Genomic DNA, 144,179 nt, shown 5'->3' on the forward strand with positions numbered 1-144,179 from the left:
GACGGAAGCCATTAGAACACTTGAGGAGAGCAAAGTGGGGAATAATGGACTCTATGAGAGGGAGACAAGGGAGGAGGAAGAAAGAGGGAGAGAGGGAGAGGAGGAGGTGGAGAGAGGGAGGAGAGATGGGGAAAGAGGGAGCGGAGAAGGGGAGAGGGAGGACAGGGAGAGGGAGGGAGGGAGGACAGGGAGAGGGAGAGAGGGAGGACAGGGAGAGGGAGAGAGGGAGAGGGAAAGAGGGAGAGAAGGAGAGGAGGAGGTGGAGAGGGGGAGAGGAGGAGAGAGGGAGAAGGAGGACAGGGAGAGGAAGAGAGGGAGGACAGGGAGAGGGAGGGAGGGAGGAAGGGAGGACAGGGAGAGGGAGGGAGGGAGGACAGGGAGAGGGAGGGAGGGAAGACAGGGAGAGGGAGGGAGGGAGGACAGGGAGAAGGAGAGGGAAAAAGGGAGGGAGAGGGAGGGAGAGATTCCAAATTGACTGGATGGAATTCCTCTCTGGGATATGGAGCAGAATCATGCTTCTGCCTGCTCCCTGTAGCAGTGCCCCTCACATTTCCCCCTGGGTAAATACTTCTTGTGGAACTCCCAAGTTAACAGCACTCCTCGCTTGTGCCTACTAGACACCAAGAGCAAGTTTTCCCATTGCCACTGAGCTGTGGCAGCCAGAAATGTCTCCTTACCTTGTTACGTGTGCCATGGGGTAAAATCAAACCAGGTGAAGAGCCATTGCTTTGGAGCAAAGTCCTGTATAAAATACGTTATAAATTGTTAAGAGAAAATGAAAAACTAAATCATCGTCTTTCTTCAAGTTAATTTAGTCACATAACAAAATAAAGGCAATTAAGGATATTTTTTTAAAAAGATTAAATAATTTTTGAAGAAAGAACCTAAGCTTTCTATTTCTTATAAAATACATGTTCTTTGCTAGGCATGGTGGTGAGTGCCTGGGATTACAGTGCTTGGAAGACAGAAGCGATACGATCTCAACTTTGTGGCTAGCCTGGGCTACACAAGGAGTTCCTGTCCTAACAAACAAAACACAAACATTAATTATCATTTACAAACGCTAAAATCAAAAAATATCATTTTAAAATGTCAAAACCTTTGACCTACAATTTAGCTTGCCTGAAAGATGTGCTGTGGCAAAGGTAGCGCAGAAATTGTGGGAGTGGCCAACCAATGACTGGTCCAGCTTGAGACCTATGCCACAAGGAGGACCCCACTCCTGATACTGCCTGGAGGGCCAGGACCCAGATGCTGGATGCTCCACAAACCTAGGATAGAACCCAATACGATTGGCAAAAAAAAAAAAAAAAGTCAATGAAATTAACTTTTGATTCCTAATGATATCTTGCTAAACCCATAGATTGGTGCCTAGCCCAAATGTCATCAGAAAGGGTACATCCAGCAACTGATGCAAACATATGCAGAAACCCACGTTAGACAGAGCTCAGGGAATCCTATGGAAGAGAGGGAAGAAGGATGATAGAAGCCCTAGGGAACAAGGACAACACACACACACACACACACACACACACACACACACACACACACACTCCACAGAATCAAATAAACTGGTTTCACAGGGGTTCGTATAAACTGAACTGACAGCCAGGGAGTCTGTATAGGTCTCCCAGAGAGCCTCGGCCCTCTGCATATGCTACAGTTGGGTAGCTTGGACTTTTGGGGGATTCCTAATAGTGGGGGCAGAGGCTGTCTCTGAAATCTTTTGCCTACATACTGGGTTGCCTTGTCCAGACTTACTATGAGAGGAGGTGCCCAGTGTTACTGTAACTTGATATGACGTGTTTGGTTGATATCCACGGGAAATCCACTCTTTTCTGAAGAGAGCTGGAGGAGGAGTGGATTATGGGAGCAGAGGGGAGGTCAGGAGAAGGACTGAGAGGAGGGGAAACAACTGTGGTCAGGATGTAAAAATAATAAGAAGAAAGAGTAGAAGGAAAAAATTCTCAGAGAACTAACAAAAAATGAGAAAAATAATGAAAAGAAGTCTTCAACTACCCAGAAAAAAAAAAAAAAAAAAAAGAGGAGCAGGCGCAAGACAAAAAGACAAATGTGCGAGCTCAATCTAGATTCTCTTTAAATTCCCATCAAAGTTAAATTACGATTCTGCCACGAGAAGGTTTAAAACTCAAAATGTAAATGAAAAACCAAAAGCGAAAATTAAAATATGTCACATGAATTAACACTCAACATATAAAGTTTATCCAAATCAATTATATAAAAATGCCAAACACTAAGATTGTAATACGTAAGTAGCCAGAAATACACAGAAAACTCACGAAAAAGAACACTCAGCAAAAGAGTAAGAATTAGCAACTAAAGCACCCAGCCTCACCAGAAAATACATTTTTAATTAAATGCAGCTTTGCCTAGAAGACTGCTATGTATGAAATAAAAAGAGATTTCTGCACTGATGTGGACGAGAAGAAAAAGGCACTCAAACATTGCAGACACTTTCACAATTAACACATTTATAAGCCTTAAATATATTCACTTTGCATAATCTATCCGAAAAATTAATGCTAATTGGTGCAAGAGCTCAAAGATGTTCATTATAGCATTAGGCAAAATAGTGAAAAATTGAATATCATCTAAATGCCCAATAAGTAAGCTGTGCTACAGAAGTTACATGGTAGTGACGCAATGTAGTGTCATGAAGCCGTCTAAACATTGCCTGCAATAACAAGATCACAGTACAAACATTACTGTAACTATACACAGGGACATGAGTAGTAGAGATAAATAATAGATCATAGGAAGATTGATGACAGATGGGTAATAGATGGATAGATGATGATGGTAGATAGGTGGGCTAATTGATGGCAGATATAGAAATATAGATGTTAGCTGGGTAAAATCAAGGATTGATAGATCTGTAAATAGATGATAAGTAGATATGATAGAAAAATATATAAATTATGAATAGATTATATATGAATATATTAAATAGATGATAGGTAGATAGAACATACATACATACATACATACATACATACATACATAGATAGGCAGGTCTTGAAGGCACTTAGTAAGCCCCAACTCCTGGGAGCCTGGCCTTCATTACCTCCAGGTGGCTTAATATGGGCAAAATTTTCCACTCCTTTTATTTCATATTTCTAAATTATTTGTAGTGCACATGTATTACTTTCACCATGGAACACATAAAGTCCTCAGAAAATGATTGTGTTTTCCAAAAGCACAGCTCTGTGTACTGAGGCATTAAAATCATCAGCCTCTCAGCCATGTTTCCCTCAAATTGAGCTATTTTAAAAAATACATTCAGATCACATAAAAGTTGATTGAAGCCTAGAAAACCTAATCTGCTCTAATCTCAAGGTCATCACCCTCTCAGCCACACACACACACACACACACACACACACACACACACACACACACACACACACACACACCTGGGGAAGATGGTTCTGAAACAACCAAAAGAAGCTTTGAGTTGAAATGAGGAATTTTTTTTCCCTTCAATCCTTAGCCACATTTTTTCACTACACATATCAAACAGGCTCTTCTCCAGATGTTAGCAGAAAATCCCATGCAGAGAAAATAACATTAAGTCAGTCCACACCCCAAGGTATCCCATTTTTAAAAGAGAATTAAGCAATGAGTGGATACCTACTGTAGCGTCAGTACAGATGAATCTGATCAATGATGTTTAGCATGACTCTGTTCCCTTTACCACATCGACTCACTAAGCACGGGAGGAAAGCACAAACACGTGGCAAGGCCTCAGTTCAGAGCTGGATAATTTGGAAGAAGAAAGGAGTAGATCAGTGAAAGAATCACTAACAATTGCTAACAATGCAAGCTAGAAGTTTCCAGGTAGCTAGCATAGCTTTACGTTGTAAGGCTTTTGTGTTAAAATACAGAAATCCACAGAGGGTCATTACAAACAGATGTCGAAGCAGGCACAAAGGTGAGAAGACCCTTAGAATCCCAGTCCCAGATTAAAGTAAATTACACAATTGAAACGGCAGGAGAGGGCTTCAGCTATGAAAGACAGGACTGCCCTCCACCCAGAAGCAATCACGCCGGTTCTTAAAGAGGACACTTCCTGAACTATCCTTTATGCCTTTATTCGTCCCTGCGTTATATTCCAAGTCACGGATTTCACCTTGAAAGCTCCTGCTTCCACCTCACCTTTCTATTCCCAGCAACCTGACTCTACATGTAAAGGGGGGAAACAGCAGCATTATCCCGGGCAGAAAAATAATCCGAAGTAGAAGACGAGACACAGCACTAAGTGTAAGGCACACACGGAGGTTACGAAAAGAGGTAAGACTTGAAGATTGATTCAACAGAACGCGGCGTCCCTGTTTTCTGAATCAAAACGAGAAATTGGATGCATGGCCTAACAAATCATAAAGGTACTTTTGAGTTAAATGGGGCAGAATATTTTTCCGTCAAGGCTAACTCAGGGAAAAAAAAAAGCATAGAGGTTTCTGGGTTTTAGTTTTTTTTTTTTCATTGAGTGTGGCTTGGAGTTATGTAGTGTAGGTCAGGATAAAAGAGTAGGGAGAGCCAGGTAAAGAGGGAAGAAGAGAGGCCCCCTCTAGGCTTTGAGTACCAGGTTATTTTCTTTCTCTATCCAAGCATGTTCGCTTCTGCTGGAAAACGCTTTGTTAAACTGATCTGAGGTCGTTTCCCTCCTCATGAGAAATCTGATGCAGTATTTCATCCTAAACATTATAAAGCTTGGCATTAAAAGCTTCCCAAAGTCTATTTTCCCCTGGAGTCAGGTACCGTTTGTCATTTGCTCACACATCCCTTCTGGCAGACGGCTTTACGATGATTCCCATGGGCAGCTGTGGGCTGGAGAGCATCCTTCACACATGACTTCCCACAGAGTCCAGAGGCCAATGGGCACAAGGAAAAAGCCAGGTCCCTGGTCCTGACCATGGCTCCCATTTAGAGCCATTTGATAGGGTCTCTTCATCTTGTTTACCTGAGTTTATCACACACTCGCAAGACTCAGTCTCTGATGGGGTTGAAGACCAGATAGTTTAGTTTTACAATTAAGCTTAGTTGTATAGGGGTTAAGATGTTTTTAGGTCTAGATAGAAGTTTTTAGGTTGATACAGATGAGATATGATAGTTATTGATTTACATTCAGAGTTGTAGATTCACCAAGATAAGAAAGATGTGTTCTCCAAGGTTGCCAAACACAAATAGGCAAAACACTATGAATATAACATTAAATAATTCCAAATTTTTCATGATTCTTCCTGGTGTATGTATAAATGTATATGTAAAAGTAAAAATTAAAAACCAAAAAATAAATAAATAAAAAATAAAAATTAAAAACCTCAGGGAAAAAAGACTCAGAAACACATGACCTCAAACCCAAGAATAAGTTCATATTTAAAATACTTGCTACTCCCTATAAATTCAAGTACTTTTTGGTTTTGGGATTTGGTTGGTTGGTTTTGGTTTTGGTTTTGGTTTGTTTGTTTGTTGTTTTGTTTGTTTTGGTTTTTTTGCATGCTTACTGAAGCTGATCTTTTTCAGAAGCACTTTACCTCCATCTGTCTGTGAGAGCAGAAAGGTTGTAGCCAAAGATTTTTGAGTAGAATACAAGCCAAAATATGGTGGCAGTGTGTTTTAAATATGAAATGCCCCCCGACCCCGAGACTCTTGTGTTTGAATACTTGGCCTCAGCCGATGGTACTGTTTGGGAAATCTGGGGATCCTTTTAAGAGACAGAGCTTTGCTGAAAGAACTGAGGCTGCGTGAGCCTTGAGATCCTGTACCCGGGCCCCACTTCCTGCTAACTCTCCGACGTCACCTCAATGTAGATGCTTCCTGCTGCAGCCGCTGTGCTTCCCTGCCATGATGGAGAACACATCCAATCTCTCTGTAAGTGTGAGCCAGGACTGACCCTTCTTTCTCCCTCACGTCACTTCCGTTGCAGTATTTTATCACAATCGTAAGAAAGGAAACTGAGGCAGGTGGTTATGTTTTCTGAAACTGGGGTTTGTGGAGATGAAAAGAAAGCTGTCCTTAAAATCAGATTGGACAATACAAGGACAATACACGCGGTAAACAGTGAACCCTACTCAGATCTAGGCAAGAGACAGAACATTATCCACAGTTGTGTGGAGAGTGGGGACTGACTCTGACATAGTGCCCCATATTTGACCACTTCCCCTTGGTGGGGAGGTCTAGTGGCACTCAGAGAAAGGATAAGCAGGCTACCAAGATGAGACTTGACGGGCTGTGATCATATGGTAGGGGAGGAGGTCCCCTTCTGTCACAGACCTAGGGGAGGGGAATAGGGTGAAAGAGGGAGGGAGGGAGGGAGGAACTGGAGGAGATAAGCAAGGGGATAACAATTTAAATGTAATCTAAATAAATTAATAAAAAAAATAGACCATAAAACCCATGGCATTGCTCACCAAAGCACTGCAATTATAGGGGGAGCAGTCATGTTTTAACTTTGATTTCTAAGTGATGTTTAAACCATAAGTTATTGAATGTGTAAGAAATAAAGGCGAAGGGGTGAACATTAGAATTCTTTATCTTTACTAATTAAGTTGGCAAGCCGCCTGTGTGTTTTGTACCTATGGTGTGTGGTGTAGAAGGGGGATGTGCTTGCTCTACCACATAAGTCTCCAGCACACTTTCAACCTGAAACATAAAACAAATATTGAATGCAAACCCTTCTGGGAGATGTGGGGAGTGAGAAGAGCATCCATTTTTTTCTCACTTTGTGACAGGGAAGAATAGCGGTGGGTGAATAGAGAGAGACCTGAAGACTGAAATAGCAGCTTTATGGTCTTGCGGTTGAGGCCGTGGTCAGAACACGTGCCTCAGAGGCAGCAGTAACTGGGGGCTGTGGAATGTGGAGAAAATGATCTCTAAACACAACTTTGCAGCTGGTGTCTGAGTCGGAGACGAAGTTTCTGTTATTATCTATTAATGCTATTGATCAAACCAAGTGCTTTTATGTATCCAGAATATAGCTCGTGTTTAACGTATTTCTTTTAAATTTAAAGATTTTCCTAGACCTTGGAGCTTCCCGCTATGGAATGCCAATTTTTTTTTTCTGCTCAAACGGCAACCATGATGTGGAAAGCCAATCTGGGTAGCCAATCAGGGAATTCTGGGCCACTAGAAAAGGCCACTGTGACCATTACGACCACAGGTGTGGGGCCTCTAGTGCTACGTCTCCTCCTATGAATGGCCCAGGAGCAGATTCCCACAACCCACAGCCCCAACAGCTTTTAGAACTGCATAGTCCATTTTTGGGGTTCTCTCTGGCCTTTGCAAGTGCTATAGCAAAATACCTGAGACTGGGCCATTGACAGGTACAGAAATGTACTTCGCCTGGCTCCTGAGGTTGAAAGTCCAGGTCAAGACATCAGCATTTCTCAATGTGAGTTGTTCTCTATGTCCAAGGCAGGGCCTCATGCTGTGCCATCACAGAGCAGAGGGTACAGGCGGGTATAGGGGGGACCAACATTTTGGCAGTGCAGTATAGTAATGTCATCTACAATGTCCAGGCATCAGAAAACCACAACAGATAACAAAAATGACACAGTGAAATCCCATGCTTTACATAAATTCACAGGTTTGTGTCAGGCTTCATTCATAGCTAATCCTGAGCCACGGGTTTGATACACCAAGCTAGTGCCTTCATGTTGCATTTAAGGGCACAAATTCCTCTGGTGAGGTGGAAACTTCATGGCTCAGTCACTTCCCAAAGGCTTTCTTCATACTGAGTCTCAGACTCCAACATCTGAATCTGGGGACACATACATGCAAGCCGTGAGCAAGCGTGGAGTCCGGGACAATTTCCCAGGCACAGGAATCTTACTTGAGAAGATGTGTCTTTTGGGAGCACAGGGTGAGGTAGAGAACACTTCCAGACAACTCAGTCCCTTTCCAGGATGACATTCCTCCTGACAGGCAAAAGGCAAATGCTAGGCCAGACTGTGAGGGAAGAACCCAGCAGCGCTCCAGACCACACACACACAGGCTTGGTTTCTTCTTGCTTAGTTCAAACAGCAGCCCATGTAGCAAACTCCAGAAACTGTGCCCCAGGACTACCTGTCTTTAAAGTCACAAATACAGCCAGCCAGGTGGCTCAGCAATAAAAGTGCCTGCCATAAAGGCTGACAATCTAAGATTAACTCCTGGCACCCACATGGCGGAAAGAGAGAACTGACTTTCACAAGTTGTTCTCTGACCTCTGAACATATACACAAACAGCATGTAGACACATACACACACATACTATAAACCACACATACACATCATACACACCACAGACACATACACACACCCCCCACACACATACACACCATACACATACACATGTGCACACACACCTACCATACACAGAAAACACACACACACACACAAATAAATACAGACATCAATCGCTATACTCTTCTTCAAAGACAAGGTGGTAATATTTTTCAAAAGCCTTTGAAAATATATATACTATAAGACCAAGCAAGCTCCCAACTAGAAATGCATGCTATCGGACAATCAGATGTATAGTAAAGATGCTCTAGAAGGATGTCCAGCCTGTATTTCTTTACAATAAAAAAAAATTAGAGACAATTAAATAACCACCATTGGGGACTAAATAAATAAATCCTGGTGTTTTGGTGTGAAAGGTTGTGTATCATTTGAAACTAGTATAATAAAAGAGTATTTAATGCCATGATATGCTAACTAAAAGATTATAAAACCATATGAAAGACTTGGATTCCATCTAAGGACTCTATAAAACTATACAAGTAAGGAAAATAAAATATAAAGTTCATTACTTCCTTGTAAATATTCTGGTATCCTTTCTAAAAATCTGTGCAATGAAGATGTGTGGTCTAAGATGAAATAAAATGAAGTTTTATGACAGTGACTTTTAAATTTCTGAAAGTGAAATACTCCTCAATATTAATTTTCAGCTTTTGGAAATAAAAAGGGAAATGAACATATGTTATTCTTACATGTTTTTTAAATTTTTGTTTTGTTGAAGTTTAGGCTTACCTCAACCTAAAAACTGTCTCTTTTGGTTGATAACAAAGATAATTAGAATTGTATTTTCTACTGAGAAAGCTGGAGGGAACTGCTTGGCTTTTTCCTCTGAATCTTTCTGCATTAAAACTCCAACTATGATTATATCTTCTGTTTTCTAAACTGGGTGGATTCTGCAGCCATATCTTTTTTCCTGAGGTGAAGATATTAATTTGCATTACCTCTGATCACTCATTCAAAAGAATGTGCAGGTTGCATCTGCTATGTAGTATGCAGTGAAATATTGATTATCTGTGGAGACAAAGACAGCACAAATAATACAAATCCATAGAGAATTACCTAAACCTTGTGTTAGCCAGAAGGGTCAGCTCTTTGCCAGCATTGTTAGCAAGGAACAGAGCTGATTTGAGTTTAATCTCACAACTCCTTTCCAGGTGCCTGAAGATTATGCTAAGAAGAGAAATGACTGGCCACAGCGGCAGCCCTAGGTAACTCCTAGTCAGGAGAACTTGTTTGGGATTAATCAAGATTTGGTGGCACTGGAGCACAGACATGCAACTGTCTCCCAGCAGAGATCCCATATACTCGCTGCAAAACCCAAACCCAAACAAACAAAAAACAAAACACCATTCATTGTCTACTTACTCCGTGGGTAAGCTGCCCTCCATGGGAGCATGAGAAAACAAGTTCAACCCCCTGCGCCCACACAGGGCACACCAGGAATCTCAGTGCTGGGAGGCAGAGATGGGAGGATCTCTAGGTTTGCTACCCAGCCAGTCTAGCTAAGTAGGTTAGCTTCGTGCTGAGTGAGAGACCTGCCTCAAAGAAACAAAGGCAAGAGCAACTGAGGAATTACCCAGAGTTGACCTCTAACCTTCATACAATCATACAATCATGCAAGCATACACACACACACACACACACACACACACACACACACACACACACACACACACACATTCATAGACGCAAAAATGTTTCCATCTGCTGTGTAACATGCTCAGGCGAGCTGATTTCACTCGTGAGCCACAGTAACTTGAGCTCCATGCCCCACCACACACTGACTAGATGGTGAACTCACTTTCCTGTCATATTATCCCCCAAAATAATCAAATACAAATGGCTAGCTATGTGTGATTTATAGTCATTGCACTTCTATATAGTGATAGTTTGAAATTATGAGCCTAAAACTCAGTGTCCTGTGGTTATAAAGTTTTTGAAAACTTGGGAGACACACACATCCTTCCTCGGCCTTTCTTGAGTCTTTGCAAGCTGCAGGGGCTCTGTCCTATCATCCCACGGACTCACACACAAATAGACCCTAGCAGTGCATATGACTTGATTTCACAGACATCTTGGACACCCCCTGTATCCACATATATCGCTTTAGAACTGAAATTAAAAAAGCTAAGTCAAGCCTTTTCAGACCTTATAAGAAATACCATTTCTCTAAAAATGCCTTTCCATTAAGGAGTGACATAAATTGACTGACAGGCATGTCACTACATTAACTTTTTAAGATTTTTTTTTCAAGTCACTCCTCCGTGAGATAACTGTAAATTTAAATTGGTCGCTTTATGTGGCTTTTTCCTCCCTCAACGAGTAGGGAAAAGATAAATTGTACTAAAAGTATTTGGTGTGGTTTTTTTTTTTTTACTAACAGTCAGTAAGAAGGTAAGAAGGCCCCTGCCCACAGCAGACTCAAACATCAGCTTCGTGGCATACACTGCTTCCAGTGCACTAGAGCGCAGATAAGTGAATTCAACAAAAACTTTTTGGTCTTTTTGCAAAGTGATAATAAGACTTTCCTTAGCTAGTTTATATACAACAAATGTTTCTTTCCCAGGAAAACATCCTACTTCACTCCAAAATGAAGAAATTAGGAAGCATATTGAACAGCCCGTGACGCACTCTTGGCTGGTCCTCAGCAGTATCATATTCTCTTTATTTTGATTATTACAAGTTATCATCATGAACTTAGAAGCCAGTTCTGAGTGGCCAACATCAGTCATTTTATTGTTTCAACTTCAAGACGTTTCCAGGCTGGAGAAATATTTGGTAAATTAAAAAGTGCTAGACACATAAGCATGATCACATCACCCACTAAGGCCAGTGGTACACACTCCACAAAGACATAAAGAGGATGATCTGCCACTCACTGGTCAGCCAGCCAGTCAGTGAGCTCCAGGGTCTGTAAGAGATCCTGTCTCAAAAGGAGATTAAAGAGGACATCCAATGTCTACCTTTAGCTTACACGCACAGGAGGAGGAGGAGGAGGAGGAGGAGGAGGAGGAGGAGGAGGAGGAGGAGGAGGAGGAAGAATTGCTTAGATGGGAAGAAGTTGCCAATATAGGTTTCTTGGGCTATGGGCTTGCTTTCCTTGCCAGCTTTCTTGCTTTAATAATAGGCCAGTCTCTCCTTAAGTGTGCATGCAGGAGAGTCGTGGCTGTCCTCTCTGTGTGTAGCTATTTTCACTAAGCATGATAGTTATGTCCTTGGTATCACACCAGGTACAAGAAAGAAGAGTCAATAAGCCATAATATTGCCCAAAGATTTCTGGTGTTTATTTACACATTTTCCCAGCAATTTCTCTCCAAGTTTTATTGTTTTAAAGACAAATGTATGCTTCTAACCTAGAAACAACCCAGACGGACTTATTACAGCATTTCCACATCCCATTAAAATTAAGTAAGCTTTAACACTGACTGGTCTTTCAGGGCTCCAAAAATGCCCCTACTATTTTCCAAAAATAAAGCTTTCAAGAAGTAGGAGATAGAGATAGACAGACAGACAGACAGACAGACAGGCAGGCAGGCAGGCAGGCAGACAGACAGACAACAAATGAGAAAATCACCACTTGAATATAATATGAAGGAAAGAGCCATATATAGACCCCATACACTCCAGACTCTCAATAGTGCTAATTTTAAAGGAAACGCATCCCAGTGGTGATGACAGAGAATATTGTGCCTTCTGTGATTAAAAAAAACATGCTGCTAATTCATGACTCCAAGCTTTCCTGAACTGGCAGAGTTCTTCTTCTCAGTTTTTATTTTTAACCCTTTCCATACTCTGTCACCTCATTTCAACTTGTAGGAATTCTCTCAGACATGGCAGCTTCATCTCTATGTGTACAGATCTCAAAGCCAGCCTGAACTTGGGGTCCCATCAAAGCCCGGTTGTCACATACACCCAAGTCCCTACACAGAGGATGTCTCTTTACCCTGTTCCAAAAATTGACTTTGGATTATTCCACCATGCATCTCATGAGAGGGGCACAGGATGGATATTTATGTGTGCTCCTAGGCAACAGTATCGGTCCTTCCAGCGAGGGATCTGAAATGTTACATACTTTCATACAAAAAGGAAACAAATCAACTGAAATGTGACACTCCCTGAGTCTCACACTAACTTTCACAAGAAATTGAAACATCAACTTTTTTTAGTAAGTGATTAAAACATGTTTTGTGAGAAAAAAAAATGCAGATACAGCTGTTAACCTAGGTTAAATGTCCACAGGCCACATCCCTGTTACAGGTCTCTATGTGTCACACCTATTTTAAACCAACATACTAAACTAAACTGGGCCTTTTATCTTGCCTTTTTTTTAATTCAGAAAATGTCCAGAATAAAAAGAAAATCCTTTTATATATTCTCTACAGTGCGATCCCAGAAATAACTCTTTAATTTCATTTATGTAATTGCATCAGCTACCACAAACCTGCAAACTGAATGGAGTTTGGCTTGCTTGCTGTTGTATGGGTTTGGTTTGGTTTTTGAGACAAGGCCTCATTGGGGACCAGGCTAGCCTCTAACTCCTAGACCCATAACTCACAGTGAGTATCCTGAATTAGTCTCCCAAGAGCTTGGCTTATGGAAAAGGGTCTCCACCCCTGACTTGATTTTTCGTTAATGATACCTTAGGACCTCAGATGTCTAAATAGCAACTTCTCACTTTACCTCAAGCCTAGACAGACACACTCTAATTAGGGTTCCTCACGACTCCACCAGGAAATTTGTCTCGAGAACAGCTCTGAGTACTTCCTCTGCTGCCCTCTCCTTCTAAGAGCTGGAAAACCTGGCTCCAATCCCTCCTCCAGCCAATCTCACTAAAGTTGCCTGTGAGCACCTCACTCACTAACAGCACTGGAGACAGCCCCAAGTCCTTGCCCCAGTTACGCATTCTGGCCCTTCCTCCATCACCTACCCTCAAGAGTGCCCCCAAAGTAACCTGCTGCATGACATCTTCTTAAGTCCCTGCTCCAGCTGGTGACCTTGGGCTCCCATCCCCATTGCTATACAAGGGCACCTGTGTGTGTTCTGAAAGCAGTTAACAAGCTGCCAGGCGCTATTTATTTTTCTCCCCGCCCCCTCACCTATTAGAGAAAGCAGAGTGTCTTAGCCGTATTTGTCTTTATACCCACACCACCTGCCCAGCCTCTGGACTTGGCTAGCAAATGAGGCATTTCAATCTGAGGAACTGAAACAGACAGCCCAGGCAGCCCTGTGTGGTCGCTATTCCTCCCGGCATCAAGACACATAGATTTAGCCTAATTTTTCTCAAGCCACAATTCTGTACTCATTTGTGTGTACACTCTTCATCCCAAGCTACAAGGATTCTATCTCAGAGCGCTGTGTAACCCAACATACCCAAACTCCTTTTGTACCTGAAGAGGAGCCTGGACAGAAATGGGTGTGTGCTGGCAGAACCCAAGAAAGTTTCAGGGATATACCTATTAAGCCTGCCTCCTTCCTCTTCTCCGTGTGTTTTTCATCTTTCCCAAGCACTGGCACCTCTTAGCCGTCTAATCAAGACAAATATTTCATGCGGTAATTAAAATACAGCTCATCTTCAAGGAGAGGAGAAAAACAAAGGCTGGGACAATCAGCTGACTGTGCCAAACAGCATGGTTCACCCATTCCAGCCTCCACCCACCCCGCCCCTCCCCAGCGTCCTCCAATTGCTTGCTTTTAAGTATTCTCACAGGAAGGAGAAACTTCCCTCCCACTGAAAGGTAAGAGAACAGACAGCCTGGAAAATGGTTTAATTCAATTTCATATGAAAAATGCTTAGGACTATTTAAAACAAAGTGTTGGGTTCCCTGCACACTGGAATCACATTAGGCCAGAAAGGGGACAAGCGACACTGACTAATCTGTAACTGTCAGCTTAGGGCAGAATATTGCATTAGCAGGACCCAGGCCTGCAAGACAAGGAGCGACAAGGCTTCCCAGAGTGGGCACCACAGAGCGAAGAGGCCAACTGTAGTGACGATGATTCAAAAGGTGGAAAAGGAACTCACACCACACAGGGCCACACGTGCCTTGATTACATTAGCACAACTTGTAGCATTATGCAGTGCACACATTTTGATTGCATTAGTTCTGGTTTGTCTGTAAAGGCCACTGTTTTGTTTGGCTTCCCACACCACCTGCCTTCCCTACAACATCCCCTACCAGCATATTCAAGCATTAGCAGTTGGGTTTTCTAAATTCTTTTAGCCATTGATGGCTGCCAGCAGTCAAATTAAATTCAAAGGGTTTAGTATAGCTCCGGGTTTTAGCTATATAATTTACTAAGAATGCCCAAAGCACTTGCAATCTAATTTTCAGTTCTGCAATGAATACCATTTCCTAACAAAATCTGCTTGGAAATCTCCTTTTGAGACTCTGGGAAGGAAAAAAAAAAAAGTCCTGTGACACTTGTGTCTTCTTTCTGGCACTGATTTAAAAAAATGGAGGGAGGGGAGCAAATTCCCACCTAAAGAAAAAGAGAAATGGACTGGTTTTGATGGTCAGGGTAACTTGACTACTTGTAGACATCTGTATTTCCCTTTTTTATACTTCATCTTTTTTCACTCTCTAAGTCCAACTCTGTATACATCTCCACTATCAGCTAGCATAGGCCGAACCAAACCTACGGTCTTCTAAAAATAATTAGAAACTTGTTAGAAACCCCAGATTTGGTCATTCTTGAATTCTTCATAATAAGTCTAGTCAACATTAAACACGTGAGAAGACTGCCCACCCCTAATAATAATGCTAATTTTATTTCTAACATTTAGCCCAAAGTACCATGGTTTATGGTTTCTTCGTGCTTCCATCTCGCTATCACCACCACCGCAAGGAAATGAAAGAGTGACAAAAGCGTGCGGCTACTTCGCAGGGTGGCTCTGCTAGCACTCACGGTGGCAGGACAGCACAAGCACGAGTTTGAGGCCAAGGTAGGCTCCACAATGAGACTTTGTGCAAAGCAACTTTAGATCTATAGTTAATGCACAGCATTGTTTGCTTTCTTCCATGAAAAGGGTGGCATCTACATTATGGCCTCCAAGGCTCTTGGAAAAAGAGACAGGAAGAAGAATGTGAGAGACAAATGATAGAGGGGAGTTCCAGGAAACACTGCCTTCCGGACATGACACGCTGCCACACTGTTATTCTCCCATGACTGGAGTCCTCTGCACAAGATGTGGCCCCATCGGCATTCCATCATGAATGGGAGAAGGGAAAGTGAGGCTCCACCCTCCCCGGGGAGCTATTGGTTACTTGGCAGAAGAGTTATTTTCTTTCTGTAGCTTAGCCGCCATTGCAGTTGCCCTGTTCTGGCAAAGAACCCCCAGTCCGTGCTCATGCAAGCAACCCTAGCTAAGCTCAGTGTGTCAGAATGAAAACAGGAGAGGCTTATGGGATCTTCAAACCATAACAAAGAAGACGTCTAAAGAAAGGCTCTTAATAAGAGATTTGAAAAGGCACGAGGAAATACTTAGAAATGGTTTAGAGTCACCTGTGGTGTCTGAAAATATGCAGTGCCGTTAAATCTTACTTTTAGATTCCATCCTCTCTCACACTGGCGTGCGGGAGTTCTGAATGCTGGCCATATGGACAGAGTGGCTGGGGGCAGTGCAGCTGACAGTTGCCAGGTGAAAGAGATGCATGTGCACTCTCCCTGTCACAGAGACAGGACGTGCCGCTAAAGGAGGCTGTAGCAATCAAAGCATCAGGCTGAATTAATTTAATTAATAAACGGCATAATTTGGAAACCCATTAGAGAAGTCAGAGATGTTGGCTATCTACCCAGAGCAGTGGTAATCACTCACCGTCAGCCAGCTAAATGTAACTCTAGAAATCAGACCGTTACAGGATAAATTGAAAAGAGCCAAGTTGCTAATGGCTCTAATGATCTAATTCTGTTTGTTGCTCTCACGCCTCTGATTTTTCACTCAATAAGCCCCTTTATACCTTACAATAAACTGTATAGTTTATCAAATTTAAAAACACTAGCTGGAAAGCTCTTTTTATGTTTTTAAAGCCCACTAAGATATCAGCCCTGGCATGGAAAACCAGAACCAGGCACAGAATCTCAGACTCTCTCTTCTCCCTCCCTCCCTCCCTCCCTCCCTCCTCTCTCTCTCTCTCTCTCTCTCTCTCTCTCTCTCTCTCTCTCTCTCTCTCTCTGCCTCAGTCTCCTAAGTCCCCATCCAGCTCACTCCCTCACTACTTGACCCACTCCCTTAGTAATCAGTAACCAGTGTGCTCCAGAAGTGTGGCAGAAAACAAAACAAAAGCAAATGTTCGAATGCTTTATTTCTATCACAGTGGAATAAAAGTCAAAACTAACCAGTTTTGTAGAGTGCAGATGACTCTTGTCTCCAGGCCTCCTGTTCGCCCCACTCCCTGAACCCATCTCCACCCACTTCAGCTCCTAACAAGAAACCACATTTGTTTGAGAGCAGCAGACAGAAAAATTAATGTAGTCAGCCTTTCGCTTTCCAATTAATTTAGTGAGGCAGTAACTAAGTACTCCAATTCCATCAAGTCCAAATATAAAAATATCAGCTGCAGAGAGACCTGGAGGGTGGAGGGAGGCTAGGCAGCATTTTTATTTTGTTTTTTAATTACATTAATTTAGTGGAGGCTGCATGTCCCAGGGCTTGTGTGGAGGTTAAAAAACCACTTGAAGTGGTTGGTTGACTCCTTCTACCATACCCCTTTCAGGGGTCAAACTCAGGTCATCAGGATTAGCAGAAAGCACCTTCGCCCAGTAAGCCACCTCCCCAGTCCTAACCAGTATTTTTTTAATTGATTCTGTGCCAGGAACTTTAGTAGGCCCTTACATACAGTATTTCAATTTCATCCCTGTATGAGCCCCACAAGGAAGAAATTATTATGTCTATTTTACATAAGCTCTCCTTACATAGAATCTTTAAATAACTTCTCAAGAATCACAGAAGAACGTGGCAATGCTGGGACAGGATCCAATGTCTGATTCCTTAAATTGAAATGAAGATGAATGAATAATAAGAATTATGATATTTGATGCACTCATGGGATGCGGATATTTGCCTGATGGTTTTAATTATCTTTTCTCTCTGTGTGTGTGTGTGTGTGTGTGTGTGTGTGTGTGTGTGTGTGTGTGTGTGTGTGTTGTATGAGTTAGTGGGTGGGTGGGTACATTCCATGCCTCGGTGCACATGGAAGTGACAGCTCACAGGGGTAGGTTCTCCCTTTTCACCTTGTTTCTGAGGCAGAGTCTCTCTTGTTTCCAGGCTGCATACTCTTGCCTAGCTGGTCCTTGAGCTTTTGAGCAATTCTCCTGAGTCCACTTCCCAGCTCACTGAAGGAATGGCAGCATTGCACGTGCGGGCCATTTCATCCTGCATGTTTTCCATGTGTCAGTAGAGCAAGCTCAGGTCATCGGGTTTGCATGGAAAGCACCTGACAGCCATCTCCCCAGATGCCTGACGGTTTTAACAGTTCAATTTCATTCTTTGACTTCGTCATTATTTTATGTCTGCCTTCAAAGTCTTCATTTGTTATGTGAAAATCATTCTTTTTCTTTTGTTATCTTCACCTTTTCTTTTCTTCACTCAAAGATTTGGCCAGGGAAGGGGACAAAGACTACGACTTCTTGGAAAACAATGAATTGAGTTCAGTTTTAAGCTAATTCCAGATATGGTTTGCTACATCTTACAGACACACACGTCACATGCGCTTTTGACTGGAATAACATTACAGAGGATTAGTGTCCAATAAAACCCACTCGATGGATGGATGTGCATCAGACATCTGAAAATTCTCCAAAAAGCAATTACACTGAGTGCCATCTAATAATAAATCCACACGGACAGGCATGATCCGAGCTGCACTGCCTTACAACTCTGCCCCCACCTGACTCCACGCTGCAATCTCTGCTAGACGCTCTGTGAAAGAACAGATGTTCTGCTTTGGGTTGAGAAATCAACGGTTACCATTCATATGTTCCAAAAATCCAAGGGCCTAGTGCTGCTGTTTTAAGGATGCTAATTAATTCCAGCCCTTATGCTCCAGTGTTCTCGCAGTTTCAATCAATTGCAATCTCAAAGGACCTCAGCCTCCACTATCTCCTTTGAAAGCCTGTGGAGAAAAACAACTAGGCAGTGCACACTTCACTGATGTCGCACGAAGGGAATCATCCAATATGCTCTGAGTTTGTGTATTTCCCCATATTGCCATGATGCCATCCTTCCTAGTGTATCCATTTGAGCAGGTAGGTACAGTCCCGATGACAAATACAGTTGAAACTATGTCTAAAGATGCCTTTGGGTCATTTTCTTGTGTTTGTTTACCATTCAAGCCAACTAATTTTGGAATCATGAGTTTTTTCTAAAGCTGTTTCTGAGTCAATAGCTTCTTCTATTTTTTGTTTGGTTTTAAATCTGTGCATAATACCCAATGTATTAAGAGAGCAGGTTTATGGGTTCAAAACCTACAGAAGGACAGAAATGATAAGATGGCTCAGTGGATGTAGTCCTGGTGCACAGGCACGAGCTTCAGGCCTGAGTCCCATTCTCCAGAATCCATATCAAAAAAAGAAAAAAGGAAATCCAGGCATACCGTGTCACAGCGGAAGAGGATGCAGCCAGTCCTGATGTGACATGATAGGTTGGAGTTAGTTGGTAGGTGAAAAGGACTCCCCCTCTTTGAGGACTAGGAGAGGGAAATAGGGGGAGGAGGGAAGGAAGATGGAACCAGGAGAAATGAAGGAGAGGCCTAAGATTGGGATATAAATTGAATAAATTTTTTACAATAAATTTAAATTTTAAAATAAAAGGAAAAATGCCAGGCAGTAGGAAGCTCCCAGTCCTTCTGCCACTGGAGAGATGGAGACGGAGGAATCCCTGGGGCTTGCCGGTCAGGCAGCCAGCAAGCCCCAAGTTCAGCTAAAGACGGCTTGAAAACCTAAGTTGGAGAGGTGAGAGAGACTGCTCAGTGAGTAAGAGCCCTTGCTGTTCTTGCAGAGGAGCAGAGTTTGGTTGCCAGCAGCCATACTGAGTGGCTTTCAGCTACTCGGGTTGTGTAACAGTATTCCTGGAGAAACTTAAACAGAAATGTATTCACCCATAAATAGAAAACCAACAACAGATCAAAGTACAGATACCACCAAATTCCATCTTGGGGAACCAGTGAATTTTATTGGAGTTACTTGCAGGAGTAAAGGTGAAGGGTTACTTCCTGGAGCAGTGATGACTCAAAGAAAGACGCCAAGGCCCACCCCAGCATGGATGACAGCACAAGAAAACTTGGACCCTGGAGCTCTCTGCAGAACTTGCAGACACTCAACAGGTCAGAAAGTGTGTTTTCTAGGCAGCTCAGTGTGTTTGAGAGTGCCTCTCCTCAGTCATTACTGCAAAACATAAGCTTGGAGAGACAAAAGCTTGGGAAGTCCCTCAACCTTGAGCACATTTCTTAATTTGAAGCAATAATAATACCTTTCAAAACGTTCAGAATAAAACCTAACCTAGTTAAAATATATGGCACAAGGTAAAAGAGTAAACACTGAACCAACCTTAGGAGTGCTGTCCCCTTGGCTGAGGAGGTGGCCCGTGACCATGTCATGGGAGTAAATACAGAAGACTGTTTTGTGTTTTGTTGGAGGAATATGAGGAGGGTTCATTTTTATCTTACAGGAATGGGGTTGGGTGGATGGCTTGTGCGACCACAGGGACCTGAGGGTCAGGGTCCCAGACACACACAACAACCTGAGCATAGCGCATCTGCAATCCCAGCCCTGAGAAGGCATAGGTAGGCAGAACCCTGGGGCGCCCTACACAGCCTAGCCTACTTTCAGACTTTCAGGCCAATGCATGGATCCCTTAAACCCATCTCATAAAGAAAATAAAAAGATAGACACTGATCCTGAGAAATGACAATTTAGATTGTCCTCTGGCCTCCACAGGCATGGGCACACCCACACCCACACACATACATAAATTCATACCAATACCAATGCACACACATAAACAAGCACACAGACATACACAGACACACACATTATATACATATATACATACATACATGCATACATACATACATGCACGCATACATAGCTTACTAAGAGAAAGGTGAGCTGAATAACAGACATTACAAACTGAATGCTTGTCCCCCTAAAATCCCTCCACTGACACCGTAACCCCTAATGTGATGGTATAAGAAAGTGGGCCACTGGGAAAAGTCACTTTATGAGGACGCAGCCGTTGTGAATGGGGTCAGTGGCCTGAAGCTCAAACACCAGAAAAAATGAGGGCTCTCTTTTTGCCATGTAAGAATACAAAAAAAGTAGCTGCCTACATTCTAGAGAAAGTCCCCACCAGAACCTTACACTGAACTTGGACCTTCCAGAACTATGAGAAATAAACGCTGTTGTGTAAGCCATCCAGTCTATGGTACAGTGCCATGGCAACCCGCGCTAAGGTATGCGGTATAACAGTACTCGTCCCTTCCCTACTGCAGTCGTCATGCTGTATCCAAGGAAGGGGACCATTAAGACAAGAGCAAGAAGGATCAGTCTGTTAAAGAAACTTGGTTGAAAACTCATGCCCAAGTAAGTGGTGATGTCGTAGGGCCCAAGAAATACAGTAAATCAGAGGCGGGGGCCAGAGAGAGAAAGGTAGAGGGGGAGGAGAGAGAGAGACAGAGACAGAGACGGAGAGACAGATTCTCCCTTTCCCTATGATTGCTTGGGGAGGATCTTGGTATAAGAATCACTGGCCTCACGGCCACCGCTATGGGGCTAGGAGTTAAGACATTACCATACAGAATAAGGGACACATTCTAATAGTGCTTAATTTCCAGAGATAAAATTCAGTAATAAAGTGAGATACACACACACCTGGGAAGTCTGTGCAGGGAAATGTTGGGCCCTGCTGGAGTAGTAAGATGCAGGAGCTATGGGTTCTTAGTACCAACACCTTTCTGTACATCCACAGATGGGCGAGTAGCCACAGTAATGATTTTTATTATAAATGCTTATATTGATCCCGGAGGGAAGGCAGGCAAGCAAGCACAGGGAAGAGTAAGAGCTTTTTCTTCACCAGAACCCTGTGTCAAAACATTAAGTCCAAATGGTGGTAACTGCCATCTCTATGTGGGCTTAGTTGCTGGTAACCTCAAGCACACTGTTTTGACATATGGATCCCACAGTCTCTGTCTGTGAAAGAGGCTATCTCACAGAGACTCCTGAGACTCAAAATGTGAAGGTCAAAACAGCTCAAGGAGATCTGTGGGAAGCATACACCAAAGTTGAGAAGTTTAGGGTTTAGTCTATAAGCGACAGGCAAGTAGAGAAGCCATCGGTGAATTCCATAGTATTCTGATGGGTGGCAGCAAGAGTACAGGAACCGGAACGGCTCTGCCAAGAACAAGTCGAGTGACCTTGAGCGAGTCCCTTAGACTCTCCGAGCCTCACTCTCCTGTTTGGTGAAAGGAAGAAGCCCAAGAGGTCTGTTTCATGCCTCGGGTTCCAGGTAGAAGGTGTCCAGTCTCCAGAAGAACAACTAAAAATGCATTGCCCTCCTCACCCAGTGCTCATAAGAGTTAAAATGTTGACTGAGATCTTCCGTGAGTGAAAGGAAGCCCTGGAAAGCCTTGTCAGGCTCATCGTCATCAATTGGAGATGCAGACTTGAGTGTATCTATCTTAAGCACACTCAGATGTCTGTCCCACTTGCCTGTATGGTTAAAAGAAATGTTTGACTTCAGGAGATGCAAAGGGGACCCTTTCTCAGCGCTAGAGCCAGAGTGGAGAATGGCCAGTAGGGTGGCTTCACAGAGAAGATGACACACTGTGCCTAGCATCTTACCAATGGCACTGCTGTTGAGTTTGACACACCATGTTTGTGCACTCTCTCATCAACAAATATTGGCTGCATAACTTTCCTAAGCCAGGCTGTAGAGAAAGAAGGAAAAAAATCAGAATTATAGGTAACGCGCACACACACACACACACACACACACACACACACACACACACAGAGGCACGAGCACACACGTGCACATCACTCACTACAAAAAAGGAAGTCTACTTGGAAAACACAGGCACAGGAGCAAGCCCAAAATGTCTTTCCACAGTGTCACACAGTTCAAGGCACTAAGTGACGTTTATCCAGTAGATAGACATGTATCCATTGTCTTCTTTCTTCAGCAAAGTGAACCATCAGTTCTACGTGTTTAGTGCTCCAAGGCTTCTCCAGTGAAAGGAGAAAGTGATGGATGAATAGAAAGGAAGTGTGATCTTGAGGATGTTCACACCAGGAAGGGAAATGCACACAAACAAAGAGAAAGGGAGTGTGATCTTGAGGATGTTCACACCAGGGAGGGAAATGCACACAAACAAAGGCATTGCGTGGGAAACCTCAGAACAACCAGGATAAAAGCAACTCAACCACCTACAGGTCCAAAATCACTATGTCTCTACCTCCCCCAGTGAATCCCACCTAATCCCACCACGCCAATCAGTATAAACACCTCCTTGGCCCAAAGTGCTTGTTTCTTTCACCAGACTCACACCTTGTCTGAAGTGACCACCAGCTGCCTGACAACAGCTGAGGAGTCTTAAGGGCCAACCTGTTTGCTAGCGTGGAGAGAGAAATGAACATTCTTTTCACATGCAGAAACAATACATGGTGTGTGCTGAGTCCTCCTCTCTATCCACTCCCTTTAGGGTGCACTATGGGCCTGTGGCTAACCCATTCAGCCCTGTCCACAAGAAAGCATGGAAACATGTCAGTAGCATAAGCTACAAAAAGCTGAAGCACTGGGAATCCCGGTAGGAGAGTGTTCAGAAATACAGGCAGGTTTGTAAATAGCATTATGCTGCTGCTCTGCTGAGCATGTTAAAATCGTTAGCTATAGCCATAGATGCCACTATGTCCCCCCAGGTCAGCAGGATAAGTCATGATCAGAAATAGACTCAGAACCAAGGCCGACCAGACAAATGTTAAAAGTGAATGCAGCCGTGTATTGTATAAAGACAACACAATCCAAGACGCACAACGGCCCCAAAAGACTATGGACTGTAAAGCCCTATTACCCAGGGATGCTGTAGCGCTGTACAGTAGCACACGGTCCACGTCCACGGTGATGCTGGTGCAGCCAGACTTGCAACACTGCAGTCACATAGTAGGACAGCAGGTGCGTACACACAGTACAATACACTTGGTGATGAGTAAAACTGTGGTGCTGGCTTGCACATTTACTGAGCCCAGCTTTTATAATTGTTTCAGCATGTAATCGATAACTTTTATTTCAAAAGTTTGGCATGAACCTCTACACTGAGGTAACCCTTTGTCTCTTCAGTACACCAAGAGGACTGTTGGCCTTGACCGTCTAGGCTTGTGGCCCTTCACCTTCCACGTCCCACCCTTTGACAAGCCCCTCTCAACCAGCAGTTTCTATTTATATTTCAACATATTAGTATGACAAATTTAAATAAAATCCTCCACTTGTATCATTAATTAGCATTTGGCAATGGGCCTGATTAAATGCCCTTGGCAACAAAATGATTTAAATATCGAAAAGGTTATTTTTATCATGTATTGAAAATGCCTGTTTGGCAGCTAGTCCCATCGGCTTCCCCTCCCTTGCTCACGGGCCAGTGTGGTATTTGTTTGTTTGTTTGTTTGTTTGTTTGTTTGTTTTTCAAGACGAGGTTTCTCCGTGCAGTCTTGGCTGTCCTGAACTTACTTTGTAGACCAGGCTGGCCTCGAACTCACAGAGATCAGCCTGCCTCTGCCTCCCAAGTGCTGGGGTTAAACCATTGTGGCTCTTACCACACCTCTCCAGGCCAGACTAGAGTGAGTCACCATCAATCAGCATGGTCCACTCTAGTAAATGAGGAAAGCTGCTCACAGTGAGCACCTTAAACGAGTTGCTTTTTTTTTCTTTAAGTGAATGAAATAATCTTTTCCTAATTCAACCTAAACTTCAAAGAAATTAGATTGTTTCCTTCTGATTATCAACATTTTACAGATCTACAAACCAAAGTCTGTTTCAGCCAGGAGATCTAATGGAGTTCCTCTGTGAAACGGAAGGACCTCGTCAAACACCAGGAGTGACCATGACCTGGGCCTATGCCGGGAGATGGTGGCGCATGCCTTTAATCCCAGCACTTGGGAGGCAGAGGCAGGCGGATCACTGCAAATTCAAGGCCAGCCTGGTCTACAGAGTGAGCTCCAGGACAGCCAGGGCTAATACACAGAGAAACCCCGTCTTGAAAAACCAAAACAAAAAACAAAAAACAAAAAACAAAAAAGAAAGAAAGAAAGAAAGAAAAAGAAAAAGAAAAAAGAAAAGAAAGAAGAAGAAAACCCTTGCTGTTTTCTTTCATTCACAGGACTCTGGTGACTTTGCAGCACGTGGCCGAGTGCCCAGCAAACCGCAGACTCTCCAAGCACAGAAGTGACAGATACGCATACGTTCTACACCACTGAAGAAAGGGACGGCTTAAAATAAGGGAGACTGAGCAGAAGAAATCGCTTTGATTGGACAGCTTGCTGCTCTTCCAGAGGGCCTGAGTTCAGCCCAGCCAGCGATGATGGACTGCTTATACCCACAATTCCAGGGGTTCTGACACCCTCTTCTGGCCTCTGTGGGCACCCGCACATGCGTGGCTTACATTCACACAGACACATACACATAAATAAAAATAAATCTTAAAAAGTAAACAAGGCAGATGGCTGAATGTTTCTCCTTGCTAGCAATTCTAACTAAGTGTGAGATGCAGTTATCTAAAATAAATATAAATAGTACACAGGGAATTATTGGTAGAAAGCAATGCAAGAGATCTTTGAAAATCAAGTTTTCCCTGTTTATGAGGTGATGTGGGTAAATGAAACAGAGAATAGGAGAAAAGGTCGAAGAATAAGAGAATAAAAAGAAGTTTGTTAAAAAAAAAAAGAAGTTTGTCCATAATTAACGTAAGGAAATATTCTAAAGTAATCTTATCACTGAGTCATCTATCAGATATTTACTAACATCACCATATGAAATGACTAAAAATACCCACTTACTCTGACTTTGCCAGACAGAGTGTTTTGTGGTTTTCTGACACATCGAGGGAAGTTAGAGAAATGGTCCCATGATGACATATTGTTTGGTTATTAGAATAAAGATTTAAATGCTTTTTAAAAAAAGGGGGGAAGACTTTTATTTAGCAAAATGTTTTCTTGACATAGAAGTAAATATTTATGGAGCAAAGAAATTCAAAACAAAGAAAAGTAGAAAGCTGAACGCTCATGTGTCTGGGAAATGCTCGAGAAAGGGAGGCTGAGCATGGCGGTGTGCGCGTCTTTTCCTCCCAGCCCTCTGGAGGCAGAGGCGGGCAGATTTCTGAGTTGGAGGCCAGCCTGGGCTGCAGAGTTCCAGGACAGCTGGGGCTACACAGAGAAGCCTTGTCTCTAAAAGCCAAAACAAACAAACAAAACAAAACTGGAAACACCTAAAACAAAATGAGAAGCTACACAACATGGTGAGTGCACCTCAAACTCTGGAGAGAGGGTAGTTAGAAAGCACCCACCGTCTTTTGTCTTAATAAGGGGGTTGCTTAACCTTTTAGCAAAAAGGGAAACCCAAATAGTGAAAGACATCAGAGCAGATCTAAGATATCCTGTTTATAAATTATTCATCAGTCTGACACTCACACTCAGAGCACAGCTACTGTCCAGGGAAGAAGGTTGGTTTTAGGACAAGAAATATAAGGTTGAAATTGCCCTCTGAATGTCAATGCTAGCCTCCATATCCTTCCCAGAACACTCAATTCCCACCATTTCAGGAAAAACACATTGCTTTGGTTGGTTGCAGATTCTTCATTTTCTTCTTGCCTTTCTTTTCCTGTTGATAAAAAAGCAAACAGCCCAAGTAAGGATTCCCACGCTTTTCCCCGGTGGATTAAAGGGAAAGTATCAGTCAGGACTAGGATAATGGCTTAGTCAATAAAGTTATTGCTGTGTAAGCAGACGACGTGAGCCTGGATCCCAGGACCCACATAAAAAAGTCAGACGCCAACTGAGGCAGGCAGAGAGAGGAGGCTCTCACTGGCCAGACAGCCTAGCCCATCAGTTGGCTCCAGGTTCAATGAAATGACTTTTGAGCCAGTCTCAAAAGAGCAAGGTGAAGAGCCACAGAGGAAGATGCTTCTGGCTCCACACATGCACACACAGCTAAACACATTCACACGTGCAGCACACACAAAATAAAATAAAATTTTTAAAAAGAAAAAGCATGAGGCTGGAGAAATGGCTTAGCCATTGAAAGTTTTGGCAGCTCTTCCAGAGGACCTAAGTTTAGTTCAGATAGCTTATGATAACCTGTAACTCCAGCTCTGGGTACCAAATACCCTCATCTAGCCTATGCAGGCGGGCACTGCCACACTTGTATACACGCTCATACATAGATATAAATAAATTCACATAAATAAAAATTAAAATAAATATAAAACAATAATTAAAGCAACAGGCAAATGGATGGACTTGCATCTGGGGGGAAAAGGGAAATTGTGGGTTAACAAAATGATCTTCATAGGGTCCCCCGTGCGCCAGATGTTATACTAAGGATATTACATGTATTATCTCTTTTAATCCATACATCCCTGAAATTAGTATATTAATAAGAATATCACTTCCACTCCAGAGATAAAGGAATTGAAAATCAAGAGGATTTACCAGTTCTCACGAAGCTGACAACTAGGACAACTAGTACAAATAGGAGCTGAGCATGGGTCAGTTGGCACAAAAGCAGCCATGATCCCCCTCCTGGACCATGCAATACCCATGATGAGACAGGAGCTCAGCATAACAGCCATGCACCTATTCTGGGCCACATATACACACCCATCTTTATATAACCTTTATTGGGTTCACTGCCAGCGACTGCCCTTGGCTGCTCTGCAACTTGTACCCTGGAAATAATTGTCGCACGTGAGAGCCATGACCCTTGTGGGTACTTTTTAACTACATCTCTTGTGAAGTGAATATTGCCTCTGTTAGGAGTGCTAGGTCTGTCTACTGGTCTTACGGTCTTTACCAGCACAACCACCACCAGGACCAATTGTATCTTCTTATTCTCTGCAGGTTCGACTGCAATGCCGTGCAAATAACTTTAGTAAGTGGCCGCTCAGCCGAACCGGAATCTATTGTACTGAAGTGCATTGTCGTGAATTGCAGAAGTAGCTAACTGAGTCATCCCTCACCCATCGAGTTACTGTGCCTCAATTTTGTGCTTGGCGATATTATGATTACATTCTAGTGACATTGTGCTATTTCATTTTTTCCAATATCTACTTATTTTAGGGTTTGGGTCAGGTTGTTGTTGTTGTTGTTGTTGTTGTTGTTGTTGTTGTCGTTGTCGTTGTCATTATTGTTGAGACAGAATTTCACTCTGTAGCCCAGGCTGGCCTGTAGCTCACTGTGTAGTTTAGGCTGGCCTTGAGCTCAGTATTCCTCCAGCCTTGCCTTCCCATATATTGAGATTATAGGTGGGAGCCACTGCACCTGGATCAATATCTTTTAAATAGAAAATAATAAAACCCTATTTCTTTTTTTTTAATTTTATTTTATTAATTTATTCATATTACATCTCAATGGTTATCCCCTCCCTTGTATCCTCCCATTCCTCCCTCCCTCCCATCCTATGACTGTGACTGAGGGGGATAAAACCCTTAGTATATTAATAAGAATATCACTTCCATTCCAGAGATAAAGGAATTTCTTATTACACCATTATAGACATCTATAAACATAGCCATAATAGATTTTTCTACCTTTAAACTTTGCTACGCAGAGATACAAGTCAGTACCACAGACAAATACAGGCTGTCTTTCTAGTGGTGATTTCCCCATTAGGGAAGTAGGAAGTGAACATTTTATCCCGTGCTCTTTTCAATTACTAAGATTCAATTCTGGAAGTAGCACTGATTCTTGCAAGTTGGGAGAAGAGATCAGGAATCTGCAACATCAAAGTATCTTGTGATTTGCTCCCTTCCCTGTTCAGGATTCCTCTCAACATTTGGTGAGCTCTGAGCACCTCTGACCCCCGTCATTTAATCTGCCCATTTCTGATCCCTTTTCTTCCTCTCCACTCAGTGAAGAATTCTGGTTAAGATATGCGAATCCTCGGGGATATAATTAAGGAGCCTCTGAGATGCTTCCATCAAAGGACAGTTCGTTCTCAGCAGCCCAGCTGCTGTTGTGCAGGTTAACTGCTTACCAGTCCTTTCATGTCTCGGAGTCAATCTATGTTTAAAGGCTGGAGGTGAGTGGGCAGAACCGGGCAGTTTATTGTCTCTGCCTCCTCATTTATTAACCACACGGCACTACCTCAACTGATGGAAATCAAGGGCCATATGTCACCCTAGTTATTGGGATGAAAGATAAAACACATTCTTTGTTCGCTCTCTATAAGAGTATTTAAAATAATCACGGCAGTAAATCTGATTTTTTTTAAAAATACCCCAAAATAGATTTGGCTTCCTCAAGAGCAAAATGACTGTGGGATTGGCTTCCCAGAGCAGTTGTAGGCATTTTTCCAATGTACAATTTTCCAGCATACAAATATTCCTTTTTGAACATTTTCATCAGCCTATGAATATTCTTAGTTATCAGGTCAGCCTGTAGAACTGTGTCAGGCTGCACTCCGCCCGCAGCCTGCACGCCTGCTCTTGATTTCACACAGAGAATGGTAGGTTATCTGCAGGGTGAGCTCAGCTCTATTCTGCTGCCCGACATACGGTCATAACCCTCTGAAAGACTTCAGCGTACATATGGCCCAGCTAAATAGCATTCATTCACATGGCACTTTCTCTGTGTCCTGCCCGAAATTTAACACAATCAAAATTTATGATCTGCCTACCATGTTCCTATATAGGGTCAGTGTGAGAAGCCATGAAAAGCATTGCTTAAGAAGCAGACTGGGTACGGTGGCTCAGAGCAAGTGTCTGTTTAGCATGCACAGATGCCAGGATTCACCAAAATAAAAGGGAAATAAATAAATAAATAAATAAAAACATGGATGAGACAGAGGCAGGTAAACACTCTGGCAGATGGAGGAGCAAAACTGCTACTTTCAAAGAAGTCCTGAAGACTTTTTTAAATGCCAGAAACCAGGCCACAAGCATCAAACAAAGACAAAAACTGAAAGTAGATTTTTTTTTTAATCTACCAAAAAGACATGACAAGTTTTGACATTGAGAAGAAATGACATAAATGTGACAACCTCAGACCCTTAACACAGAAAACTTGAAGCAAAGCCCTGTGCCAGAGAGACAGATGGAATGCATCATGCTATCCCAGCGTCCGGAAATATGCGAGGCTTTTGCACACCACCCCTCTTGAACCATGAGAGTAACATCATTTAACGCAATCATTAAATGCAAGAGCCATAACATGCATAGCAACCATGTATAGGTGATAGCAGCCTGCTGGAAAAACATCCAGGACATCTCAGACTGTGCTGTCAGACTGAATAAAGAGAGCTGAACACGACTCCCACACAGTTTTGGAAAACTGAGTGATCCACCTAAAGCGATTGGGGAGGATGACAGGCGCCAGCTTAGCATCATCCGGCAAGGGCACAATAAGGATGGAGCACGGGCTCACAGTACAGATGGCAGGTACAAAGGGCAATGCGGGGGGTGGGGGGTGCCTAAGTGGTCATTTTGAGAACAAGATATGCCTCTTCTAGGGGTCTCCAAAATAGAGCACTTTTGCTGAAATGAGATGTTATCCGTGATCAAGCCATCACAGCCCACGACTGCATGGACTAACAAAGCCTGAAGGCCAGGGAGGCCACCTTCTCACCCTGTTTTATTATCTGTGGCCACTGTTGCTATGACAACTTTTCAGCCCTTATTGGTGACCAAGAAAAATCCCTACAGGCACTGATTTTGTCTATAAGACATGAAAGAGCTGGGCATTTTGGTGAAGGTTAAACGGTCAGGACAGCTCACAAGCATTGCTTTGGAACCCTCCATCCCCAATTTCAAAAACTGTCTGAAATATTCACCTTGTATTGTCATAGAAGTATAAAGAATCTTCTTTATAAACCTTAATATAATAATTCCACAGAGCCCCAAAGGCTACCCTTCCTGATCTCTAGACTCAAAATGTAATTTTCTCCAGTTTCAACATGGGCATCCCATGTAGAAAGAAGATTTTGGTTGGTGGGTGGGTTGGTTGGTTGGTTGGTTGGTTGGTGGATTGGTGGGTTGGTTGGTTGGTGGGTAGGTAAGTGGGTCGGTGGGTTGTTGGGTTGTTGGGTTGGTTGGTTGGTTGGTGGGTGGGTGGGTGGGTGGGTTGATAGGTTGGTTGGTGGGTTGGTTGTTCATAATGGTGGTTGTTTGGACTACTTGGCATTCAGCCTCATGAGAAGGGGAACTTTGATGCAGAAAACCAAATAGGAAATGGGGCTCAGAAAGTCCCCATGGCACTATGGCTCCGTGGACAAGAACACACAATGAAAGCAAAACAGGGAATGACGAATTTCTCCTTCCTGCCCCATTCTACCAAGACCCATGCTGACTTCTGCCCTGTGATTATTTATTTCCCACTTTCCCCACATGGTTCTCATGATAATTGCTAACTTGGTGAGATGTCAGAACACTGCCACTTATGTCGAGCAAAGTGCCTTTTGACATTTATGAAGCGCAGATTCTCTATAAATATAGGTGAGTGCTAATCACCCAAGCACCCCTTGGCACAGCAGATCAATACTGAAGATGAATACTCCTCATTCATTTAAATTCAGAAGGCAAAAAAAAATCCATTTGTTATCTCTCTGATAAACTAGCACACTCTGTAACCTGCCAAATAAAATTTAAGATCAGAGCTATTGCACAGACAGGGAAATTTTAGGAAGAAAGGAATCATGGGTCAACCTGGTCTATTTCCTCTCCGTCTATAGATCTATATATAGATATATGTGCATGAGCACCTTTGGAGAGAGATAGTGGCAGCAATCCTGTCACTCACCCAGTAATATCTTATAAAATAAAGTCATCCATTGTGAGTAACCTGTAACATAAAATAGGCAGCGATACACATCACAAAATGGCTGGAAAAGCAGATAAGCCTAAAAGGTGATTTGGGGAATATTAAGTGTAAATTGTGCTTCTTACTTTAGAGAGACACTTCCTCTCCTCACAGATGCTGGAGACATCGCAATGCTGGCTGGGGCATCTTTGGAGAGCTCACCTCGTCTGGATCCTAAGCTTCTGGAGGGCTGAAGATGGACAGTGAGGCTTATTTGTCCTTTCAAATCTTGTCAAGTTTGCCTACAGCCTGAGAGAAAGCCAAATATCTGCAGGCCACGAAGTAAGGGCCACACCAGCCAAGGCTGTGCCTGTCTCTCAAACAAGCTTGAACACCACTTCCATTTTAATGTTTCAAAGCTCCAAAGTGGCTCACTGTCCCTGCCTCTCCTCCGATTTGAAAATCTTAAGGGATCAAGGCTCTAGCTACTGTTCAGAAGACTCTGGTGATTATACACGAGTGATGAAGGTCTCTAAAAATATACCAATCGTTAGTTCTAAATGGCCAACTCAACACAATCTAGACCTCCAAGGAAGAGCCTCCATGGGGAATTGTCTAGATTAGGGGAGGCCTATGTGCACCTTGATTGGATTCACAGAAGTGGGAAGACCTACCCTGAGTGGGAATGGTACTGCTTCGTGGGCTGGGCCTGGGCTGAATGAAAAGGGGAGCGTCTGTTGAACCCTGGCATGCACGTATGAACTCATACTCTCTGTGTTTACTGTAGCTGTAGTGTGCTTAGCTTCTTCAAGTTCCCCCCACCTTGATTACCCCAGTGGAATGAACTGTGGTCTGGAAATAGGAGCCAAAGAAGTGTTCTCCCTTAAATTGTTTTTTATACTTTATTATAACAAGAAGAAACAAGCCTAAGACACCAAGCAGCGGTCCTCATTGATTGAACAGTATTTGTGGAGCATGTACTTGACCTGTGTAAACTAGATCAGGGGCACACTGATTCAAAGTGTCCATCCGGGAGCCTGGACATCCTATAAAAATCCTAGTTCCGCCATTTGCTAACTGGAGTGACGTTGGTCAGATGATACATAAAGGCTGTGCCTTAATTTCCTTCACTGTAAAATGGAGATAAGATTGTACAGGCTTTATGCCCACCCTGTGAGGGTGAAGAAAGCTGGCAGCACTGAGTACCTCGACAGTGCCTAGAATGAACAGACTTTGATAATCAGCTCAGATCTCACCGGACACCTACTGGTGTCCAGTACCATATCAGGAGCCTCCAATTTCACATGTCTGTTCAAAAGACCATTTGTTCTTCCATATTTCCCCCTTATGCAAAGGGGTCCAGACTATCATACAATAAGTTATTAATAGTAAAATAGACTTTCAAATGTATTTAGTATAATTAATCTTATCATCCATCAGAACAAATATATTTTAAATGTCGTTAACTCCAACTTCAAAAAGGAAATGCTTGAGTCTGGAGATGTAAATCGATTGATAAGTACTTGCCTAGCATATATGAAGCCTTGGGCCCAAGCCTCAATAACAGGTAAAACCAGACCTGGTGGCACAGAACTGTGATCCCAGCACACAGGAAGTGGAGGCCAGAAGATTAGAAGTTCAGGGTCATCCCCCGATCCATACTGAGTTTGAAACTAGACTCAGATACATGATATCCTGCCTGAAAGAAAAAACAGTATGAAGGAAAGACAAAGAGGAAGGAAAGAAAGGAAGAAGGAAGAGAAAAAGAAAAAGATGGCATACTAACCTTCCAACGTATGACCCAATTAGAAATAATAATGATAATAAATATTGGCCTTTTATGGAGTAGTCACTTCCTGTTAGGCATGTCGTTAAGCACTTGAAGTCTTCGTTTCGTTGAATCTTCAGAAGCATCGTCATGAAGTGGGCGTTACTTCTTCTGGCTCATAGACAAAGAAGGAAACTGATTAGGGCTGACTCACCTAAGATCACACATGGTGTAGAATGACACTTGAAGCTGTGACAAAGCCACCCTGGATCTTAGCAGTTGGACAAGAGCTTTGCTGCTTGTCTGTCAGCCTGACTCAAGAGCAGAAGGATGGTGGTGCTGCGCCTCCTAATGCATCCGAGGGCCAAAGCTCCTTCAGTCTTCTTAGGCCTCTTCCAAGTCTCCCGCTAACTCCTCGCCCCTTCATCTGGCTCACGAGGAAGAGAGCGAAGTTCTCACATACGTTTCTATTCCTGGCCCCGGGGGTGCTTAAGACTGTTCCTGGGCTTATTCCAAGGGCCCTTTCATGTCATGTACCACTGACATCTCAAGGATGCTGTGAAACAGAGCCTTCCTTGACACTCACGGTGTCACGATTCACGGCCAGGAAACAGCAGAGCCGGGGCCTGAACACCCGGGCTCCTGAGACCTTACACTCTCCTACCACACTATTCCTATGCCGCATTAGCCTTGCAGATTTCCCTGCATTGCCCTGCCAGCTGCCTTCTCAACAGCTTGCTAAGACTCTCTCACTCCAGCTAAAGTTGTACTTGTGAAGTTTTTTTTTTGAAAAGTTTTACATATATACCTAGTTGTATTTAACTATATTGACTTGGTTTGTTGATCTCCTCAAGGAGAAGTTAAGAGCACTGTATGACTCGCACTAACACACATCCATCTTTCATCAGTTTTCCATCCCATAAACATCTCTGCCCAAGATGATGCCTCCTCAAAGTCCACATCAGAAAAAAAAAAAATACCACTCTGCTCAATTTAAATTTGTAACAACCAAGATTGACTTCTGTTTAATTATTTTTGTGTATCTATTAATTGTGTTCTTATTTTTCAACTAAGGAAGTAAGATATATTGATGGCTCATGTCTGTGTGTGATAAACATGAGAAAATGTTTTTTTTAATTATATCCAAATTGATGTGAGGTCACAGTGACAAATAATTGATAAAATGGATATGAAAAATTATTCTAAATCTATGAAAGTCTATAGAGTGTTTAAGCATTGGAGAAGTCTCTATCTTACATAAAGAAGTGCCATAGAAGCCTGGCAAACACTCAAGGATGACATAAGTCTTGAATCTGATTGGTTAATTCTGCTACTTGAGTAACACAGTGCTGAAAATCCATCCAGAAAAGCCATCAATTCCTAACCATTATCGGCTTTATTATTAGTGATAAAGATGAAAATGCTCTAACATCATTATTCCCAGTTTCCAAACATTTTCAGCTTTCTACTTTCTTAACAAAAGTGATTTCATCTTCCACACCTTCCTTGACATTAGAATGGTCACATATGACTTTCTGGGGCTTGAGGAATGTGAGAAAATGTAACCATTGGATGCTCGGATAGAGTAGGTGTGTGGTATGTTCCAGCCTCATTTTCCTTCTATGTGGACTTTAAAAAAATGAATTACTTTTTTAAAATAAATTTTCTGATTCTTTTCCCATCAAAAACTGGGATGTGTTTCTTCCCATTCTCTCTGAGCTAGCCCACAAGAAGCCTTGACACTTGACCTTTCATTGTTACTCGTAACAAAGCTGACTTGTACTCAAGGCCAGGTTAGATCCCACTAAGGATGAAACAGCCGATGCTGAGAGAGAGACAGCTTTCCAAGGAAGCCCCAGACACATGAGTGAGGCCAACCCACACCAGACAATCCACAGTCAACACTTTAAGTGACTGAGCGTACTCAAGTGGCCAGAATAAGAGTCAGCCAAATAAACACAAGCCAAGTTGCAAAATAGTGAATAAATAGTTATTTCCATTACTATTAAGATAAAAATGTGTTTCTTTAACAACAACAGTTAGCTGAGATGTCAGCCTTGGCAACTAACTATAGAAATGTGTGTATGGAATCCATCAGCCTGGGTCTCCTAGCCCAAGGTAACTATGGTAATAGAATTAAGAAATAATCCTCAGCCCCCTGTGGTGGTGCATGCCTCTAATTCCAGCACTTGGGAGGCAGGTGGATTGCTGTGAGTTCGAGGCTAGCCTAGTCTACAAAGCGAGTCCAGGACAGCCAAAGCTGTTACACAGAAAACCCCTTTCTCAAAAAACCAAAAAGAAAAAAAGGAAAAAAAAAAGAGGAATCATCTGTCAATTAAGACATTGAGAGTTTTTTTTTTCATTTGTTCTCTCTCTTCATTTGTTCTCAAAGTACCACTGTACCGTTCTGACTCTGTGTGTGTATGTGTGTGTGTGCATGTTTGTGTCTGTGTGTGTAAGGCCAGAGATCAGCCTTCCTTTTTGGAGAGAGTATCTATCTGGCCTGAAATTTACCGGGCTACCTCTGGCTGGCACTGAGCCACATGGAGCCACCTGTATCTTCTCCCCCGGTACTGACACCACAAGTAAACGCCACTGCACCTGCCTTTTTTACACAGGTCCTGGGAATTGAGCGCAGGTGCTCGTGCTTGTGTGGGATTCTGTTTACTGACTGAGCTATCTCCTGTTTGCTGTATAGCCTAGGCATTCTTGACAAATCCAGAGCTTAGTACCAAGTGGAGTTCTCCATCGACAACAGAAAGCTAAAGTGGAGGCCACACCATGGACAGAGAGGAAATTACTTTCAGAAACTATGACGCTAGCAGCATTTCTTGCTTGGGAAAAAAAAAAACGTTCACCTGTGCTATAGCTTGATGAGAATGCCCCCCCCCACGTGCTCCTGTATTGAAGACCTGGCTCCTCTCGGGGTACACCACTAGGAAAGGTGGAGACTGACCTTGAGCATTCCTTTGCTCTTTTTGGCATAACAGCGGTGAAGTGGTTGGTTTTGTTCTCTCATATTCTCTAATGTGATGTGGTCCAAATAACAAACATGGCTAGTTGTGGTCCAAATAACATGGTTAGTTGTTTTCAGACCCAAACCCCCCAAAACCAAGAGCCATCTCTGCACTGATCATCTCAGAAAGTTTATGATGGAAGGTTGAGTCACACAGTCTGTGAAAAGTCAGACGGCGGGAAACATATGAAGTGGTGTGCCATTCCAAAATCGATTGCAAAAATAATGTGGAAAGCCCTTAGCCACCCTACAATACGGACAGTGGGTATGGATTAAAACACACCTGCCTCCTGTGCCTAAGACACCGAGACGTTTGTGGCCGACTGTAACAAAAGCATACTGGACTGCTGCACACGAGCCATCCCTGACACGAAAACCACAGTCTCTCTGCATCGAAGCGGAGAGGGTGCCCCATCACCGCCATGCCATGGCCTGTGGAAGATGTTCACCACCAACATAGAAAACACTGGACTCAGAGAAAGAGCTGGGCTCTAGGAAGCTAGGAAGTAGGACTAGATGCCAAATATTCAGTGAAGGAAGTGAAGGAAGCACTGGGTTACTCTGGATTACAGGCTACAGAAAAGGAGCCTCCTACTGAAAGTGTAGGAAGGAAGGCCTAGGTTGGGATTTTCCACTGCTGTAAATTTTCTTCCTTTTCAAGATGTTACAATCCTCCCGTCCTTTTGTGAAAGTTTTGCAAAGTCATTGTGAAACACCCTCTGTGGTTCCTCACTCTGGCTCACTTTTTGTTTAATTAGCAAACAAAGTAATGGTCTTTATCCTCACTGGGGTTTAGATGTCTCCCTTGCTATCTTGCCATCTCCCTGCCCCCTTCTGCGCATGCCCCCTTCTGCACATGCCCCCTTCTGCGCATGCCCCCTTCTGCGCATGCCCCCTTCTGCGCATGCCCCCTTCTGCGCATGCGCCACGCCACTCCTCAGTGTTCCCTTTTCCCTACCATAACACACGTGTGTTCCCTTTTCCTCCCACACTCTTCTTTGAGACCACATTTTCAAGTCTCACAGTCTCCTTTCTAATATCATGAGCTATACACGCACTCACTCCTGAAACGTAAATATCCATGTGTGAAAATTAGAAGCTAAGATCCTCATATGGAGGCAAATATGCCATATTTGTCTTTCTGAGCCTGGGTTACCTCCCTTAATATTTTGTTTTTCAGTTTCATACATTTTCCTGAACTTTTCATCGTATCATTTTTCTTTATGGCTGAATAAATCCCCACCATGTCCATGTGCCACATTTTTACCATCCAATCATCTGTTTATGGACATCTAGGATGATTGAATTTCCTTGTTCTTTATAATAAAGCAGTAATAACCACGGCTGTGTAAGTATCCCTGTGGTAGGGTAGAGTCCTTTGGGTCCATGCCCAGGAGTGACATAGCTGGGTCATATGGTCATCCTGGCTTTTGTTTCTTGAGAAATCTCCACTTATTTCCATAGTGGCTACGCCAGTTTGTATGCCCAGGGGCGGTGAAGTGTTCCTCTTTCCCCACAGCAGCGGGAGCAGTCTGTCTCCTAACTCTTGTTTGACAGCACCAACCCCAACCCTCGCGGTCGTTCCAATTCCTCCTTCTCTTCTTGCATTCCTTTCACTGTTCCCTGGAGTGTTTTGGTTTGTTTATATATATATACAGGCCTCTCTAGGTTATAATTCAATCTTCTTTGCATAATCTAAGGGATCCAGTCATCTTCCTATCTCCAAAATGGGCTCCGAATTCAACTTGAAAGACGACCAAGGTGGGACTGTGCACTCTACACAGTTTTTCCTGAAATTCTGTCTTAAGTTCTGTTTTATTCTCAGGCTGAAAGACACAGACGACCGTTTGGTCCCTCCTAAATGGTTGTTGGTCATGACCTTTCTGATTTGCAGTTAGCTTCTGAGCTATTCCTAATGACAGTCAATCCTTCAGCAGCCAGAGAGACCAGGCTCCGCTTTGAATATTGCTACTCTGTTTTAAGTGGCAACTCTTCAGAAAATACAACTCGAAAAGAAAAGTCACCCTACAATTCTTTTTATCAATGTGTGAGATGGGAGCAATCAAACACACACTTAGCGTGTTAGGTGACTTTGACTTAGAACAAGAGGCAACATTACTTTTTATTTGGATTTAAGCTCATTTAGGGGAGAAAAACTATGATTTTAGTGAGACAGCAGAGAAAAACTGTTTTTTAAATGCTTTTATATTAATTCTTCAACCTACCCAAGCTTTCCCCTGATGTTTTTTTACAGACCTGACCTCCGCTCAGCCTTTCCTCCACCCGCAGCTGCAGCCACCATATTCGAATCGTCCAAAAGAGGACTTAGGTGTCAGCAGGCACTGCAGGTGGGGGAGTGAGATTTAAGTGCCATTGATAACAGGCGTCAGATAAATCTCCACCGAGGGAATGAGCATGTCCCTTCTCAAGCAGCAGGCTTAACCGTGCCCACATCTGGGATTGATAGATGTGAGCCTCTGCTTCAGACACAGCAAGGTGACCCCTTTCACTCAGCCTGCCACGGTGGTGATTCCTGAATAAATGTCCCCAGCGGAGAAAGAAGCGCAAGAAGGGAATTCTAGCTAGCCAGACTCATCACCGAGCCAGCATCTCTGAGCTCCAGTGACTGCACCAAACCAGGCGTGCCCTGCAGAGCCCAGGACTTCATCAGTTACACTCCATACAGCCCAGGACTTCATCAGTTGTACTCCAGGCAAGCACACTTTTCGCCCACAGAAGCTCTGCCAATCGCATGGAAACCAGCATCCCAATAGTAAAGCCAGCCAGGCAGCTAAATAAGGCAACTACCCTTAACCCCCAAAAGGCATTCATCTTGGCTCAAAAAAGGGAATGAATGGGTCCAGAGGAAAACAACAGGGTTGTTGGGGGTTGGGGGTATAGTTCGCTAAGTAAAGTACCAGCTACAGGCATGAAGACCTGAGTTCCCCCACCCAGTACCCATGTAAAATGCTGGGTGTAGTGATGTAGCTTTGCAATCCCAGTACCTAGGTGGCATAAACACATGCGTTCCTGGAGCTCACTGTGGCCCTGCCACCCTGCTGACCGGGGGAAAGACCCTATCTCAAAAGAAAAAGTAAAAAATGATGCTGGCTGTTTCCTGCTGACCTCCAATGCACATGGACGTGCATGAGCAGACACACACACACACACACACACACACACACACACACACACACACACACACACACCATAAGGCAGAGAATCTCAAGAGAGGCAAAGAGTAACACTCCAGAAGAAATGCATGCCGACTGGGCAATGCAAAGCTACCTGGTTGTTTAACTGGAACAGAGTTGAATTACTGGGAATTTGCAGTGTTTAGAACTGAAAAGCCTCAGAGGTTTTTTTTTTCCCCCAACAAAAACAGACACTCGCATTGAATCCTAATAATATACTTTCTTACAGCGTGTGTCCTTTGGATTGAATCACTCTCTTTAGTGCTATCTGTCAGCTGAGAGGTGTGGGGATTTCTGATGCTACATAATTATCAACCTGTGAATATACAATTCCGTTATTTATCATAGCCTTTAGAAACAGAAAGCGGAAATAATTTTTTGGCACTTTGATTCTTTTCATAGGTGTGTCTGAGATATAAATATGTGGCCCAATCTATGCCACCACCTCCAAGCTCAATAACAGAGCAATTCTATGTCATCCATCTTTGGAGACTCTGTAAGCAAAGGATATTCCCACCATGACTCGTAAGACAAGACTACAGCTGAATCTCAAAAGACCTGGAAGGCCATGAAAGGGAAGATGGGGCAGCTCAGAGTAAATGCCATGGTTCAGATCTTAAGCATTCCCCCCCCCCAAAAAAAGACTTAGTTTCTAGCTGATAGAGCTGTTGGGGACTGATAGAAATTAAACCACTGGGGACATGTCATTGAAGAGGTACTGGGACCCCAGCCTCCTAAGTGCACATCACTTCCTGTCTCCATTTTCTTGAGGCTTGAGCAGGCAGCTTGACTTTTGTTCCTTTGAGTTCTCAGAGCACTGGTACTTTCAGCAAGTTACAACTCGATCTAAACACTATCACTGATTTGAGATACAGGCGGGGGTGTTACCACATTAGGAGGCCAAGTCAGTCTGACTCTGCATTTCTTCAAGGGTGCCTGATGATGTGGAATACTATTAGCCTAGCCCGGGAGCAAATCTTCTCTCTGTATATTGCCTAGGAATATTTATCAAAGCCAAAATAGATTTCAATCTCTCTTTATGAGAAAGGTAATCACTATTTGCATTCTCTATCCTGAGAAGGGGGTAGAGTCAGCCAGCCAGTCACCTGACCATGGAACTCAGGAGCCTGTGGACGGCAGGAAAGATGGAAACAGAGGAAACAGTAGAATAATTAGAAAATCAATCCAAAATATACTGGTTTGTTAGCTGAGGAGTTTTCATTAGCATCTAGATTAAAGAGACTCCAAATTGAGAGATGTGGGGGAAAGGTGCAACTACCATACTATACCTTTTTTATATGCTTACAGTAGAAACATTTAAAGAGAGGCTACGGAGGCGCTCAGTTGGCAATGTGCTTGCTGCACAAGTACAAGGATGTGAGTTCAAATCCCCAGCAGCCACATATGCAGCTGTGTTAAGCACAGGCACATCTGCAATCTCAAGCTGGGGTTGCTGAGAGAGGAGGCTCCATAGTGTTTGCTGACCTGCCAGCTAATCAAGCAAGCCCAGGTCCCAGGAAAATGTCCTGTCTCAGAATATGGGGTAAACATGTGCTTTTAGCTTCCATATGCACGTGCATTCAGACACGGATACACACACACACACACACACACACACACACACACACACACACACACACGCACGGGGGTGGGGTGGGAGGGAGAAAGAGAGACAGAGAGAGAAAGACAGAGACAGAGAGACAGAGACAGACAGACAGACAGAGACAGAAACACAGAGAGACAGAGGTGTCCAAAGGGAGAAAAAAACCATTCAATGTCTATGGTGTGTGTGAAGTCATACCTGATAATATTGAATAGATTAGAGAAAAATGAAGAACTTATCTTAGCATGATAGTGTATGCCTTTAATCCAAGTGTTCAGCAGGCAGAGGCACATGGTTCTCTATAAGTTTGAGGCAAGCCTGGTCTACATAGTCAAGTCCAGGCTAGCCAGGGCTACAAAGTGAGACTTTGTATAAAAACAAACAAAAGAACTTCAAGTAAGCAGTCTACATTACATTTTATAAGCACATGCTTATTAGCCATGAGGAATTTGAGGTCAGGGCAGTATGAAAGTTTGAACCCTCACCTGCTTCTCCTCTACAGGGACAGTTTGAAGATAGAAGGTTTAGTGGATGGACAGCTGACATGGCTGCAGTGTCGCTGTGTCATGTTACAGCACAGATTCTTCATGACCCTGTAAGTAGGAGGCCTTGGTCTGGGTGATGGGATTCCATATGGTCTTAAAGCGCCAAAGGAAATCACGTGTTTTCTGATATTTCAGCAGCTCTGTACTTACTACAACAATAAATCGGTTTGGATCTAGTTAATCATAATTCTGCCTATCACATCTGTATCAAATTTCATGAAAATGAAATGTGCACAGTGTAAAAGGCTTAAGACCCTAAGTCATTATACACAGGGCTACTGTACTGTGAGCCCCTCCCTGAAGTTTTGCACTTAATTTTTGTATAGGTTTGTAGAATTTTCCATGAAAGAGTTAGTTGCTTGGATTCTTATCCAACTCTCTAAAGATCACTTCATGCACTAAAACTACCACACAGAAAACATGTTTGGTTAACCAGTTCTTTAATGCAGACTGTCCTTTGATGGTTAGCGGTATCTTTCACATAGTGCTCAGAATCTGGGCGGCCCTGCGCAGTGCCTGCTGGGAGCGAAAGGTTCACTTCCTGTCCCCAGGTCAGGCAAACAGGACTACGCACAGCACTGTGTCAGCAGATGCTATGACAGAAGGAGGGAGAGGGGCTTGGTCTGTGGCCTCTCGCAGAATCTCTCAGAATGTTAATCAGACTTCCTTTCTCAGGTTTCCCACAACCCCCCCTCCCCCCAAGGGTTGTGGGAAAAGCCGGAGCTGTAGCTCCCTAGTTTCTCAGTTCAGCCAGAACTTTACAGTTTGAAGCTGAAAATAGAGCTTACATTTTTGTCAAATCCCTCCCTAAGAAATGTGATGTTTGACAAGAGACTACAGAAAAAAAATTTTCACATTATGTTAGATGATTTTGACCTTTTGATGTACATTGTTCAGCTGGCAATTTTATCTGTGAATTTATAACAAAATACTGAATGCTGCAATTTTATTGAATCCAACCCATTAAAATGTCTTTTTTTCAAATATACATCAGCATACATTTGCAAATAGCCCTTTATTGGGCTAAACTACTTTTACTGTAAAGTTGTATATCTAAATCCCAATTTATAGGTGTTCAGGCCCTATAAACTGAATTTTAAAAATCTGACAATCCAAATTTTTCAACATTTTCATTATTCGTAAAAAAAAGAATCCCAACCGTGTGGTGACACATGCCTTTAATCCCAGCACCTGGGAGGCAGAGGCAGGTGGACCACTGTGAGTTTGAGGCCAGCCTGGTTTACAAAGCGAGTCCAGGACAGCCAAGGCTACACAGAGAAACCCTGTCTTGAAAAAACAAAATAATAATAATAATTAATAATAATAATAATAATAATAATAATAATAATAATTTAAAAAGAAAAAAGCCCAACCTAGGACTGACTAATAACATAATATGAATGAACTTACCAGCTTGAAATCCACATAGAAAAGTTTTTAAGGGGGCTACAAAGATGGCTCAGTGGGTAAGAACAACCTCCGCACAACCATAAAAACGTGAGTTCAAATTCCCAGCACGCATGCAAACGTCTGGGTGTGTCTGCACACACACCTGCAACCCTGGCACTACAAGAAGGTAAGGAGAAAAATCACTGGAGCTTGCTGGCTGCCAGCTTGGCTCCAGGCTCAGCGAGTGACCCTGTCCAGAGTGAATAAGGCAAAAAGTGATAAAAACAGGACATTTGATGTCCTCCTTTGATCTCCGCATGCACATACGCCAGAGGGGCTGCCATGTATGCCCTAATTAACTAATTAAGAAAAGACAACGTCGATAAGAGACCATAGGGAGCAGGGATGGCCTGAGGCCCTGTGGGAAGACTTGCTGTCTTAGCCTGTCTTCTGCTGCTGAAACTGGGTGAGCTGTGAAGAACACAAATTTATTTTCCATAGGTTTAGAGGCTGTGAGTCTGAGATAAAGGCACCAGCGTCTGGTATGGGTCTCTCTGCTGCACCTTTGTATGGCAGAAGGTGAAAGGACAAAAGGTATCAACACCACCTCCCGGAGCCCTTTCCGTACCAGCCTTCGTCCACACACGAGGGCAGAGCCTGTCTGCCAACACGCCCTCAAGCCCTCACTCCCATCCCCGAGCCAGTGAGTGATTAGGCTTCCAACTTGGGAATGTGGGGTGACACACTAAGCCTGAGTCTCAGAAGGTGGCTCGCCACCAGCCCGGTGACCAGAGTCCAATCCCTGAGACCCACATGGGTAGGAGAAGAGAACTAACTGCCACAAGTTGCCCTCTGACCTCCACAGACATGCTCCCCATATTCACACACACACGCACAGGTGAATATACCTAGAACATTCTTGCGGAGCAAGGAAAGATACAGAGATGTGGGTACCAAAAGAAAATGGGAGGTCTGCCAAATGCGTTCTGATTCTTCTCTCGTGTGACGAATGGCCTGGCCGGCCTGTGGTAATAACTGTACAAGCTTGGTAAAAAGCTCTTAATGGAAAGACTTGGCTGGTTCTATTTGAAATTTACAATTGTTCATTATCTGGAATGTTTGTTTATGAGGGATTCTGAAAAAAAATTTTTTTCTTAACTTTATAGGAATTCTGCCATTCTGAGAACACTTTATTATATGCAAATAAATAGAGCACCACTTTAAAATATACATCCCACTTTGCCCATTCAACGAGTCTTATAGAAACCATCAGTCTCGCCCTCACAGTCAACTTGGGCTCAGTGCTCTGGCCACACCGTGTGGAATTTCCCACTCTATCCTTTCCTGCTTGTACTCTAAATACTGCATCTACCATCTCTCTACTTCAGCAGGCATCCATTTAGAATGGGCTGGATCTGATGCACACATGGGTCAAACAAGGGCACTGGGTCTTTAAATACCAAGGCCATATTTGTGTTAAATGGGAAATGTGTCTTTAAATTTCTGAAACTGGGGCAGAGACATGACTCAGCAGTTAACAGCTCATGCTGCTCTTGCAAAGGACCTAAGTTCAGCTCCTGGCACCCACCCTGGGGCATTCAGCTGTTTGTAACTCAATGTCCAGGTGAACCAACATCCTCTTCCGGCCTCTGCAGATACCTACACTCACATGCACAGACCCACACCTGGATCCACACACATACACATAATTAAAAGTAAGATAAATCTTTACCTTTCTGGAAGTTCTGAAGCCCTGTGGTGTGTGAGTGTGTGTGTGTGTGTGTGTGTGTGTGTGTGTGTGTGTGTGTATTCATCTTAATAACTGTGGCCATCAGTCTGAGAAGTGACCAGTCACCCTGAAGTTGAGATCTCTCTGGACCACTCCCTGCCTTTGGCTTAAAACAAAGAAAACCCCTTTTTATAACTATGTAAAACAATCTTTGAATAAAAACAAAATACTCTTATCTATCTCAAAGGAGCAGTAGAAGAGTGACTAGTTAACGCCGTCAAAGTTGCTTTTAAACAGTGCTATGGAAATAGAAGACTGTCATGTCTGTCATGACTGTCAGTTTATTATTTTTTTTATATATCACAGGAAAGCTAGCATTACATCAAAAATAAAATCCAAAGAGTAGATTTTCTTAGAGCAGCCATTTTAAGCATGAACTTTGTGCTAGACGAGCCTTATCTTTCTAGGATTCCCCCGTCCTTTCCTCCCCTGTCACACCTGGAGTTTCTGTAGCCAAGGACAATGAGAAGAACCAAGACATGAAATGGCGGTGAACAGCCAGAAAACATCAGCGGCCAAAGTACAGAAGTTATCAAGAGAGAAGATTTTTGACAGCTTGTAATTCCAACCTCTCTGCTCTTCCAGCAGAAGCTCGGACTTAAAGAGTGAAAGCAGTATTGCAAACATTACCTAGTAAGTAAGCACCATGGGCCTTAGAAGCAACCAAATGGCTGGGGGAAACCTGAAAAGCATCACCAACAGCAGTGTCCTGCACATCAGTTCCATAGCACCCCTCATGTTCAAGTGCATGAAGAAAGGCATCTAGGCCCTGGGTCCCCACAGCAGAGGATGACAGTGATTGGGTGCCTTCTGACACCAGTCCAGTTCTGTCCTAATTCATTTCTGTGCTGTGATAAAATGCTCTGACAAAAGGCAACCTTGGGGAGGAAGGGACTTATTTTAGCTCACAGTTCTGGGCCGTAGTTCATCACTGCAGAGAAATCACAGCACCAGGAGACAACTGGCCATACCACATCCACAGCTAATTGCAGAGAGAGAGACTGTTAGCATGCTTAACTCAACAGCTCGGGGCCTCCTACCTAGGGAATAGTGCTGCCCACAGTGGTCTGGGTCTTCCCACATCAATTAACTTAATTAAGGCAAAACCCAAAGACTTGCCTATAGGCCAGCCCAATGTAGACAATCCCACATACTTACTCCCTTCTGTAGTATTTCTAAGTTGTGTCAAGTGCACAATTAAGCCAACCATTTCAACTTCCTTATTTAGACAAATTATCTCTCCGGAAGTATTTTCCCTGAGCTGTGAAAGACCGGAGCAGGACCTATTCACTGTGGAGTTGTTGAGAGGATTAAAGGAGACTACACAGTGCTTAGCAGAGTAGAAGGATAATTGTCCTTTTTAGTGTCCCTAGATAACAAAATTAAACGAGAGAGTGCAAATAAAGTGTTTGTCAAATGGCCTGACACTATAATAAGTGCTCAAAAAATATTGGGAAATAGTATTGCTGCGTACTTCCACATGACCATTCAAGTTACGAGTGTTTGTTAAAGCCTTACCAGTAGCAGGAACTCTATTCTCTGGGCCAGGGTCACACACACTGAGCTCCACTTGCTCATGGTCAAACAGAAACATGAAGATGTGCATACAAATCAATGTCTTACGCAAAAGGTGGGCAGGTGAAGCCCACATGGCAAGCCCATGGCTGACTTTTACAGTTTTCAATGATTAAGAGAAAGAAAAAAAGAAAAAGAAAAGGAATATTTCATGCTACGTATGGTGTATGCTAAACTCAAATTTTAGAGTACATAATCAAATGTGAATTGAACACAGGCAAGCTTGATCGTCTACATATTGCCTATGACTGTTTCACCTCGTGACAGCCAAGTGGAAGAGCTGTAGCAAAGACCGCATGGACAGCAAAATCTGAAGTTTACAATCTGGTTCTTCGCACGTAATCTGCCACCCTGTCGTGTTTCTTGGTAGGCACTATAGTACAGCTGTGCCCTGCAGGCTACTCTAGAAGCTCCAGGTAAGGGGTAAGGGGTAGTTAGCCTGTCTTGGATCATGGGGCGGGGCTCCAAGGAGCTAAAGTGTAAAGAAGGAGAAGGGGCCTTATCAGGTGGAAAAAGAGACCGAAAGTCACTACAGAGCAAAGGAGGGTCTGGGAAAATAGAAGGTGCTCATTGCTTTGGCAAGCTAACCCTGACCTAACTGGCCCAGCAGTATTTGTAAATGTCATCACATATACTCCTGGTCTTGACTGTCTACTGAACTCTGAGGCTTTGTCTTTAATGCCAGAGCAATTATCTTCTCTCAGGGTATGGGAGGGGGGTGGAAGAGGGGGCAGCGGGGAGGAATACCATAGAACTTTTGATCCCTCTGAGGTTTTCAAGTTTCTGATGGAAATGAGACGTAATGGCCTCATTTGAATATGTTCCTTTCTGTGTCTGTGTCCAGTCTCATTAGCATGTGTCACAGGACTAAATCCGTGCCTGTGACTGGTTCTCACTGCAGGTACTAGAGCCACGCTTGACTGTCAAGCTTTATGGAGCACTGAGGCATGCACTCCATCAATAAAAACATGCTGAGGAAAATGTAAATGAGACAGGGACGGGACTTAGCGGAGGTGTTTCCAGTGACACTAGGAAACAGGAGGATGAACAGGGAGTGAAAGGGTCCAACATAGATCATTACAAGACACACTTGAGCATGCAGGGAATGCAAAGAGCAGATACCTAGGTGGCCTCCATCACGGAACCCCTTGGCACAGCCTTGGATTCCCTTGTCGGTAGAAAGCCATGCTCTTATAAACTTTATATCATTTGACAATCTAAAAAGCACCAAACACAATGGTGAGATGCACAGACACGAGCAAGCAATACATACACGCATGCCTGCTGATGCCTTCTTCTCTCAGACTGGGAAGGGCCAGTTCGTGGTCACGTGACTTCCTTCCCCAGGGCAGCTCAGTTCCACAACTACACAGCAACTTACCCCAGCTCTGCCAAAAGTGGCTACAGCTTTCCTTCCTTCTCCAAGGCGTAGGCCTCCTGCCTGAGGGGGTGCTATGATGATTCTGACTGGGCTCTAGAGAGCAAGTCCTCAACTGCTCCTCTCTCCTGGAGCTCTGCCTTGCAGGGAAGGCAGTTGTGACCAGCTTCCTGGAGCCCACTAGGCATGGTCTACATACAGTAAGCAGGGAAGCGAAAAGGGCAACTCCATCTCTTGCTAGCTCGTATGGTTTGTGTAGTTTCTATTTTTGCGGTAGCATAAATAAACAAATCTGACTTTCACTTCCAGCTATGAGTTTTTAAAGACTCCACAGGAGAAGTAAGTGTAAGGCACAAACAACCCATAATACTTAGAACATCCCCACCTGCTCATGAATCAGATTCTTTGTGCTCTCTGCTCTTCCTTCACTAAAGATGAATTCTCTACAGCGACTCTGGTTAGTGGACATCCCTAACCAGGTCCTCAGAGAGGCCCAGGCACGTCCTCCCTGCGGCAGAGGACACCAGAGGACTACCCTGGAGGACTGCTTGCTAGGACATGATTCTCAGCCGCCCGGCTTCTGCTTCGTTAGGCGTGCTAGGCATGTCTGAACTGCTCTTTGAAGGAAGCCAGTGTCCTAGCTACAGCCATATACAAATATCACTTACTGAGCGACCCTAGAAGAAAAGAAATTGTGTGGTTTGGATGGCTGGGATCAAAATTGAACCTGGACTGCATATTTATTGTCCTCCCACCAACATCCACACCATAAATCAAACTCGAGCTCTCCGTAGAAACGCTTTCAGGAATAAAGTGTCTACGTGCTATGCTCATCACCCCCAAAACGGTGTATTTTCTTAAATTCAAAGGCAGGAGCAGCAAAGCATTCAACTAAATACTGGAACACTCTTAAAGACAACAAATACTCTCCACAATGCCTAATTCCGATAAAAAGCTGAATGAAAAATACACACCCTTGCCCTCAATAGAAAGGATGGGCAGGTTTTGTTTTTCTTTTTAAAGACTGAGGCCCACTTATAGCCTCTCTCAAAGTCACAACCGAACAAATGACCTGCTCTTTGTAAGGAACAGGAGGTGGGGTGGGGCTCAGTGGTAGAGCAGGCGCTGGACATGCAGGAGGCCCCGGCTTCCATCCCCCCGGCAGCAAAAAGGGGAGCAAAGTGAACAAAGACTACAAAGGAATCCCCTTCAATCAAAACAGAACATTGTTATTTTCATATGGATGTGTGTGTCAACAGTATTCAGAGGCTTGCACAATAAATAACACTGTCTGCCCTGAGGACCTTTACCATCAAAGGTATAAATAAAACAAGAAGGAAGGCTGCAGGGTAGCTGAGACGCGGGAGCCTGAGGTGGGAAGCCTCGGGCAGTCTGTGGGCTGCCCCAGGTCTGAGGACTATGGAGATAAAAGCAGTTGTGATGCGGAGGATAAAGATCGCAGTGTGGAAGAGAAAACAAGAGCGACCATTGGAAAGTGAGTATTTGTTGTCGTTGTCCCCTTCTAACAACCCTGAGTTTAGGCTGTAGCAAGACCCTTGGGCAGCGACTGGGTGTGGTCTCAGCGATGACATGGGGGAAGTCACTATGTGGTTTGGATCCAAGTCCTTAATCAGTTCCTAAGCAGTCACATGGGGTAACAGTATTTATACCCACTCTCCTAGACCCCTGGGCTCCACGCTGATTAAATGAAACAATCTCTCTCTTTCTCTCTCTCTCTCTCTCTCTCTCTCTCTCTCTCTCTCTCTCTCTCTCTCTCTCTCGTGTGTGTGTGTGTGTGTGTGTGTGTGTGTGTGTGTGTGTAGGGTAAGTTTGTGTAAATGAATGTGTGCATGCAGGTATCTATCTATGTATACATTGTGTGCATCTGCTTATGGAAGCTGAAGGTCAGTCTGTGGTATCATCATTCATCAAGAACCATGCACCTTGTTTTTTAAAACAGAGCCTCCCATTGGCCTAGAAGCTGATGGGAGCAGACAAAGGTGATAAATCTGTCTGTCTCCATATCCCCAGAACTGAGATTGTAATACAGTTTCCTCTAACTCTAGGGTCATTTTTTTTCCATTGAAAGCAAAAATATTGGACCAAACTATCTTGAGCTAAATCTAAAGATCATTCACATCTTTAAATAATTCTCTAACTCTGAGTTTAAAGGCATAGTTCATTAAATAAATCACATGTGTTGCCAAAAAATACCAAGTGCCATATGGGCCTTCTTGCTGTCTGTAATCTGGATTCAGTGTTGCCACAAATCATGTTACGTCTCCTGAGATACAGCTGAGGTTAGACTGGGATATGTGTGTTTGTTCCACTCTCTACAGTTGCTACAAGAAGGGACCAGTGTCTTTCTTATACTGCAACATTAATTCCAGCAACTCTAGACACTCTTATTCTGTAAGTCACATGACTGACACTTTATTGGGTAATGATTGTTGACATCCATAGCCTTCTGTGTTTAGAGAAACACTCAAAGTCTGGGCTTATGAAACAATCCTCCAAAGTTTTCCAAATGTAGTGCCACCAAAATAAAAGATGTAATGTTTGCTCTGAGCAATAAAAGTGCCATTAGAATTGCATGAGTCATCACACTAAAATAGTGGCAAGGAATTTATCAAGGAAAATATCTAGCTGTGGACTGGTTCCTAAAATCCAGGGCTGCAGCTCTGAGTAGCACAGATGTGGTCTCATTGCCATCAGCACCACACTCTTAAGATAAGTGTGAGATCTCATCTCGCCATCTTGGTGTGTTGCCAGCATTTTGGAAGCCAGCAACAAAGGGTGATATGGAACAGATATATGAGCTTTATCTAAAACCTATTTGTGTTACACAATCAAGCTATTCACAGAAGTCCCCCCCTTGTAGATCACACATGATACTTAGGCAGCAATATACCAAAGGCACAATAAATGACTGTGACGGACTGCTTGAGCCACTGGTTTAATGATGCCCTCATCTCTGTCTTCTTTGGCAACCTGAGTCCCATTGATTTTTAGCTCATTTCTATAGAATTCATAGCCCTTTGGTTGAATGTGTGGCCCCCTCTCACCTGTGAATTAAATTAAATGTTCTAACAAGTATAGCCAGTATGCCAGTTAAGAGAAGAAGAGCTCTGCCTCCCCCACTGTGCTTACAATAACACCTGTTGAGTTTTATTCTGTTTTAGTGGCTGAAGAGTGATTCCATTTTTTAGGTGAAACACAGAAAAGAAAAAAACAAGGCTTGTACTAAATTTAATCACTGTACCAAGCCAATGAGGAGGCATGGCACCATGGAAGAGCCTGTGCGTCAGTTAGGAAATTTGGGAATGCATCCTGCTCCATCACTTATGAGTATATAACTAAGACCCAGATGACTCATCAGTGAAATGAAAGATAGGAAACTCATCCTGTGGGACCATGATAAGCATTAAGTGATGTAATTGAGACCCTGCAAATAAAAGATGTGATTCTGTTATCTAATCAACATCACATGAGATATTTCATGGGAAGAGGAGGATAACTGCATAGAGTTGATAGATGGTGATGATAGATAGATAGATAGATAGATAGATAGATAGATAGATAGATAATAGGTAGATAATAGATAGATAGATAACAGATAGATGATTGGTAGATAGATGAATGATAGATAGATAGATAGATAGATAGATAGATAGATAGATAGATAGATATGGGTGGATGATAGATAATAGATAATATCATTGCTAGCATGAAGACCTAGTGCTATACATGCATACATATATATGTAACATATGCATAAATGTTAAAATGTATTATTAGAAACTAAACTCTAGAGCTAAGGAGATGGAAAAAGGGCCTGGGTTCAAAACCCCAGGACCCATGTAAAAGCTAAGCATGGCCAAACATGCCTGTATTCCCAGTGCTGAGGGTAGAGACAAGCAGATGCCAGGAGCTGGCTACCAGTCAGCCTAAGGGAAATGGGTAGCTCCTGGTTCAGAAAGACCCTGCCTCAAAACAAGGTGCAGAGAGACAGCGGAAGACTCCTCATAACCCCCTCTGGCCTCTAAGTGTGCACATGCACACATAACACAACAAAGGGAGAGAAGAAAAGAAAATAGTGATTGTCAGGGGATGGTGCAAATGGAAATCCGGAGTTATTTCTTAACACTAAAGTTTTACTTTTATGAAATGAAAATAGCTGTGAACACGGATAGCGGGACTAGCTGGGAAATTTTAAGAGTACATAGATAGCACTGAACTGTGCAGTTAAAACCGGGTAAGATGAGAACTAGTTATTTCCTGATTGCTGTGGCAACAAAAGGGAGGAAGGGCGGGGTTTGACTTGTGGTTTAAGGGTACAGTCCCTCGTGGTGGTGAAAGCCAAGTGAACAGAGCGAAAGGCAGCAGGTCACACCACATCACAGTCAGGAGGCGGAGAGAGATGAATGCTGTTGCTCAGCTTCTAGTCTCCTTTCCATCGCATCTAGGACCCGAGGCCATGGAGTAGTGCTGTCCACATGTAGGCGGGGCCTTCCCTCCTCAATCAACCCAACCTAGAACTCACAATCATGCATGCTAAGAAGCTCTATCTCCTGGGTGCCTCTAGATCCTGCCAAGTTGACAATCAACATTAAGTGTCATAGTAATTTACGTTTTCTGTATCTTAACACAGTAAACTGAATTGGGACAATAAAAACTATGTGGCTGTGTGCTCTGTGGCCTGTTTGAGCCAGGTAGATGAAAAGTAGAACTAGCCATATTCCACTCAAAAGAAGCGTACCCTGGCACAGACTCAGGGGTTGCTGTTTCTCATATGCACAAAGTCCTTTCGTGGACGAGCTGTGAACATGGCCACAGATATCCCATCAAGATCTCAGAGAATTCCCGAAGGTATTGCCCCCCCCCCCATTCCTCCTCCAAATGAGGAAACAGTCTGAAAAACAATTCTTCATTGTCTGAGAAACTGAAGCCAAAAGCAAGGTCTTAGAACAAGTTGGCCGATGCAATGTCTAGCTCATGGCAGAACCCTAAGAGCAAAGGAATTCTCAAAGAGGTGGTGGGCAGAGTAACCCTGGGTGGCACCACAAAGATCAACCACAGAGGTTTTAACTTCGTACTCTTCATTTCTGTCACGGATCCTGAATCCTTAAGGAGGTGATGCTATCCCTAGGACCTTCTACTGGCTGGGGGACAGCTGAGTGCTTGGCTAGTATACATGAGTCCCTGGGTTCCAACCTAACACCGTGACTACCAGCTGTGATGCCACAAGCTTGCAATCCCAGCACTGGGAAGGTGGAGACAAGATGGTGAGAAGGTCAAAGTCATCTCTGGCTACACAGTGAGTCCGAGCCAGCCTAGGCTGTATGGGATGTTTTCTCAAAAGAAAAAAAAAAAGAACTAGAAAAAAGTAGACCTAACTCTTTGCCATATATAATGCCGTAGCATCTAATCTGTCCATCATAATACTCCAGATATATGAAGTCAAGCAGATATATAGCTAAATAAACCCAGCCGAGTATTAAGATGAATGAAGGTAGAAATAGAACAAACGTGGTTTCCTAACTGGAATCGCTAAGCTGATGGAGGATTCAGATAAATTCTCTCAATAGAATTTCCAGGAAGCATAGAGGGCAGCTAGCCTGACATAGGAGCAGAAAACAATAAAAGACCCTTTCTCAAATAAGGCAGAAGACAAGGATGAGGACAAACATACAAGAATGTCCTCTGACTTCTACACACACACACACACATGCACGTACCCACACACGCATGCACGTGCACGCATTCATACTCAAATATTAAAAAGAAAAAGGAGTTCTGATAAATCTGGGCTGGGACAGAATGGAGCAGACACCTATATCGTCTACATCTTGCAGAAGAGACTCAAGGGATCACAGCAAATAAAACCCTCTAAACCAAAGAAATGCACGCCCTATGACCCACTGGTGAAAGTGAATGGTCAAGGATCTGGGAAAGAAGCCAGACATGGTGGTGCACGCCTGTAATCCCAGCACTCAGGTAGGCAGAGGCACGATGATCTTTGTGAGTTCAAGGCCAGCCTGGCCTGCAAAGTGAGCCCAGGACATCCAAGACCACATGGAGAAACGCTGTGTCAAAAACTGAGGAGGAGGAGGAGGAAGAGGAGGAGGAGAAGGAGGAGGAGGAGACAAGGAAAGACAAGACACAACACATGACAGCATGTAAACAGAGGGGACTGTGAACAAACAGAATGAAAAAGCAAAACAGATGGGCTCTGTTAATATGCTCTAACTGTGGACATGTTCGTTTTATGTAAAGGACCAAGGTCTGAAGGCATGGGAGAATCTGAGCCTGGCGTTCTAGAGGTCAACGCGTGAGCAAAAGAAGCATCTGTGTGAATATTCAGCCTCACACTAGGAAACGGTCCAGGATTTGGTCTCCAGGACTGTCAGCTCAAAGCCTTCTACATCCTAACCTTACCACGCACCTCCCATCTGCCAGTCTTTCAAACAAGGCAACCAAGTCCAAAGGCTGCCAGAACTCAAGGGAAGAGGAAAACAGATGCCACATCCGTGTCAGAGTGCCCAGGCTTTAGAAAATTACGCAGGATAGAAAATATAACCCTTGCTATTTCTTGTTGTTTATTTGTGCCTTCTATCAGCTAGCAAATGTTCTTGCTGTTTCACTTATGTTGTGTCCAAATTCCTTTTTGTTTTAAAGACAAGGTCTCACTCTTGTAGCTCTATGTGGCCTCAGGCTCACAAAGATCCACCTGTCTCTGCCTCCCAAGTACTGGGATTAAAGGCCAGTGCCACCGCACCCAGTCCAAATTTCATTCTTTTTAAAGCTGAAGAATAGTTCATGGTATGTGCATAACACATGCACACATTTGTCTGTCGCTGGGCATTTGAGTTAGTCTCATTCTTTGGTTACTGTAAATAAAGCTACAATGAATATAGACAACAAATATCTTTTCCGAGGCCATATTTTTAATTCTCCCAGAAACACACTCAGAAGTCGAAGTGTTTTTTATCGTGTTCAGCAAATCAGGGAATGGCTGAATAAATTATAAGCCCCTTGGTAGCGTCTTCTTTAGAGGACTCAAGAGCTCCCTGCTGCTGCCCACTTTCCCCACTGCCGGCATCCCACCAGCTCTTGCCTCTGCCATAGCTCATGTCCCCCCTGGTGTCTTCCCCTTGTTTCCTAGACTAGAGCTCTGTCAGGAGACAGATTGTGTCTTCAGCCTCAATTCCTCAATACCTGGCATGCAATATGAGCTCACTAAGTGTTGACTGAGTAAAAAATAGAAGAGCTAGGAATAGAACAGTCGTAAACCACCTGGTACTAAACTTGATTCAGATGTTATTGGCTGTCTATCAAGGATATGGGCCTACACTGTGATTTAAGGAACACTAAAGGAAAATCTTAAAATGGCTAGAAAAAAAAGCTTAGGAGACATGTGGGTACAGCTAGCACTGGAGGCACCACAGTGAACTGTTTTCTTTTTATATTTAATACTCATAGATGTGGTGTGTATGGTCCTTGAAAAACTCAGACCCTTAGTGAGGGTGGTGCAGGTGATGAGTCCTTGCACACAAACATTCACATCTGCATGCTGTTCTTCTGTTTTGTTTTGCTTTATTTTGGTTTTTTTTTTTTTTTTAGATTTTTGTTGTTGTTTTGTTTTGTTTTTATGTATTTATTTTTATTATATATATATGAGTGTTCTGTCTTTATGTACATTTGCATGCCAGAAGAGGCACCAGATCTCATTATAGATAGTCATGAGCCACCATGTGGTTGCTGGGAATTGAACTCAGGACCTCTGGAAGAGCAGACAGTGTGTGTCTCCATCTCCTCAGGCCCTGTTCTTCTGTTTCTATTCAGTGTTTGGGAGTACAGTTCACAGGTGTGATAACAATATCACTTTCAGGTATGATAATAAATAAATATTTAATATTCTAAAATCCTGAAGAGATATCTATATATCATATTTAACCAAAATTTCTTAATCCACTTTTAAGTATCAAAGATGACTTTTATATGTCCAAATCTAGTTCAGTCTAGATCATTCCTTTTCTCACTTAATCCACATCCTCTTCAAAGGCAGGGCAGACCTCACCGTCACATCTTTTAAGACTCCTTCTCTAGGTCTGGAAAAATGGCTTTTATAAAGAACCAGAGTTTGGGTCCCAGCAACCACATCAGGAGGCTCACGCCTACCCATAACTCCAGTTCCAGGAGGTCTGATGCTCTCTCTCATCCACGGGTCCCTGTTCTCACTCACATGTACTCACACACAGAAACATCATCTTAAGATAAGACTATTTTTAGAAGAAGGAGAAGGAGGAGTAGGAGAAGAGGAGGAGGAGAAGGAAGAAGAGGAAGAGGAAGAAGAAACCTCCAGTCCTTACCACCCTCCGGAGCACGCACAGTCTCTTTCTGACTGCTCCTGGTATGCCATGTACTTACTTAGTCTGTCCTTTTTCAGTTTTATGCTTCTCTCTTAAGGATGTATACTTTTTGAGGGCAAATGTTTTATGCAACAAACAACACTATTGAATTGCAATACGACCAATATTTATCAAATGTTTATACAGATAAAGCTAAATTTAAAAACTTGAAACATTGTGTGCATGCTAGCAAATGACTCTAATTCCGGCACATGAAGGGCTGAGGCAGGAGAATTTTATGGTTGAGGCCAGACTTGGCTATGTAGCAATTCTCTATCTCAAAAAAAAAGTCAACTAAGTTATGTATACATTTTGAAATAATGTACATGTAAATGTATAAGCATGTGCACATGTATGTAAATATGTATACACGTATGCTCAGTGCTGTGAGTTGAAGTATGGTCCTTGCAAATTTCTTGTACTGACAGTCACCAATGTGGCAGTGCTGAGAAGGAGGCCCTCATATGACTGAGTTGTGACACCAGAGCCTTCATGGATGTGATTAAAGCCTTTATGGACTGGCCCTTCCTCTTTCTGCCTTATGAACAAGGTTTATCCCTCTTAATCTTCTTTCCACCACGTGACACTGTCACATGACACTGACCCCCAAACCCTCTTATACACACACACACACACACACACACACACACACACACACACACACACACCACACACCACACACCACACACACACACACACACACACACACACACACACACACACACACCCTACCCACCTCCCATCTTGATTGGGAATTTTCCAGCTTCTAGAACAGTGAACAAATAAAGTTCTGTAGTTTTTCCTATGTCATTACATTCATTATTTTATGCATATGGGTTTGTACACATGTGGGCACTCCCATGCCATGATGCACACGTGGAGGCCAGAGGGCAACCTAAGGAGATGGCTCTCCCCTTCCACTGTGTGGGTGCCAGGGATGGAACACACATCCTCAGACTTGGTGGCAATCACCTTTCCCCACTTACCCCTTTTGCCAGCCCCAAATTTCTGCTTTATAAATTACCCAGCCAGATGAATTTTACACTGGACAAACTGTCCCCAGTCAGATGTACGACTTTGCTGACTTCCGTTACTCACCTCTCTACTCTTACCGCTTGACAGCATCTCATATCGCAGGCATTAGGTCAATTGGACTCACTGTGGGCTTTCACGCTCGTACAGTTACGTTTGCATTTCGCAACCTGCCACTGGACCTTCACAGCATTTAGATTTAAGTCATGCCTTGCAGATATCAAAAGTCATCGTTATGTTTTCGTTTCAAAGATAATCCCCTGAGACTTAGGGTACTTTGTTTTCATGGTTGTCTGTACTAGAATTTCAATGAGCACTTTGTAGCATCAGGCAGGTCGACAGCTATATTACAAAAATGCCTCTTTTTAAAATTATGCTTTTAAAATGTGAATGCCTCAGAAGCTGTAACAAAGTCTCATAGTCCTTAGCTCTAAAACAAATTGCATTCACCTTGGAAGAAGTCTGCATGGACGTTGTAAGATGCCCAGGCCAGTGCCAGGCACCTTCTGTGCCCTGAGCTTAAAAGTCATAAGGAAGCAAAGCGTGTGGCATTGCCACTCAGCCACTCCTCCTGCCCACATCTAGGGCAAGCTGTGCCAAGAGGGGCCTCACTGTTTCTTGCTTCATAAATATAAAGGTCGGTGCTGTGGCATGTACCTACATAAGCCCAACACTGGGAAGGTGGAGACTGGAAGGCCCATGGTGATTGCTGGTCAACAGTCTAGCCAAACTAATGAGATCAGGGTTCAGTGAGGATCCTTATATCAAAAAATTTTTTGATTAAAAATAAATAATGATAAAAGAATTTAATAAAAAATAAGTTGGCATACTTTTAAAATATTTTTTATTTTGGTTTCTTAATATCTATTTTTCCCTTTTCCATCCCAATCCCTTCCAACCTAAGGAGTTGGTTCTCCTCTTCCACTGTGTGGGTGCCAGGGATGGCACACACATCCTCAGACTTGGTGGCAATCACCTTTCCCCACTTACCCATTTTGCCAGTCCCGAATTTCTGCTTTATAAATAACTCAGCCAGATGAAATCACCCCAACATCAGGTTGGAGAGAAAGAAGGTTCAGTGGGGAGAAGGGGCATAGTTCTCTTTTTCTACTTTCTGCTGGTTAGGGTCTTTGGGTTCCTTGGGGAAAATCTTCATTTCAGGATTATCTCCAACTTCTCGTCACACTGCATCTACAGCAGCCAGGTGCAGCCCTGGGAGGCCACCATTCTTCTTTCTCAGAGGCCCCTCCCCCCATCTCTCTCTCTCTCTCTGGGATCTGGTATTTATCCCCTCTCCAGAGTCCTCAGAATTAAAATAACTGCATCTGGCAAATACCATGTCCTTCTCAGAACCGCATGAGGCAAATAGTCTGCTGCTGTGGACAGTCTCATATCCCATGCTTGGGATTAAAACAAGCACATGTTTACATAGCATAAATGAGAGATCAAAACTTTCATAACATAATAATGTTTTTTTTTTTAAAGAGAATACGTGAATCAACCTCAGTGTTCCATACGCATACTATACTAGAAAAATTAGGGAGGAAATGGGTACGAGTATTATAAATTCTCATCATCACCTCCAAGAAGAACGAGAGGAGACACAAAGATTGTAAAGGCCAGAGGGCATGGCGGACCCCAGGAGAACGCAGCCCTCCTAATCAACTAAGAAAGGCACATATAAGCTCACAGAGAGTGAAGCAGCAAGCACAGGGCCTACAGATATATTGTAGCTTAGCTTAATGTTTGTATGCGGCTTCCGTCTATGAGAACGGTTGTGTCTCTGACACTTGTGCCACGTCCAACTTCAATATGAAAGGTTTTGCTTTGTCTTATAGTGTTTCATTTGTCCCATTTGGTCGTTCTCGCTTAGAAGCCTTTTCCTCTGTAATGAGAGAGAGAGAGAGAGAGAAAGAGAGAGAGAGAGAGAGAGAGAGAGAGAGAGAGAGAGAGAGAGAAAGGAAGTAGATACAGAGGGGAGGGGAAGAGAGATGGAACTAGGAGGGGTAGAGGGAGGGAAAACTGTAATCAAGATATACTGTATGAGGAAGGAATCTATTGTCAGTAGAAATATTTTTGTCATATATACCTCCAATCTTGTCTTTGACAATATAAAGCAGAAGGGTCAAAGCTCCTGTCTCCTGGGGTCCTTTCTCCAGCCCCTGCCCAAGCTCCGCCCCCATCCCAACATCAATGCATGCAGCTCTCAAATACGCATCACACGTATATGAATACACACTTAACTACAGAGCAAACATGTAAAGACAAGGGATGGATCCATTCCAAGGGAAAAATGAGAATAGAATGTTTTAGTCTTCTTAAAAAGGCTATAAGCTGTAACAAACCATTCTAATTCCTCTTTTAACGCAAGGGAAATTAATCAAGGGCAATCAACGCTTTCAGTATGAAAAAGTGTTACATGGCTGGATCTCATCCTTCCGTTTTGGTTGAGTGGGAGAAAATGCCAGGAGATGGCTTGAGAGCTGCAGGCCACAGATAAGATTTTTGTCCGTCCAGCAAGCCTTCCTTCAGATGCTGGGAGAGGAGACTCTGAGAGACTCACAGTTGATCTCCAGGCAGTGAGAAGCCATAACCAGACAGCCAAGGCTGAAGGACAGTGCACACCTCTGAACATGGCTTTTGATTCCAAGCTAAGAAACGTGAGCAAGGCTACAAGAAAAGTATTCTAATTGGGGCCCATAAGGTGTTTGGTTACAATAAATAGATACTCCCATACTCAGTGAAAAAGCTACTTGATTCCTCCATAATTTTCTCTGGCTTTCTTCTGGTTTTAAGGATGGCTTGGCTAGGGAGATTTGTTTTATGATCATTAAAGGTATTTAAATAAGGCTCTCAATTGAAAAGCAGTGTACAGACAGAGGATTATGCATCTGGGACCAGATTTCTAATTAAACAAGGAGATTAAATCTATTTGTTTATCTCCACTATTTCCTGAAACTTAAACACTATTAATATTAAGGGAATAAAGACATACAGTAACTCCCTATCCCTCAGAGCCTGCGTGAGGCTCAGCAGTTGACCCTAGACCAAAGAGGGAAAAACTCTCAGGCAGCAAATGGAGGGAGAAGAGAACAGAGAAGGGGGACCAACAAGGTCTCTGGGTGAGGCCAGTGGATTGTGACAACTGAGTGAGGCAAATAGAGGAGCTAGAAACCACCTGAGCTGGGGATATGAGAAAAAGACAGAGGAAGTGAGGCCCTTGTGTCACAAAATTCCATAAAATACAGAATTTAGAGGTGCTGCCAACATCACAATATTGGCACTCTCATTTTTCCTTATGAGAGCACACACCAGTTAAGTTATAAATATGAGAGCAAGATGCCAGGAGAGCAAGATGTCACCCTTAATGTGGCTTGGATCTTGGACCAGAAAAAGGCATGTAGACAAACTAATGAAATTCAACTTTAGGTCTGTGGATTGCATAGGTGGTGGTGGTTGTTATTGTTGTTGTTGTTGTTGTTGTTTTGGTTTTGGGAGAGGTGGTTTTTTGGTTTTTTGGTTGGTTGGTTGGTTGGTTGGTTGGTTTTTCAGGACAAGTTTCTTTGTATAACCATGGCAATCCTGGAACTAGCTCTAACTAGCCTCGAACTCACAGAAATCTGCCTGCCTTTGCCTACCAAATGCTAGGATTAAAGGTGTGCGCTAGTCTTAATATATTCTAAATATCCTATTTTCTGCCTCTGTAAGATGCCACCATTAGGGGAAGTGGTATAAAAAGTACACAGGACCTCTGCATACAATTTTTGCAACTTTTCCAGGAATCCAAAATGACTTCAAACTAAAACAGTTATTCAAGTTTGTCTCCTTGAGTACTAAAAAGCTGATATTGGAAAACAGTTTATTCTGAATTTGAAAAATGCACCCACTTGATCTCCTCTCAGTTGGATCAATTGACCTAACCATGGCAGGCAATGAAGAGCAATTCACATCTTACTGGGCTTTCTTAACTGCCCCTGCCTGAAGGCGGAGGACAGCATGTGCTTGCTTTTGATTTGATTTGCTTCACTCAGGCTGGTCCTGAGCTCAGTATGGACCCAACGGTGACCTTGAACTTCTGATCATCCTGCATTTACCTCCAGAGTGCTGGAATTACAGGTGTGCCCTACCACTCCTAGTTAGGCATCGACCTGAGTGTCCTTCACAAAAAAAAAGGAAGCGCTCTGTCAACTGAGCTACGTGCTCAGGCCTGCAATGCTTTCTTACAGACAGCAGATTCTCCACAGCTGGGCTCTTGGGGTCTCCCGAAAGGAAGGTGAGGAAAAGAAAGGTTGAGCTTGTACTGCTCAAAATTATTACAGACTCTGAGAGCTTTTGTTCTTGTCCATGTTGTCATCTTACTATTTCTGTGGAAAACTGCCTGATGGGATCACAGGAAGTCTTTACGGTGCCACATGTCATCGGGACTTTCAGTCTAATGGCAGTTGGTTCCATGATTTGGAGCTGACACAAGACAGAATATCGTGGCTGTGTGTACGTGGTGGAGCAAAATGTCATAGTGGCCAGAAATAAAACAGAAGAATCAAAGGTCCCAAAAACCCCTTCAAGGGCATGCCCCCAGTGACTTAACTTCCTTCTGTCAGGCCCCACCTCCTAAGGTGCCACCGCTTACTAACAGCACTGCGGGAAGGAGACCACGCCTTGCATACAAGTGTCTTGGAGGGACATTTAAGGCCCATAACTATCAACTATTAACCATAAAGCATACTTTTACTATCTATGTTTTAATTTATTTCAACAGTACTAATAGTCGTGGTATATATTAACATATTTTGAGAAAATAATTTATTTTCTCCAAAAAGAAAATACTTGAAAAAAGAAATGGCCTTGATATACAATTTTTTCTTCAAATTCTTCTTTAATAGAAGCCAGCTAGAGTCTCATCTTTGCTTCTGCACTCAATCTGTTGTGATAACACAGGTCATGTTGCCTTGGGAAATTTCTCTAGCATGCTCATAGGAAAATAAAAATGAAATGGATAAATAGTAACTATAAAAAATATTTTGACCTTCCAGACCCCAGAGATGCCAGGACCACATCTTAAGAACTGTTGTTCTAAGAAATGTTCCTCTACATGCAGAAACTGTAAGGTCAATGCTGCCCTAACAGAAACCAACAAAGAAGGGTGAGTCTGAGACAGGAAGATGCTGGTTAAATATCTATAAAGAAGATAAATCCCTGACCTGATACCTCTGTCTTACTGACATGGTTGGGTAACAGTCTCTCTCTCTCTTTCTTCATGCTAGCAACTTATTAAGGGGCTAAACTCCGATCTTCTCCACACACAGGGATGCTAAGCAGACCTGAACGACATTCTTTAAAGCAGAAAGGCTTGTGTGTGGAGTCACACACAAGATGTGATAAGATCCCTCTTCCCTGACACCTTAGTGAGCTTCTAGAATCCAGATAGCCTGGTTTGTTAAATACATGGGTGGGGGGTGGGGGAGTGGGGGAGAACAAAGTATTGAATGACTCTTCTCTGAAGAGACTGTACAATTCAAGAAAAAACACTGTGTTGATGTATCCATCAATGAAATCGCTCCAATCAATGACTAAATTATTGCTCCAGTCTTAAAGCCCTATCCTTACACTTACATTTTAGCTACACTCTTAAATGCAAATAGTTCAGAATAACTCAACTGGACACTCTCAGAAAGAAAATGAAAGGACAAAGAGTATCAAAAAACAAAAAAGAAGGAGCATTCATTAATAGGAAGTTAAAAACACTAAAGCTGTCTCAAAAAATCAAAAACAAAAACAAAACACTAAAGCTGATATCTAAAACTCAATAAATGCTTTTGAGAGATATCATTGAAAAAGATTTTCAGAAAATAGATTAAAGAAAAATTGATAGAAAAATATTACTTAGAAAATCAGGAATCAATACAACACAGAGCAAATATGACCCCAGGAAGAGTTAACTTACAGACTTGAGAAATATTTCATTGTCAATAAATACATAAAAACCTTTGTAGAATACAGGATATTCGGTTTCAAAATTGAGAGATCTCACATTTTATCAGGAAAATACACAAATATGGAGAAGGGGAAGAGCACAAATATAAAACTTTAGAATACAAGAGAGCAAGAAAAGATTCTTAAAGTTCAAAAAATACAGAAATAGACACATGACATAGAGTCAGTCTGGCATCAAACCTGACTAGCAACTCTGGAAACCATGGCAGTGAAACAAAGCCTGCAAAATCCTCGAGAAAAATGAGTCCAGGAAGAGGTCATCACTCAGTGGTTAAGATGAGAGTGCAGACTCGTAGACAAAGGTAGGCTCTAAAAAGATTGCATCCCAGGTAACCTTCCCCAAAATGCAACAGGAAGAAGCAAGCCTGGCCAAGAACACCCAGTTAGTAGGTGGGATGGGGGTCTAGCACACACAAAACCCTAGGCTCCACCCCAGCGGAGCATCAAAACAGATCCTGGTGGAACATGCCGTAATCCCAGCAATAGTGAGCAGAAAGTCCAAACTTCAGGATCAGTCCTCACTAGAAATTGAGTTTGAGCCCAGCCTGGGCTACAGAACAAGGAAAGGAGCACAGAGGGGGAGGAGGGAAGGAAGGAGGGAAGGACAAACAGCAAGCTTAGAAGCAGATTGTCCAGCCAAAGCCAAGCTTAAGATGGCTTCCCTCTCTGAGAACCCCAAAGCAGCTGAGCTATCCCCGCACTCACTCCTCACAGAAACTGTCAGAAAAGACAGCCATCAGTCCTTTTGTGCTGCTAAATGCTAAACCGATTTGTTACCCAGCTCTAGGCAACCAACTCACAGGACATCCAGAATATAAACGAAAGAAATCCCAGGTAAAGACACCCAAGGCCCAGCTATGCAATGCTGTTAGAAAGCACAGTCTAGCTACGAGCGAGAAGCTTCCCTGAAGTGCACAATAGATACATCTTATTTATTAGAAGGTACGTTATAATGAACATGGTTGAGCATATGTCCTTGTTGTGTGGTGGAGCAATTTCTGGGTATATTCCAAGGACTGGAATAGCTGGGTCTTTAAGAAGCCCTATTCCCAGTTTTCTGAGATAACACCAGATAGATTTCCAAAGTGGTTGTACAAGTTTGCATTCCCACCAGTAATGAAGGAGTGTTCCTCTCTCTCCACATCCTCACCAGCATGTGGTATCACTTGAATGTTTGATCTTAGCCATTGTAGTGGGTGTAAGATGGAATCTCAGAGTCGTTTTGATTTGCATTTCTCTAATGACTAAAGGCGTTGAGCATTTCTTTAAGTGTTTCTTGGCCTTATTCATAATAGCCAGAACCTGGAAACAGCCTAAATGTCCCTCATTTGAAGAATGGATAAAGAAACTGTGGTACATTTACACTATGGAATACTACTCAGCTATTAAAAACAAGGAAATCTCGAAATTTGTGGACAAATGGATGGGACTAGAAGTGATCATAATGAGTGAGTTAACCCAGAAGCAGAAAGACTCACATGGTATATACTCACTTATAATTGGGCACTAGCCCAAAAGGCATGTCCCACGAAAGTCTTCACTTACCAGGAGATTGGGATAGATGTGAGGCCATCCTACTGAGACTCTAGGTAAGAAAAATATAGGAGATGGGGAAATAGAAGGAGCCAGAGAGTCCTAGAAACCTACAAGAAGAACATCATGATGGGTGGATTGGGGCCCAGGGAGGGTCTGCTCAAACTATTGCACTAACCAAGGACAATACAGTAGTAAACATCGAACCCCTGCGCTGATCTACCCAATGGACAGGACATTCTCCACAGTTATGTGGAGAGTGGGGACTGACTTTGACATGAAGTCTGGTGCTCCATATTTGACCACCTTCCCTTGGTGGGGAGGACTCGTGATACTCAAAGAAAGAATAAGCAGGACACCAAAACGAGACTTGATAGCCTATGACCATATAGTGGGGGAGGAGGTCTCCCTCGGTCATAGACCCAGGGGAGGGGAATAGGGTAAAAGCAGGAGGGAGGGAGGAATGGGAGGATACAAGTGATGGGATAACAATTGAGTTGTAATCTGAGTAAATTAATATAAAATTTTAAATGGCATTAAAAAATAAAATAAAGTGTGAATTTCAAAAAAAAGAAGTTGAGTTATTTTATTTCAAAATGAATATGCATTTTGTTATATTCACAAACTACACATTCAGACTAAAGTGGGAAAAATGATGCACAAAGTTAAGCAAAAGGAAAAAATAACGTAATTATTAACTCTAAAGCGGACATGTGTTCAAAAAGTAAACAGTATATGCCCAGATCAAGTGCGAAAAATATTTATATCATTATAGTAACAAAGAGAGCAAACACTGATTTACCCTCAAAATTCTGATGTTTTTGTTGTAAATGCTAGGAAATAAAGACGTGTGGTAAAGAAGGTAGGAAAGTGTGCAATATAAGAAAGCTGAAGTATGCTTTTCCTTTGTTTTTTTTTCTTTTCTCTTTTTTCTTCTTCACCTAGTGTGTGTGTGTGTGTGTGTGTGTGTGTGTGTGTGTGTGTGTTGTGTGTAGGTGTACAAGTGCACTCATCCATTTGTGGGGGTGTTGAGGCCAGAAAGATACATCTGATGTCTTCCTTCATCATTCCCCCTCTTACTTTTTGAGACAAGGCCTCCCACTGACCCTGCAGCCACCATGTCAGCTAGACTAGCTAGCCATGAAACACCCCAGTATGCACATGTCTCCACCCACCCAGCCCTAGAAACAGAGGTGAACACGATCACACCCAGTTCTTACATGTGTGCTAGAGAGACGAACTAAGTTCTCAATAAAATAGAGGCAAAACCAAAAACAGTTTATCTGCTGAGTCGTCCATTCAGCCCGAAACATGTCATTTCAGATAATACATTTAGCAGATGAGGTCTAAAAGATAAAGGTGGTTTTTTAAGTGTAAGTTTGCTGTTGAGGAACTAAAAGTTAATGTGAGGATAGCAACGGAAAGACCAGAAAGGGCTTAACTTTGGGGGCAGAAGTTAAGTGCACAGAGAAAACTCAGCAAGGGCTCTTTCCACGCCGCACCTCGCCAGCAGTTTTGTGTCAGAAAACAGTCCGATTAAAATAAAAGCTGAATAATAAAATAAAATAAAATAATAAAATAAAAGCTGAACTTTAACAAGACGTATCTACCACAAAGTGAAATCAATATTCAAAGTCTTGGACAAATAAATCACACCTCGGAAACTGAGTCCCTGTGTCCAGTAGCCAGCAGATAAGATGGAAACTAGAAACAGACCAAGTTCCCCCTGAGTAGGTAGGCCTGCGAAGTCTTCTCCAGCCTTGCTACCTTACACCCTATTGCTGATGGTTAACCTCCATCGTCAAGGTGGTGGGAGTTTGAATCGCCACACGCACCGTGAGATATATCTGTGAGGCGTTTCCACAATGGTGTGACTTAGCAGGGAAGACGCACCCTTAGTGTGGGTGGCTATCCCACTGGCGGGATGCAGGACCACTGAAAAGGAGACAGCAAGCTGAGCGTGTGTTTCCATTCCCAGACTGTGCACTTACTCTGCCGCCACAGCTCCCCACCTGACAAACTGTACCCCTCAAACTGTAAGACAGCAGAAGTGCTTCCTCCCTTACGTTGCTCCTCGTCGTGTGTTTGTTCACATGCACGAGAGAGTAACTAACACACGTGAGAAATGCTGTCCCAACACTTATAGACAGCATTTCAATCAGTCGGTGAGGGGTTTGGGGAGGAGTGTTTGGCTCTGCTCCCGCTAGAGGCGCTCGGGACTTGGCTGTAAGGAGAAGTCTCCTGCCTTTGCTGTACAGTCTGTGGGCTCTGGGTCTTAAATTCTGCCTCCTACATTCTGCCTCTGCCTCCAGCGTACTCTAAATTCCTAAAATGCCTTTATTCACCATGCTGATTTGCAAACTTACTGTCAGCTCCCCAGGAATAGCAGAAAATCCTGAAGATTAGAGACTGGGGCACACAGCATAGACAGGAGCCTCACCCCACCCTCACTCCCACCCCACCCGGACCGGGGTTCCTACTCTCCCTGTGGCTGAGGTCCAAAGAGAGGCAGGAGATGGAAAGTGTTATGAACGGCTCACCTGGCCAGAGGTGCCCTTCCGCTTTCTGTGTCCTTTTGGAGCCCGCACAGATGGGCGATCTGGACATCTCAGGAACAACAACGAAGATGAACAACCATTTCCTACACGGCTCCAGACTGTTTCCAAAGCCAAAGAACCACAGACATCCCAGCCTTACACCGAGTATCTCTCTACCCAACTTGAGTGTAGTGCCTCGACAGCCAAGTAGGTACCCACAAGGCTGCCTGTCAGAAAACAGATGGCTGACAAAAAGACAAGGCACTCCAGATCAGAGGATAACGCTCCGCCATTCCCTCGTCTCTTTGAAACTATCCCAAGACCCAAGACAGATGCTTGCTTAAAGCCAATTAACCAAATTGAGCTGGTCGAGTTTGAAGACAGGTGACATTCTTTTAGGGTTTGGCACTAGAACTCCCGCATTGCATTGACACTGGCTAGTGAAGAGGACAACAGCACAACCCAGGGGTAACCGGCTTTTCTGACTGAGAGAAAGAAAGCCCATTTCGGCGCAGTTTCACTTTGTGTGGGTCACAGTGACTTTGAGAACTGATTTCTTTTTCTTTTTCTTTCTCTCTCTTTTCTTTGATGGGAGCTTTGCATTGCTTTCTTCTTTTATCTGAAAGTCTGCTGTGGTGATAGCAAAACCCGTAAACTAAGCTAGAACCTGTCTGTCCTCTCTATGTCCATTGGAAATGGTTAGCAATTATGCCTGCAGGGAATGTAGCAAAGATGAAAGCAGTGAACAGGGTAAACCAGGGCCTCAGCTTTACCCACACCAAATAACTCTCTGGTTCAATAGCATTACCTCCGCTGAAGATGTTTATGTATATGAAGATGACCGAAGTAAAACCAAATAAAAACCACAGACGGTTAAGCCTCATCCTGTTTGTGTACTGTTTGTAGCAAGGTCTCTGTGATCTCAGCCATCAGCTTGATCAGCTCTAGAATCACCACTGACACGAGGCTCTGGGCCTGGGCTTGAGAGTTTATCTAGATTCGGTTAATTGAGTGGGAAAGTCCACCCTGTATGTGGATCTTGAGTTAAATACAAAGTATTAACAGTAAGCTGAGCACCAACAGCCATCACTCTCCTCCACTTCCTGATTGCAGATGCAACGTGACCAGACGTTTACCCATTCCTGTCATCGTGACTTCCCAGCCACGATGGACTGTGTCCTTTTGGCCTGTAAACCAAAATAAACTCTCCTTTCTTCAGCTTGCTTTGGTCGGGAATTTGTGACCAAAGTCAACAGTGACCAAAGAGAAAAACGGCTAATACAGTCTTGTATAACACAAGCTGGCCTGGAGCTCCACTGTGTATCCAAGCCAAGGATGACCTTGAACTCCTGATGCTCCTGCCTCAGCCTCTGTGGGACTTACAAGAATACACTATAACACCTGGCAAGCCATATCTTAAGCTCAGCATTCTTTACTCGGGCCTTGTGGGCCGTCTACTGTTGTATGTGTGTATTCAGAAACATCAAGGGAACAGTTACCATTAAGTTTTCACATATAAAGAACTGTGTAATGCATAAATAAGTTAATCTGCATAAGTTAAGTAAGATTTGTATTCACTTAGGAAAAAATTGAAAGAAAGGTGTTCATCAATAAAACAGCATGTTTTTACCTCCAGAGCAGAGCAGCGTTTGTGCACAACAATGTTTATTGGAAAAGTATGTTCTAGGCATTATCCTGGGCTCTAGGGAACATAGCAGCCCTCTGAGTAGCTACTGATGCTAAGTGAAAATCCCATAATTTAGTGTCTCAAAGAATAACAATCAAGCCCTAGAGATGTAGCTCAATAATGGAGCTCCGTCTCAGATACTGGTTTTTGTTTTGTTTTGTTATTTTGGGGGTTTTGTTTGGTAATGTTTTGTTTGTTTGTTTGTTTGGGTTTTTAGGGGGTTGTTTGTTTGTTTGTTTGTTTGTTTGTTTTTCAAGACAAGGTTTCTCTGTGTAGTCTTGGCTGTCCTGGACTCATCTTGTGGACCAGGCTGGCCTTGAACTCACAGAGATTCAACTGCCTCTGCCTCCCAGAGTCAGGGATGACAGGCCTGGGCCACAGCACCCTGGTGAGGTCCTGTTCTTAACAGTGGAGTTAAAAGCATCTAAAAAACAGGAGATGGATGAGGAGAGAGCGAGAAGGAGAGGAGGATGGGGAGGATGCTTTTATTATTATGCCTCATGGTCCTGCAGTCTGACTGTCTCGGGTTACCTGAGCTCTAGTGTACATGACAGGGCTCCAACCAGGTAGCAACAGCAGCCTGCGATCATTACAAAGGCTTTCTCCCACATTTGACAGTTAATGCCAGCTATCCTTGAAGACCTCAGCTGAAGCAGCTGAACACAGCCTCCTAGGGAAGACTGGGTTATTTCACAGCTCAGCAGCTGGGTTCCAAGATGGACAGTGTCAAGGGGACTGCCTGGAAGCCACATTGTTTTTTAGAAGCTATCCTTCCAAATCTCCTTGCAATAGTGGCCAGCCTGCCAGGGTGGGCGAGGGGGATGACAAGGCACTTTCCATCTGTAATAAGGAAAAACGACAACGTTCCATTCTAACAAGATGATATAGGGTGAGACACCTTATATGAACTTAGAAAACTCAGCCTAATGTGGGCTTGGTGGTACGCACGTAACCCCAGCATTAGGTACACATGTAATCCTGGCATTCGGTACACACGTAACCCCAGCATTCAGTACACACGTAATCCCAGCATTCGGTACACACATAACCCCAGCATTCGGTACACATGTAACCCCAGCATTCAGTACACACGTAACCCCAGCATTCAGTACACACGTAACCCCAGCAATCAGTACACACGTAACTCCAGCATTCGGTACACACGTAACCCCAGCATTCGGTACACACGTAACCCCAGCATTCGGTACAAACGTAACCCCAGCATTCGGTACACATGTAACCCCAGCATTCGGTACACACGTAACCCCAGCATTCGGTACACACGTAACCCCAGCATTCGGTACACACGTAACCCCAGCATTCGGTACACACGTAACCCCAGCATTCGGTACACACGTAACCCCAGCATTCAGTACACACATAACCCCAGCATTCAGTACACACATAACCCCAGCATTCAGTACACACATAACCCCAGCATTCAGTACACACGTAACCCCAGTATTCGGTACACATGTAACCCCAGCATTCAGTACACACGTAACTCCAGCATTCGGTACACACATAACCCCAGCATTCGGTACACACGTAACCCCAGCATTCGGTACACACATAACCCCAGCATTCAGTACACACATAACCCCAGCATTCAGTACACACATAACCCCAGCATTCGGTACACACGTAACCCCAGCATTCAGTACACACGTAACCCCAGCATTCGGTACACACGTAACCCCAGCATTCGGTACACACGTAACCCCAGCATTCGGTACACACGTAACCCCAGCATTCGGTACACACGTAACCCCAGCATTCAGTACACACATAACTCCAGCATTCAGTACACACGTAACCCCAGCATTCAGTACACACATAACCCCAGCATTCAGTACACACGTAACTCCAGCATTCGGTACACACATAACCCCAGCATTCGGTACACACGTAACCCCAACCATTCGGTACACACGTAACCCCAGCATTCGGTACACACGTAACCCCACCATTCAGTACACACATAACTCCAGCATTCAGTACACACGTAACCCCAGCATTCAGTACACACATAACCCCAGCATTCAGTACACACGTAACTCCAGCATTCGGTACACACATAACCCCAGCATTCGGTACACACGTAACCCCAACCATTCGGTACACACGTAACCCCAGCATTCGGTACACATGTAATTCCAGCATTCGGTACACACGTAACCCCAGCATTCGGTACACATGTAACCCCAGCATTCGGTACACATGTAACCCCAGCATTCAGTACACACATAACCCCAGCATTCAGTACACACATAACCCCAGCATTCAGTACACACATAACCCCAGCATTCAGTACACACGTAACTCCAGCATTCGGTACACACATAACCCCAGCATTCGGTACACACGTAACCCCAGCATTCGGTACACATGTAATTCCAGCATTCGGTACACACGTAACCCCAGCATTCGGTACACATGTAACCCCAGCATTCGGTACACACGTAACCCCAGCATTCAGTACACACATAACCCCAACATTCAGTACACATATAACCCCAGCATTCAGTACACACATAACCCCAGCATTCAGTACACACATAACCCCAGCATTCAGTACACACGTAACTCCAGCATTCGGTACACACATAACCCCAGCATTTGGTACACACGTAACCCCAGCATTCGGTACACACGTAACCCCAGCATTCGGTACACATGTAATTCCAGCATTCGGTACACACGTAACCCCAGCATTCGGTACACACGTAACCCCAGCATTCGGTACACACGTAACCCCAGCATTCAGTACACACATAACCCCAGCATTCAGTACACACATAACCCCAGCATTCAGTACACACGTAACCCCAGCATTCGGTACACACGTAACCCCAGCATTCAGTACACACATAACCCCAGCATTCAGTACACACATAACCCCAGCATTCAGTACACACATAACTCCAGCATTCAGTACACACGTAACCCCAGCATTCGGTACACACGTAACCCCAGCATTCGGTACACATGTAACCCCAGCATTCGGTACACACGTAACCCCAGCATTCGGTACACACATAACCCCAGCATTCAGTACACATGTAACCCCAGCATTCGGTACACACGTAACCCCAGCATTCGGTACACATGTAACCCCAGCATTCAGTACACACGTAACCCCAGCATTCAGTACACACATAACTCCAGCATTCAGTACACACGTAACCCCAGCATTCAGTACACACGTAACCCCAGCATTCGGTACACATGTAACCCCAGCATTCAGTACACACGTAACCCCAGCATTCAGTACACACGTAACCCCAGCATTCGGTACACACGTAACCCCAGCATTCGGTACACATGTAACCCCAGCATTCGGTACACACTTAACCCCAGCATTCAGGAGGCTGAAGGGGAAACTCCTGAGCCCAAGGCCAGCTGACTACAGTCTCAAAGTATCAAAAAAAAAAAAAAAAGGAGGGCAGAGGGGAGGGGAGAAAATTCAATCTGTCAAAAGACATTAGCAAAAAAACGAAAGGATTTTACCCTGTACATTTGCCTGCAGCACGGGGAACCTGGCGATAAACAATCCAGAGAAAAGAGATACGAGAAATACCAGGGGATGGTAGCACCTATGAAGAAAATAATAAGGGAAGGTAATGGATCAAGGGGAAATCATAAATATAGTCTTTTATATAAAGTGAATGTGGAAGACTGCTCTGATTAGGGGCCATTTGAGCCCAGTGTTTGGAAGAACTGGGCCCTACAGATAATTAGGGACAGCATCACAGCAGAAGACACAGCAGGGACAGAGGTCAGGAGAGCAGAGAGCACTGCAGTTGGTAGGGTCAGGTCAGGGCATGAACAAGAAGCCAACACTGTGGTACAGAAACTGAAGTTCATTTAAGACAGAGACACAGAGGTTAGGGGCCAAGTCTCTTGGGGCTTTGGGCCACAGCAAGGATCAGAAACACTGCTATAAGTAAAACCGGAAGCCACAGGAGGGATTTTAGTAGGACAACAGCAAAATGCACTTGTGTTTTAACCACACAAGACCAGCTTGACTTCAGGTAAGATGGCAGGCTAGAGGCTATTTTTTTGTGTGTAGCCCAGTGAAAGATGTGAAGCCAAACACAGTGTCAACCAGGCAGTCCTGTCCTCAGGACAAGCCCACAGCCCCCACGAACCCCAAAGACAGCCTCACGTATTCAGAGACAGCCATTCCCCTGACAGACAACTTATAGGCAAAGAGAACCGCCATCTTGTCGAGTCGTATGACGCAAGGGACAGCAACCTGGGGTCATCCTCAGAGCAGCCTGTTGGTAAAAGATGTGCTGTCCCGGGGCTTGGCATCGAGGAACATCCACATGTCAGGAAACCTCAGTTTGGCATGCCACAGCCCCCACCTCCCGGCCCCGGGGAAGGAAAGTCCCAGAGAGACAAGTGTGGAGAAGAGCGGGGCCTGGTGCTGAGGAGCCAAAGGATGTGAAGATGGTAGGAGACTGGGCTCAAGCTCTTAAGTGCATAAGCAAAGGGAGTCTTGTGGCATGACTCCAAGTCCTTCAGTAAATACCCAAGAGCAGGATAGCCAAATGTTATAGAAATTCTATTCTCAGTTTTCTGAGGAGCCTCCATAATGATTTCTACAGTGGTTGTACAAGATCGCATTCCCATTAGTGATAAATATGAGCTTCCCTTCCCCTCCTCCTCCAAGCTAAGACAATTTACCAGAAAACTTTTGGTAATAAAATAAATGCAATATACACACACAAAAGAAATCTATGGCCAGGATTATACTAAATTTAGAAAAACTGAGAGCATGTCCTCTAAAATATGGAATGAGACAAGAGTGTCCACTCTCTCATTCAATTATATTTAATGTAGCGCTTGAAGTCTTTGTCAGAACAAGACAGAAAAGGAGAACTAAAGGGGTTTGGTGCTTTGAATAAAAATGTCCCCCATGGGCCCATAGGGTGTGGCACTATTAAGAGGTCTGGGCTTGCTGGGGGAGGTGCATGACTGGGGTGGGGGGATGGGCTCTGAGGTCTCAGAAGCTCAAGCCCGGTCAGTGTGTCATGGTCACTTCCTGCTGCCTGCTGATCTCGATGCAGACCTCTCAGCTCCTTCTCCAGCACCACGCGACCCTGCATGCCACCATGCTTCCTGCCATGATGATAATGGACCAAGCCTCTGAAACCGAAACAGTTAACTGTTTTTCCTTTCTAAGAGTTGCCAAAGTCATAGTGTCCCCTCACGGCAATAGAAACCCTAAGACAAAGGAATATAAGTAAGAAAGGGTGAACGTAGCTTATCCGGGCCAGCGAGATGCCTCATGAGGTAAAGCAGTTTGACACAGCCTGTACAGCCAAGGAAACACTCGGCAGAGTGAACAGACTGGCTGCAGAATAGGAGGGAAAATAACAAACGGGGAGGGTTAAGGTAGAAAATATTTTTTAATTGAAAAAGATAAACACCAACCAATAGCAAACCATCCACTTACTACATGGACTAACTGCGTAGAGAATTCTCAAAGAAATACAGGAGTAGATAAGCACGGTATCCAATGTCACTGGGCTGGACATCACAGCCGACTTTCCCCTCCAACACAACATGGTCGATCTTGCTTGTCAGCTTGATGAAATTTAGAATCATCTGGGAAACAAGCTCTCTGGGTGTGTCTGTAAGGGAGTTCCAGAAAAGTTTCACTGAGATGGGAAGATTCATCCTGAGTAAGGGCAGCAGCATCCCACATGCAACACGACAGAAGCCTCACACTCCTGCCACCACACCCTCCCCTCCACGAAGCACTGTGCCGTCCTTCAGACCAGAGGCAACGTCCTTCTTCCGGTCATCTGAGTTCACCAGCTGTAGTGTCACAGCGATGGGGAAAAGAGCAAACATACATAGCACTGAGGATTACCTCGGAAACACCTTTGAACACTTCTTTGACGACTTCAACACTTTCCCCTTCTAGGATATAATCTGGTCCACATTCCAAAAGTGAAATGCACAATCAAGGCAATCAGTATGGGGGTGGGGGAGGTGGAGGCAGGTCCCCATCTGGTTCAAATTCTAGGCAATTATGAATGAATTTGCCCTTCCCAGTAGTCACAGATAAGAGAGGTAGCTTGCCTGGAATTCATGGGTCAGAAGTGTGTCACTCCTGTGAGGTAAGGCGCTTCTTGCAGGACAAGTGAATAGATCTCTCCTCGTGCTGGTAGATGCCCTAAAGGGGGTCATCCCTCCTTCATGGCAGATCTCTTTATTTCCAGTGAGTTTTGCTCAAGTTATCCCACTGACTGACTGTTCGGCCAGGACAGGCAGCTCTTCACAGACTGAGTTCTTTCCCTGTGACATTTGCTAAGCGGTGGTGCATAGAACCATTTTTATCATTAGGGAACTTCCATGAGGTCTCCCTGGCCCGGACAAATCCACAAACACTAGTTTCTTGTCTACTCTTTTAAGCCATGACTGAAAGCGAGATGAGCCAATTAGAGAATACATAATAAGCCAATTAGTTGTTCCTTACTTTTCTTAATGAGTGTAAAATGTGTGTCTGCTCAAATTACAGCTCATCTGACAGGATTCTCCGCTCTGCAACTGCTACAAGTTGGCATAACTTCATTTTTTTTTTAATATCAATGGCATCGATCACCAGAGCTGAGCTCCCACAAGCTTCTGCAGGAGCTGTACTGTTCCTTAAAAATAATCATTTACCCCTCAAACCTACCTGCTGACCGTCTTTGCCTCTTTTCTATCTCTGTGATAACATGCCCTTCCAAAACCACTTAAGGGGAGGTGGGGCGGGGAGGGGGGAACCTGATTTCACACTTCCAGGTACAGTTGATCATGGCATAGAAGTCAAGATGGCAAAGGCTTGAAGAAGCTCATCAGTTGCATCCACAATCAGGAAGCAGAGAAGGACGGGAGCATGTTCACCTTCCTGTCTGCATTTGAAATAGCTCAGGGTCCTCTGCCCAGGGAATAGTCCCACGTACACATAAGATGGGTCTTCCACTGTGGTTCAGGTAATCAATACAACCCCACCCACATGCCCAGAGTTGCTCTTGACCTAGCTAATCCCTCACAGGCATGCGCAGAGGCCCATCTCCCAGGTGACTCTAGACGCTTTCAAGCTGATAATGACCTCACCGTCATCGTAAAGACCATCAGTCTGAGTTGCCGCAACCTTTTTGATCACCCAAAGGACTACTGCTAAGTCAGGTGCACCGCGAAGATGGGGTGACTAATGCCTCAGACGGCAGAACTTTGGACGACACGCTTCCCATGCTTACGCCGTTATCATGATGCCATGGGAGAAAAATGCACAGGTTGCCATGGGCTCTCTTCATCGTGCTCTGTCTACGAAGGCCACGTGTAAGAAATGAGTACTATGCATGGACAGACCAAGATCGTAGCCATGATTAATTCACGAAGCGGGGCCCTTGAGTTTCTGGAAGATGGCCAGCTTGTGTATCCAAAAGGAACAACAGAAAGGAAAACAAGAATAGAGTCGGAAAATTTTGTAACTTCGTCAACATTTATTTTCACCAAACAACTCATTAAATCACTATAAAAGTCAACGCATATGGTTGGATATGACAGTTTAAATTCCAGAAAGAGTTATAAGTCAAGTTAAACTCATAATACATAATGTAGTCAGGGTGCCTCATCCATGAGTTATAACATTTTTATTACGTCCCAACTGCAAATTACCAACTTCTTCCCTGTCCTGCCAATCTCCTGATTAAATGGGGAACTGCTAGGCGCCGTGAAAATATATTATGGTAAAAGATGACTCCATCATTTTTCTCAGTTATTTCCACGTCCTTATTTAAAGCTTTGTCACTAGAGCAGCTGGTCCGAACTGAGCTGTGGATTTAGCAAAGTGATAGGAGAATAGATGAAGTAAGGGGGGAAAAAAAGTGGGTCCAAAAGGGCTCTCATTTATTGTATTGCTCTGCAGTATTTGTGTATCTTCAATATTTTGGTGTCTGCTTCAGTCTCCTTCCTTCTGTTCTCCTTAAGTTATTCTTACTTCACAGGTCTCATTCCCATGGGCCCAACTTAAGGGTATTTTATTTTGTGTCTTACACTGATAATGGGGCAATAACTTGTACCCATCAAGATTCCCCCATAAAATAGTTTAATGTCTTGAAACAGTGCCAATATGTCAGCTAAAGAAAGTGAATCAAATAGACATCGTTCCACATTTACCATGAACCACACTGCATCAGATCCTTCAAGAACTTTCTAAATTACCAGTGTCCTTTAGGAGCTTGAATTCCAGATCTAACGCACGCATTAATATTTCAAACTGTAAATGGCCAGTACATATATATTGACTAAGTTCAATAATTTTCCTTTTTTGTATCAATGAGGTATACTTTATTCTAGGGCAAACCAATATTTAGTCATTATAGGGAAAAATTAAAAATAAAAAGACTCTAATAGACCCTAATCTGCTCCAATCTCAACATATAAACATTCAGAATGGGAACATTATTTTTAGTTTTCATGAGTAATTATGATTTGCCCCCCCCCCTTCCCTGGTAAGTGAGAAAAAGTCATTGCATTAGCAGCAGAAGGAAATGTCATCTTTATCCAGAAACACAACTAAATAGATATGTCTGATTATAAATTTATAGCCAGATACCAGCAAAGACAGAACTAGAAGTCTGTGACCTAGAAAGCCACAGGAATCATTGTCTGGCTACGGAGTTCATGAGAGATGTGCAAGCAAGAATAGCAGGAGCCTGGCATTTACATAGAAAGGAGGACCAGAACCACGGAAGGCAACGTGTCTAGTAGGCTTTCAACCAAAGCTATGAGTATGGACCCTCTGGGTCTCCAGGCAGCCCACCACTGACCCCATATCTTTAGTAAATTGTTGTACAGCACCCAGTGTCATAGGTTAGTGGGACTTTGAGAAGAGACACTGCGCAATCACAGATTCCGCAGGCAAGCATCCTGCAGGAAAAGAGGTCACATCTAAAAGGGGAAAATGCAGACTGGAAATCTGAAGCAGTCTGCACCAGCACCCAGTACCAAAGCGTGTCACTTCCCTGGATGTCCAGGAATGACTGAAGAAAGGCTGGCCTTCACACAGGAGTGGACGCTTACAGTTACCAAAGACAAATGACCTCAAGCAAGCTGGAAATTTCCTATGTGGCATACAGGCTACACGTCTACAAAATACTTACAGAGAGAGAGAGAGAGAGAGAGAGAGAGAGAGAGAGAGAGAGAGAGAGAGAGAGAGAAGGGCAAAGGCTATTCTAAAAAGACTTCAGTCACTCAGTTAGATGAAGCTGTCTTGTTTGCCAAGCTCTCCCAAGGACAGTTTCTTTAATGTTTATGCAGTACTGGGGATTGAATACAGAGATTTGGAACCAACTGCTTCCAAGTTTCCTGTCTGATCCCATTATGAGCCTCTGGAACATCTCTCTACCCCCCCCCCCCCACTGCCACCCACAACTAGCTCCTTGGAGAATCTGAGGTACTGGTAACATATTCTGGGAGAAGAGCTCAGAACTGCAGGGAAGAATATAGTTGGGCGCAGTATAATTTCATTCACGTCGTTACTGGGTGCGGCACCCCAACCTATAGCCAAAAGTGACCCAAATAACACAGCTTCCAACTCACAAGCAAAATCAGAGTTGTGACATCAACTACAGTTTACAGACCAGGAGAGGAGAGATCACCAGCCATCTTGAGAGTTGAGGACACTGCGTAACCTCAGCTAGACCCAAGTGGAGAGCGGAAGGAAGAAGAGAAGAAAACAGAAGAGAGGGAGGGAGTAACAGAGGGAGGGACAGAGGGACGGAGGGAGAAAGGAATTCGGTTGCAGCATGGAAAGGGAAGACAAAAAAGAAAGGACTCCAATCAGAATGTCTCAGTTCACTTTAGGGACAAAAAAAAGAAAAAAAAATCAGAGTACAGAGATGGATTGGAGTCGAGACTCCGTTTGCTTGGAAACAGTGTGGTGTCTTGGCGAGGGGCTGCCACGGGAAGGCAGTGGGATCACAGAAACACCAGCTTTCCTGTAGCTGATGGATGGAATGTTGTGAGCGGTTTTACCACCCTATGGAGAACGAAGAGAAGGTTGCCGAGATAATCCAAGCTCAAAGGTGGTAAGGGACATAAATAAGTGGGCTCAGCAGCACTTGGCACCATCTTCCATGTGAAAGCGAAGACATTTACTGGGCACCTGAGAGCAATGACGCAAAGGAACAGGAACTTAAGTAAGTGCCTATTCCTGTTTATTGTCTAAAATTCCAAGGATTAACAAGACTAATACGTCTCTTGGAAGCTAAGGGAGACGAGGGACATGTAGGAAGCTAAGTGAGAGAAGGCGTTAAATAAGAAAACCAGTAAACCAAGGATTGCTGTGCCGTTACTCAGGAAAGCGTGCCGCATTCTTGGTGTCTTGAAACAAGACTGTTATCACTCTATGCCTCCACAAGTCAGAGTGTGTCTCCTCTGGAAGCTCAGGGACAATCATTGGCTTTTCCACCAATAACCACAGTGAGCAGAAGACCCCTGAGATCAGTTACGGCTGAGCTGGACTGATCCCAACAGAAATTTGAAAAAATTAATGATTTCACAATGAAGGGATGGGTTTTATTCAGACCTTCTCCAAGGGTGGACGATGCAGGCCTGCCCCAGTGCCTCAGTTGGTACTCACCTCTATCCTTTGGAGCTCACCATCCTTAGCACATAATCATCTTTCTTCACACTTAAAAGCATGAAGCTAAAGCTCCATGACCACTTCCGGATGGGAGCTGCTTCTCTCGACCCACCCTCGCCTCCACATTCTAAGAAGAAAGAAGAGGGCTGGGGAAATCACAAAGGGGGTCTAGAGATAAGGCTTTGCTGTAGAGTGCTCTTCCGGCTTGCACAAAGCTCTGGATTCAATCCGCAGCACTTTATAAAAACCAGTCTGGTTTTCACAAGTCTATAATTCTATTCTTCATAAGTTCAAGGTCATCCTTGCAATTTAGCAAGTTTGAGGCTTTGAAATCATCCTAGATTACATGAGACTCAAAAGAAACAGAAAGAAAAAGAAGCAAAGAAAGAAAGAGAAAGGGAAGAGGAGGAGGAAGAAAGGGAGGGAGGGAGGGAGGGAGGGAAGAAGGGAGGAAGGGAGGGAGGGAGGGAGGGGGAGAAGCCACATCTGTCCTCTTTTGGCAAGCAAGCTCTTACAAAGAAAGCCTCACTCAGCCTCTTCTGTTTGCATGCATGGGCCATAGCCTTGTCCTGTGGTCACACCGAGCTGTGGGGTGAAGGTCTATGGGTCTGAGCTGGGTCATCCAGCTGACAGTGTCTGTCAGTTCCTATAAAAGTGTTTCCTCCGCGGCAAGAGAGAGTCTTCAAGTGGAAATCAATCACTGCTTCAAATCAAGCAGTGAGAATGAGGAAAAGGGGGAGAGAGGAAACTATTTCCTGGTAGAAAACGCTTTCTGCGATATTATGCATCACTTAATGGAATCTCCAGAACTATTTCCTAGTGAGATGAGTATCTATTTTATCCTGAGGCTTAAAGGGGTTTTCATCGCACTCAACTGGATGGAGAAGCCATGTGGCTTATAGCAAGGGTATGGTCAGGATAGCTTTTGGGAATTTTGGGTTCCAACCTCGTATAGCCACCTAGGAAAGTTTCCCTGGACTAATCCAGAGGCTGCAATGTAAGAATGAGAGAAGATAAGCAGTTTTGAAAATGATCACAAAGATATTAAAAAACTTCCTAGAACTGTGTTAACTGCTTAGAATCATTTAATGCACTGTTACCTCTCGTTTGAATGGTACTTTTAAGCCAGTTTTAGTCACGAGTCAAGTTCCAGGCATGACTTCCTTCATAGAGCCACACAGTAGACCTTGAGGCAGGAGATCTTCAAGAAATCTACCCTTAAGAGGAAATGTTATCACCTCAAACAGTCAGGAAACACTGAGGGAGCGAGTATGTACGTGTGTGAAAGTATGTGTGAGAGACGTAAAGCTGAGCAGATACAGAGAGGTCTGGGAAAGGGAAACAGTACAGAGAAACAGGCATTTTTATGAATAAAACTCTTTAAACACTGCGTGCTACCTGTGCAGAAATTATTGAAAACAGCCATTTTTGCTGATCCTGCAGGAATTTATTCAGTAGCCTCCTGACTCATGAGAACCCGATTGTCAAATTATTTAACTTGTTTATAACTTTACAAAGCAGAAGTTCTCTACAGACTCTTTTCCACGGAGGCACATCCCTAGCTTATGAATCTCAGTCCCCGCTGCGGCAGCAATCACTACTCCTCCCTCAGGCATCTAGGCACCTTCCTCCTCCCAGCCTGCCTCCAAATCCCAGATTAGCCATTTCTTTGTCCAAGAACCTGCATTATGACCCTGCAAATCTCATGTGTACTTGTCCAGAATGAATATATTCAAGTGGCTCCCTCCAATAATCCTCTTGTCAAGATCCATATAATTTATGAAGAGGAATTTTTCAAAGGTTTAGATGCAGTCTGTGCCACATTCAATTTAATTCAGTAAATATTTATTGAGTGCCCACCTAGAATTGTGCTAGGCCCTGTGTGGAAAATAAAAGAAATATATAGCACAGGCCCTCTGGTCAAAGGGTTTGCAATGTTCTTGGGAATAAAAGTTGGCTGCTGATGTAATTACAGGATGCAAAAGAACATAGAGCAGTGCAATAGAATTATGTAACCAGAATCAAAATAGGAGGGGGATTCAGCATCCCATTTGGTCAGACCAAGAAGGATAGAGCTACAGGGAATAATTTGTGGAGAGGATGGAACTTGAGACTGTCCTTGAGAGATAGACGGGTTGGGCTGGGCGCAGCAGCCAACAAGGGCACTTCAGGCTGTGGAAAGAATGGGAGTGAAAGCCAGGTGTGGTGGCGCATGCCTCTAATCTCAGCACTCAGGAGGCAGAGGCAGATGGATTTCTGTGAGTTTGAGGCCAGGCTGATTTATGAAGTGAGTCTAGGACAGCCAGGACTGCAGAGAAACCCTGTCTTGAAAAAAAAAAGACAAAAAATAAACAACAACAAAAGAATGTGAGTGAAATCACAGAGCAGGGACAGTAATCGTGGTATGTTAAGAGAAAATGTGAAAGGCCAGTCTGGCTGAAGATAAGGGAGAGTGGAAATCTCTCTCATTTGTTAGAAAATGCAGAATAGAGAGAATACATGATGGCCACAGAAAGACTTGAATCTGTAATCGCTCTTTATCCTTGCTTGGTGTCCTGTCATTGTCACTAGAAAATTCAACCACCGGGAGCAGGCAGGAAATTGGGGAGCATGAGTTATCTCTCTATTATGTTTCTTGCTGCAGTGACAAAAAAAATCTCAGCTCTAATGGATGGAACTAGAAAAGATCATCCTGAGTGAGGTAATCCAGGCTCAGAAAGACAGACATGGTATATACTCACTCATAAGCGGATACTAGCCACACAATACAGGATAACCACACTACAATACAGAGACTGATACACCAACCAAGGACCGTGTATGATGTGGACCTAGGCCCTCTGCTCAGATGTAGTAGATAGCACAGTCTCCTTGTGGGTCCTACAATATGGGGAGTAGGGACTACTTCTGACATGGACTCTGGTCCCCACACATTGATCACTTCCCGTTGGTGGTGTGGCCTTGCCAGGCCACAGAGGAAGAGTATACAGATACTACAGATGAGACTTGATAGATTGAGGTCAGATCTTAGGGGAGGAGTGCTCCCCTTTCTGAGGACTAGAGGAGGGAGGGAGAGGGCATGAGGAAGGGAGGGAGGGTGGGGCCAGGAGGTAACAAGGGAGGGGAATACAATTAGGATGTAAAGAGGACAAATTTTTTAAACATTAAAAAGCATTTTTAAAAAGAACAAACTTACAGATATCCAGTAGCAACTGACTCGAGAGGCAGTCGGCTGTAATTCCTGCTTGAGCTTGCTCTCCAAAGATGTGCTTCCCGGGCCTGAAATTCTGGCTTTCTGTCCCCACGGCCTGGGTTCTTATAACATGTAATGAACAGTAGTAACCAGAAGAAGAAGAAGAAGAAGAAGAAGAAGAAGAAGAAGAAGAAGAAGGAGAAGAAGAAGAAGAAGGAGAACGAGAACAAGAACAAGAACAAAAACTAGAACAAGAAGAACAAGAAGAACAAGAAGGAGAAGATTTCTGTCTGCTCATGCTTGAAGGGTACATCCAATCCACCATGACAGGGATGAAGTGGGAAGCCACGCTTGAGGCAGCTGGTCACCTTGTAGACAGTCAGGAAGCAGAGAGCGATGCAGGCTGGACCTAGGCTCAACTTCTTCCTCCCTGTGAGGTCTGGGACCCCAACCTACAGAGGAGTGATACCTCCACATAAGGAGCCTTCTCTGTCCTGTTAACCCTTTCTGGAAACACTCTCATGGACACACCCAGTGGGGTGTTTCCACCATGATTCTAGAAACTGATTCTGTCTCGAGACCCACCTCCACAGCCACCCCGTTACTTAGGCAGCCCTTCACAGGTGCGTTTTTTTTTTTATTATAAAATAGGAAAACCAGCGTTTACAGTTTAGGAGTGCTGTGAAAATAGGAGTTAAATGTAGGATGTGGTTTGTGGTGCAAATAGATGGAACCCTTTGTCAGATTCACTCACTCAACTATTTGTAGAATTTCTACTATATAGACAAAACTGAGTTCAGCCCTAAGAAAAAGAAGCAAAAAAATATTCAGTGTTTCCTCTGAAGCCATCAACAGAAATTCTGTTTTAAAACAACTGGCAAGCCAGTAATATGGCTGAGAGGGCAAACGTGCTCGCTTACCACCCAGCATGACGACCTGGGTTTGATCCGTGGAACCCACTGACAGTGGAAGTCAAAAAAAGAAAGGATGACTGCAGGCTGTCCCTCAGACCTCCACACAAATGCTATGGCCCTCGCACACTGATTGATTAAATATTAACTTAAAAAGTAGAGCAGTGATTTGGAGTTGCACATACTTAAAGCTGAAGCTTGTTCCCACCAATTACAAGTTGTGTCACTGTCGGGGAGGTGGGGGGGAGAACCACTGGCTCTACATCTCAGTTTCATCATGATATTAATCCATGGTCCAGTTTGAAGATTCGATGCCAGTCTCTACAGAAACCAAAATGGTACCTGACACCTGCAGGCCTTCAATAAGTGTTATTTGAATTACAGTGGGAAGTGGGCATAAAACACAGTCTGGTGACATAGAGCAAATCACTGGGACTCAGAGGAATTTCTGCACTGAGAGAACAATGTGAGAAGGTAGAGAAATATAAAAGGAAATGGCGTGATCTACGGCATGCGGGTAATTTGGTATTGCTAGACTATAAAGTTCAAGGCAAGAGAGTCCAGGAAATGAACGTGGCCAGATTATGAAGACCTAGGGATGCTGAAGGAAGGTGTTTGGAAACTACCCATCAGGCGATGGGGAAATCACTGGTGAACATTGAGTGGTGTGATAACTCAGCAAGCTGTCAAGATTGAAAAATTCCCCATGGTAAGGAGCAGGCAAGCATTTAGAAAGATACTAAAGAAGAAGAAAAAAACCTCACGTGACACAAGGATCGTGTGATGATCACTGGAGGCATTTAAAAGTTGATCACTACAGAATTCAGTCTTGGCTGAAGTTGGAAACGGTTGACTGTTCTTATGGAATGTTTTTTTCGCGCTCTCTCTCTTTGCAGTGCACTCGCTGAGACCGAGAGCATAGACGATAAACAAGTTGGGAGCAAGGTTGATGCCTCCTGCTTAGGGTATGATGAAGTCACCAGAGGTGTCTGTGGCCTGTCAAAATGGAGAATGGACATGATGTTCTTCAGTACACTTGGGGAGCTGAGAAGACCGAGGAGGTGGACCTGGGAGGCATTGACCTATATGGCTGGAGGTTGCCCCCCCCCCAAAAAAATGGATCCATCCAGAAGAAAGGCCAAGATGAGACAACTCCCAAGTCAGGTGATGCCAAACTGACCCAAGGAAACTAAACTTGAGCTCTTTAAGACCAAAACACAAACCTCAGGTTTAGAGGTGGTTAAAGATGCTCAAGGTCAAAGAAAGACATTTTCTGGCAATCCTTTTTTCTCTCCATGATAGAGGTTGGATGCCTGTGAAAGAAACGAGAGGGACCACACAGAGAGCAGATCTTGGATACCGAGGGGCTACATGGAGGATGACAATTATAAACACACTGTCTCTAGGAAAACAGTTCATTTACAAAGTAGATTTGACAGCTCAAGTTGCTTCTTGGCGGAGCGGTCGTGCCTGGCCCCCCGCGCGACCTGGTGAGCTTCGATTATAGCCTCGATGCTGGTGCAACCGCAGAGACCCCCTAAAAGGGGAGTGATGAATGAGGTCCTGTCAGGCGTCATTCCCGGGGTGGCCTTGAATCTCTGCCGTTATCTGTTACCCTGCCAGGGCTGACAGTGATGAACACAAGGCAGGCAGCTAACGACACCCCGATTCATTACCCAGAAAGGAGAGAGAGCAGAAATAAAGGGAAGGTGACTGCCAGGCAGAAGCTCCCCACGTCAGTGCTGTCTTCCTCCTGCAGGTTTGAATGGAGAAGAAATGATGGAGCTTTTCTGTCTCATACAAGGACTCTAATGATACGCAGAACAGAACGATTCTCAGTGAAGCCAGCTGGGAAGGCCAAACACTGGCCTCGGCGAAGTAAAGTTCTTCCCAAGACTTATGAGCACAAGAGATATTTAGCAACTTATTTTTTTTTCAACCCACTATTATTGTAGAAAAATAAAAAATAAAAAGCACATAAAATCATCAGCCTGTAGAGCTTTCTCAACTTAAATTGTTACCTATTTTAGGAGAGTGCACTGTCTCTCCCTAAGACTAGATAGACTTAGGGCACCACAATGGCATATGGCTAAGTAGGCTTAGTCACTGCCTCCAATTATAGGCATTTTATTGTTAGAATTGTTAGAGTGGTATTTGGTTTTTTTCCTAAAAACATCAAGATTTCGTTTCAACTCATTTTTTTCCTGACCTAGTGAGAAATGGAGACTTTTACTTCATTGCCTCTTTTTTCTTATTAATGGGATCTCTCATGATACCTAAAGACATGAAGCATGTCCAACAAATGCATCTTGAATTTAATACCCAAAGAAGACAAGTTTGTCTGTCTAATCCAATCCATCTTAACCCAGATGTCAATCAGAGAACTGGTTCTATGAGGTACAAAGTTCTCTTCCTCTTTCTCTCCCTCCCTCCCTCCTTCTCTCTCTCTCTCTCTCTCTCTCTCTCTCTCTCTCTCTCTCTCTCTCTTTTTCTTTCTGTGTGTGTCTGTGTGTCTGTGTGTCTGTGTCTGTGTGTGTGTGTCTGTCTTTCTGTATTTATGGTCATGTCTCTGTATGTTACTAGGGATTAAAGGCAGGGATTTGTGCATACCGGGTAAGTGGTCTATATAGTTAAACAAGGTCTTCAGCCAGGAAACATGTCTTTAACAGAAAGTTCCACATTCAAATGGACTTGAAGAAACCTGTGATAATCAAGTCTAATAGACACCTTTCACACCATATTCTTTCAGAATCTTTAACATACTGATGTATGTGTTGATGTTCCTAAAACAAATATAATCCATAATGTTTTTAATATATATTCTGGTACACATAATAGTTTTGTGCAATATATATTTGCCCTGCTGTTACAAAGAGCCATACTTTGAAAACGTGTAATATGTACCAATCCCACATTCTCATTTTCTTATCTCAGCAATAAACTCAAGTGATTGCCAAGATATGGTCTAAGTATTTGGCCGACCAAGACAGACTGAGGCTAGAATAAATAAATGCTAAAGAAAACGAGGTTGAAGAAGTACCACAGTGAGTAGAATACTTGCCTACCAGGTAAGAAGACCTGAGTTCAATCCCCAATACCACATAAAACCAGACGTGATATGTGTATCTGCCATCCTATCACCTGGGAAGTAGAAAAAGAAGGAAAATAGAAGAAGTTCAAAGTCACCTCCAGAAAATAGCTGGTTCAAGGCCAGCCTAGACTAACTAAAAAATAGATGAGACTGAGACAAGAAAAGAATGAGAAAGCCAAGGGGATAAAAATGCCTGCTTGCAAAAATTGCCCTCTGATCTCCACACATGTACACACACACACACACACACACACACACACACACACACACACACACCACACCACACCATACTTACATACATACACACAAATAACAATAATAGTAAATAGGTAACAATTGAAAGGAAAGATTGGAGGGAAAGGGTGAGGGGTTCGACATGGATAAGATACACTAAATACATGTGTGGACGTTTCCAAGAATAAATCATTTTAAGAAATAAAATAAAAATATGGTGCTAGCTCCCACAGAATGCAAAGAGCCGCCCACAGACCTCCTTTCAATGTTCTGACTTTTGTCCCTGTTCTCAATGTTCATTGTTGAAAAGAAAGCAGCAGGAGTTAAAAAAGATATGGAAGGAAGAAAGGTCATTTTCTTGGATTTGGGAAAACAGCAATGGAAGAGTAAATACATGGTTTTTTATCCTTGCTTTTGGCTGAAGGGCAAATTGTCATTCTAAGAACAAGACACAAGACATCACTGTTTCTTTGGAAGAAGGTTCTCCATTTTCCTTTTAAACAGGTGTGGATGGAAGTTGATCAGACTTTCAGAACATTTAACTACGGGCATAGTTTTCTTAAATGCCTAATGCAAGAGCAAGCACAAAAGGGTGATTTCCTTCCTGCCCTAGAACATGCAAGCACCACATGCTTCTTGCTATGTAAGAGGGGTGCATGTTAACAGTCTTTTTCCATATTGGCTATTTGGCATGTTCTCTTAAAGCAAGCCACTAGTTCAAAATAACTTAGCTGAAGAAAGGTGATCCAACCATCTAGATTTGCGCATGAGCAAGAAGAGACGTGAACCACCCAGCTTTGTTTATCCATGTTTATTGTTTAAGCTGAAAAGCAAGGGGGGGGAAAGGAAAGATGAATTAAGAACACGCCAAAATTCAAACACTCTTAACCCAAAAGTAGTGCGAAAACTGCGACACCGTAACATAGATGTGAACTTTCCGCTTCTCCATCTCTTCATCTTTAAAAGGTAATCAGGATTCAGGTGGGAAGAACAGATCATTCAAGAACTAACGTAATATCTGAGAGGGCCGAAGCCATGGTCATGAATTAGAAGAACACCATCATTCATTTCTCTGCTATCTGCTCTGCAGGAAAAGTCAGCCCTGGGGGGAAAGAAATCTCACTGGTATTTTCGCTTCATGTGCTCCAGGAAATCAAAAGCCAATCATGATGTTTCCAAATGAAGTGCAAAGAAACCCCTCTTCCACCCCACCCACCCCCTCCCTCATTGCCAATGGCAGATTATTTTGGCTCTGGCCTCAAAGAACTTAGCGGAGGGAGTAGAACTATCTATCACTCTGGCTTCTGGCCAGATGACGTCTATCCTTCCTTCCACAGTCCCTGAATCAAGTTTTATCTTCCCTGTTTCCCACAGCCAACTCGTGTCCTCTACTTTTTCTTCAAAGGTTTATTTCTGGCTAACAAACACAAGTGGTCCCACCGCTTTGCCATCTATTGGTGACAAATGGACTCCTTCATTTCTCGGGGCCCCTGAGAGCCAAGGATGGATGGGCACAGAGGGAGAGCTGGGACCAGGAACTGGAGCAAAGGATTCTTGTTGTTAGTCTTTATTTGAGTGAATCACTGGGGATTCGTATTTTAAACTCCAAAAGACTTCATGGACATTTCCAGAATTTCTCCAGAGACACAGATCAATAGATCAGAATAATCAAGAAGAGCCAACAAGTTTGTTAGACGCCACTTGAGTGTTTTACTTGAGTAAGCAAAAGGCAAAATGGAATTATCCCAACCCTGTGGGGGGAGAAGTCAGATCTGCTGGGAAGCACCTTGTTTGCAGTTGGAGATAAAAGAAAGGTTGACATACTCATTCCAGTCTCCAGGCCTGCATGCAGGGATGGTGATGACACTTGTCTGTTACATGTTTTGGTTAATGAACAGCTTCCCTGTAGCACTGAGTAATCAAAGCCCTGTCCATTCAGAGTAAGGAGCTTGGTGCGAGGGTACAGGGCCCGCTAAGTTTGCAGACAGCTTCCCTCTTCTCTTTCAGCTAAAACTCACTGCAAATGAAGCCAGCCTGATTGCTCTGAGGACGTCCTAGGTCCCGGTGATATTTAAGTATTAGCCTAGGAACTCTGAGCAAACCAGAGATATCTGCCCTATTGTCCTGCACGAGGCATAAAATTTCAGCATCGTTAATGTGAAGCCTACCTCGATTTCAATAAGTGAATCCCCACGAGGGAGAATATGAGTAACGAGTGAACTTTTGAGTTCCCAAGAACAAGAACACTTTCCAAAATGGCTTTTTGGCAGAGCGTTAATGGCTTAATGGCGAGGGGGAGCGCCCGGGTTCCTATTTGGGATGCACCACTCTTCAACTGCTTTGTCCGCCCTGACAGCTCCTTCGGTGCTAGGCTTTTTCACAGGGCTGTCTCAGGCTTCCTGGGCTCATCTTGCCTTTTCACCCTCTTCCAGCTCTCCATCCACTCCATCTCTTCCTCTGTTGCTCTTTGTTCTCCCCTGCCCTTCAGGCCCTTTTCCCCTCCGCCATTTCAGCCACTTGCGCATCCCCGGGTTCTTCTATGATGGGGGGGCCCTGTTGCCGCCCAAGAGAAACAGAGTAAGTCCCCCACCCCACCCCACCCCAACCCTCAACCCTACCCCAGAAAGTGTACAAATCCGAGCTGGAACAAAGTGATTCTTTAGCTCAGATTCAAAAGAATTTTCCTCAGCCCGCACAGCGTGTGCTGTATTGTTAACTTGTATCAAAGGGGTTCGTATCTCAGGAATCACTGGAAACTTTCAAACAGGCTTGACGGTAGTCAAAAGAACATCCATGGCGCTGTAAGCCTCCGAGAGGGAATGTGCTGAGCCGGTTCAGGATCGGCCTGCCTGTGCCTTTCAAATTCCTTTCATCGCGATGGCGACCATAAGCTCTGCAGGGTGAGAACAAGCCCGGACTTTTTGTGGAATTTTCTTAACCGCTGATATGTAATCCATACCGCCAGAGGCAGCAGCCAGAGGATAAAAGATTTAAAGAAATGGAGACACAAGGACTGATTTTTTTCTTTTAAAGCAACTTGGAAAGAGGAAGAAAAAGAAAGTAAGAACAGTGAGCTTTATGTTAAACCATTGGGAGGGTTCTGGAAAATTCTTTGATGAAGGATTGAGATTACTTTGAAGTAGAGTTTATTGAAGCAAAAAGTAAGTGTGGTGACCAGGAATTCAGGGTGACTCAGCCACTGACCAGTCTTCTCCCCTCACCCAAATTCTGCATGCTAACAAACTGTTAAAATGTTGCACTAGGTTTTCCTTCTGAAGAGGAGGCTATCTGGGAACTCCTGTGTGCGTGTGTGTGTGTGTGTGTGTGTGTGTGTGTGTGTGTGTGTGTGTGTGTGTGTACATATGCCTGCATGTGTGTTTGTGTGCACATGTTGTGTATGCATGTGTGTGTACACACATGAATGAATGCATGTGTACGTGAGTATGTGTTTGTGAGTGTGTGTGTGTGTGTGTGATTGTGTAGCCAAGCTACTACCCATGTGGAGATCAGTAAAGTACTTGCAAGAGACAGCCCTCACTTTTCATTGTATAGATTCCTGGCAGAGCACCCAGGTCATCAGGCTTGGTGGGAAGCACCCTCACCTTCTGGCCCATCCTGTTGACCCAACTAGCAGACACATGGCAGCTCGTCAAAAGACAGAGCCCAGAGTTGGGCAGAGGGGCCATGTGACATATATGCCCCATGAGACATAAAAACAGTCACTAAGATACCAGTGCCCTATTAAGCACATCCTTTCTTACCATGAGTTCAGGTTTTAAAACTGCATTTCAAAAGCAAGAAGAAAACAGATGAAATTTATAAAAAGACAAAGTGTTTGGCAGTTTCCACCATAAAGAGACTCAGAATATAGCCCAGGAAGCAATAAGATAGCCTTAGCTAGCAAAAACAAAGAGTTTGTCTAGAACTGGGCATCTAAAGCCTCCCTTGCCAAAAGAAAGTACCAGTTCAGGTATCCCGAAAGGGCCTAAACAAAAAACTAAAATAAAATAAAGTGTAATAAAACAGCTCAGTGACTGCGAGCACGGATTGCTCTCCCAGAGGCCCCAGGATCAATTCCCAGCACCTACATGACAGCTCACAACCATGTATAACTCTAATCCCAGGGGATCTAATGCCTCCTCTGGGCCTCTGAGAGCACTGAATATACTTGTGTGTGTGTGTGTGTGTGTGAGTGTGTGTGTGTGTGTGTGCGCGCGCGCGCCTACATGTAGGCAAAAACATACATACAAATAAATAAATAAAATTTGAAAATACAAAATAAAAAGCCCAAGAATACTCTCAGGTAGAAGGCAGCAGCAGCAACTGGTCCCCACATCCTGACTACGCTTTCATTTTCCACCTCCCCTTTATTGCACACAAAGTAACTGGTGCATGTACACAAGGAAAAAATAATAATGTTTTAACATTATTTGAGGGAGAAAATAAAACTAGCACCAGTGTCTGCAGAGCCACTGAAAGGAACGTAGTGGTGGAGCTCAGGGAACCCCTACCATCAGCTGTCACCAGAGCTGCGCCTACAATGTGCATATAACTGTGCTTTTCCATCCATGTCGGCCATAAAGTAATGAGACTGATATTTTTAAAAACAAAGTACTGCTCATTTATTTAAGCAGCGTTGGTTTTCAAAGACAGCCACGCAGCTGCTCTTAGATGTCGAAGTCTTTGAGGCTAGTGTTTTGCATCTGAAAGCAGTAGCAAAGGGAAGACTCCACCAAAGGGTTCAATCGCTGCAGCGGTGTTGTGTGGCCTCACAGAAGTTAGCTTTTACCTCCCAGGGAACTTTTTGGAAGGGTGATGTTAATTGGGGAGTGTGGAGTTCAAGAGCGGTGATTCGGAAATCAATCATTGCTCCACGATGAAGCTGGCGTGCTGCTGGAGGACCGGCCCCTGTTGTGAGCTGAAGCACTCCCTGCAGACTGAGGAAGAAGGTTCTACAGGGTATAGGAGTAAATGAACCTCACAGGAAACACTGAACCTACAAGGCCTCCACCAGGTGGTGCTGCCTGCTGGGAGACTCAGTCACCAGTCAAGCTGCCCCCCCTCGCTGCCCCCGCTCCCTCCCCTCCCCCCTCCCCCCCCCACACACACACGGGGCGGGGGGAGGGGCAGGGCTAGCTCCGGGAATGCAGCTTTCCTGAGGAGTGGGCTTTTCAGCTAGGCGGTTACCTCTAAGTGAAATTTATTTATTATGCACACAGAGGCCCGCCCGCCTGCCATGACAACACGTAAGAAAGAGGTGGTTCTCTCCTTCTACCTTGGGGGGGGGGGGGGTCCCAGGGATGAAACTCGGGTGGTCAGACTCACTCATGTTTATATGCTGAGCCACCTCCCTGGCCCCGCAACTGCCTTTAGTAAGTTAACTGCTCTCCCACACACCTCTAAACAACCCGTGTGAGCTCACTGCTTCAACAAATTGGACTTGAGTAGATGTGGTAGTTTGGCTTGTTGCAATCTAGGTGGGAAATGGTTACAGGACAATTCTCATGGCCCCCAGGAGCTCGCGCTGAGAAAAGTATCCATCTGGTGGCAACTGACCAATGGAGAAATCACTAAGAAATATAAAGGCAAGAGTAGTAGAGATTCCAGACCACCAAGGTTCCTGAAAAATAGTTGCTGTTGAGTTACTGTTTTCCTGATAAGGAAACATAAGCATAGTGTGTGTTCAGATGTTTGGCCAACAGTTGCCTTAATACACCACCCACTGTATGCTAATGGCCTAGGTGACTTCCCAGGAAAATTGATAACGACAAAGCTTGGCAATGTGAAACCCCTGTCTCCACAAAAGAATGTGACTAATTTAAGAAAACACAAAGAAACTTCAGTATCTTATGTGAATCATTGTCTTTCCAAATGTGACATTTTCCAAACATTCTTTGCTTCTGTAAGGAAGCCGGGCAGGGACAAAAACCATAAATCGTGAATCCTTGCAAGGAGGAATTATCTAGCAACCCCACCTCAGCCTCAGTGCCAGGACGAGGAATTCCAAATCTTCCTGTAGTGTCTGGGACAGTTTCCTGTGTTTTATTACAAACCTCTAGCATTTGTAGGAAATCTGCAGAGATGGTCATTCCAGTACCATAAAGAAATGGCATTTTTACTAGTTCTATATGAAAACAAGTATAGTTTCCCCATAAACTCTTGAGGAAGCTTCTCTTTCCTCCTACTTGCCAACCTCTAGAAAATCAGTCAGTTACCTTAGACTTCTTCCAAAAACAGGAAGGAACTTAACATAAAAAGTTCAGTTACAGCTCTCAGAGAAAACCCAATAATCCAAAATTGACAGTTCGCAAGTGAGATGAGCTGCAACATGGAGATGCTTCTAAGGCCCAAATGGGGAAAGTCCTTGAGGCCACTGCAGGAGACAGACTCCGAAAATCCCTAGGCGGCTTCGGAGTACCAGGTGAGTCATCAGATCCTGACGCATGAAACAGCCTGAGGAATGCTGGCCTGACTCTTCCATCAGAGCTGGCCAGCATCTCGGATAAACTAAAATGACGCTTTGGCACTTAGGCCAAAATTGGTGTGCTAATGCACTGAGGGAGGAAACGGGATGGGATGAACTGACATTTGCTGAGCTTCCGTCCTGTGCCAAAGACTTTCTGTCACACCAGTCCGCTGAGAGAAGACTCATTACCCCCATTTCTACTCATGAATCAACCGGAGCCTCGCAAGTTAGGTGATTTATCCGCAGCCAGAGAGCTCGCAAATGCCGATTCAGGATTCAGAGCCTGATTTCCCCAGAGCCTAAAGCTACACGGTATATGTGTGTTCACGCGTGTGCGGGTGTGTGTGCAGTGACTAGAGGCCATCCTCACTGTCATTCCTCGTGTGCCGTCCACCATTCCTCTGAGACAGACTCTCACTGGTCTCGAACTCACCAAGTAGGCTTGTCTGGCTGGCCAGCAAGCCCTGGGAGTCGCCCTTCTCTCCCTCCCAGCGCTGAAGTTACAGGTGGGTGCCGACACAGCTCGTAACAGGAGTCGAACTCTGATCCTTGCTTAGATGGTGAGCACTGTACCGACGGAGCCCCGACCCCAGGTCCTGAAAGCGAAATGCTTTTAACACCCCCTTCGCCGAGCATAGGAGCTGGCTTCCGAGGCAGTCTGTGTGGTGCTCTGCACTCATTTGGTGTGCGCTATGAGAATTCAGTTATCATGATGAGAATGAGACGCAGAAGAGGCACCCGCTGCTGAGGTTCCCCTGTGTGGAGGTTCATCTGAAATATACTGGGAAACGAAGAGAGCCTATTACATGAAACGCCACGCACAATGCAAACGTGGACTCATCAAAAAACGGTCCTTCCTACCTGTCTCCTCCACCCTAGCCCGCATCGAGTCCACTTAGCAACGACCCCACAACAGTGATCAAGTATTTACTCTGTGCGAAACAAGTGCTGGCCCTCGGGGGAGCCATGAGGTGTGGCGTTTAAACAGGTGAAAACAATCGAAGAGCAGGAAGTCGGTAATAAGGATAGGACGGGGCCCATCTGGTGCTCCTCAAGATCCCTCTGTGCGGTTCTGACTCGCTCTCCCCAGCCTTCCACTAGAAAGCTATATAGTAGCCATTTTTCAGTGTCGGGCACTCATTAAATAAAACATAAACACTATCCTCAGCGGGGCTCAGACTGGGCTCCAAAGGAAGGGCAGTGTGCGAAGAGCACTTAAAGGCCCTGGGTCTCAATTCTGTTTCTCCCATCAGCAGCCTAGTTCGGAGCCTCATAACCCATTTCCTCCCACAAGTGACATGGCTACAGAGCAAGTTGTTTAGAGAAACAGATAACAACCTCCCTTGGAAGAAACAAGGGAGGCCCTTCAGAAAATAGGGTCTGTAGCGGTGTGGCCATCAGACTCCCACGGCCACCCCTCAGGACCTGTCTCCTCCGCCACTGCCCTAATGATGCTGCTCACGGTGTAAGTGATGGACAACGGCTCTCCAGCACTTCTCAGGTATACGATGCCTGGGATTTTTCTCCGCACTTGATTCATGAAGAACAACTGGAAAGGTGGCTGTGCTAACGGACTTTCTCCTCGGTTAGTAAGAGGAATTTGAGATTGCCAGGAGAGGCTCAGCCTGTTGCAGAGACTCTGGGCTGTAATGAGGCTTGTGAGATTTCTCTGCCTTCAGGCCAGGCCTTTCCTAAGCTACCCTGGCTGAGACTGTAACCTATTTTTTAAAGTCCTCTTGAGGGAAAGTTTTTAACTCTTTTTCTCCTTTGCTGGAATAGAGAGGGAAGGCGGGAGGGCAACCCGCTTACGTCTTAAATCAGGAGGCCAAGCAAAGCTGCATTGCATGGTGGTAGCTGAGCTCTTCTCTTAGGTCATTCATAATGAGAGCTCTTTCCTACTTATGAGATCTAAACTACAGCACTCCAGCCAAAGAATCCCCTTCATCTGGACCATGCATGCCATGGCTCCTTTAAACTGTAAGCAACCTCTCATAGGAAGATGGGAAAAAAGGAGCCCACTCTTAATACAGTCTTTAGCTCATTCCCTCACACATGCATGCTTGCACACACACATGCTCACACATATATGCTCACACACACACACACACGTGCAAGCGCACTCCCTCCCACACTGTACTTCTTTTGCACTTTGTTTTTTTCCCCCACATGTTTATCACTGTAAAATGGTTTTGCTGTCCATCTTCCTATCAAAATATTAACCTCCCTGAAATAAAATGCTGTGGTCCTCTTTCTCTGTTTTATGTCCCTGGCTATTGGAACATAACCTGGTACCTATCAGGTGCTCTCTAATGACTCGTGACAGACCGAATGAATGCACAGCTTCGCGCACAGCCTCCTGTTAGCTAGTGAGTACAGGCCACCCAACAAGCACTTCCACGCATTCACTGTGCCTGCTTATGCTGGCCACTGGGGCAACCCAGGGAGGCACACGACGGCCACAGCCAACTCCCCATGGTACTTATAGTGACCTTGGAAAGTGGCTGACATCCTGGGAACTCTGAAGAAAGAAGAATGTGTCCTGCCTGCCAGAGGCACCTGCTGAGTCTTGAGGCCAATGGCTCAGGTGAAGCCTGAAGAGACTTACATTCACTTTACGGTTTTTAATAAGACTGTAACTTCTTGGGGCTCTCAACTATAAAATAGGACACTTGAAAGTTAACTGACATGCAAAGTCCAGCTTTACTGGCTCACGCGTGCTGCGCTATGCTCATCGACCTCTCCGAAATCCATGCTGAGCTTTAACTGCCTCATTAAAAGGTGGGGCTTTAAGAGTTGATGAAAGCTCTTTACCTTTGGGATGAATGCTGCTATCCAGGAGCCCAATGCCTTCCCCGCACCCGCCTCTCTCTGAGCTCTTCCAGAACGTGTTCCTCCTCTCGGGAGCAAGCAGCATCCAAGGCACTGTCAGAGTGGAGCCTTTGCCTTTACAACACACACACACACACACACACACACACACACACACACACACACAAAACCAACCACCGCCTTGATCGCTAACTTCCCTTCCCAGTCTCCAGAACCATTAGCAACAATATCTGTCCACAAATTATCCTGCCTCATGTATTGTTACAGCAGAGCGCAATAGACAAAGATCTCCTACACCAGACGCGGTGATACCAGTAGTTTCAAGCAGTGCTTGCTGACTATAGGATGTTTGGCCCACTCATCTGACCATTAATGTTGTATATGGCACAGTGCGATTGGTCACCAGTAAGCCCCTAAGGGAGGTCATTTAAATTGATGGGTGTTCTCTTCAACATAGGAGAGGCTTTTGTTGCCCTGCCTAAACTCAACTTCGAGAGTTCCATTATATCTATGCTTAGTATCAAATGCACAGTAATCTTGAAATAAGCTATGGATTACAAGCTTTGTTACTCACCATTACCATCGTGTTTGCTTTGCATTGGAAACAATCTCCACATTTAACATATTGAAAGAGAAAACAGCATGCTTAGTCCTGGCAGATTTGGAACCAGGACAGATTTCAAGACATTTTATTCCTCCATGCTTTCAAATCATAACTAGCGTGTCAGCCAGAAATTTGTTCGCTGTCATCAGCTACCGAGGCATCAGAAGTTAACGGTGCGGCACAGTGACAGTGAGGGGGATTCTGAAGGCTTGAAGGATTTCTGTGGTGAGCCTTTAGATATATGTAAATCTCATAGAACTCAGGGTGCCTACAAAATTTAGTCTTTTCCCAAAGAGGTTAAAGAAAATGACACCGGGGACCACATAGATTGGAGGTCAAGAGCTCTTGCTCTGGAGAGGAACAAAGTTAAGTTCCCAGCACCCACCTGACTACACACAGCTGTCCATAACTCCAGTTCCAGGGTATCTGCTGCCCTCTTTTGGTCACCATGAGCACTGCATGCATGTGGTGCACACACAAACAAGTTCCTACACAAGGGGAGGGGGAGTAAAATTTGTAATTGAAGGAAAATGACTTTACATCAAAAGACTCAAGTTATAACAGCACTTCTGAAATGGGGTTTTGGAGGGTCTTTCACTGTAAGAGGAAACAGGAGATGCATACAAAAAGCTAAGCTTCGACTCTGGCCAGAGTTTTTGTCATGCTGAGACTGGCTGGCTGTGAGATAGGCTCTCTGGGATTTTCGGTAGATGGTAGGAGTGCTTACGTAATGCCCTGCCGCTTACTAAGTAAAGGTGGTAATTCCTAGGGAAATGGAGGTAGTGTAGATTTCCAGGGTCTGGGCAATGAACCATCAAAATGAGATGCAGTAGAGCCACACAATGGCTTATTATCCAGCATTAATAGAAAGGAAAGTTCTAGGGCATGCCGTAATGCGTTGAAAACCTTAGCCTGAGCAAAATAAGCCAATCAAAATAGGCCAGATATCAATGTTTTACTAAATACCCAGGAAAAGCAAGTAGATAGAGATGAAAGGTGTATTTGAGATTGCTCATAATGAATATGGGAGGGGAGGAAATAAAAATGCCAGAGAACTGGTTGTAGTAACGGCCATGGGTAGCCCAGAATCCACTGGGTAAGTACCAAATGTTTGTGCCTCGAAGTTTGAATGTTCAAGTCCTAACGTCTGTGGAATGCTAGAAGTAGGACATTTGGAGGCGTTAGACCACTCAGGTGAGGCTCCTGTCAGAAGATGATTGTCCTTAGACGTGGGTGGAGATGAGGGCTGGCACTGTGCCACGAGAAGGTACCGCATGAAGGCCACCACCCGCAAGCTGAAGTGTCCCCACGAAGAAAGGACCCTCAGCTGGGCCTGGTGGTGCAGGCCTGTAATCCCAGCTCCTCGGGAAACTGAGGCAGGAGAGCCAAGGCCTGTCTAGGCCACAGAGTAAGGTGAAGGCCTGAACAACTTAGTGACAACCAATCTCACAATAAAAATATAAAAACCACCAAGGATATATTTTTTTTTAAAAAAACTCTACGATGGAGCATTTTCTTAACATGCTAGAGGTGCTGGCTTCTACACCCAGAGGTGCTAAAGACAAAAAGAGAAAGATACAAAGAACCCCAACCCTCAGCACCTGGATCTTGGCCTTTCTACCCTCCAGAACAGTGAGAAATAAGTGTCTGAAGCTTCCGGTTCTGAGTGCTAGCTAAACAGTCTAGCCTGACCTGGATACCACTGAGTTGATTCGTGTTTTTAAATAGGTGTAGTGTATAGCATCTAATTTATATCTTGATAAAGCTGTAATTACAACACTAGATAATAATAATAACAACAACAACAATAATAATAACAACAAAAACAACATCATCAATCAGGTTTGTTGTAAGACTGAGACCGGGGAATGGGGTTTGACTTCTCTCTGGGACACACTATTACGGCACTATTATTGCCTTGTTAATCCCAACGCTCCTTATCATGGCGATTTCATTTTCAAGAAGATAGACAAAAGTTTTGAAGGAAAATAAACATATAATGCCTATGAAATCTCCTATTAAAATATCCTATATGGTATCAGTCATGTAATTACATTGACATTCTCCTCAAAAGAGACATTTTTCTTTTTCTTTTTTCTTATTTAATTAATTTATTCAGATTACAACTCAACTGTTATCCCATCACTTGTATCCTCCTGTTCCTCCCTCCCTCCCGTTTTCACCCTATTCCCCTCCACTAGGTCTAAGACCGAGGGGGACCTCCTCCCCCACTATATGGTCATAGGCTATCAAGTCTCGTCTCGGTAGCCTGCTTATTAAAAGAGACATTTTTTCATTGCTACCGTATATCCAAAAAGATCCAAGACCATAAAAAAAGCTGTCAGAGTGTGAGTTTGCTGTCACCCAATGGGTAGCTTTCATCTGTGCTGTGTGACAGTGCGCCCCTCCGGGGTCTCCCGGGCTCACTAGAAGTCCTACTCCACCTCCGTGGCAGGGGGGCCTTACTTCAGGCCTCTGATTGCCTCCCAGTTTGACATCTTGCTCTGAACATCCTCCTGAAAGTTAAGAATTACCCAAGATTTGTTTTGGAAGTAGATGATAATAGTGTAAAAAGGATGCGTATGTGAGGAGGAAAAGCCATGGACAGACAGAAAGACAGACAGACGGACAGATGTAATGCTGATCCCATTCCGAGGCCCTTGCTTCCTGGTGCTGCAGCATATGTGGTGAGCATGCTGTCTCGTATTTCACCTAACAACTGCTGTTAGAGTACTAGTGACAGACGAGAAAGCCATTCAATCAAGACTGTCAGATGTCTAACTAGACGGAGTTGAAAAAACAAAGGAAGGGAACTTAACTGCTAAATATAACACATTCAGGCATCAAATCGTTGCACCTTCTTTGTCAGGATGGAGTGCACATATAAAGGGTTCTCCATGGCCATCCCCTGGTTAACTCCATCAGGACCACTTACTGACTGCCGGGTTTCAGCTCTATACAGATTTGACCAAAGCAACACTGGGTATCGCCATCATCGGTTCGTTGCAACCAGAGGACAAAAGAAAGAGGCGACTCTGGCTTTCTAAAATTAAAGAAGCAAAGGAGGGGGAAAAAAGCATGATTTCATTTCCTGAAAACTTTTAAACTGCTTTGTGCATAGCAAAAGGCAGCTAGACAAATCTGAAGGTTAAAAAGCACAGAGGGAAGCTGAGCAGGTGGCACATGCTTCTAATCCCAGCCATCAGTTGCAAAGGGAGCCAGATTCTGAGTTCAAGTACAGCCCAGCCTGACCTACTTAGGGAGCTCCAGAGCAGGCTGCACAGTGAAACTCTGTCAAGAAAAAAAGAAAATGGCAGATTGAAAAAGAATAAAACGTTTAGCATCAAGAAAATATTTTTTAAAATGTTTTAAATTAATGTGAAAGTTCAACAAGACAGGTCAACAAGAAAATAAGCCAAGGGCTAGGCATGACGGCTTCACTCTTGTCATTCCAGCACTCAGGAAAGTACACACTGAAAGCCAGCCTGAGTTAATGAGTCTCGGGACAGAAGTACATAGTAGGACCCTGTCTCAGAATGTAAAAATAAAACAATGGCGTGATTCACTGAAGAAGAAATACGAATAGCCAGAATGTATGAAAATAAGATCACCCACAGTAATAATCAGAGAAATACAAATTAAGTCACTAGTTCTGTGTCTCACCAGACAAGAAATTGGCATTTGAAAATGCCATGCATCAAGGCTGTAGAGAGAGAGAGTCATCAGTGGCGGCTGTGAGAATTACAACCTTCACTCCTCACCACCTGTTCAAACACTGTTCGTATCTGACCCAGACTTTCTATGCCTCTAAATACTTGCTCATTTAGAAAAGCTGCAGCAAATACAAGTGTTTGCTGTAATATTATATAAAACGGGGGATTATTAAATATGACATTGGCTATCCAAGTGATGAGATATTATATAGTAATAAAAAGAATAAATGTACATTGTATGATTTTGATTTAAAATTAATTTATATTTAAATGTAACATAAGTACAATATAATGCTTTTCATGCTACAAAACAATAGGATACATTTTGTAAAATGAATGTATATGTATCCTACGACAAAGAAGTCAAGCATTTGAAATAATATAAACCAAGCTTAGAGTTTGAATATTATTGAAAAATGGGACAGAGAGCAAAATTTAGTTAGAAAACCAAATATGATGACTCACACCTATAATCTCAGTGCTTAGGAGACTGGGGCAGATCACAAGTTCAAGGCCAGTCAGCGATACTTAATGAAACTCTAGCTCAAACCCATAAGAGATTTAGATGGAGTTGAAGGAAATTTGCACTCTTCCTGAAATATGAAATCTTTTAATTTAAAAAAAAAGTACAGAGCTCTAGTTATGTTTAATGCACAGATGATGACTATAGCTAATAATAGTATCATGTCCTTGAAGAATGATGAGAGCAGATGTCAGAAGTCCTCACCACAAAGTTGCTGTTTGTATGACAGAACAGACACAGCCACTCCACAAGGCATACATACTTCAAGATGCCATGACCGGCAAGATAAATGCATACATGTAATTTTATTTTTTTAAAGATTTATTTACTTTATTTATTGCATATGAGTGCTTTATCTGCAGAAGAGGGTATCAGATTACATTAGATGGTTGTGAGCCACCATGTGGTTGCTGGGAATTGAACTCAGGACCTCTGGAAGAGCAGGTGACGCTCTTAACCACTGAGCCATCTCTCCAGCCCATACATGTAATTTTAAAAGCCCATTTTTAAAGTAAAAAAAATAGTACTTAAATTTTTTTCCGAGATAGGGTTTGGCTATCCTAGACTCACCTTGTAGATCAGGCTGGCCTCAAACTCACAGTGGTCTGCCTACCTATGTACTTAAAATGTTTTAAACAGTATTTGTTTAGAAAACAATGGCTAAAAACATGCCTTTCTAAATGTTCAAGTGGTTGCATAGCACAGTGGTAGATGCCTTGCTTATCATACATAAAGGCCTGTGTTCAATTTCAACACCAGAGAGAGAGGGGGCCGGGTATAGATGCTTAAGAGGTTTTCATAAGTGACAGGTGGTGTGTATATTTGCAGTTATTTTCGAATATACATGTTTGTGGATACAAGTGTGTTTCCCAAGGTCTTGAAGTTAAAAATAATAGTAATAGTACAAATGACTATTATGTGTGTTAGTCAGTCGTAGGGACAGATAAGCCTCACCTTAGGATGTCTGACTTCAGAGAGGTGCGAGTACCCCAGGCATAAAAGCATTTTCTATGCTCAGAGGGCCACGCACTAATTAACCCACTGTGAGATGAAACATTAAGTTACACATCTTTATTAAGCTGTAAGCTCACCTTGGAAATCAGAGAGAGAGGACCTTTGAAGAAATGAGCAGAGCTAGGAAATTTTTTTTGTGATTAAACATTACCACATAATTTGTCTTAAACACTTTTCCTTTTTAAAATGTCAAGATAATTATATGTTAAATATTATCTTAATAAGCCCTAGAAATGCAAGGTTTTAATTATGCAAACTTAGGAGACATGAGCTCCTAGCCTCACCCCTCTTGCCTCTGGCCCCATGGAATTGTGGGAGGGTTACACCAAATCTTTCATTACCTGGTTACAGGCTAGTGGGCAGCATGACATTTGCTTGGAAATGATGTAGGATAATACGATGAAAAATAACTGTGCTTTTTTTTTTTCCGTTGTGCTTCTCCTGTAAGGCCGTAAATAAGTGGAACCGTGCTCCCCTGATTTATGTTTATAACTATTATGATGATGATTTATTCTGGGTTGAATGCTGACAGTGTGCTGAGTGCTACACTAGGGCTCATAAGAAGAAACGGCTATGCCCCAGAGGCTAACATACCAAGACAAACACTCCAGCCATAAAACACACCAGCTACGGGGTGCCTGCTCTCAGCAGAGCGATGCTTCTCGAGCTTTATATGTAGGTAGAGAAAATTTCCTCCTTCTCGGGGAAGGAGGGTAATGGTCTTTGAAAGTCTTTGAGGTCAGCTTCAATAAAGATTTCAGCCAAGGGTGGAGAAACACAGAAGTGTGTGCTCAGAGGGCGCGGTGAAAGCGGTGGGCGACGGAGGGTCCCCTGCAAACAAGCCGTCTGGGACTGGGTTCGGTGTTGTAATTATAAATGGCCCTGCAAGGTCGGAGCATCTATAATCCAAGGTAGATGAAAGTGACTTCAGCCTTACATGCAGGTTAAAACCCTTTAGGGGATAGATAAATATAGGATGAGAATATTTAACAATTTAAACCCATGCTTCAGAATGCATATTCTCCGTACTTGCTTGGGAAGGTATTATTAGTTTGACGAAAGCCAAAGCAAAGCCACGTTTGTGGACTAATGAGTTTGAAAAGTTCTCTTAAAAGGGTCTCAAGTAGAGGGCTTTGTATTGACCACACCATCAAATCACCTCCAAATAGCTATGCCCATGCATATGGACAAAAGCCACTCCCAGCCTCACCCAGAGAAGCCACTGCTTAAAATGAACAGTGGTCAGCCGGGCGGTGGTGGCGGACACCTTTAATCCCAGCGATTGGGAGGCAGAGGCAGGCAGATCGCTGTGAGTTTGAGGCCAGCCTGGTTTACATAGTGAGTCCAGGATAGCCAAGGCTACACAGAGAAACCCTGTCTCAAAAAAAAAAATGAACAGTGGTCACCAAAGAGACTCAGGGATGCCCAAGATGCTGAGAATAAGTGACAGCTGTGGGTTCAGCCAAAGGCAAGACACTTATACCTCCCCCTCTAAGGCTGGGGGGAACATTGCAAAGGAGGGAGTGGGGAGTTTGTAAGAGCTGGAAGATAGGGTGAAGGGCTGGAAGAGGCATTGTTTTGAAGTGATACAGTCATTGTCATCATTAACTCATGACAACTCACCAGCTCTGGGCCCACACAAGGCCAGCCCTACCAACAATAGGTCATGGGAGGGGTCAGGGCTCCCAAGGTCCTTTGCTTTCCCACTGGGCTAGTATGTATTGACAGATTCTAGGAGAGGGAGAGTCACTATCTTAAGCTGTGTAGTTACTGTTGGTCACACCAGGCTCCATCAAATCGTTCCCATAGGCACACAGACAGTCCTGAACAAACCCGTTAGGTCACTGCCTTAGTTACTGTTGTTCTATAGCTAGGAAGAGACACCATGATGAAGGCAGCTTGTTAAAGACAGTACTTGACTAGGGGGCTTGATTAGCATTTCAGAGGATGGGCCCATGACCATCATCTTAGGAAGTACAGCAGCAGGCAGGCAGGTAAGCAGGCTTCTGGAGCAGTAACTGAGAGCATAGCTCTGATCCACAAATCGGAAGCCGAGAGTGAGAGACAGAGCCTGGGGTGGACTTTTGAAACCTTGAAGCCAATGACACACCTCTCACAAGGCCACACCTCCTAATCCTTCCTAAAACAGTTCCACCAACTAGGGCCCAAGCATTCAAATATCTGAGCCTATGGAGGAGGGAGGTCATTCTCCTTTAAAGCACCACAGTGACAAAACAAAATCAAGAGACTTGTGGACATGAGAGATTCGTGGGGAGGAGGGGATGGGGAGGGGCGGTAAGAAGATGAAAGAGTATGGGGGTAGGGATGAGAGTAGCCAGTGTGTGTTGTGTACATGTGTAAGATTATCTGACAATAGGCAATAATTAGACAGAAGGATCTCTAACTCAGGGCTTGACGCAGGGCTTGGGGGAGGCATCAAGTGGGCCATGAAAGTTGCCATTGTCTTAAGTTTAACCGCAGAACTAGGAAGCTTGTCACAGGACTTTTCTAAGATACTCACACTGTGTGGAAATCACAAAGTTGACCGCCAAGAAGAAAAGCTGAACTTTCCAACTGCTTCAACCATGGTGGTTTGGGAGAGGTGCTTCCCCAATGTAACCCTTATACAAAATGTTGGGCCCCGCCCTTCCTACCAGCTGAGCAAGTCCCAATGTCCCTCTTCTGGCTTCCTCGCCTTCTAAGCATGGTTAGGACCAGGAAAGTAAACTGATGTCAAGCGAATGACTGTACCTATCTGTGGTAGCCAGCTTCCTAGATGGTCCCAGGATCTCTGTCGCCTGGGTTTCCTGCCCTGTGACACTTTCCTCCCGCGATAAACAGAGCTAACCTGCCCACCCCACCCCCCCACCCCCGACAGAGTGTGACTGCCAAGGTAATGAGCTGCACTGAAGCTTCTGGCTTGCTGTGTTGGATGGCCTGCTCTGGGGAAAGCCAGCTGCCCGTGTCGGGAGAGCACTACGCAACCTGTGGAGCGATGCATCCCGTAGTGAATGCAGTACCCGCAGATACTCTGGGGAGTCTTCTTGGAAGCGTCAAGTCTTCAGATTACCACAGCTCAGCCAACATCGTGACTGCAGCCCCAGACCCTGAGCCAGGGCCGCCCATAAATGCTCCAGGATCTCTGTCTCACAGGAACAGCGTAAGAGAGAGCCTGTTTATTGCTTAAGCCATATTCGAGGAATTTGTCCTTGGGCTCATGAGAGCAGCATGATCCAAAGAGACTGTGAAATAAGTGGCAGAGTACATAGATGTGAGCATCTGGGCAGTGGGGGAGAGTTCTGTCTGAACTGTGGATTGGAGGTGGGGGCGGAAGAAGAGGGAGAGAAAACAGTGCTATATGGAGCTGCTTTTGCCTAGAAACAATTGCGTTGGTTTTCCATCGCCCTAACAAAATACCTGAGATAATTAATGTACAAAGAAAAAAGAGGCTCAACATTTTAGAGGCTCCAATCCATGAGTGATAGGCCTTGTTGCTTTAAGCCTATACTACGGCAGAAATGACACCATGGTGGTGACACGTGGCTGAGCAAAACCCCCCATTTCGTGGTCAGTCAATGGGGACAGAGAGGAAGAAAGAAGTCGTGATCGTACAGTCCCCTCAAGAGCACACTTCCAAAAGACCTCCCTCTAGGCTACACCTGCCAAGAATCCACCATCTCCCATGGCACCACTGTAAGGACCAAGATTTCCGCAACACATAGGCTTTGGGGCAGATAGCCACACTAGGCCACAGTTCCCATTAAGGACATTTGGGGAGCACGTGTCTGTGCAGCTAAGTATAGACTTCTGAATGGTGATGCAAGCTATAGGAAAAATGTCTGCTGGGATCAAGTCATCCGGGACCGTAGATCTGACCCAAAAGCATGGGTGCATAAATGTGCACCAATCTACTTTTTCTAATATTTTCTTTTCTATTGACAATCTTTAAAGAATTCTGTACAGGGAAGTTGGAATTATTTTCTCCCATTGAACCAAATCCAGAAATAGCCCATGACCAATGATCCATTACGGCTGCCAATAGAAACACATTTACTTGAAAGCTCGCAACAGGCACGATCCACAGCCCTGCCCTTGCAAACGCATGTAGCACTGATCAGTATTCCTGTCCAGGCACGAACCTGGTGGATAATTACAATTAAGCTTCAATGGATTAGCTGCCAGAAGGACAGTACAGAGTGAAAACTATGTTCCAGCCCTACTTTGTCTCTGCAGCAAATTTAGGCACGTGGGTTGGGTTTGGATTGGGTTTTCTCCTCCTCCACCCCCGGGGAAAAAAAAGTATCTCCAATTAATTTAGAAGCACATCAAAATGACTGCAGGCTCTGCTGGGTGGCGGGATGGGTAAGGTTCAGAGTGATTCTTTTCGCTGTGTTAGAAATACAAGGGTCACTCACATTACTTTCCAGAGCCTCTAGTTTACATTTCTCAATTAGGAGATAATCAGTGTGTCATTATGAGTAAAAATTGTTGGAATGACCTTTTGACTGCCTATTTCAGCCAGCAAATCTGTGGGGAGAGTTTGATGGGGCTCATGACAGAAGAACAAGCAAGTTATACTGATGATAAATAAGGACAATTATCACACTTATCATCTGATAAATAATGTATTGTGATTTGCCATTAATCCATCTCACGCCACCTCCCGGATGAGAGCACACCCCGCAGACTGACTTCTTCAGCGGTTTCCCCTGACGTGTCAGAGACGCTTGTCTGCAAAGCACAAAGGAGGCATTTGCCTGGAATAGAAAGAGCTGTCATTGCACACTTGATCATTTTAATCGACGCAGATAAATTATGCCCGTGTATAAATGGTAAATCAGTACTTCTCACTGACTTTGAAAGGGAAACCTTCAAGAAGCCGTCTGAAGGGAAAGCCGCAGCCCAACACTTGGGAATGTTCTGTTTCTCTACTTCGAATCCTGTCATCAGTCCGTGCATTTTAGTCAACACCGGAAGTAGATCCTTAAGTACAGAGAGTATATCTTCTTTCAGTAGGATAATTAAATTCTTCACAGAACTCTGCAAAGTCAGCTGGTGAGGACTGGTTGACTTTGTAAACCTGACTGTAAATGCTGGAGTGCTGCCATAACAACTGCTGCGTCTCTTACCTCTGCTCCAGAGAGTGTGTTGGGCTCTGGTGCTGGGTGAGTAAAGCAGCAGCCAGGCCCTTTGGACACATGACTCATACTCCTGATTTCAATCGTTGATTGCTTGAATAATCTTACCGGTACCATTTTCCCTTTGGTACTCTCAAAAAGTGATGCCATCTCTTTATTTTTTTTTTTATAGTTTTTGTTCTTTTTCAAAGGTAGAGCTTAAGGTAAATAATTTGACTCTTTGATGTCTCTTACACTAAAGAAATACTCCTTGCTCGGTTTTTGCTGTCTGGTTTCTTTTTCTCTTGACATCTGTGGCCACTGCTTGGCTTTTCTGTACTTGTTCATCCTACCAATAAGCCTGCCCTCATTGCATGGGCTCCTGGGAACACATTAATCAGTAGAACATTAGTATAGGGCAGAAATCCATATATTGCTATCAGAAAGCACAAGCTGAAATTACCTGTTGTAGTCTTCCCTGCAAGGGAAAAACACTTAAAGCGATGTTGAGGATGTGATTATACAGCAGTCTGAGCAATTTGACTTCCTCAGAACTAGAGAATTCTTCCTTACAGCTACCCAAATTCCTCCACTTACAACAGAAGCCCGTTTAAATTTGCTTTTACAATGCGGCGGTCCACTGGTCTCTCTTATTTCACAGATGGGGAAATGCTAGTGAGGAAACGGTACTATGGTGTTTCGGTCATCAGCATTTCCTCAGGAATATGGAGCCAGGAAATGGCTTATTGACCAGTGTCCCTCACTCAGTGCGCCTGTCTGCTGTTGTCACTGTGATTAAGGCCTGGACAAATAACCTTAGAGGAAGGTACATCTACTCTCATCTTTTCAGAGGTGTATTAGTCAGGGTTTTCTAAAGAAACAGAACCGATGTGATGCATGAAAGGATGCATTAAGTCAACTTACACTGAAATATCCATAGATACCTCACACCTGAGAGGCTGAGTCATCAGGGTTGTCCCACAGTGGCTGGCTCCCACTGGGGAGGCCAACATCCTGGTATTGCTCAGTCCCACAAGGCTGAGTACTCAGCAGTCTCAAGCTGGAGCTGAAAAGCCTGGAAAGTTCCTGGAGAGCCTGCCAGTCCTTAAGTCCACCATGGAAGGACCAGAGAGCCTGGTCCTTGATACCAATGAAGGAATCAGCAGCAGCAGCAGCAGCAGCAGCAGCAGCAGCAGCAGCAGCAGCAGCAGCAAAGTACATCATCAACCAGGTACCAGTAGGAAAAGCCAAGTGAGCAAAAGACAAGAAGCCTTCCTTCTGCACACTCTTTACAGTCTGGGCTGCTAGCAGAAGGATGGGTCCTCCCACATCAACTAGGCAATCAAGATAGTCCTTCCATTGAGCCCACTACTTAGGCGATTCCCATTTGTAGCAAATAGACGTTAAAACCAAGGACAGTTAGAGGTTTCAATCAGTGGTCAGTGTGGACCGGCGGCAAGGCACAGCATCACGGCAGAGACTGGATAGTGGGACACAGCTGCTTACTTCACAGTGACCAGGTAACAGAGACAGACAGAGGGGACCAGGGATGAGATATACTACCTCAAGAATACGACACACCTCTTCCAAAGAGGCCTCAACTCCTAACGTCCCATTCATCGATGAATGAGTCCACTGAGTGGTGGCAGCCTTTGTGATCTAATCCCCACTGGACAATGGAATGACCAGATGAGGACCAAGCTTTCAACACATAAGCCTTTTGAGGGACACTTCAAATCCAAGCCATACCATTCACAGTTGGAAAATCTTTTATCCACTATCAGATAGTAAGGCAGGATCCATATCATAGACCCCAGCTAAGAGAGATCACTAAGAGACCCCAGCCCCATGTACTTTCTGGAGCACAGCAGCAGAATGGAGTGCCCTCTGTGGCAATGTAATTTTCAGTGATGTGTGGGATCCTAAAACACACCTGATTTGCCTACAAACCATTTCTAGTACATCATAAGTGCGTCACAGACCATCTGAGTGAAGAACCATTAAGACTGTTCCAAGAAAGCTCATGCAAATCAGGGCAGCTGAAGGGCTGTAGCGTTCAGTGTCTTAATGGCATTATCATAAGAATTCAGGAAGAGAAAATCTTTTCCTTCCCCCTCCACACCACATCTATCGGTGACTATAGCATGGTCAGACCAAAATGAGAAAGAACCAAAGTTTCATATGCATCTCTTTACAGGTGTGTTTCCCCTTTTCAAAGATAATTCCCTTTGAAGCCCATTATCTAGTCTTCCCTTCTAGAAGCTTCGTGGGATTCGGCTATAAGGAGCACCAGATTAACAGAGTTTAGCAGAATGCAGAAGGATGGGTATTCCCCTTGAATCAAATCCAGGACGGCCCTTCGGCCAAGATGCTGGAGATGGAGCCCTCCAGCGCTCCGCCAAGAGCAAAGCTCATAGAATCTCAGATACCCTTGGGGGCCTTGCAACTTAGCTCCTGTGGTCTGGCTCTAAGCAAACAGAGAACTAAAAGAAAGGACAAATCACCAGTAAATATCTCAGGCGTCGATGCACAAATACGAGGAGCCAAGGGAAATAACCAGGAAGGCCTTGAAGTGATGCTACCAGAAAGGGAATTATGAGCTGGTTGGCATCGGGGAAGCTGTTGGGATAAATCAAGTGAGCCAAGTGTCAATACTGAGGAATGCAATCTGCGAGGAGAGGACAAAGGGGTGGCAAAGGAGGGCTTGTGCTATAGATCAGCGAGAGTGGGGCTCGCAAGGAAATACAGATGGATGATAAAGGAAGTGGCAGTGTTGACGCTTTATGAGCTAAGGTAGAAGAAATATATGAAATAAAGGGGAATTAGCAGCAGGTGTCCTCCGTGCACTACTAAATCAGCATGAACTCACTGATGAATTACCATACGGGGGAGGAAAACAGATACCATGTCCCCATAAATAAATAAAATGTATCATGCAGAATAAATCTCAATGCCCGTGCCTCTCCTCCCCCTGTTGCTCCTTCTGAAACGGCCTGAGATTCCTGGTGTTCCTCTCCATCTTTTCCTCCTTCTGACTTTCAAATAAGTGTGGTTGCTAAGACACACACACACACACACACACACACACACACACACACACACACACCGTTTAACTTCTTGCTGCTGAGTGACGATATTCTTGGTTTGGGTCCCTCAGGTCTCAGAGGCAGAGTCCGACCTCTCTGGGGTTTAAAGACACAATATAAATAAGCCAAACATAACTAAATGCTAAGTGACAAGATCACAAAACTTTGCTACTCGAGATTTCAATTACTGGGACATTGTTTAAGGGATAATAAAAAGGAGCAAACGGCAGGTCATCCGGGGATTTTTAGAGCAGCGTTGCTCTTAGTGCCTTGCTTCATAAAGTGGAAAGGGCAGCTAGAGGTGAGGTAATTTGGGCCTGCTCACGACTCATAAGGAAAAAACAATCAGGAATCTTGAGGTGAAGGGTGCTTGGGGGCACGACCTGACTCCATTTGCTATGCCTGACTTGTGCAACTTCTCATAGATACACAAAATAGGAAAAAGGTGAAGCCATAAGACGGAATTCTACCCTGAAAGTTAAAACTCACGAGGGAAAAATCAGTGGCGCAAAATTACACTGTGAAATGTCATTCTCTAAAGGGCTTAAACAAGGAGTGTGATAAATGTTATTACTCCGCAGTGCCATAAGGGTGCTGAGGACTCAATCATTGCTCTGATTTTGCCCAACAAGTGCAGGAAGGCAGTTACAAGAAAACAGACCCTGCTCCAAAGAGCTTTCAAGGCCAAAGGCTGTGGAGAAGAAGCAAAATGGGCCAGCCACTAATACGGCCATCAAATGCCCATATAACCTGGGTTCTTCACCACCTCATGGCCTCTGGGTTTAAAAACAGGTCAGGGTGAGCAAAGAACCAATAAAGTTGAAGGTCAAAAAAAAAAGTCTGGAGGAAACACAGATAGGAACCAAAGACCAGCTTCCTAAAGAGGCTCCGCCAACAATTGCAGGAACCTGGTAAAGTCGTCCAAGATCCGGCAAGTAAGTCCTGGCGAACAGCTGCACTTCTAATCTGGGATACAGACCAAAGACTACCCAAATAGCTAGAAATCAACACCCGAGGTGGGGAGAATGTGATTATAGAAACTTTACCAAGTTGTGTGTGTGTGTGTGTGTGTGTGTGTGTGTGTGTGTGTGTGTATCTGTGTGTCTTCAGTGCTGCTTAAGAGACAGACTTTAGTGAGTGAAAGTATCGTTAAGAACATTTTTTCATACTTTGTTTTCAACCTGGAAGTGGGTTGGTGTCAAGGGTATATGACCCAAATATGATCAACATTTCCCAAGTTAGCCAGCCTCATGAGGTTCACCACAGACAGACAGAAATTAATGGAGGGCTCTCTGTGTACCGTTAAAGAGAAGGCAAAAAGATTCAAAACCCGAGAAAGGCTTTGCATCTCAAACTTTCCTTGGTGCTTGAGCACCTAGCTACAAACAAGGCTGTTTACAAGTGCTCTCAATAAATCCACCAAGGGCAAGGCAGAGGAGCTTGATTCAGGCTGGGGTTGATTCTGCCCGGTGCAGTGGCACCACCCTGTAATCCCAGCACTCCGGGAGGCAGAGGCAGGCAGATCTCTGTGAGTTCAAGGCCAACCTAGTCTAAGAAGCAAGTCCAGGACAGCCGAGGCTACAGAGAAAGCCTATCTTGAAAAGCAAAAACAAAACAAAACAGACTGGGGTTCTGCAACACAAATGGCAGAAGTCCATTCTCAAATGGCTGTATAACATACCAGTATATTTTTAAGAATAAAATTACAGGATAATATTTATAGTATGGCCCCATTTTTTGCTTCAAAAATCATATGCTGTAAAAACAATACAACAAAATCTTTAACTCTTTATTCAAATGAAACCAAGGACCACATGGGAGGACTTTTATTTTTGCTTGATTCATTTCTGTGTTTTTATGATAATTGTATTTTTATAACTTTCATAATAATTGCCTTATTTTTATAACTTTAGTGCTCTCAGAATTCAACCTTGGGACTCCAGTACTGACTTTTACAGTTGCTTGTTAAAATAACATTTGTCTGTTCAGTTTCCATGAAATCCCTTAAGGTCAAGAATTTACCCTCTCTGTGAAACAGAGAACGACAGGGTTGATGATTGGGGTTAGAAAAGCAAAAGAGAAAAAAGAAAGAAATAGGACGTCTATATACAATGCCTGAGCCTTGCCTGGATCATGAGCCAAAGAAAATTATGTCTTATTATGCTTGCAGGACACCATTAAGTTAACTGGCAAAATTTGATATGTCTATAGATTTAATAGTATCATTAATTTAACCTGCTGATCTGGATAACTGCACTGTGGTTATATAAGAAAATATCTTACGGCTTAGAATATTTATGAGAGTATTTATGCACAAAGAGATATATATGTTTCTTAATCTGGTCAGTAAATAATGCTTAAATATAGATGCATACACAAAGAGAAAGAGGAAGCAAATATGGTTAAATGTAGGATTAAATTTAGAGTGGAAATTATACCAGGACTGTGCAGTCTGTTTTTGCAATTTGTCTGTAAGTCTGAAATTACATCAAGATGAAGTTTTGAAAACTCAGGAAGACGAGAAGGAAAGAGCTGGGGAGGGTTGCCTCCTCTTTTACCACTGTCTGTAAGGGAAGCAATCCATCTTCTAGTTTGTTTGTTTAGCTGATTTCATTTATTTGCCTACTTTAATCTTGTTGATGAAACCTGATGCATATTCAGGAAGAAAGTTGAGTTCTCAGCACTATTTTCGGTGCAGTGTGTGTATCTGTGGAGAGGTACATGGTGTGTGTGTGTGTGTGTGTGTGTGTGTGTGTGTGTGTGTGTATGTGTGGGTAGTCGGTACATTCTGTGCATGTGGTTGTGCATGTGTTCGTGTGAGTGGGTGTGTGTGTGGGCGTGGGGGGGCTTGTGTGTATGCACATGTGGAGGCTGGAAGCTAACATCAGGATTTCTTTCTCAATCCTTCTTCACCATTGTTTATTGAGGCAAGGCCTCTCCCAAGGATCTGGACTCACCAGCACACCCTGAGAACACACCTGTCCCCAGCTCCTCAGCACTGCGCCCTCAGGTGTTCACCTCACTGCTGCACTTAGCTGTGGGTGCAGAAGATCCACACCTCACAGTGTGGCAAATGGTTTGGGGTTTTTTTTCCAGCCACAGTGTTTCTCTGTGTAGCCCTAGGTGTCCTGGAACTCTCTCTCTCTCTCTCTCTCTCTCTCTCTCTCTCTCTCTCTCTCTCTCTCTCTCTCTCTCTCTCTCTCTCTCTGTAGACCAGGCTGATCTCAAGCTCAAAGATCCACAGGAGCTGGGAACAAGAGTGTGTGCCACCCCACCAAGCCAAGACATGTCCTTAGCCTCACTCAAAATTCAGGCTCACTAATAAACACACTCAAAGATATTTCATGGAAAATAAATCTTGAGAGCCAATATGATTATCTTAATCTGCTAGCGGTGAGAACGTTTAGGAATTTTGGATGGTCATAGAATAAATCTATGCTGAGGACTTAACAGAAGCTGAGTTTACTAGTAGCTCACTCAGTAGGATTTTTTTTAAGTCCGGATTTTGTGATGCAGCAGCTATCCTGCAGTAGGAAATTGCCCCTGGGAAACTACAAGAGTTCATCAAAGGCAGAGGGTCAGAGTCCTCTGTCAACTGTGGTGAGACACTGGTCATATTGCTATGCACCCCATAAATCACAAATAATAATATCCTGAGGCATTCTCTTCTGTATTAAAAGATAAGAACTCTGCTTTTGTTTCCAGAACCATTGCTCTCTTTCCCTGCTTCACATGGCTCGTGTAATTCAGAAGATAGACTTCATTCAAAGAATGAAAAATAGGTGAGTCTGAGTCCTGGTGCCTCTCTCCATCAATCCAGCAAGCTGCAGGATGCTAGCTGCCTTGTAAGTAGCCCAGCTCCCTCCAACAAGATGAATTTCTTTCTTCCAACAGCTTTCACCATCAACAGTGTTAGCACGACCAAGACAAAAAGTGTGTGCTGCTGCAGGAAGCCTAAATATGACCTTTATAGCTTGCGGATAGACTTCACCTTTAAGAACAGGAAAACGCAACGCATCTGTAAAGAATGGGTCATCGCAGTAAAATGATAAGGAAGCATTCCCAATGCAGCCTGGCAAATGGGGGAACTGCTGACGTCATCTTCCAACAGGAAATAAGTCCACAGGCTCTATGCACAGAGCCTCCTCAGACTTCACTCATCAGCTGGGGACTGGGGTGGGGGTGGGGGGTTGTTAGAAGTAGGCTATCTCGGGCCCCTCCATAGATACATGGGTCCACCCACATTTTTGTATGATTTGGCACATTGCCATGAATATTGTTGGAGTTTGGCAAACACGGGCTACAGGATCTGCTGCAATGGTCAGCCTAGCTTGTGCCTAAGAGAGGTGGGAAGAGGAGACGCATACACAGAAACACTAACCCAGGGCAAGCGGAGCTGCGGAGGCTGCCCTCAGACTGGCATCTCCGCCAATCTGTCCCTGCTGCCGCAGCTCATCCCGGAGTTTTGGATTCATGCCTGGCTTCACCCCAAGTGAAGGGTAGGGGCTAAGAAGCCTAAAGGCTGGCATGTCAAGGGAAAAAAAAAGGCATTGAGAAGAAATTAAAAATAAAACTACAGTGTGATACAACAGCCCTCACTATTTGGGAATAAGGTTTGTGTGTCAAGGAAATACCTTCACCCTCACATCTGTGTAACACTGTTCACAGGAACCAGTTTATACAGTTAAATGAAGTATTTGTCAGTGGATGAAATGAAAAAAGAAAACACGAAATAGGCACACAATGAAATACCATCCAGCCTTAAAATTAAATATATATATATTGTTAGTTGAGTTAGTATGGATGAACCCAGAGGGTGTCCTGTGAGGTACAGGAAAACAAGTAACACGTGGATGTGCTGAGCCTGCGACCCCAACTCACAGAAGCGGAGAGTCAGATGGTGGGAAGTGGCAGGGGCAGGGGCTGAAGAGATAGATGGCCACATGCAGTTTTCAGTTACATCAGCGGAAAGCGTTCAGAAGGTCTGTTGTAGCACACAGCAGAACTGCAGTTAGCAAGAATGCGCACGCCCTTAATCTCAGCACTCGGGAGGCAGAGGCAGGCGGATCTCTGTGAGTTCGAGGCCAGCCTGGCCTACAAAGCGAGTTCCAGGATGGCCAAGGCTACACAGAGAAACCCTGTCTCAAAAAACCAAAATAAAAACAACAAACAAACAAAAAGAATGGCCTGCATTCTTCTCAACGTTTTATTGTTAACTTTGGGTGTGTGGGAGGTCGCGTGTGTGCATTCGAGTACAGCTGCCTGCAGAAGGAGGCATCAGATCCCCTAGAGGTGGAGTTACAGATGCTTGTGAGCCATCTGACATGAGGGCTAGAAACTTGGGTCCTCTGCAAAAGCAATGCACACTTTTAACCCCTGAGCCATTTCTCCAGGCCCTGTTGCAGTCTTTTTGAACATGTTTTAATTGGCATGTAGTAACTGTACATATTCCTGTAAACATCAAGATAATGAGTAATGATCAGATTGAGGTAACTGGCATGCCTGTTACCTCAGCTGTTTACCATTTCCTTGTGTTAGATATGCAAACTCCTCTCTGTGCACTATTTTTTAAATAGTTCATTGCTGCCGCCACTAGTGTCTACTGCTCCAGGCTGTACCTCTGTACACACTAACCACTCTTTCTCCATCCCTTCCTCCCCTGATCCTTCCCAGGACCTGATAACTACTATCCTATCCCCTGTTTCTTTGAGATCAGCTTTTTAGCTCCCACGTGTGAGAGCGTATAAGTGCCGTTCTCTGTCTGTCTTACATCACTTAACCTAAGATCCTCAAGTGTCATCCATGTTGCCACACATAACAGAATATCGCTCTCTGTGGCTGAATAATATGCCACTGGGTGTCATAGCACAAACGCTTTCCCCATCTGCCCAGGGATGGGCATCTAGGTTCCTTCCATTCGTTCCTACTATAAAGAGTGCTGCAGTAAGCTTGGGAGTGTAGACATCTCCCTTTGGCACGCTGGCTTTAGTTCCTAGGGGAATATCCAGTAGGAAGCATGCTAAATCACCTGACATTCTGCTTCTAGCATCTTCAGGAACCACCATTTGGTTTTCTATAGCAGCTAACTCATTTACACTCCCAGTATGTGGGAGCTCTCCTTTCTCTGGATTGATTACTTTTGCCTTTTTGCTCATAACCATCCTAACTAGCATGAGAGATCTCATTGAGGTGGTTTGTTGGTTTGTTTGTTTAATTATTTGCTTTTCTCTGATGATTAGTGAAGCTAAACATTTTCCCACAGAATTGCTCGTTTACCTTTTTTGAAAAATGTCTACTTGGGTCATTTTTTTCCATTTTCTAGATGGATTATTTGGTTCTGTTGTTCTTGCTGATATGCAGCTGGTCCGGGGTCCTTAGCGGCTCTGGAAGTCAATCTTTGCCAAATGAGTGCCCTGTGAGTGTTTTCTTCTGCTCCGGAGGCTCTCGCTCCCCTCTGTAGACTGCCTCCATTGTAGCACAGACTTTTGGTCTGATGAAATCCTATTTATTGATTTTACTTGGCTGTCTATGATTTGGGGGTCATAGTCCAAAAAACCCTTGCCCAGACCAATGTTCAAAAAGAGTCTTCTAGTAATTACTTAGCTTGGGGGTCTCGCACTTTAGACTTTATCACTTTTGATAGTGGCATGGGATGCGTGTGTGATATAGTTTCTTTCCTCTTCATGTCCGCGCGTGCAGTTACCTCAGCACCACATACTGATAAGGCCGCCCTTCCCCTAGGACATATTCCTGCTGACACTGCTGAAGATTGGTTGGAGAGAAATGTGTAGACTTCTCCCTGGGTTCTGTAGCCTATCCAGGTAGCCCATACAACAGTGCGTTTGTCAGAACATGGCTGTCACTATAACATCACAGTACGTTTTGAATTTCAACATTATAATGCCTCCAGCCTTATTCCTTTTGGCCCGGGTTGCTTTAGTGGCTGTTAGGGAGACTTTACGGTTTGTGTATATATTCTTGAAATTTGCTAAGATAACGGGTTTTAAGGGTTTTTTTACTCACACACTCAAAATGCCTTATCATTCTTTTGTGAATCGACGCAATTACACATTCTACATGTGGAGGGAGAGGAAAGGAGAAGAGGTTGAAGAGACTGTATGTGATTTAGCAAGCTCTTTCACAGACAGACGTAGAGAAACTGAAGTCACTATGTCAAAGAGATATGTGCACTCCTGTGTTTACTGTAGCCCTAGTCACAGCTGCCAAGAAATAGTATTTACCCAGATGTCTGTCACTGGATAGATTTTAAAAGTGGCATATATATATGTGTGTGTGTGTGTGTGTGTGTGTGTGTGTGTGTGTGTGTGTATACATATACACATATATATTATATATTTCAGAATAACATAAATACATGATAAGTGTATTCAATTGTTCAATTAAAATTTTCAAATTAAAACAAAAATAAGAAAGTATTCAAGTGTGAAGTCACTCTTTATAGGCCTCTGGGCCACACTTCAAGCCTATGGCATATAGAACCCCAATCTACAAATCTAACTGGAATGAAGGGAAAAGTCTGTACCACTTTGTTTGTGCTCAAACAAGGTCCCCATCCCTGAAGAGCTTCCCAAAGTACAGACCATGATGCACTCTGTCCACATCATACAAGCCTACCTTGTGTCCCAGTTACCTGGCATGTGGTAAATCCCAAACATCCGTTAAGTGGGTGCTGAAGCTTCACCTCCCCCGCCACCACAGTGGAGTCGGCCTCGATGTTTCTGTTGGAAGCTACCCAGTTGCCTTGTGCTAACACGTCACTGAGCAGTTGTCATCTCCCCTGATTAGAACCATGTCTGTCAAAAATGCTGCCACATCCCAGTAGGCAGAAAGGGGTGTGGATGGGCCCTGGGCATCGCCAGTGACACCACTGGAGGGTCAGAGCTGAGTTTCTCCAAATTTTCTATCTTTTGTTGTCTAAGAGGTATAAAAACTGCATAGATGGAGCCGGGAACTATAGATACAAAACCTACGTAGACAGAGCTGGAAATTATATGGCTCAGTGGGTACAGGTGCCGAGTTTGAAACCCCAGCATCTACATAAAAGCCAGGCATGACCACACATGCGTGTAACACAAGCATTTGGGAAGGGAAGAGAGACAGACAGGCAGAATTCCAGGTGCTCAGTGGCCAGCCTGCCTCACTGAAACAGCAAGCTTCGGGCACAGAGATCCAGCCTCAAAATAAGGGTGAGGGAATTACAGGAAAATACTACTGATATCTCTCTCTACATGTGCACAAACAGGTACATACACCTACACATATGCATACACACACACACACACACACACTTTTTAATTTTAGCCAGAAAAGGCCTGCATGAACTGTGCCACACCATCTCACATGCATGGGCTATGCCACACCATCTCACCTGCATGGACTCTGCCACACCATCTCACGTGCATGCTATGCCATACTGTTTCACTGAACTATGATGACACTGGTACCTCAGCCTTAATTCCCAATTCACCTTCTGCCTGAGGCCCAGGAAGAGACCATAGCAGGCTTTGAGTGGCACACCAGCCAGGACCAGAACCCTGAGTTGAAAGGTCATGCTTGCCATCTCCCTCCTCTCTTCCACCAGAGTGAGATCTCCTCAAATGTGCTGGATCCTCTATGCAAACAGACTTTCTAGAAGTCCTCTTTTCTTTCCATGCCTCTATCTTTGTGCCTCACACAGACACGTACCAGCCGCAGGAAAGGACGTAGGCTAGACTCTCAGCCAGATCCTCAGCTATCTTTACCGTTGAGTTCAGACTGCATGGTATTCTGTCTGTAGAGAATCACAGATTAACTTCAAGGGATGCACCACTGGCGTTAGTGACCATTGTTTAAAAGGTTGTCATTTCCAATTCTGTCCCCAAAAGCTAAGGATATAATGTAGGGTCGCACCACAGTTCCTCCTTCATCTCCTTTCCTCAGTGAAGCCCACAAGCAGACACTTTATGTCTAAATGACTTAGAAACCAACACAAAGGGTTCTCGTGTTTATAAACCAGTCTTGTCCTTCAAAAAGAAGAAATGACCCAGACACCATAGAAAAGACCGTGTCAAAACAGAAGCAGAGATGGGAGTCACAGGGCCACAGCTAAGAACCACCTGTAGCCCCCAGAAGCTAAGAGAGGCAAGGAGCGATCTGCCCACGGTTCTTTAGAAGGGAGCACAGCCCGTGGACCCCTTGCTTCTGGGATTCCGCACTCTAGGACTGAAAGAGTACATTTCTACTGTGTTAATCCACCAAGTTTGTGGTCATTTGTCACAACAGCAGCCAATACAAAGGTTTCCTGTGTTTGCGAACTAGCCTTGTCTTTGAGTCATCCATAGCCATTGACACTTTCCATTGTCAGGGAGATGAGAGGGCATAGTTTGCACGTGTTGGGGAGCTTGGTGCCAGGCCCTGTCACTCACGCTTACAACAGCATAGGGGGAACATCAGCAGCCATGGTTTAGTCATTAAAGGTCTGGTGTTTACTCAGAACCACATAGGAGCTATGAATCTAATCTTTTTGATCCTCTAATTTCTGAAAGGAGAAAAATAAATAAATAAATAAAAACAATCCTTTCATGACTCCACTTTCACAGGAGATTAGTCTGTCCCAGACAGGATATCTAGTTTTATCAGAGCCAGAAGGAGCCTTTGACTTGTCATTTGAAGAGCAGGGAGGTAAGGTCCCCATGGAACCTTTGGCAGACATCACCTCTAGAGGTCACCTGGGCCAAATGCATCCTGGCCTCCACATCCCTCTTAAAGTGACAGAAACTCACTTTCTCAAGAAGCTGCCTATTCTACCTCAACAGATCTCTCCCACAGAGGCAAAATGAGCCCCATTCCCTCCTTGGAAGCATCTGGAACAACTCCAAATCCTTCCCCACATCAGCCTAGGAAGAACTCATGTTAATAAACAGGACTCAGACGGGAAGAGAAACTATTCTTTGGCTGCTAAATAAGCTTAATCTTTGATCTCTTCCATGTGCACTACAGTCCGTTTTCCATCCTGGGTGGTCTTTCAGCCACACACTCACCAGACCTTGTTCTATTATAAAGTAGAAACACAGCGGGCCTCGGGTTCAGCTGTGCGGCAGGGGCATCCCCACCTCTCTCCATCTGGATTGCAGCCCCCAGCCCCTCACACTCAAACTCCTCCAGAGCACCATCCATCTACCCAAGGGTGGTTGTGCGGCTGACAAGACAGGCACATTAACTCCCCAAAGCCTTTTGCCAGCCCACTCACCCACCTGCCTCTGAAGGCTCCCATTTTGAAGTGGCAACGTGATCCGTCATGTTCCTCAGCCCACACAGCACAGGGGGAAATTAATGACACTGACTGTTCCTGCTTCGGAAGCAACTCAACTAGACAGCAGCCTTCACAACAGTTTCTGCAAAGGAACACCCTGTTTTTAAGTCTCCAGTAAGAAAAGGGAAGGGGGGACTGTGGGGGTGTAGGGACAGACAGACAGATAATACACATACATATATACATACATACATACATGCAATCATACGCACACACATACACAAACACAAACACACACACATAAAATGAAACACAAAGCCGCATAAGCAGAAGTACTTAATGCTCTACCAATCCATGTCAAAACTAAAGTTGATTTTTTTTTCTCAGTGCTTAAGCACTTCCCAGACATGAAAGGCAATGAACAGAGAAAGACTTGATTTAGAGCCTCAACCCAGCCCCTGTGGTTTGCAGATGGGAACTTCCAAAACCAATCCAATGTGAACGGATGCAGAGCAAGGACAGAGGAGGCCCATCCGGCCATCCATCACCCACTCCCAGCGGCTCTGCTTCATTTCCTGCCCACCAGACCTCAAGAATAAAAACTGGTGCTGGAGCTCCCCGCCCCACCCCTCTCTTTCTCCCTCCCTCCCTCCCTCCCTCCCCACCCACCCACCCACCTCTCATTCTGGTTTCAAGATAAGCCCAGGAGTCCAGGTCTTCATTACAAACAGCTAATCCTCAAGCAGGAAAGGCAGTGAGGTTAAAGCCAGCTGTGTGTACTACCCATGCCACACCTGTTTCCTTCACTGTCCCCACTGTCCCCAGTACGGAAAAGCTTCTCAACGCTCACACCCTTAAATGGTATATTTCTTCAACTCAGTTTCCTAACATGACCATTTACACAGAAGCATGTAACAGTTTTGAAACCTGGACCTTGAAGAAGTTGACATTAGGGTGATGGTTTCGGTGCCTATACTCAGAGAAGCGGTGACAAAGAAAAGTGACAAGGTGGACCCACTTTCTCACTGTCTCTCTTTCACATATGGGAATTCTTTGTCGGATGTCTGGGTGCATGGACACAAGTGTACATGGTTGCAAATGGAGGCCAGAAGCCAACCTCAACCTCAAATGTCCTCCCTCCCTCCCTCCCTCTCTCTCTCTCTCTCTCTCTCTCTCTCTCTCTCTCTCTCTCTCTCTCAGTTACATAGTCTTCCACTGACCTGAGTGCTCCAAGTAAGCTAGGCTAGCTGCGCAGTAAATCCCAGGGCCCTCGGCCTCCCCAGCACTAGGATGACGTGTAGATGCACCTGCCTTACGTTTTAAGATTCTGCAGGTGGAACTCAGGTCTCACAGTTGTACTGCAAGCCACTCCTCCAACCAAGCCATTCCTCCAATGAAGGATTCTTTTTTTTTTTTTTTAAATAAAACTATTTTTCCTTTTAATAACAAACCACAAAACGGGCAGTGTTCCAACAGGAGATAAAGAAAAAGATCCCTCATTTACCAGCCTGCCAGCCTGTGACCATCACACACACACACACACACACACACACACACACACACACAAAGACGGTGCCATTTCTGCCTGCCATGAAACAAAGAGGACCAACAAAGGCCTTTGTGTTCAGTAGTGAAAGGCCACAGGCAGGTACAATGTCGACTGCCTCCACTTCTCCCTCTTCTTAGAACCACAAAACAGCAGAGAGCTTGAGGTGTGAAGGTCCAGCCCTGGCAACTGAGTTGTGAAGGAGGAACTCACAAAAGCTAATGACTTGCCCTATTATTAGAGAGGCAAAGCCACTGCCGACTTCTCAGAGGTAGCAGGTGCTTGGGATCGAACGAATGCGTGTTTACATGAGTCCTTTGTTCACCGTCCTCAGTTCACTCCAGAAAAGAGTTCGTGGCGTTTTTCTGAGACACAGAAAACAAGCAATGGCACTAGAGACGAGTGAAGGCAGAGTACACGGGTGTGACCGGAACCTTCACACTTTCAACTCACGCTCCACGAGCTTGATCCTTGCTGCCTTGCAGACTCAAGGCTCTACGACTCAGGGAATTTACATTCACTATGCTTTTCTACTCTGCTCTAAATTTTGAGTGGTGAACGATTTTTCTACTTAGAATTTTAACTACTGAAGACCCAATGAGGACTTGCAGGCAACAGGGTTTCTTGGTGGGGGTAGCTTGTCTTTAGGTGAAATCTTTGTTTTTACTAAAACCTATTTACTCTTCTCTCAAGGCCAGCGCCCTTTCATTTACCACTGGCCGTAAGAAAACAGAGCTACATTATAAGAAACAGTGGGGCAAGGACAAGGCCCACAAGAGGCACTGGGTAGCAAGTGCCATGCACGGGTGGCCTCAGGGATGGGCACAGATACCTCAGAAACAGGTACATCTCACACCTTCAAGGTCTGTTCACAGCCAGCAGAAACCACATTGGGTAGGAGTTTGTCCAACTGTAGCCTCCCCATATTGCCCAGACCCCTGCATAAAGATGGGACTCTTAGCCATGACCTCTAGTTGATCTTAATCCACATCAACATTTGATATATAAACTCACTGGTGCAGGTATTTAAAGTACAGGAGGTAGAATAATTAGATTATCCCTGGGCCATTCACGTCCCATAGTTGTGAAGTTTTGGCTGGTTGATTGTATTTTGGGGGGGGGGGTGCAATTGGCTTGGCATTTGTTTGGAGTTTTTGTTTGTTGTCTTGTTTGTTTGTTTGTTTGTTTGTTTGTGTTTTAGAAGGTTCTGTTGCTATCTTCATTGATCTGCAGTGAAAAACATCAAATGAGAGTTAAATGAGGAAAAGGTGATTTGGGAGCCAATTTATTTAGTCATCCTTGGCACACACTGACAGAGCTCTTCACCCCCAGGGGGCATAATTGTTCTTGAGAAGTGACTTTGTTGTAGAGAAAACTTTTGCTTCCAGAGGCACGGGCTCCACAGCACGGAGTAGAATAGAAATATGGCGATTATCCAGTTCATTTACTTGCTCTACACAGCACACAAACCAATCCTGGTAACGTGGCCATAAAAACACAATCTAAGGTACCCGAATCCTCCAGGTTAACTGCTAATGCGGCTCAGATAAATTGGATTTCAGCCAGCCTCACACAGCACACTCTGCACTTAAACATAGAACAAAGGAGGCTGCATGCACACACACACACACACACACACACACACACACACAGACACACACACACACACACACAGATGTGGGCAGGGAGGAAAGGGCTCTCATAACTCTGTATAATGACAGCACCTGACAAGGGATGACAATAAGGCTCAGGCAGGTCACCAGAGCGGTTATCATATGGCTTGGCAGGGTGGTCTGCCACAATACAGACAGGGACAGACCCAAGGATAATTGCTGTAAATCCCACGTAGGGAGCAGAGACAGGGAGGTGAGAGAAGAACGCGCCACCTGGCTGGGTAGCAGCCCAGGCAGGACTACACGGAAGAGTCCAACAAGAAAGGGCAGGGAGTTGTCGTTGTTGTTGTTGTTGTTTGTTTGAAAAGGCCACATTTGTTCAAACAAGGTTCAGCAAGCCAGCTGGAAGACATGTCAGCCGAGGACCAGGCTCTCTGCTCAGACGTATTTCTGCCACTTGGACATGACAGCTTCTCAAACTAAATTCAGGGGGAAGTCCCAGCTGGGTGTCCTGGGAGCACTGAGTCGGTTCTGATTCCGACTTAGAAAACCAGTAGATTATTTGATAACTGCTCAGTATCTCCTAAGCAACAAGGGCTCTTTCGGGTACGTTCCATCTACTGGTTATCAGAAGAGGGGAGCAGTGCCCCAAATGGGCTCCTGTTTAGACTCTAGGGAGCCCAGACATACCTGACATTGCATGGAAATTTTTGCACATATTTATATTTTTTCCCTATAAAGAGATCCATGGTTTTCATCAGATTCTTATACAGATCCATAATCCACAAGGGGTTAAAAGTCACAGTTAATTTGCTGGGTGTAATGATCCCAGGATTTGAGACATGCAGATAGATAGTGCGTTTAAGGACAGCTACGACTACGCAGTGGCCGGGAATGGTGGCACATACTTTTAATCTTGGCATTTGGGAGTTCAAGGCCAACCAGCTTCTACTTAGTGAGTTCTAGATTATATAGAGCTACACAGTGAAAACCTGTCTCAAAAAAAAAAAAAAGTAGAGGAGAGATGGTTTGGTCATTAAGAGCACTGGCTGGTCTTCCAGAGGACCTGGGTTCAATTCCCAGCACCCACATGGCAGCTCACAACTGTCTGTAACTCCAGTTCCAGGGGATGCGACACCTCGCTCTAGTCTCCACAGGCACCATGTATGCATATGGTGCACAGACATACATGCAGGCAAAACATTCAGACATAAATTAATTAAGCAGAGTCTAGGGACACAGCTTAGTGGTGGAGTGCTTCACAGGGCCCTGGTTTCAGTCCTCAGCATCACAAAAATAAACAAATAACTGATCCGATTCACTGAAATTGCTGTGGCCAAGATCCTCCTTAGTGACATGCTTCAGGTCTCCTAAAGCCGCAGTGGCTAGTATTACCTCAAAACCACAGCTCTTGCCTTAAAGGGAATAAGAACATTGGTTCTGAAAGCAAGTATGAGTGACCTTGGCCGCAGAACACACATCCGGGTTACCCGAAAACTTCACGTTCCAACTCGGTAATAGTTTTGTAACGTCTTTTATAGTACCAACAGAGAAAGGAATAAATCCAAGGGTTTTCGTTTTGTTTTGTTTGTTGGTTTTGGTTGATTGGTTGGTTCCGTGGGGTAAATATCAGGCAGGTGGGTATAGCAAAGGAGCGAAGCCTCCGATATAGGGCTCAAATGACACGTGATGACATTCCTCGCCTTCGGGTTGGTGGGAGCTAAGAGTCTGTTTGTATGCTGCAAACAGATAATCCTGAGGATGTCAGGTCACGTGAGAGGTGGGCCAAGGATGACAACCAAAGGAGCTAAAAACAGACCCGGTAGTTGGCTCCACACTAGCAGCATTTCTGATCTCCGTGGCCACAGACATCCTTCCTTAGCCATTGGATCAGCCCTGTAAAATCTTTAACACAAGTACGGCTAAAATTCTGGAAACTTCAGCCTCGACTTGGTCACTTGGTACTTTCCTCTCTTTTAGTAGAAAATAGATTGCAAGATGAGTAAAGTAAGACAATGAGGAGAGTCAGTGTGAGAGTCAGTGTGAATCTCAGTTGGTTCCTGAAGAGCAAGCTAAGCTCAGACTTGAGGCAACAACGGAGGAGAGCCATCCTCGCCTGAGGCAGCGGCAGGAAGAGGCAGAGCAGTGGGAAAGAATATGACGTGAACAGAGGGCATCCCCTTCCTCCTATTGACTGAGGTAAAAATCATAAGACTTAAGTGCATCCACAGATTACACTTCCAGCCCATTTAGTCTTAAATTTCCTGTCACCCAACCCCACCGCAACCAAAGTATAACCTCTCCTATCAGAGCCCCTGACATAAAGCCCGGGAGCCGCTTAATGCCAGTATCGATTCGAGCGAATGCATCTGTTTACTGCTAATGCATATCAAACAGAAAGTATAGGTAAACTGCAGGTCAGGGAGGAAGCCAAGAGCGTACCAAGGGCCTCGGAGCCCAGCCAGCCACATGCAGCGTCTCCAGAAAGAAAAGATCATCCGTTAAGTATGTGGGGTTTAATGCATCTCCAGTCCCCCAAGACTGGCCTGTCTCAACATAAATAATATCTGAGACTAGAACATTCCATGCACACTGCCACGCGTGTAATCAGACTCTTAGACATGCATGGAATATCGGGACATCTGCTGCCTTCTGAAGCAGAAAAGCCATTCAACAGAGGGGTGAAAGCAGGGAATCCTATGTAATTGAATTGTGGTTTTAAGTCCTGTGCTTAACAGAAAGCAAAGTCCTGTCCCATGTACCGGGGCCTCCTCCCCTCAGTCTCAAAGATACCTCAAACACGGCTCTAGGCCACAATGACTCCTTCAATGGTGTTATATTCAGCAGCTTACTACTTCTCTTTTTAAAAGGGTGATAGTATCAGGCAGACAAGAACTCCAAAAAAACTTCTCATTGGCTCATAAGGAATCTAATTCTTTTTTTCTTTTTTCCTTTTTTTAATTTATTCAGATTACATCCCGATTGTTATCCCTTCACTTGTATCTTCCTATTCCCACCCTCCCTCTCTCTTTTGTCCTATTCCCCTCCCCTAGACCTGTGGCAAAAGGGGACCTCTTCCTCCACCCTATGGCCACAGCCTATCAAGTCTCATCCTGATAGCCTGCTTCCCCTTCCTCTGTGTGCCACCGGGCCTCCCCTCCAAGGGGAAGTGATCAAATCGGGGGGCACCAGGGTTCATGTCAGAAGCAGTTCCCACTCTCCTCACAACCGTGGAGAATGAGCTGTCTATTGGCTAGATCTGAACAGGGGGTCTAGGTTTACCTCATGCATTGTCCTTGGTTGGTGCAACCGTTTGTGCAGCCCCCCTGGGCCTATATACACCAGCTTTAATGGTCTCTTTATGGGGCTCCTGAACCCTCTGCGTCCTCTAATCTCCCCATTCTTCCATACCACTCTCATCTGGGGTTCAGCAGCAAGTGTCAGCATCTGTCCCGATCCCCTCCTGCCAAAATATATAAAGAACTCAAGAAATTAAACAGCACCAAACCAATTAAGAGATGGAGTTCAGAGCTAAACAGAGAATTCTCAACAACCGAACATCGAATGGCTTAGAAACACTAAAAGAAATGCTCAGCATCCTTAGTCATCAGGGATATGCAATTTAAAAGGACTCTGAGATTCCATCTTATTATACCTGTGACCCATGTTGGCGAGGATGTGGAGAAAGGGAAACACTCCTTTGGTGCTGGTGGGAGTACAAACTTGTACAACCACTTTGAAAATCAATCTGGGGCTTTCTCAGGAAATAGGGAACAGTGCTACCTGAAGAATCTAATTCTTTAATAAGCCAGTTGAATTCAGCACCCCTGGATGGGAATACTTGAGATTTTTGTTGCCCAAAACCGGAAGGTAATAAAACATTTAAAAAGCAAAGAGCCGTGCATGGTGTAGACCTTTCTGAGGTAGATTGTAAGTTATTGGAGGGCAGGACAGGATGGCTGGTTAGCTGGTCTAATATTTATGAAGTCCATGTTCATGGCCCCTACAAGTAAGGGTATCAATACATTTCACTACAAGGGGAAAAAGATACACTGCTCTTTTAGAAAAGACAAATGTTGCATTCCCTTTGAAGCCTTCAACCTGATTAACAATTTGAAAGAGCCATTACTTTTCTAAAAAATAGAGTACAAAGTACTGTGTTCTACTTCACAAGAACAAAAAAAATGTTTCTCTTTCTTTCTTTCTTTCTCTCTCTCTTTCTCTCTGTCTTTCTCTCTGTCTTTCTCTTTCTTTCTCTCTGTCTCTCTCTCTCTCTCTGTCTTTCTTTCTCTCTTCCCCCCCCCCACCTCTCTCTCTTTCTTCACTAACAAGGTGATAAGCATGAAGAACTGGCCTGGGAAAGCAGTGTGGGGCTCGCCACTCCCAAAAGCCTTGCACTTTCGAAGCACACAGTGTCAAAAAGTGTGCATAATGATGAGATTTCAAACTTAGTATTTCTCAAGCCACGGTTTCAACTGCAGTGGATGTGCTGTCTAAGGAAACCTAAAAATAAATTTTAAAAAAACACACAGGAGGAGAGGCAAGTTTCTAAGAGTTACTGTCAAGGCCGGCAAAGCATGCTTCTAAATAAACTCCCAGCTTGTGGCCAGCTGAAAGTCATCTGGAAGAAAGCTCTGTAGTCAGACAATGACTGGATGAAGGGGGCAGTTATCCACTGAACACGCACCTGGAGACCACCTTCCAGGGCGTGGATATACCCCCACAGGCACCAGCAACTCGGCAAGCGCCTGTCTCCCATTCTGCAAAGGCTGTCTTAAAAATATGTCTAGTTTGGTTTTAATTTTTTTACATATACATTTATATTATTCCACATATATACAATAGACTACCTATAGCAAGAAGAACCATGACACAATCAGGAATTATATAAATGTTACATTCTTAGTGTTTTGGCTATTTGTATTTGACAGCCTTGAAGAAGACATCTTTCCTATCTTGGTGCATCTAAAATTCTGAATGTAAATCAATCTCCATCACATCTTGTCATTATCAACTTAAAACATCTATCTAGACCTAAAAACATGTTAACTACTAAACAACTAAGCTTTGTTGTAAAACTAAGCTACCTGGTTTTCAGCTCCATCAGAGACTTATTTTAATCCATAAAGTCACTACTGTAGGACTCCGGGCTGCTGAAGTGACTATGCACGTCTACAGTAGAAGAAAAGCCAGGTGAAGAAAGTCTTCCCTTACTAGGAGACTGGGATAGGTGTGAGGACATCCTACTGCAACTCTAGGTAAGAGAAATATAGGAGATGGAGAAACAGAAGGACCCACAGGGTCCTAGAAACCTACAAGAAGAACATCGACAGGTGGATCAGGGCCCAGGGGGCTCTGCTCAAACTATTGCACTAACAAAGGACAATACAAGTAGTAAACATCGAACCCCTACTCTGATCTACCCAATGGATAGGACATTCTCCACAGTTATGTGGAGAGTGGGGACTGACTTAGACACGAACTCTGATGCTCCATATTTGACCACCTCCCCTTGGTGGGGAGGCCTGATGACACTCAAAGAAAGAATAAGCAGGATACCAAGATGAGACTTGATAGCCTATGACCATATAGTGGGGGAGGAGGTACCCCTTGGTCTTTGACCTAGCAGGAGGGAGGGAGGAACGGAGGGGATACAAGTGATGGGATAACAATTGAGTTGTAATCTGAATAAATTAATAAAATTAAATTTTTTTTTAAAATTTGCTCCTCTAGCTCCCTCAACCGCCTCGACTGTTCTCTCCTCTCCTTCGCCAAGGGAACGACTCCCCACTTTCAGCATGTGCCAACCATCCTCTGTCTCTCTGTCTCTCTGTCTCTCTGTGTCTCTGTCTCTCTTTCTGTTTCTGTCTCTTTCTTGCTCTCTCTGCCTTTCCCTGTGTGTATGTGTGTGTGTGTGTGTGTGTGTGTGTGTGTGTGTGTGTGTGTGTGTGTTTTCATTGTTTCTAACCCTACATCCCAATTACTGCCTCCTGAACCATTCAGGTTTAATCCACTTCTATACATAAACATTGTGTTCATTTTTGTTGTTGTTGTTGTTGTTGTTGTTGTTGTTGTTGTTGTTGTTGTTTAATGACACAGGGCCTACTGTAGCCAAGGCTCGTTTCAAACTCACCATGTAGCCAAGGATAACCTTGAACAGCTGATCCTCCCATTACCCGCTTCTGTCCCAGGAATCTGGCATTAGCACGGCCTACCGTGTTCTCTTTACGCAACTCTGGGGAGCGAACTCAGGCCCTCTTGCATGCTTAGCTAGTGGTCTACCAGCTGAGCTTCGTCTCCCACTCAAACAGGCTGCTCTGGTTTCTGTTTTGTTGTGTTTGAGAGTCTCTCTCACTCAAGCCCTGGCTGGTGACGTAGCCCAGGTAGCCTCAGGTCTACAGCAATCCTCCTGCCTTGGTCTTACGTACAAGTGTTAGAATTACAACGGTGAGCCAGAGTCTCGGGTAACCCAGAACTCACTGTGCTGCCTTGAACTTCTGACCTTCCTGCCCTCACTTCCCTAGTACTGGGATTACTATGGCCACACATTGCTATTCCCAGTTTTGTAGTGTTGGGGATCCTACCCAGGGTTTCGTTCATGCTCAGCAAGCACTCTGCTGACTGAGCCCCACCCCAACTCTGCTCTCCCTGCCCTCAACGTTGCTCTTTAACAAAAATATCCAGCACTGACTGAGTCTAAAAGAAACCATCTTAAAAAGGCGATCAGGGAGGGGGCGGTGGTGCACGCCCATAATCCCAGCATTCTGGGTGGGAGGCAGAGACAGGCAGATCTCTGTGAGTTCGAGGCCAGTCAAAGTCTACGGAATGAGTTCCAGGACAACCGAGGCTACCCAGAGAAGCCATGTATTTGGGGGTGGAGAGGAAAGCTGATCAGGGAACACAGCTGACTGACAGATTGCCTGGCCAGCTGGCTCATAGGCATCTCATCTGTGGCCTTTCTTTGAGTTCGAGTTCTGGCAGGTAACTAACCATAACATGAGAGGATTTTTTCCCCCTCAGAGAACAAAGGAGATTCTCAAATCATACCATACCATTTATTTCACAAGCCACGTCTCAGATGTGGTTTTAAGGGATTTATAAACTTGACTCATTTCCCTTCATAGAAACCCTGTGAAAAGGGTTTCCGTCTCCCCATTTCCCAGAAGGCCGAGCACAGAGATGGCAGACAGCTTGCTCAGAGCCATAGAAGAGGGAAGCAGCTGTCAGCATGTCCACACACATAGTCTGCTTCCAGAATCTGTTCTTGGTTGTTTTTTAAATCGAGTGAGGGTGGGGCACATGGGTTTCACAGCACACATGTAGAAGTCACAGTCAGTGGATGGTTTGCAGCCTGAGTTCCAACCCTGGACCCACGGGGTAGGAAGAGAAACCCCTGCCCGTTCTTTTAACGGCAGCTTTGGGATGGTCTTTGGATTAAGGCTTAGGGGACACTTGCATCCCCTTGTGTATGCGTTCTGTCTACTATTAAAGCCAATTTTCCTCTATGGGGGAACTAGATAATTTATGAGTCGCTCAATTATTACCCTACTTGATTTCTTCTATTGGGTAAATATTTACCCTATTTTGTAAATCAAGTATGCTCAAGACTCAAGAATATGGCCTTGTCGCTAACATGTATGCTGACTGGAATTACTGCAGGCCAACCTTTCCCATCCCTTCCAGCCCGTTCTTTTTGCCAGTCGACACACATAATCATCGGAAATTTCCGTTTCTGAAAAACAGCTTTCTTTCCCCAGTGTGGAGAATCCATTCTTGTTCTAGGCAAGTGCTCTCCCACTTAGCTATAGGCCCAGCTCCCTAAAGTAGCTTGATGGTGCTCACAGTGCTCCCAATGCTCACAGTGCTCACAATGCTCACAATGCTCACGGTGCTCACGGTGCTCACGGTGCTCACAGTGCCCATGGTGCTCACAGTGCTCACGGTGCCCATGGTGCTCACAGTGCTCACGGTGCTCACAGTGCTCACAGTGTTCACGGTGCTCACGGTGCTCATGGTGCTCACGGTGCTCACGGTGCTCACAATGCTCACGGTGCTCACAGTGTCCATGGTGCTCACAGTGCTCATGGTGCTCACGGTGCTCACAGTGTTCACGGTGCTCATGGTGCTCATGGTGCTCACGGTGCTCACGGTGCTCACAATGCTCACAGTGTTTACAGTGCTCATGGTGCTCACGGTGCTCACAGTGCCCATGGTGCTCACAGTGCTCACGGTGCTCACAGTGCTCACAGTGTTCGCGGTGCTCATGGTGCTCATGGTGCTCACGATGCTCACGGTACTCACAATGCTCACGGTGCTCACAATGCTCATGGTGCTCACAGTGCTCATGGTGTTCACGGTGCTCACAGTGTTCACGGTGCTCGTGGTGCTCATGGTGCTCATGGTGCACACGGTGCTCACAATGCTCACAGTGTTTACAGTGCTCACGGTGCTCACAGTGTTCACGGTGCTCATGGTGCTCATGGTGCTCACTGTGCTCACAGTGTTCATGGTGCTCATGGTGCTCATAGTGCTCACTGTGCTCACAGTGCTCACAGTGTTCACGGTGCTCATGGTGCTCATGGTGCTCACAGTGTTCACAGTGTTCATGGTGCTCACAGTGCTCATGGTGCTCACAGTGCTCACGGTGCTCACAGTGTTCACAGTGTTCATGGTGCTCACAGTGCTCATGGTGCTCACAGTGTTCACGGTGCTCACAATGCTCACAGTGTTTATAGTGCTCATGGTGCTCATGGTGCTCACAGTGGTCACGGTGCTCACAATGCTCACAGTGTTCACGGTGCTCACAGTGCTCACGGTGCTCATGGTGCTCACAGTGCTCACGGTGCTCACAATGCTCACAGTGTTCACGGTGCTCACGGTGCTCACAGTGCTCATGGTGCTCACGGTGCTCACGGAGCTCATGGTGCTCATGGTGCTCACGGTGCTCACTGTACTCACAGTGTTCACAGTGTTCATGGTACTCACAGTGTTCACAGTGTTCATGGTGCTCACAGTGCTCATGGTGCTCACAGTGCTCACGGTGCTCATGGTGCTCACGGTGCTCACGGTGCTCACAGTGTTCACGGTGCTCATGGTGCTCACAGTGCTCATGGTGCTCACAGTGCTCACGGAGCTCATGGTGCTCATGGTGCTCACGGTGCTTACTGTGCTCACAGTGTTCACAGTGTTCATGGTACTCACAGTGTTCACAGTGTTCATAGTGCTCACAGTGCTCATGGTGCTCACAGTGCTCACGGTGCTCATGGTGCTCACGGTGCTCACGGTGCTCACAGTGTTCACAATGCTCACAGTGTTTACAGTGTTCATGGTGCTCACAGTGTTCATGGTGCTCACAGTGCTCACAGTGTTCACGGTGCTCATGGTGCTCACGGTGCTCATGGTGCTCACGGTGCTCACGGTGCTCACAATGCTCACAGTGTTTACAGTGTTCATGGTGCTCACAGTGTTCATGGTGCTCACAGTGCTCACGGTGCTCACAGTGCTCACAGTGGTGGTCTCTTTTGTATATTTGGAAATAAAGTCCACTATATAGGCTACAGTAGCCTCACACTCACTATGTAGCCTGGGCTATCCACAAGCCTATGATCCTCCTGCCTTGGTTGCCTGATTGCTAGGATTATAGGTGGGAGCTATCACACCCAGCAAATGTGGGGGAGGGGCAGAGAAAGGGAGGGAGGCGAGCGCGGTAGTAGCCTCTTAAAGAACCATCCTCAAGGGCTTTGCCCTACTTCTCAGTGAGGTTTAATATAGCACCAGCACCAGCCTTGCCCAGACAGCCTTGCAGCACCCTGTACAGAAAGCAGGACACTGGCACAAAGGAGAGTCCTTGCTCTCAGCTCTTGTTCTGTGACAGCCTGCATGGCCTCCCAGGTGAGGTATGCAGCGCAAAGCCCAGCCACGCAGGGAGGCAGGGGCAGTTCCCCTGTCCTCTGCCTGCTGAGGGACTGGTGGGTTTAGTATAGTTTCTTCCAAAGTATGCTGTGCTTCCGAATCTAAAACCCAGAGGCCCCAGGATTTTTTTTCCCCTCCCTTCAAAAAATGGATGGTTCTGCTTTTCATTTAAGGTGCAGTTTAGAAAGAAGCAGCCTGTGAAACCAATTAACTAATTGGAAATCACTTAATGACTGTGGCAGCGTTTTGGGTTTCTGGCGTTGGTTCACAGCAGTCAAGAGAAATTGCTTTCCAATATTATGATAAGGTAAGCCGTGGAGGTCTCACAGGGGGCGGCTGATGGCTGCTGAGAGAAACAATCAACTCTAATATGCCCACCAAAATAATGGAGACATTATAACTCGGAGCCCGGTGATTGTAAAGTAAAGCGAAACATAAAAATCCAAAGATATGTGGGGATCTGCTGAGAATAAATGTGCAGCCACGGTTCTTTGTGATGACTTTTGAGAGCTTACAATCTGCGTGCGCACACACACACACACACACACACACACACACACACACACACACACCCCTCTGTGGAAATGGCTCTCACTGAGCCAGCCAGGCCATGTGTGGAAAGGGAAGTGACGTGCAAAGGGAAAGGTAATAGAGTAAATGCTCACCCCAGAACAATTGTCCAATTAATTGTTTGAGTATGAATACAGTCATTGTTCACATTAGGGAAATAATCTAGCTAATTGCTCAAGAGTTAGTAGAGCCAGAGAAAATAAATTAGCCTAAACACAGCGTTTCCTCCATTTGCCATTTGTTTGTTTCAAGGTAGCAAATCTTCTCGTTGCATATTTCCAAAGAGTTTATTTCATTAGCGTTAAATCATCGCCGCAGAAAACAACATCAGTAACCCCCAAGGCTTCTGATTCCTTTTTACTTTTTTTAAAAGGGAGACAGAGGGAGCTGCACAGCCAACGGAATTTCAGATTGCTTTGACGTGTGGCTCTGGTCCAGGGCTTCAGACCTGTGTTGAACACGGAAATTCTCTTCATCCCCCTCGGCCTTAGTTCACTCAGCTGTAAAATGGACTGCCAGAAGAGATGGCTACCGCCATGACAGTCAGATCCTGCGAACGTGAAAGTACTGTAGATTCTTCCACAGTGATGAACTTTCACCTTCTCCCCTTGGCCATGAGAAAGCATAGGCAACAGAGACTCTCTAGGAAAGACTGGCTGTTGTTTTACAACAAGAAAAAAAAAATTCCAGAACTGGAGAGATGGCTCTGCCAGCAGCTACGAGAAGAGCACATGCTGCTCACACAGAGGACTGGGGTTAGATCCCCAACATCCACACCAGATACAGCAAAACTGCCTTTTACTCCAGTTCCGTGGGATCTAGCGCCCTCTTCTGGCCGCTAGAGGTATCCACCTGAATGTGCCTATGTACACTTTAAAAAGGAAATTCAACTTACACCCTTGTCACTCCACTGCCTGTGTTGGGGTTCGCTTTAACCCCGACTATATTAATTCATCTCCACTGAACACATCCTTAGATGGTTGCTATTATGGTTTAAATGTGAAGAGTCCCCCAACAAGCTCATGTCTTCACCACGTGGTCTCCCATCCATGGTGCTATTTTGAAAGCTGTGGAGCCTTTAAGAGGTGAGCCCTGGCTCTCAGAAGTGGGTCACTTGGGGCAGACCTTTAAAGTTATACCCACCCTGGTTCCAGTCCCTGCTGTCTGCTTTCAGGCCCACTGCCATGAACACACACACACACACACACACACACACACACACACACACACAGACACACACACACACACACACACACACACACACACACTCCATGTTCTTACTACAATACTGCTCCTACAACACAACGTCTCTGAAACAATGAGCTAAAAATCAACCTCTTCTCCCTTAAGTTGTTTCTGTCCAGTATTTTTGTCATAGGGGCATGAAAGTAACCCATACATTTGCTTAGTACTTGGTTATTACCCCAAAGCCCAAAGGACGGAAGATGTGCCCCCTTGTACATAAGCCACTATGCCAAGCATTCGCCTGTGTAGTACTTTCTTCTCTTCAGTATCTTTCAGAGACAGCTTCCTGAGAAGCCTTTTTGCAAAGGAGAACACTTAGGGTAAAAGGGCAGCATTAAAACTATGATAACGAGATGGTTCTCCCTTTAAAAACGTTTCATCCTGCGTCAGGGAAATGCCATGATTATTTCTGTTCTTGGGTCTTAGTTTCCAACTTGCACTCCAGCAAACGGCATGCTATCTTACTCTCAAGGTTGTATCAAGGCATCAAGGCTGATGGTCTGACTTTTCATTACCAATAAAAACTGATGGATAGGGATTGGGAAAATGGCTCCACAGATAGAAGCACTTGCTGCAAAAGTCTGAACCCCAGCACCCATGTAAAAAGACGGGTCCAGCCATGCTTATAGCCCCAGTGTGCTGGGCAATGCAGAAACCAGAGAACCACTGGGCTTTGCTGGCTGCCAGCCTAGCTCCAGATTCGGTGAGAAAGCCCATTTCAGGGGAATAAAGATCAGGACGTATGACATCCTCCTCTAGTGTGAGCATACATGTGGGCCTGAGGTCCTGTGCACACACTCACGCATGTACTCCACACACAAACACCATTCATATCTATACGCGCGCACACACACACACACACACACACACACACACACACACACACACGCACAAAAGAATCAGTAAGCAAAACAGAAGAACAAACCTACAGGGAGGGTGAAACCTCCCTCATGTAAGCAGGGTGTGGTATACACAGCTGGAATCCCAGCACCCTGGAGGTAGAGGCAGGAGGGTCAGGTGGGCCATATCATCCTGCACTACATAGCAAGTTCAAGCCCAGCCTGGGGCTAAATGTGACTCTGTATCATCATCATCATCATCATCATCATCATCATCATCATCATCATCACCATTTCCCAGATGTGAAATAAAAGGAAAACATTTCAGCTCTCTTAGTGAAAACAAACCTCCAACATTTCAAAGGAGAAAACCCAGAAATTAACCTCGGTTGGCTCCGAACATTTTCCAGGCTGACACAGCCTCCTGAGAGCTCAATGGATAACATCCCAGGACTGCCCCACTTACAGCGTGGTGCACACTGACCGGAAGGTGAGGCTACTCCCAGGAAGGCAGGCCAAACGCCAGCACACAGCCTTGTGTGCAGAGCTCTGCACTCTGGAGTTTAAATGTTCCTGCTTAACAAATGGTGAGCAATTTCGCCCATCGAACAAAGACAAGACCAAGGCCAAAGTCCTAACAATAGCTCTCCTCGCTCTGAGTCCTTGAATTAGTGAATGTTATTACAAAAAAAAAAAAAAAGAAAAGAAAATATGCTTTTATCTAGGTTGTCCCTTTCCCCCTGCTTGTCTGCAGCTTTGGCTATAAGCTCATAGTGCGTAGTTAAATTGGACAATTACCAAGCAAGAAGGACATAATTAATGAACAGTCACTATATATGTTTGGGAAACTGTGACCCAATCACGGAACAGATAGCACCGTCCCTGAAATAAATGACTTGTTCCACTCATTACCTGATCAGCATTTGTTTAGAAGTTCCTCGGTGCCCTATCAAAATTCTAATCAGTTCTATTTAAATTACATTTTTTTTTTGGCACGGCATTGTTAAAAATGCTAATTTATGCTTAGAACCGAACGGCTTTATTTCTTACCTCCTGAAGAAACGGATGAATAAAAACACACTTCTACAGGGCATAGAAGATTATCAAGGGTTCAACAACTATTGGATTTCTGCACTTGCCAAAACACATCCTGCAACTCAGAGCTGAAGCTTTGGGAACCAAGGAGAACAGTTGGGTTTTCCCACAGCCAAGCCATCCATTTCCATAAGGGGACAGAGCAACCGTCACTGAACTGTCAGCCACCACCCCTGAGACTGGTTTCAGGGCTGGGACCAGCTTTAAGCGTGTGGAAAGAAGGGCAGGTCTTAATTGCTGGTGCAAGTCTTCTGATGGATGGGGGAGGTTGCTTCCATCCCTAGGCAACCTCCTACCATACAGAGGACCATCTCCAGGCCCAGTATCCCTCTCGCTTAGGATGATGTGCCTAAGCAAGTGGAGGTCCAACTCCAAGCCTCTTTTCCACCGTTAGTTTGGCATCCAAACTTAGGGCCAAAGTGGCACCCTAACCAAGGAGAATGGCCTTCCACAAGGCAAGACTCAAGAACCGTTTTCACCTCCTCTGACATACAAGTGTTACAGTAGAACAACAAAAACAAACAACAACAATAAATAAATAAAAAAAACTAAGCAAGAGATAGGTATCTCTGGTTTGAATGGAGAACTAACATTCCATTTGGGGCCAAGTTGTTCACTTGGACAAGGTCTGACCCCTAGGATGGTGGGCTTGCCTCAAGCTGTGCTGGAAAGACAGGTGGAATATTCACCCCATGATGAGACCCTATGGTTTTCCTCCCTGCCCCTAGAATAGTAAGTTTTGGGGTCCACAGGGTTACAGTATCGGGGTTCACCAACTAACGTGGAATATCTTCCTTCTTTCCATCTCTTTTCTATGCGTGCTTTCCTTAACGCTTTGGGCTCCAATGCTTTGAACGTCTTCGCCCTTCTGCATCTGACCTCTATGCAACTTTAAAAGTCCTAGGGGTTTCTTTTTCCCCTTCTCTCTTCTAGCTGTCTCCTCCTCCAGGCAACTGCTAAAGTTTACCGTTTATGTGCCCTGGGGTCTTCTTTTAAACATGAACGAACTTTTCCTCGAGCTCCCATATGAGCCCATTCATAAATTCTCTTATCAATGAGACTGAGGGTCAGCCACTTGCCCTTTAGGAGTGACCCAGACACACCATCAGTCCTTCAGGATCTAGATCCTCAGGCCCCAGAAGAATGGAAAGAAGACTGAGAATCATATTCTGGAGATGGCTAGAAATCTCCTAACGAGGTCTTATAGGTCACAGCTTCTGGGTTGAGGATACAGCTCAGGAACTTGCCTAGCATGGCTGATGAGGGTTTAATCCCCAGCCAGCACCATATAAGCCATGCATAGTGCTGAACGCTTGTAACCCCCAGTGCTAAGCATGTAGATGCGGGAGCATCAAAAGTCCAAAGTCATCTTTGGCTAGCTACATCTTGAATTCAAGGCCAGCCCAGCCTACATGAATCTCTGTCTCAAAACTTTTTTCCATAAAACGCCTTACATGGTGTTGTGCTCCCAACCTAGGACAGGCTGAGAGTCTGTGGAAGTCAGTGAGCCCGTCATTACCCAGCTTGAAGTGGGCGGCATCCAATTCAGAATTCACTGCAGAAGGTTTTTTTATATATATATAAGCTGAGGAATTACCTTGAGAGGATTGAATTCCCAAGTGCAAGCCAGCAGCTGCCTGGATACGGAGGCCACCTCAATCATCCCGCACCAGCTGGTCTCTGGTGGAGAGGGGGCAGAGTAAGGCCGATCAGCCTGGCTTAGGGCCGCGTGGCCAGAGGGGTAGAAAACATAGGTTCACACAGGCATTTAACCTTGATTAAGCGGGGTGGTGTGGCTGGGGCTTAAAACAAGGCTGGAACATTTTCTCGCTTATTATCACCTTGATAACCTGTTCTTGTAGCTAGGAAGAGGTGTCACAAAGGGAAGGGGGGCAGAGGGGAGCCACCAGAAGAGAGGGCGGGCCACGGAGCTGAGGCAGAGGGAAAGAGCTGCTGTTTGCAGACTGCACTTAGGAAGAAAGGAAAGATGTTGCTCTGTGCCTAGATCTCCTTTTAAATAGAAACTGTTTTTCCAGGCTGCATAGCAAATAGCTTCGTGGGAAAGAGAAGAAAAGAATGGCTTTCATTTATTTCCTTTGAAAGCTACTCAGCACAGTTTGAAAGCGGAATTTCCCGATGAAATACCTACAGCACTGTGGAGTTGTTTTTTTTTTTTACAAGATCCGAGGGTGAGGCTTGAGAGGGAGCTGAGATGGGTAGAGTAAGACAAAGCCTGGGCATAGCACTGTTCAGGGCATTGTGGGAGACAGGGGCCACCTCTGTCCATCATAGCTGCGTGGCTCTCACTAGCAGCAATGGTCCAAGCAACATGGGTCTCCCCTCCATACTCTCCTAAGAGAAACAGAAACAGTGACTTACACCAAACCTGAATGGATTTAATTTTGATTTTGTTTCTGTGTGTGTGTGTGTGTGTGTGAGAGAGAGAGAGAGAGAGAGAGAGAGAGAGAGAGAGAGAGAGAGAGAGTGTAATACATGTGTGCATAATGTATGTGTGTGTGACTATGTGTGCATGTGTGCTCTAGAGGTTGATATGGAGAGTTCTTTACCAACACTCCTCACCTTATCTTTGAAACAGAATCTGTCATTGGACCTGTTTTCATTCACTAACTGCCTGGAGTGGTGGGCAGCAAGTCTGGGAATCTGCCTGTCTCACATTTGTTCTCACATTTGTGTGCAGAAAGTTCACTCACAGAGCCTCTCCTGACTCTGAGAGATTGGGTTCTATAGTTCTCAGGCACATTTAAGCCCCAATAACAGGGAGCCTGAGCTTTTTGAAGGGGCTAAAAGGGATGGATCTTGAGGACCTCTGTTGAGATCGCCAGCACCCTACGGATGGATCTTGAGGACCTCTGTTCCGATCCCCAGCACCCTATAAAACCAGTGTGGGGGTACATGTCTGAAAGCCCAGCAGACACCCATAGATTCCTAGAGCTTGTCAGCTAGCCAACCTAACTGAACCAATGAGCTCCAGTTCCGTGAGATTTTTTTTTTCCTCCAAAAATAAGGTGGAAAGTAATTGATGAAACCAGCCAACATTGATCTCTGGCCCCCACATGTATGCACACACACACACACACACACACACACACACACACACCTGTAAGCACACTTGTGCATCCCATCACCACTCTAAATGTCCTCCTCCTCTATTTGCACTCAGGAGGCAGAGGCAGGCAAATCTCTGGGTGCCAGGACAGTCAGAGCTACTCAGAGAAGCCCTGTCTCGCCTATTTGAACTAAGCACAAATCCAAGCACTGTGATGGGCCTGTGTGGGCTTAACCATCTCCCTGCAGCTCCAACCACCGGACGCACAGGCCTGCCACCTCTCTGCTGCCTGAGTCTTGAGCCTGGAAGTCAGGGCCAGTAAAATGGGTCCTCGCAAGAAGGCACTTACTTCCAGACCTGAGACCTTGAGTATGATCCCCAGCACTGTGGTGGAGAGAGAAGACAGATTGTCGCAAGCCGTCCTCTGCCCCCCACACCCAAACACTCACGCACAAACACATGAGCAACTGTAAAAACGCAAAGTTTGTATTTGGACAAATTTTGTATTCTAAACTGAAAGCCCAGAGAACAATTTTTTTATTACTCCCAAATGCTTTTATTACTTACATTTGAGTTACATAATTGAACTTTTCTAATCTAAGAAAAAAGAAAATCAAGTCACTGAGGGAATGTGTGTCTACAATTTGTTTAATAGCAGATTTTCGTGGACGGTCAGGCTTGCCCACCATTGTGACTCTCTTCCTAGTGTCTTACAGGAATTTAACAGTAACTCAGGAGCCACAATTTTCCTGGTTTAATCCAGAACAGGTGGTGAGAGAATTTCACCAGAGCATAGTTACTTTTAACTTTAGGGCCAATGGCATCATTTCTAAAGGAGATATTCTCAGTAAAGATATGGCTTATATTTAAAAAAAAAAAAAAAAAGACAAGGAATATGGTCAAAGGAGAAGTGACGGTCCACCTGTGAAATGACTCTTCGAACGTATCTGTTTGGCCTCCATCCATACAGCTGACAAAGTGTTGAGTAAGCAGAAATGGGACCCTCTGATGTAGCCACTGGGGGGCTTCCTTCCAGCCTGAAATTGGCACTTAATCAGCATTACATATACTTTATTGCTCCATTGTCTTAGCAATTACTTAGAAGACAAAAATAGGTCACGAATGTTAAGCTTGAGGAAAGCATAAATCTGGAAAAGATGCTTCATGCTCTGAAATCCACACAACTCAAGCCTCCTCACCTGTTCAGTGCAATGAACAGGGTTTAATGTGGGATATTACAAATATAAGCATCTTCCTGATTTAAGTGTAAAAATTATGTATGCTTTATTAGAAGTCATGAAACATCAGAAGGGTCTTAATTAGTTGTAAACTCAGTACCAGGCAGTGGGATGTGGCCAATCAGCGTGTCAATTCAATTTTGAGTGACATTGACAGAGATCTAGGCCAGGGTAGAAGTAATATGTTTCTGTATTTCTGATGTCTGTGGTCAGACATCAACACCATTCAGGGAAAGGAGTTAATACAATCTCTACTGTCCGTGTATGAATCTGAATGAGTCGAGTGATTTATGTTTTGTGTCCCCATCTGAAAACGGAAATAACAACGGATGACAAACATATCCCCATAAAATTATAAAATCAAATGAGTCAGTTCCCATAAAAGCATTTTGAAAATCACGAAGTGCCATTGTACTGGACATCTGCTATTTGTTGACCCACAGCCATTGCCTCTTACTGACAAACACAGCCCAGCATTCTGTGGGTAGCCTCGGTTCCCTCTGCATCATGTCCCAGATCTCAGCTCCACTCAGCTGAGGGCCCCCCATCAGTGTGTGAGCAGCCATGACACCCAGTCACGGCCATGACACCCAAAGACACTATGCCAGGGCTTCTGGGGAACGTGTTTGCTTTTCCTAGTTGCATTTGGTCAAATAGGAAGTTGAATTTTGCAATACCATCCAACTACCAGGGAAACGTCAGCCTAAAGATAAAGCTGAATTGCACTGGGGTTGGGGTTGGGTAATCCTGGCACTTGGAAGATGGAGACAAGAAGGTCAGGAGTTCAAAACTGTCTTTAGCCACATATGAGTTTGAACTTGGGCTAATGAGACCTTATCTCAAAAACAAACAAGAACTTGGTAGTGACACGACACAAAAGGAGGTGGGAACAAAAGACAGACAGAAACACGCCCTCGTGACCGTATTTGAGAGACCTGTTCAGGCCTGCCCAGCTAGAGTCCACTCTCTGCTTCAATCGTCTAGCCCTTCAGCTACCTCTCAAGTCAGTTGAACAAGTTTTTTGTGTCCCTTTCAGCAGGAACAGGCCTAAAATTGTGCATTCGTTCAAAGTCATAGGAGAGTTATTCAAATATATGGAAATAATAAATGAGTGTATTCAGATGGAGATTGGGTAGATACGTCTTAGATGGAAAGAGATTAAAATCAAATCTATAAAATAAGGCATGAAAGCAGTAAGGGGACTATGGCAGGGGGAGGAGAAAGGGACCAACAGGCTGTGGTGGAGAGGCAGCAACATGGAGAGAGTGGTGGGGGGCAGTGGGGGGTAGAAACACGATCAAGTTACAGGTCATGCATAGACAAAATGTCCTACTGAAGCCCATTATGTTGGACAATGAAAATGTACTAATAAAAAAGCAAAGCTATGTTTAGATTTTTGTCATATTATCAGAATTATATTAGGTAGAATTATCATAACTATATTAGGTATGTTGCGAATGTTAGAATTATCTTACATTATATTGGATTCTAGGGCTTACATAAGGAGTTATATAAACACTCCTTTCTAAAAAAGAAAAATTTTATATATACATTTATATTATTACACATACATAATGTAAACTACATACAGCAAGAAGAACCATGAAACAATCAGGGATTATATTACTGCTACATTCACAGTGTTTTGTCTATTTGAATTTGGCAGCCTTGAAGAAAACATCTTTCCTGTCTTGGTGAGTCTAAAATTCTGAATGTAAATCAATATCTATCACATCTCATCGTTATCAACTTAAAACATCTATTTAGACCAAAAAACATCTTAACCCCTAAACAACTAAGCTTAATTGAAGAACTAGACTGTCTGGTCTTCAACTCCATCAGAGACTTGAGAAGAAATAAAATTAGTTACCTGAGTAAACAGGAAATGCAGGTTAGCAGCTTCCAAAGTGGGGGAAAAAAAAAAAACGACAAAGTCTAAAAAGAATTTTTTCAGTTTTGCATTCTGCTACTAGGAAACCCGTGTCTCTAGCCTACCCCAGCATCTTCCTTGTCCTGCTGAGCTGATGGTCAGGTATCTAACACCAGCAGCGATGCCCATCTCTGTCAGCGAGATCATTTCGTCCCCACCGCCTTCCGTGGCCTATTCCCATTACAATTTCAACCAGAGCATTGCTGAAGCTCTTCTACTGTCTCTCCAGGAGCACATCTATTGCCAAAGTTGTTGGGTTTTTTTTTTTAAATGTTCATCCTGAGAAAAACCAGAGAAATGGCTTCTTACTCCCACACTAAGATCCACATGACATGTGGAGAAGTTATAGCATTTTCTGACCAGAGGTCTACCGGCATCATCTGTCCCAGGGGACTGATAATGGGTCACACCCCATCTACTCGAGTTTGATTTCAAATGTCTTTGCCAATACAGTTTTATTTGAATGCAGCTGTGCCTGTCTGTTATTTTTCTGATTCCATATTGCAGCAAAATTGAACTGTAACGATGATTATATTACCCACAAAGGCTAAAATATATATGATATGGCCTTCTACAGGAGAAGTTAGTAACCTACTATCTAGTCCAATCCTAGTTTTGAGAAAGAATCTTAGACCCGTAAAGACTAACTGACAGGCAAGAAGTCAAATCGAAGTTGCATTCCACAAGATAGCGC

Source organism: Acomys minous (genome assembly GCF_964271855.1).
Source record: "Acomys minous genome assembly, chromosome: 19".
NCBI classification, from domain to species: Eukaryota; Metazoa; Chordata; class Mammalia; order Rodentia; family Muridae; genus Acomys; species Acomys minous.